The sequence below is a fragment of the Diorhabda sublineata genome, chromosome 8 (assembly GCF_026230105.1).
Source record: "Diorhabda sublineata isolate icDioSubl1.1 chromosome 8, icDioSubl1.1, whole genome shotgun sequence".
Taxonomy (NCBI): Eukaryota; Metazoa; Arthropoda; class Insecta; order Coleoptera; family Chrysomelidae; genus Diorhabda; species Diorhabda sublineata.
Genome location: NC_079481.1, coordinates 19,523,965 through 19,658,116, shown reverse-complemented (window position 1 = coordinate 19,658,116; position 134,152 = coordinate 19,523,965). Strand labels below are relative to the sequence as shown.

Below are 134,152 nucleotides of genomic sequence, written 5' to 3'. Positions count from 1 at the left end.
TACTCCAAAACTGTTACCCTCTAAAAAACAGAAATTGTGTTAGTAGTGTAAGCTCGTAGACCACCTGAAGCAACCGACCAGAACAACAATTTAAAATGCATTATTTCAACTGGATTATGGTAGCTGGGGTTCTAAAAGATCCCACGATACCAGTTTAAGCTACAAAATTTTTATTCTGAATCTGAATATTTTAAATAAAACCTCAACTTGTGTTAGTCAGCGTTATATCCCGGATCTGTGGTTTACTGAAGTATTTTCCATTTAAAAATTCCATTATTTCTACATTAATTTCTAATGATACAATATTTTAACGAATGGAACAAAATTTGATAATCATGAAATTATTATGTGTCACTTTAGTGCTGCCGCATAAATGTCCGGGATTGCGGTATTTAGCGATATGCTTATCTATGAATAGATCGAATTAGTTTAAGGCATAAGATAAAACTTCTACTGTTTGACAGTGAAACAAATTTCTCATCATGCCCTCGAAACGGAGGACCTGAAGCTGTCAAGAATTTGACTACTATTAACACTCTTTTCAATTCATTGCGCCAGTAGTTTTGCTCATCTTCGATTTGAATTGAATGCTGTGGGAATACCCTTCGATCACATCATGACAATACACAAGTTTTGTGATCAGAGGAATTTTCGTGCTATTTTAAAACTTTGCTGCTATGTTTCCAGTCATCATAACCTTCATTTGCAAATTTTGTCTGATAGGCAACACAATATAGTTTACCATGTATCTCGGAATACATCATCTTTCGATCTCTTTACCGTTTATTAGCTTTGTTTTGAATAGAAACTAATAAATAATGATTTTCTCTTCCATTTGATATTTTTGACCGGAACAAGTCCAGTCCATCTGTGTTTTGGGTGATTCCGTTCGTTACCAAATATTCATAAGTAGTTATTTACCTCTCACAATGTTGGGTCTTCCACTATCTTACATTACAAAGAATTTGATATATTTTTTCCTTCATTATTAATTAAGGAAGAACGGCGATCGCCTGACTTGGAATGTTTATAATTCCAAAACAAATTAGAAAAATTAGATGTTAAATATTTTAGTCGAAAGCTGTACATATATATTTCATATCAAATGCAGCTCCTTCATTCAGAGATTGTGAGAATTATGAGGATAAGGACAATAAAATCTATCTGATTGGTATTTCCTCACGCTGCGGCTCATACCGATCACCTTTTGGGATAATGGAAATAATGATGTTTCGATGGGATTCATTATGAGAAGCTATAAATGAATGCATTTATTTACGAACAGATTATGAAAACTTGAAAAAATCATTGGAAACTTACAGATATTAAAATGAATAAAAAGAAAGTTGAATTTATCTATCGCTCAGATAGGATCTTAACAATTTTAGGTAGGTGATAAGGATATATTTCTTGATTTTGAATATTAAGCGTAAGTGCTAAACCTTGTCAATAGCTTGGATAATATCTAATAAGACAGCTGTGCAGTATTGTTTGTTTTCCATTGCAATCTTTATGTAAATGTTGTGTACAATTCTATGAACCTGCTGGATAGTACAGTGTTCTTTTCGAAAACCGAATTGGTGGTTTGGTATTCATTCCTCTTTTTCAATGAGTTAAGTCTTTGGAACAGCAGTATTTCAAATATTTTAGATGCCACTGGTAGTAGGCTTATGAACATATATGAGTACCTTTTTTTTCGGGTTACTAACTTTTTAATTTCAACTGGGATGTTGTGAACTTTGTTACCTGGATTTGCTGTTAACGCTTCATCTATCTCTCTGGTTTATTTGAGATTTACTTGGAGGCTGATATCCTCTTCTATTTTGGTGCGGTATTTCTCCCAATTAGTTCTCTTGTGTAGTCTTAGTGCTATCATTTTGTAGACTATGAAGCTACTGACGGTTGCTATCATTGGTGAGTGGTTGGATGAGAGGTCATAACTTGGCGTGATATTCATGTAAGCAGGAGATATACCTCTAGTGATAAATAGGTTTAGCAGGTCAGGTATTTTGTTTGGATCTGTTGGCCAGTATGTTGTGGTGCCAGTTACCTAGCTCTCGATGAATTTGTTCCCCAAACTATTTCAGGCAAGAGACCTCTTTTCCTAACTGAACTGATATTTCAGGCCCACGTAATTACTTTAAAATTAAGTAAATACTTACCAATCTAGAAACTTTGCAGTTGATTAAGAGAGTGAACTTAACATTCTTTAGTCATGAAAATTATAATATAAATACAATAAAACTCAATTAATATCAAGTGTAATTGATAATTATTAATAATCAAAGTACGTTATAATTCTAAAAAATGATTTTTCATCAGTTTCAAATGAGGAAAAATAGGGGACCTAAATAAGAGTTTCAAAAGAATTGCATTCATCTTGTGTCCAGTTAATTTTTTAAGATAATGTCTATATGAAAGGGATACAGCAACTCATGTATTTTTGGAGAATGTCCTTGGAATTTAGAAGAAATGCATCAGTAGAATAACATTTTAAATTACTCAAGGAAACCGTACTTTTGGAGATTACTTTTTTTTGTTTATAAGCACGCAGAAATCTCAAGCCCACAACTCTCTCTACGTTTAAAGGAAAACTCATAATTAGGATTATTCTCATTGCTTACTGCTGAACTCAATTAGTTCATGTCTCGTTAAGTAACTAACTCGTAATTGGGATTAATATACGAGGATGTATTGATATCTAGTTAGCCTAGACCAGTTCCGTCCATAAACAAAATATTGCGTTACCATTGCAACGAACATGACAGTTTCAGCCTTTTTCGCGGTCAATTTCAAGTTCATTTCTAAAAACTCAAAATACTAACGTAAAAAACCTATTTTTCTTAAAATAATATATTTTTGGGGTGAAATAGATGCTAAGCTATAGTTTTAAACCAATTTCCAAATTTTGTCAACTAGCCTATTCCGGATTCATAGAACATTAAAGATCCTTAGACGGTATAAAATCAAATCGGCACCTCATTTGTACTGGAAGCAACATAAGTTGTCAAATATAATGATGACTCGAGCTTTCACCTATTTTGAAATGATCAACGTACAATGTGGCATACAACCAAAGCATGCGAATGGTGGCTTATCAGCAATAGTATGGGACGGCAATATAATGAAAAGCCATACCGACATCATGATCATTGGTTTTTTGTGCCCATAAGTAGGATGTTAACGAACTATCACAAGCCATACCTTCGTATTTCCACTTTTAGCATTTTAAACTTCGATTACATATCATAAGGATCGTCCAAAATCACCTTGATGTAAAACTCAAGTAATGGTATGTTCAGCTAACAACATAATCCAATAGAACCTCTTTGATATGTAACTGCTTACAAGCTCCATTAAATCCGATTTACAATATTCACGAGCTCAGTTATTGGAATATGGAGGCTGTTGATCAAAGTGGCATCCAACATAAGAGACTTGTTACCCAATGGAGGCTAGCAGGGTGGCAGAAAATGATTCACGTGACTAGAAAAACAGCTTAACTATATGGTGGCTGACCACCCGGGCCGTGGCTATTCCGCGCTGTGGATGTGCACTGTTTAACATTTGGTTATATGGGAGCCTCATACACAATTGCGGCCAGCAACTCGATTAGTCATGCAATTCAATACGCGTGCACCTTGGTGCATATGAGAAGCACGTGCTCGACCAAAATATCAGTGCGACTCATCAGTGTGCCAAATGTTGTTTGTTTTTACCTCTATCATCACTAGTAGATTCAATCTAACGTTTAGCGCTGCGTCATCACTACTTGAATTTATCACAGACGTGTTGTAATCTGCTGCCGTCTTTATTGCACGCGCACTGAGTTTATCAAGCCGAAATAGAAACGAACGTCTTCGGAAATCGCCTCCTACTAAACAAAAATCCGTCTCTCACACGCTATGCGTTAGACAAAGAATGTGGATGTGAGTTTGTCTGAGCTTATATCAGGCGGTACTGTTCTCACCATAGACATTCCTTTGTGTTACCGAGATTGATTTTTAATTGAAAAAAATTGTTTTCGTTATTTTGTACGAAATTTCATAGTGTATTAATATTAGAAGGTGTGGATAAATTAATAAGTGAAGATCGACAATTATTATAAAAGTGAGTAAATATATTATTATAACTAAAAGTTTGCCCTAGCATGATATTTATGTAGTCAGGAATTTTAATAGCATACAAATAAGTATGCTTTATTAAATCACACAACAAATTGGAAACTTGTTCTCTTGTCCATGAAATTTTCGTTAAGTTAAAGAAAACTATGCGAGAAATACAGGAAATACTTTCTGCGCTGATCTGCGCGCAATTTTACCAAAAAAATATAAAACATGATCTAAATAATTTCCATGCAAAAATGCCAGCTATGTCAAATTTATTGCAATTTCATATCAGACACGCTGCAATATTTTCGTGAAAAAAATACATGTAGAAATTGCTACGTGTTTTCTGGGCTTTAGTTAAAAATCAAAGCGTAAGTGACCTGAGATTAATGAATTTTTTTTGTAAACTTTGTAGATGAAATGTTTTACTTTTTAGAGGAATAATCGATTACAGCAATGCCCGGCAAACGTCTAGATGACCGGAGTAAACTGTTTGTGAAAAATTTTCATATTTCCGTGCAGAGCTGGCCAATGGAGATTCTCTCATCCCCCTAAACTGTGTTCAAGAGGTAAATTTAAGTAAGTGTTATCCTCACCTCACATTACTTTTGTAGCGGGTGGCAGATGCGTTAGGCATCGCAATAAGTACAGTGCAGAGGATTTTGAAGCAAGACACTGAGGTTTTAGTACCTCTGGTACCAGAAGCACCAGTCGTAGCTTTAGAACCAGCCGCAGTTGTAGGAGCTGCCCGGGAAGGGACGTCCAAGCGCCGACGCCGTTTCAAATACACACCTCGCAAGAAATGGAAGATTGAGGACCTGCCACTGGGTGTAAAAGTTGCGATCCGGGATATTATTTACGATTCGTATCCTGTAGGTACGCTGATTCTGGATTCAGCAAATCATGCTTTCTTTTGTAAGGTCGTCATGTGACCCTCCAAAGTCTGCAGGCGGAGTTGATCGCACGGGCACATGACCCGATGTGTAGGGAGACCTTGCGAAAAGTGTTTTCAGCTTTTCCGATTTGTGAAAGAAGAAAAACTTGTTCCTAATTTGGAGGAGCCTTCCTTAATCGTTATGGACAGTTATCACACCGTGGTAGTGAAGCAGCACTCCACAAGTGCGTGGACCAAGCCAAGCATTCAAGAATGGCTCACAGGTCATAACGTCGCCTACGAGGCCAAGATGTTTAAACCTGAACTACTCACCCCGGTATGAGCACACGCACCGGCGGTACAAGGTGGACGAGTACTTGCGCGAACACGGGCATGATATTTTACGTCTTCCGTCTTACCATTGCCATTTCAAAGCGATCGAATTCATCTGGGGCCAGGTATGCGTCTATAAAATATGTTTAATATATCACTACAATATTAATTTTGTTTTGTAGGTAAAGGTCTACTACAACAAACACATAGGTGAGGAGGGTTATGGGGACGAAAAGGTTTTGCAAATGTGGACACGTGCGTTGGCGGAATGGCGTTCAATCGTGAGGCACACGGAGACCGTCATCGACCAATGGTATACGCGATGCGGAATTATGGAACAAGTGCCGGAAATTATTATAAATGTTGATGCTGACAGCTCTGATTCAGAATTTGACAGCTACTAGAGTAGAGACTCCATAAAACTGTTAGTGTTACTGTAATATTGGATTTTATTGACATTATTTAAATGAGTAACAAAACATATTACAAGTGCCAAGATAGTATACTTTAGTACTGCCAACATTATGGAACTGAGAAATTGGGAATAGTGCACATAAATCCTTGGTCCATCTGCAACAAGTTCAGTCCTCAAACTACCTTATTGTTGCTGTGTCAGAAACTTGGATTTTTTTTATGTCATTAATTGCTCTATTCATTGTAATATATTTATTTTTCTCTTGTGGTAGTTTTCTACTTTTTGTATGTAGCTATTTGTTTATTTTTGTGCTTTTTAATATTTTTTGCCCACTTTCGTACAACAAAACGATATTTTTTTATTATTTTTAATAACATGGCAACCCCAAACAGGCGATGTTGCCACCTGAACATAACAAACAATTTATAAAACATTTATGTAATAATTTTTTAAATATGTATTTTTATTTTCCAATGTTATTAATGTGCTTTTTGTAAAAATCGATATTTACTTATATTATAATTTAAGACCAAAAAATAAAAAAAAACAGCGCCGATAAAAAACTTTAATTTTTTGATAAACTTATTAACGTATTAAAATGCAATAAAAAAACAGACGTGTATCTTAAGGTAGGTTAGCAAGTTAACTTTATCAAGCTTCATTATACATTTATACACTTTATACATTTAGGTGGAGACTATCCACATTATGTTTGCTCAAACATGAATTATGTATCAATAGAAATAAATTTGTTATGTTCACTAAACAATGAAAAAATACATTATAATATTATAAGGCGAAACAAAAAACACAACTTTTATATTTCTTTAAAATATTTTTTTATTAATGAGTGCCAAAAAACGGCTATATAAACAAAATAGGAGTTATTTTAAAATCAGATAAAAAGAACACCTTCAACATAAATGAATAATTTCTGCTCAAAAGTGAAAAAAGTCGGCACCAATGTGCGAATCGCTCACCCATGCACAATTATTCACTCAGTATATGGCAGTTGCTTTCTTTTAATATACCAATAACCTCTTCTATCTTGCTAACCTGAATCCGAAGGCCATCCAGCACTATTTGGTCAACTCTTTCGATGTATCGTAGATTATCGCAATTTTTGCTCATGTCGATAGCCACGTTTGAATTCAGTTCCCCAAAATTTCACGGTCTTAAATGATGGTACAGAGTCTCCGTACACAGTCTAACTCCTCTGTTATATCAGTAGGCATTTTGTTTTTCAAAAAAAGATCACACAATACCTAAATTTTTCAATTGTAACAAACCCTAATGGGGACTAATTTATGGTCAAAATTTTAGTGAGACTGAATATGTTATGGAAAACCAGAAACACCTCTAGGTCAATAATTCCGCCACGTTTATCACGGAACCTATTTAATTTTCTTACCGTATTATTTGGAGTTGACCGTAAATCGAGCAGTAAACTGGCATCAAAGAAGGATGTATTCAGTATTTTTTTACAAATATGTATTAAGGCTCATTTAATTGAGTAGATCGCGTATCACTATGTTTACATAAGAAGTTAGCCAGGAAAATAGACATTAATAATTAAGCAGTTGCTGAAAGTAAAAATTGATGTGGCAATATATAACTGGTTTATCTTGTAAGATAATTTTTTTCAGCAGTTTGTCTTTAGCAGATAAACTTGCTAGAGAAGGACTCCATGACTCCATATTATGAACCAAATCAAATTCTATCTATTTATTCAGACATATAAAATATCCCATAATTTTTCTGCTAACAAAGAAACATTAAATGATATCAGCATTTTCTAGAAAGTCATTTCAACCATAACTGCTACATTCTATGAGGTATAATATATCCGACAATCTCAATCTAAGGACTAAAAAGTATATTTTCCACTTCAGCTGGAGGAACTATTAGAAATACAAAAAATAGATAAAGTAAATCTATATAAACTGTAGATTTTTGCAGACTTGCAGAGCAACACAAGTATCTTGAATCTAAAAGTGAATAACTAAGTTTATCCACGATTTTTCTATAATGTACCCATTATACATTTGCTTGCTCTATATTAATAATACCCATTAATTACGGCATAAATCATTAATCACTGATGTTGGATGATTTGCAATTGTTTTGCTACAGAAATCGGGTTTTGAAATTCTATCATGTAATCCAAATATCTCAATTCAGTTCCGTATAATTAAAAAAAAAAATATTAAATGTGATTTTCGGACCCGGGACATTGGTGTTGGAAGGCACTGTGCATGTTTAACTAATCTGGGACTTGTATTACACATGTCTCAATATACCAAGTTTTTCGCAACAATTTAAAAATCATAGTAGCTTTTGAAACATAATAAATTCCACTCAAACCTGTTTACATTATTGTTTGTCTGTAGAGTTTTCTTAGTGTTTTGATATTTTGTTTAAATTTTGTTAAAAATGAATGTATGAAATGAAAATCAATTTTCTTTGATACCATCAGAAATTAGAGAAGCTGCTGGGATTATCTCTTCAAATTTATTGCCGAAAAAGTTCAGAAAAGGAAAAGAGAACCCCTTCATTCTCAAAATTGACTTTATTAGTACACTTGACCTTACATCAAGGAACAAATTTAGAAAATTATGAAAAATTAGTTTTCAACCTAAAAAAGCGAATACTTTTTCTAGCAAAGGTATCAATAACTTTTTTACTAAGCATATGAAGATAAATACCCAGTACCTAGTAGTATGTAACACAGGTAAAATATAAATAATAATCTTTTACATAGTTATTTTATCACATTCTTCAATTTAAGGTTGCTTTAGTAAGGAGGGTATGGGTACATGTAGAAGTATTGAGTTGTAGGAAATCAAATATTCCATTTATAAGATCTTGGCTTTGGTTGATGTGCCGAATACCTAAACAAAAATTTGCTGAAAATTCACTGTTACGGATAACTTTTACGAAATATGCAAGATATAGTTTTCGAACAAAAATTTATGAAAATAGAGGATACCGCTGTTTTCCTGAAATTAGCAAATCCAGAACAATAGTCCGGGCATAGTTTCCGCAGCTCTGTAACAATACTGGTTGATAGAGACGGAGTTATTACTGCCCTTAAAACACATGCTGGATGGGGGTCTATCGTCGTTGCAGAACGCTACATACACGAATCCGTCAAAAATAAAACCGATACGGCCAACCAAATATCATCTTCAATTCAACAAAAAGTAAAAAATGAATGAATGTACATAAAATTCAAATGTTTCGGCAAGTTACTATAATGTTAGTTTTGATGTTAATTCTATTCTCGATTAAATTGACCAATTATTACCTAATAACTATAAATGAATACCACCTTCTAAGATTAGTTAGTGATAGTAATATTTTTAAGCTGAATACATGAATTTCTGTGATATATTAAATTGAATATTTGTTAGAATAAAATAATGGTGTTTCTGATAATATAACAAAATTTTCCAACAAAAAATTTCTAGTAGTCGTGGATAAATTATAGTATTCTACTCGCGTATAAGTCACCCCGTGAATAATAACCTCCATTATACACTCGTGAATAATATACTATTATAAGTTGATTTGACTTATTATATACACGTTAAAGACCGCATGCCCACCGGCACCACGTTACCGGCCCCACGTTTTACTTGGGGACCGCTTGTACACCTGTGAGCATGATTTCAATAAAATTTATATACAGCCGTCGATTCGCCGGTCACTCGAAGAGATACTGTATATAGCGGAGTTAGTTAATTTGACATAGCCTCATTTTAAAACGATTTTTTTAAATTCAAACAAAATTGATGTGTTTATAAGATTTTCAAAGTAAAATAAAAACACAATTTTTAATATATATTTTATGCAATATTTGCAATTTACTAAATGTCTGTTATGCATCATTTTCATGATTTTTTGGAGTCGATACAAATTGGTATTTTTCATTTATCCCGAATTTACCTTAACTTTTTTGGTATTCTTGCGAGCATATGCAGATCCTTTTGAAATTTGCCTGTAGCAAAGACGGCATCGTTTTCTTGTTTGCCTTTTCTGCTCTTCTTTCAAGATCTGTACAGTAGACGTTGAAGGAGTTGGAATTGTCGGTGATGAGTCTGTGATTGTTATTGCAGGGAGAAAAATTCTTTCAATTTGGTTAGTTGCATCTATTTACCACAAATTTTTTTATACAAATAATAAGCATTCACTACAGTTGTAGCAGTAATAATATGGAATACCAGTAGTTTACACCATTTTATAGTTTTTCGTAAATATGGTTGATCCGACAAATCTATAAATGCCTTTCCTTTGTTGTAATCTATCACGATGGTTAATTTACGGACTTCTTTGCCCTTAATATTTGAATTTATCATAGAGACATCGTGCTTTGTACTGAACATTAGAATATCCCTTTTGTTTTTCTATTTTAATACTATAGTTTTATCTTCATTTTGTCGGGATATTATTTCTCCCTTTTTTAGCTTTTTTTTTATCAATTCTTTAGGAATATCTTTTCTGTTAGAACGTATGTTCCAACCTAGTGCATGTCTCTGTTTATCAGCGTCTTTGTTAATGGTATGCTAGTGTACTAATTATCTGTGTAGAGATTTGTTCCTGAATCTAGTAGATCATCCATTAATTCCATCACCACTTTTTCTCCAACAGAAACACCATCATCTGCGTTTTCTTTTCCTGTATACTTTGTATTTGCAGGATCCTCCAGTAGTACACGATATAGGGCATTGAATTTGATTTTCGAAATTTTCGGAGCTTGATAATTTTTCCCTGTTTCGATCTCTGTTATTTCTAATTTAGGTAGAAGCAATTGTTTTCGTTCAATGATATCGCTTTTGATCGTAAACTTATCATCTTTTATTGTAATTTCGCACACATTTGGTAGTTTGATTAGTGTTGGAGTATGGACTTCGAAAACTTTGTTATTTCAGCGTAAATAACATGATGAAACAGTTTCTCGTACAATTGAAATTATCACTTCTTCGTTGTTGGTCACTTGTTCAATTATGGATTCAATTGTTTGGTGGCTGTCCGCTTAAGATTTGGTTAGTACAATTGTCTCTTACAGTAGTATCTTGTTTACATAAGTATGTATCTTAAAGTTTCAGGCATTCATTTTCTTCTAGTGCTATATTCATTTATTCTCGCGCCAAGTAGGGGTAAAACGGAGTATATATTTTGGATAATTGGATCTATATGATAGAATTGTAATGATTTTGGCTTCAAAATAGGAAAATGTATGGCAAAGATTAATTTGGAGACTGAAAGGGTTACTTGTGTTCCAAGAAATGTGTAGTACTCATAACATTAGCAAATTTAGAAATCTGATTTTATTTCTATTTTATTATAAATATCGTACAATGTGATCTCACCTATAGAACTTCATCTTCATCTCTTGGTTATACACCATATGGAAAGAGTGTAGAGTGATAAATCAATCCCTCTCCTGGCCACCATAGCCACAGTCATATTTAAGAACAATTAGTTTTATTTTATTAAACTTTAGCAAATGAATCCAACATTTATTTTCTAGGAAATTCATTGCATCAAGTTCAAATTTCCATCTATGTTTACTTATCGTCCAAAACAATTCCTTTGGGGGATTTTAAGAAAGGAATTATGTTGACAGGTAAATATTTCACCTCCTTATAGTATATACTTATACCAGACAGGTTAATTTAAGAACTATTTTTAAAATGTTTTCTGGGAAAAATGATAATTAGGTACATTTTGCAAGAGGATAATAAAAGATTAAAATATAAGGTATGCTTAAATGGTTATTGACAAATTTCAGTTTAAGAAAAAGTCCTGTAAAAGAAAATTCCCAATACACAACTGCATTTCTAGAGCACTGTTTGTCACAGAAACGTTTACAAAACTTTAGTGAATATTCAATATGTCGACCTTCGAAAACTATACTTCAATACATAAAGTGAAGACGTATGCACTCTCTGTTAACGAGAAAGCCATGGCTTTAAATGTATATGGTGCATTAAAATATCAATACACAACAACAAGAGGATGTTTAAGTGGCTCAAAGTCTCGGTCAGGAAGGCCAAAGGTTTACATGGATGAAGATTACAAATATGCAATTCGTAGGAAAGTCTACTCATTTTACTTTAAAAAGAAAATTCCTACCATTGAAAAAATTTTGGCGTTCTATTTGGAAGACGGATGGTCACCAATCAGCAGAAATAAGCATTGGCAGGTTCTACATTTTTGTGAAAAAAAACAAAGTAAAAATTCATATATAAAACATTCCGAAGAAATCGTGTGTTGGAGAAGGTCTTATTTACGGACGATGAAGAAACTCCGGGAGGAAGGAGAAACTATTTTTTATTTGGACGAGACTTGGTTAACGAGGGGCACACTGTAGGAAAAGTATAGCAAGATAAGACAATTTTAGACAAGCTTTCTTGGAGATTGGAGATTAATAGTGACACATATTGGCAGCGACAGTGGTTTTGTTGATGGTGGTCTACTGTTATTTGAATAGAAAAAACCGATGACTATCACGAGAATATGAAAGCAGATGTGTTCGAGAAATACTTTATACAAACAAATGCTAGATTTTATTCCAGTCGGATCTGTAATTGTTCTTGAAAACACCAGTTACCACTCGAGATAAGTTGAAAGTCTACCTACGACGTCATAGAGAAAGCAAGACATTATTAACTGGTTAATACAAAAAAATATCACATTCAACAATGACTTGGTGAAAAACGAACTTTTGTCAATTGTCAAAATAAATAAAAATTCCCACAAGAAATATAATATTGATGAAGTGGCAAGAAATCGCCAAATCTCTATTATTCGTCTTCCTCCCTATCACTGTGGACTAAAATCGAATCGAATTGATATGGACCCAAGTTAAAGGCGAAGTAGCTCGATAAAATACAACATTTAAATTAAAGGACGTTAAAATATTACTAAACGAAGCTTTAAAAAACTTTACTGCTGAAAACTGGCAATGCATTCAGCATGTTATCAAAGAGGAAGAAAAAATGTGGGAATTAGACAACATTATTGATCAAATTGTAAAACCTCTCATTATTAATTTAAACAATTCATCCACTAGTTTTTCGGAATAAAATAAATATGCTGCAAATATGTACATACATTAAATATGTTACAGGAAATATTTGTAGACTGTTGCATACAATATAGTAATAGTAGTAATAATATATTTTCTTTTGTGCATTCTTTACGTTCTTTGAATGTTTTAATGTCTAAAGGGTGGATTTCCACATGGAATAGTCTGGCCATAAGCTTAATAGAGTCTTTAATATAGCAGATTTGTTATTTATCATGAAGTGTTGAAGCTTTGCTCTTCCACGATTTCTCTGATAGCAGTGACAAACAAGAAAAATTTGTTGATACTTTTATATCCATTGGACTTTTGAGCTTTTGGCAACACTTCACATCAATCCATCAAAAGAACGTTAGCGGAAATTAGAAAGTTAGAAAGAAGTACTTCCAGTGTTACTAAAGTGAAAGTTTGTCCTATAACCACTACTGAGGTCATTCGTAGTAGACAAAATTTTCATTAGACTTAGCAAAACTGTATTTACAGGTCTAGGCTATGCGGATAATCTAGCAGTGTTAGTAAAGAGGAACAAAGAAGAGAAAATCTCTGCCCAGATCCAATGGCTCTAAACATAATTAAAAACTGGGGTGATGAAGAGCAGCTCTAATCAACCTCAGTAGAACAACATTAATCTCATTTTCAAGAAAAATAAAGGCAAATATAAGCCCTTTATCCTTATTGGAACCAAATTAATACTTTCCAATGAAACAAAATAAAACAGTTACTTGGAACAATCACCTAGGTGAAGTAAGCTCAAAAACGACTGATGCTATATGGACTATTCGCAAGCTTGTTGGCAGGTGTGGGGACTAAAGTCTAAGTGTTATACTGGGTACACCAAACATTCATCATAGCTATTATCACATCACTCACCTAAGAATTCTAGAACTGATAAAGCTAGAAAGCAGTAACATTGATAAACGAAAATGCAAGCGGTCCATACTACTAGGAACATCACTCACAATTTTTCAGGGAGAGATGCTAGTAATAAATAATTGTTCTTAGGAGTGTTAGTATAGAAACGTCTCTAAAAAGCACATTCACATTCTTTCAGATAGCTGAGGGATCTTAAAGGTCCTGAAAGCTATTGTGTGCTCGTCCAAAGTAGTGTGGGAGTGCAAACGAACGAAAAGCACTATCTTACAAAAACAATGTGTCTACCAGCCTTGACAAAAAAGGGGCAACGATTCCATATCACTACATTAATAACGAACTGAACGGATAGCCATAAATCAGACAGACTCACTGGACGAGCACTCCGGGCCCGAAACAAAAGAATTATAACTGTATTAGAAGAAGCCTGAAGAACTTCTCGTGATGACAAAAAACGACATCAAACTGGTTGTTGGTCTTTTGGCGGGTTATACCTCCACGAAACATCATCTTTAGGCGTAGACATGTCATAGAATGAAGAAGACTTAAGTATCTTGAAGAAGTAGTACTAAAACCTTAGGAAGTAGCACACAAAACCCCAAAGAAATAGCCTCTGTTGGAAGAATTTTAAATATCTTTAGGTATATCGAACCGGTCAAAGTTCTTTATAATTTTATGTGAAAAACATCGAATTAAAATTTAAGAACATAGAAAAAAATCATTATTATACCTGGTTAACTTGGTAAAACTGAATATTAAATTATAAAACGTAAATAGACGAGTAAAATATACCTGCCTGTAACGGCGTTTGGTTTAAACAGAGTACCAGACGTGAACTGAGCCCTTTTTATACCCCATTCGTTTTTTTTCCTGGAAAACGAAATTTGAAAGCAAAAACCATAAAGGAAAATAAGAAAAAAATTTCAATTCCAAAGTATCTTCATAGGTAATAATGGTATTCAGAATCGTTTAAAATAGAGTCATCAATAACTTGAATTATGAAGAGTTGTAAAGAAAGTGATACCACATACTCATCTTCTTCTTTGATAACGTGCTCAACACATTTTTTCCAAATCTCTTGGCGGTTTATTGCTAGAACTTTCTTTGCGAGTTTTACAACCTCTTTACTCAGTTCTGGAGATTGATTACATTACAGAAATACCCCGTCTTACGCTATCCTGTTTTACGCAAATTCGGTGATACGCGGTTTTTCATTTTGAATGCCGCGCGCATCGGCTCTCTCGCTCAGTGCTCAGTTTTTAACAGGTTTAAACGTGTTCCGCGTGGAATTGTTTTACGTGCGCAGTGCGTTTTACTTATAATTTCTAATTATGTCATCTAAAAGAACGTATCATCCGTAAGCGTCACGGTATTATAGCACAGATGGAAACATTGCTACAGTCATGGTGTGATAGTCAAGTAAGAGTAAAAAATTGTCCTGTTAATCAAAATACAGTGTACTTTCAACCAAAGCAGATTTTTGAAAAACTAAAGAAGAAGCTGGGGAGACGGCTAAAAATGAATTGTTTTAAGCTAGTAACAGCTGGTTTATGAGTCGTTGTAATTGGCATGCGCTGATAAAGAAGCTGCATTTCTCTATCCAGAAGAACTCAAAACAATGATATATGAAGGTGGCTACACTAGCCAAACGATTTTCAACGTAGATGAAACCGGTTTTTTTTGGGAAGAAAATGCCTAAAAGAACTTTTATTGCGCGTGAAGAAAAAACTTTTCCAGATTTTAAAGCCGCCAAAGATCGATTGACAGTAATGGTTGGTGCGAATGCAGCTGGAGAATGTAAATTGAAACCTCTCTTAGTTTATCGCTCAGAAAATCCAATAGCCTTAAAAAATAAATCCAAAGCTGATTTACCTGTTATTTGTCTAATGCGAAGTCGAACTTTACTGCCAATTAAAAAAAATCCCATTTAAAGTGATGCTACTAATTGACGATGCACCAGGTTATCCCGCAACTCTAATTGTTTTCGATCCACGTGTGAAAGTTGTATTTGTGCCACCAAACACTACCAGCTTGCTTCAACCAATGCATTAGGGACACATTAAAAAATTTAAAGCTTACTACACAAGGCGGTCATTTGCACATCTACATGAAGCTATGAGACAAAACAATGAGCTTTCTATTAAAGACTTTTGGAAGCAGTTCAATGTTTTATATGTTGTAAGAATTATTGGATAATTTTGGAATGAGGTTTCATAAAAAACTCTCCATGATGTCTGGAAATAACTGTGTCCATTTTTTTTTTTCACCACTGGAACCCAAACAAATCGATAGCATAATAGAAGAAGTGGTCGATATCGCCAAACAATTCAATTTAGTGTTCGATAATGATGACGTTCAAGAATTGCTAGATTCACACAATCAAGAGCTAACAATTGACGAGGTTATAGAAACTGATTCTCTAGAACCAGTTGAATCGATAAATTAAATGACAATTGCAAACTTAACAGAAGAAATCAATTCAATTGAAAAGGGGTTAAAAATCTTATTAAAAATAGATTCTAATGAAGAACGCATTTCTACTACAAAACGGGGAACCAAAAAATGACTGGTATGCTACGAGAAAATTTTGCCTTCTACATCAAAAGAACTCCATTTTAAACATACTTTATATGTATTTATATGCAAAGTTGAACCCGAACTTACGCGAATTCGACTTACACTGCAATCGCTCGGAGCCACCTACCGCGTCCGGGATATTACTGTAATTGTACTCTGGATAATCTGCTATGTTTTGCTTTATTACTTCTAATGTCGCAAACATGTTCTCTTTATATGAGTATAAACTATAAATTTCCCTACGTATGGAATCTTGAGTGGCTTTGTCAACTGATTTTCGTTTTTCTTTACATGTTTTTCGTTTCTGTGAATGATCCACAGCAACTCTTTTCGTGAATACTCGATAAATAAAAAATTTATTTACTTTGGTTAATACAACAATTCTTATTATGATTGCATTATCAGATAGCTGATTATTCTCCTTTTTTAAACATTCGAATATATTTAAATTAACTTGCTGTGTTTGTATATCTAAATCTTTATTATTAAACTCATACCTGTCTTTATTATCACTACACTGTGCAATTTCATTTCCTTTATTCGCCCATAGTCTAAAGAATGCCATATTTATATTTATTTAAAGAAATTTATGAATTAAATTAATCTCACCAAGCCATCTCAATGCTTATCGCAGACTTCCTAGCAAGAATATTTCGAAGAAATTGTGTACATTCGGCTTCGGCCAATAGAAATGTATTTATGTTTACGATTCGATTTCTCATTGGTAAACATTGGAGATGATGAGTCCACGTGGACTGTTGGTTCGTTAGATGTTTACCGAATTTTATACGGAGTGTTTCATTTCTTAATTTGGTATGAGTGCCGTGCGTATCTATGAAATATTGATTGTTCCCCATATAACTGTCTTCTGCAATTGATATTGGAAGAACTATACTATAAATTTCATCCGAAGAATTGATAGAGAAGACAGAGAGAGAAAGGAGCTGTTTAAATGAATATTCTATTCTAAAATAATGACTATTTGAATTATATGTTTCTAATAATATTGCATACATTTATATTTTTGCTGGTTAATTGTCCTCATGTTTATGATAATTCCTCTTCACAGTTCAAAGCAAGTATTAATTCAAATTTATTTGTTTGTACTACTTCTTAATTGGTAGACCATGTTCGAAAATTGTATGGTTCCTTTCATTTTTAACTACGCTTCTTGCGTAATATAATTACTGAACAGTCATTTCTTGCGAAATGTATACATGTTGCAAGGAGTCATCATGTATCAAGTAAAACCAAAAGAAAATTCGTATAATGTGTAATTAAATTTGGACAAAGTATTTCTATTTTGTCATTTTGAAGTTTTATGTATTTTTTGATTGGGAATTCATGCTATCCAAGCTTAAAAGAAATCTCTTTTTTGTGCAATTGTGATGAACATGTTACATGGAACTTACAGTATAAACTACCGGGGCTGTTCAGAAAGAGATGAAAGTTTTAGAATTAAAAACACGAGCTACATGGAAATAGATTATTATTTATATGTGAGAAAACAACTAAAATTGTACATTTAGACGTAGTCACCAAAGACGGCACTTTTCATGACAATGGATACATTCTTGAAGCTTTTCGTTAGTTCTTCATTCTTGGAAAGTGAAAAATCTCCAATTTGAATTTTTTTTAACAGCTGTCCTGATGTATATCTGAGAAATATTGAAGCTGGCTCTGTTTGCCTACGTCATTGGTGTGATCTTTGAACTGTTTAACACTTACCTTGAACAAAGTTTTTAGTAGAATAACATTAGTTTGACAATTTCAAACTTGTCGAAAATTAGCCCAAAGCTCCGTTATTGTGTATCATAGGTCATGATGTTCGGACATATAATTTCCACATGATTATCCTGACGAAACCTTCATCCATGCCGATAAATTCTCACAAATTTCAAGTTTTCTTACGAACAAAAAGAACGCATGTTAATTTGAATTTGTGAATGAGGACGTGCAAGCTTCTGTTGAGGATAATCTGAGTTTTTGATCACAAATGAATAATTGCTGGTATACAATTTGACATAAATCACTTAATGCGTCTGAATATATTCGTTATTATGTGAACAGTATCTTTTAATCTTAGTGAAAGTAATCCAAGGTTTGTCTGAAAATAAATAACCGGAAATTATATTGCCGAAAAGCTAGATTTTGAACTGTCCTGAGGTGAAAAATCTGATGAGATATATTTTTTGAATCTATCGACGCTTATTTATATTGCACCTGATAAAGTTAAAATATGATCTTGGACCCATGAGCAATAAACTCATAACTTCAGAAATGCTACTTACATGCCTCTAAATAAAAAAATGAAAGTTGAAAAGTAACCTCGCCTACTTAAAATCCTCGCTGAACCAATATGCATGTTTAGATAGAATCTCCTTTACTGAACACAATAATGCTAATTTTCTGATCACACCTTAACCGTTATTTGTACTACTTCACTTTACAAAGAGTTCAAACTTTTTTATCTCTTACAAACATGCATGTTTTGCAAAACATTGAGTTACTATTAAAATTAGGCGACGATCTTGGCCCTCTGTTTACTTATTCTATATCTCTAGCAGTTTCCACCTTCTTTGGAAATTAAAGGTACCGACATAGCTGCAGTTGATAACAGACGTCGCAAAATGAAGCTACAACGCTAATCCGGTTATTTCTGTTGTTTCACACACTTGCTGCTTTATTATAGTAAACTAATCGTTATTAATACTTCTGAAAATAGAGGAAGAAAGGGAAAAAAAAATAAAGGAGAATATACGAAGGAGAAAATCCCTCCTTGCCTTTTTCGTACTCTTTCAGTGATGAGCGCATGTGACATCTTAACAAATTTGAAGGCAGTTTTATATCTTGATCCACATTAGTGTGAACTTAAAACATCCTGTAACTCAGAATAGAGTAATATTTTATTCTAGTCTTTTGGTTTAAATCTTCATTTAGTGTAAACTTCTTTCTTGGATGGCCAGAATAAATTCAAAAAACATTTCAAAATGATCTTAATTTTTATTGTGCTTACATCTATCTGACGCAAGTCTCGATCTTTGTTTCCAACTTAACCTCTCAAAATTCCCTTTCTGGAGCGCGAAATTCGAATTAAAATATAAAAATACTTACATTAGTAACTAGGTTTTTCTGGGTCAAATATTGACGCTCATTAATAAATCACCCATTCAGCACTGGAGGCCTAAAGAGCCTAATGGCTTGAATTACTCCCTTTCTCTATTTCTCACTATCTTTGGCTTCTTCAAATCTCATTTTTTCAAATCCATAACCGACTCGCCTATTCATCTTTTTTGATCTACTTTTTTTTATGTAAGAAGCGAGAGAGAAAAATCCTTCTCTATCTTTTCAATGCGCTGCATTTGATATTTTCTCTTAGTATTTAGAAACATTAACGTTTTTCGTTTTTTTTTCTCTACACCACACTTTACTTCTGCTTGTACCATTCTTTTACTAAACTTCTCCCAAATTTTTTCTATTTTGTTATTGGCCAGTTATTAGTAAATGTGGATGGTCTTTTATAGCTTCTAATATTTTTTGTCCATATCGCACCTCCGCTCAAATAGTGTCATAACTCAAAAAATCAGTACATCAGTTTTATTGTACTATTGGTGCTAGAAAACTTGATAGTTTGTTTTTTTGACTTATGACACTATTTGAGCGGAATTACGATATGCTAAGCATCTCTTTGTAAGAATATCGTCTATATAAATTATAGTTCATCGATCTGTAAACCACTGTTCTTCATTTTCATACAATTTAGTGTCAAAATTATAGATACGCATCGATTGACAAATTCCGGACCTGTACATTCAAATATCGCTAAACTAGGCTGCCCCTCCGATGAACCAACTTTCAATTTCTGCTGACAGGTAAATGTCTTCCAGGTATAGTATGGATAATTTCTTTAGTCGGCGCGAATACGTAAAGTAGTAATAACTAAATAAGTAGTCCGACATAATAAACCGCTGTTTACAGTACGAAACAACTGTTTTAATCTCATTATTGAACATTATTGTATTTCACTACTGTGACTTTTTTTCGATATGGCACCCAAAACAAATCTTCAGCCCTTTTACCATGGATTAGATGAAATACCGCAAGGAAAAATTAAGGAGATACAGAAAATTAGGAATTGGTGAGTTAAAAATGAAATTCTGACAATTTTAATTCAAAAAACCTTTCATCAAAGTGGTATGCTTCACTTACTATAATTATGTGACTGAATTCACTATTTTTTCCAAAAGAACAAAATCAGTATTATATAATTTCAAATAAACTTAGATGCTAATATCATAAATGTGAAAGTTTGGATGTGTGTAATCACGTAAAAACTGCCAGTAGGAGTTGAGTAAAATTTTGTATAAAGATAATTTATTACTAACACATACAAGATACTTTTATCCCGAAAAAAATCGAAAACATGAAAAAAAAAACCTGCAGGAAGTATATAATAATTTATTTCATCTTTGGTGAAAGTAGAGGTCTTCATCGTTTGCGTTAACCTTAGAATTTATGAATTTTCAATTTAGGAGTTTGTTAATTTCAATCTTGTGGGAACTGGGGGATAGGATTTCAATGAAATAGATAGTATATAACTTCCACGACCGAATTTACTTGTATTTTTGATATATATACGGAAATGTAACGTTTTTTCTTATAAATATAATTTTATGGATGCCATAATGAAGATAAGCGATTTTATAACTTAGATACCAATAGGGCTTTGCTATCGCTTCTTTACGTTTGATATAAAATGGGGAATGTATGCAGAAAAAAAAATTCAAAAATTTTACTACTATCGTCACCTTAAAAGACTTCTCACCTCAATAAGATATTGAAAAAATAATTGGAAATATATTTTGTATTGCCCTTATTTATCCTTCGCTGGTTTGAAACTTTGGGCTGTCTGTCGGAATTCTCAATGTATCCTGAACAGTTGACATCACAGTCAACGACAGTGTATATTAGGAAATAGCTCTGTAAGTATCTATAATTTCACCCCAAAATACTTCATTAAATTATTACAAACTTTGTAAAAAGTATATCTACTACTCTGTTTTGATTATTATCGATCTTCAAGACCATATATATAATATGATGCGATTCATACGTTTAGATGAAAAAAAAAATCATTCATATTATCGCGAACTCGCACTCTACAACATTAGTGAACGTGATTTTTGTTGGACAAGTTGTTAATCTTCCGGGTTTTTGATAGTTTCCATCGAAAATAAGTACACTTTCTTGGAATAATATACTGATCAACCACAATTTTTCATCATTTAACGAGAAAAATAACAAGAGCGTCTGTTCTCTTTGAGACATTTGGAAACAATCAGAAGTAGATCATGTTGAAAGAGAGCTAGCTGACTTAGAGTTATTTTGAAGGCGTTGACGATTATGAATATTCTCATAATTAAAGAAAAATAATAATTTTTTTTAATCAATATCAAATCTAAATCTAGCAGTTAAAACTTGGAAACGGAATCAGAAACCAAGGCCCATCTTTCTGCGTAGAAATATTGATGGTAATTGTAAATTGCACTAATCAACATATAAAATTGCAATGCCCCAAATTTTACCGAGAACAAAATATCAAAACACTGATTTGGCAGAAATCAAAGTGTCGGTTGGACTTTTTTATTCGAAGGTTGTTCAAGGGGTAAAGCTTCATTATAGTTGAAAAATAATACAGGAGTTTAGATATTTCAACTGATGTCATGTTTCGTGTTCTAGTCTATGTATGATTTTATGATTATATTTCGCATGACGAACGAAATCAACTAAATAGACTTATCCAATAAAGATAGTTTTCCATAATTTCAACAGTAACAAAAAAACTGGACAGAGTGCAATCGTAAATTTATAAGAAACTCGAATTATTCCAAGGAAATTTCGATTTACGTCAATACTTTTCAAGCATGTCGGACAGATATATGGCCTGTTTGCATTAATTCATTCCAAAATATTTAATGCCATACGCAAAATACCAATCTGTCCCAGTGTTAATTACCACATGTATAGGCTATGTCAACTAATAATAAGAACGGATATATACGTTACAATTGAAAAATGGTTTACAGGCTAAAATGTCTGTGTAAATTTCTAAAAAAAATATTTAATTTGCCCAGCTCGTTTGAGAATGTTTAGGTTATTATTTTTACTTTCCTAATCTTTCATCAAATATATAGAAAAGTAAACAACTGTACGCAACTGTTCATATTTGTAGATATATACGTAATAAGGTGAAAGGTCCTATATATTTTCCGTATTTTGGTTGGATGGGCTGAATTAACTTTCACTTAAATATATACACGTATTCAACATATTTCATTTGCTGTTCATGGCAGTATCACGAGACTACAGGAGAGAAAGATTCATTGTTACGGTTTCGAAAAATCATTGACTTGATTTGGTAAGAGATGAGTGCTGGATTGGCCATATGGTAATCGAGAAAATACTTAGTGGACAGACGTAAAAATATTAAATGAACAAAGTCTATAGCAGGTGCTGGTAAAGGTACAATGAAGTCATACAATTTGCAATAAATAAAAATATAATAATTCAATTAGTAACAAAAAATTTACAGCAAAAATTGAAAAAGCTTTTACATGAGAGAGTCCGTAGAATAACCTACTTTCACTTTAAAATTTTATTCGGCAAACATATTATATGAAGAGTGATAAAAAGCACTCTTCGATCCGACGTTTTGTTATAATTGTTGTGGAAAATTGTATTAAACAAAATACGATTATTATATAGGCTGTTCAAAAAGTTATTTTGCTGATATCGAATATAAGTTTTTTTCTAATATACAAGCAATCTGTATAAGTCAATTAGAAGTATACAAGGTTGCACCGTTACTCCATAACTGCTTATAATTAAACAGTTTGTATATTTTTAGATTTTACAAATTTTTAATTACAAACACCGCTAAGACCATTATATACGCTGGTAAAAATGGACTTGAGCTGAAAATTTAAGGGCGCTTTAATAAAATCCTGAAAAGTCTCCATTGATTATGTGTGTAAGAAAAATTTTATTTAAAGTCAAATTCACAAAATTGAGTTTTTTAGAGTTTTTGGTATAATGGTTAGTTTTACGATGAAAATAGTTCAGACTGTAGATAAGGTTGAGGATTATATACTACAATTTTATTTTTTATATAAGATTTATCATTTCTGAGATAAAGTCGGTGAAAAGTTAGCTGTATTTTCCTCAATAATACTAACTCGGGATCTGAATTTAACCGTTCATTCCTAAAAATAACTTGCTTTATAAATATATTTATGACTCCGGAGTAAGATTATCCATATCTTTAAACACGCAACTAGGTGTAGGATAATGAGAATTGCGACGGATACCGATTATACATCTTCTCGAATCGGTGTTGGCATAGCTTCCAGAATTTTCAATATTTTTCCATTAGATACTTTTTGCTATCAATCAATGAGGAAATTCCAAGAATTCATTGCAGTGGTATCCTTCACGCGCCTATGAATTTTTAGCTTGAAATTCATGCAAGGCTAATATGACTGGGTGGGTTAATTTATGATAGCTCCGACCCGTAGGTTGAATTTAAAATTATTGGAAAATTGTCATAAATAGTTATTAATGACGGAGTGTTAAAAGTGATATTTTATTTTGTGAGTGAAATGAGCGGAGCGAATTTAACAATTTCACGAACAAAATGAAACCATTTTTAACACAAAAGTCATACAATGTTTTTTTCTACTACAGTGTGTGAAGTACGTACTATAGACACACTTTCGAGTGCGTAGTAGTGCGCGGTCTAAAGACCTTTTCACGACAATATTTATCTTCGTCGAGAAAAGGCTACTTCCACACACTGGTTACATAAATAACAATTGTAGAGCTACCCTATTTTGATAATAGAATACGCGATTTTGAAATGACATTGAACTTCAAAATGTATTTCAATAATATTCAAATAATTACAAGGCTGGTGGGAATGGCAAACGTCGCCAACGCTATGGTTACTAAGAAATGTTTGTTCACAAATTAAAATTGCGTTCTTGTCCAATTTTTGTTTTTGGTTCGTGACCGCTTAACATGTTTGTCAATAATAGAATAATAAATAAAAGTGTTGATTTGGTTGTTTGTGGAAATTGGAGAGTCGGCAAGAAGAATTTTATAGAAGGGATGAAAAACCTGTTTGAAGTGATATACGACAAATAAGTGAACCAATCTTTGCTTAACCAATAATTACAGTTGATTATGACTTGTTTACAATGATTTCTACTCCAAATTAAATTATAAACTTTATAGCCCATATACAAGGGTTTGAACCAAAATAACAAGACGTTTTAGAGACTTCGAAAAATTAATCTTCTCAAACGGTAGGGTGTCATAAAAAAGATGATAGTCCGCAGGTATTACTTCCTTCCGTTGCTGTAAATGGTCTTATTTATTTTTTTTAATCGGCAGGAGATTTTTATAAAGAGGAACTATAGCCTTAACCTCGTGACTTTCTCAACCTAGTCTTTTTTCTAATACTACCCAATCATCAATAAAATTCATTGTAGTATGGTTTTCCATCAGGTCTGTACTGTACGGCACACAAATCATTATTGGTAGGATCTACTGTTTTATTTCCAGGACGAATGAAAGTGTGCTATTTTAGCGCAAAGAAGTTTTTTAAATATCTATGATTTAAATATTCAACTTGCTACGTTCGAGGATTTGAACGAGCCGATTTACAAGCAGCAATATAGCAAGTAGGTGAATTAATTTCTCTATTACGGATTGATTGTGGAATGCATACTGTAGCATTCCATAGTTTGTAGTCATTTTTCCTTCAACTTTGTGTCATTAAAAGCAATATCAACCCTCGTAAAAATAAATATTTCCGTCATCTGAGAGATTTCTGATTTTTAATAATATAAGAAACCAAAAAAAGGCTTCTTATGGCTTCATTAGAGCGATTTAAAGTTATGTTCCCTTATTATTGGTTCTCTCAATTTTTTAATGAAACCTGGACTTAACGAAAGAGCTGTAAGTTTGCTTATAACGCTTTTCTTATTCCATGTTACAGTGTACACCATTTCTATGTTTATAATTGATTTGAGTGATTTCTATTTCCTTTCTATTATTTGATTCAGTTTCTAGAAATTTCGTATTGTTATATTTGAATGTATTAAAGAACAGAACAGAAGTTCAATAAATACCAATAAGAGTCATTCTGTTTTTATCTAATTGTTAATCAAGTTAATCAATTCTATATTTTATTGATAATATGTAGATATTTAGATTATGCACAATGTTTTACTCTGGTACGGTAGCGATACAATTATCTATTAGATTAATTGATCAGAATTACTTAATTTCAATATACCTGCGGATAATTTAATATTATTTATATATATATATATATATATATATATATATATATATATATATATATGAGTGTTGTCTGTTTTTCCAAATCTTGGAAAAAAAATCTGCTTGATATACTGGCAATTGAAATATGAAGCAATATACGACCAGAATATCACAGAACAATCACTTTCTCCCAAAAATATAAGGTGATTCGATAGCTGATATCCTTCACCATTACGACAATTACGATATAATTAACAAGAAACAAGCTTAAAAAAATATAATGAATACAAGAGTTGTGTGACGGACGTTATAAAACAACAGGTTTATCAGTTGAACATAAGCAGCTTTTGTTTTAATGCTTAGAATTACATGTATAGAATAGATTAGTCTAATTTGAAATATAAAGATATGATTTGAGAAATAGTTGGAGGAGTTCATATATCTAATTCGAGACTTGAAAACGTGAGTGGATTTTAGTAGCCGCAACCTAAAGTGCCAAATCAAAGTATAAAAAAGTACCAACAAACTATTTAAATAAATGTTCAATAATACAGTGCCTAAGAATATCAACTATAATGTTTGCTTTCTTCAGAAATTTTTTATCTTTTCTTGAAAAATTGCGGATTTTCATCGCTCTATTAGAGATTATTTTGCTTGTTAACATTCGAGGAGATTTCAATGCGGTTTCATTACTCTTTCATACGATATCATTACTTAGTACACCAGACTGCAAAATAATGTGGAGCATTCTACAGTAAAGGAGATTGAAATTTTATCAAAAAAAAAAAAATTCAAATGCTGCTACTTGCAAGATAATGGATATTGAAATGAAATTATATAGGGTAAAACTCTGTTGTCTGCAAAATATCTCAGGAGTTATCAGATCAGACCAATGTAAAATTGGACAAAATACAAAAGTTCCAAGATATTGATTTTATCTATTCTTTTTTGTTATAATGTAACCATTTATGTGTTTCTATAATAATTATATGAAGATGGCTGACCTGATGATATACTTTTTTAGCAGCACTGTATGTATTTAATATCAAATCATACAAAAAGCACTACAAGGTTGAAAATATTTCATAATAAAATTATTGATAGTGTCATGCAAATATGTTTATGTAGCAGTAATGAATAATTACGTACGTAAAATTCTTATTTCTAAGAATTCAATAAGTGTCGATAAGAAAATAATATAATTTGTGTTTTTTTTTAATTCTCATTAAACATTTATTATTTGTGAAAAAGAGAACTTCTTATAACATAGATGCCAGAATAAATAATTCTATTTACTTTACATTGAGAGGATTTTATTATAGTTATTATCAATCGTACAAACAAATTTAAAATTTTAAAATAACATGATTACTTTAGTAACACATGAAAATGGCAATGGAATATTTATGCAATTACAATTATTTGAGGCAAACTATTCAGCCGGAATATTTGGAAACAAATATAAATAAGTGTCGTAATGTTTTCCTGTTGTCTTGTTGTTCATACTTTGCGTTATTTATTAGAGTTTGAACACAGTTATTACCTGAATGTAAATCTGATCGGACTTGATATTAGTTTTCGGTAAAAATTCTTATACTTGCTTGCGAAAGACAAGAAGTATTCATAACATAAATTCATCGATCAAATATAACGAACAATATCAGCTTCCTTAGTGTTAACAAGAAACCATATGATAAGATTACTAAAAACCAAAAAAACTTGGAAAACCCTAAAAATTTATGGCTTTCGACATTACTAAGATCATTCATTCATTGAATTGAATCAATAGAAATAAACAAGCTGATTGTTTAGTAGGGACATACTCATCACGTTAGAATAAATTTTGCTGCGGATTAAGATCTCCCTAAATTCCGTTGAGTTACGAGGATGGTCTCAGAAGTACTGGTCTGACCTGGAATCGCGGTAGTTGCTTCGAAAATACCACTCTATTAGAAAGTACACAATCTATTCAGCATATGTTTCAAGTTTGAAGACGCCACGTTGTTTAGTATTTGTTTGGTAGCCATCAATAATGAACGTTTTCAGTGAATTGGTCCAACATCGCAGTGGTCGACCAAATGAGGGGATGACTCCAGAAATGTTGAAGAAAATCCACAAAGTGCTACTGGATCATCGCCGACTGAAAGTTCGCGAGCTAGTAAGCATTAACTGAAAATTTGAACATGAGGAAGCTATACGCACGATGGTTTCCGCGCTTGCTCACAATGGAATAAAAACAGCGTCGTGAAGATGTTTCCATCGAGTGTTTGGCAATGTTTCACAGAAATGAAGGCGAATATTTGCGACGTTTTATAATCATAAATGAAATGTAGGTCCATAACTTCACTCCCGAAACAAAAAACAATCAAAACAATGGAATGAACAGGAGACAAAGATCGTTTCATTTGCAGGCAAGGTTATGGCGTTGATTTTTGGGATGCGTTGGATAATTTTTATCAATTGTATTGAAAAGGGAAAAACCATCAACGGCAAGTATATTGCGAACTTATTGCAACGTTTGAGCTAATAAATCAAGCAAAATCGATGGCTTTTGGCTAAGAAGACAATGCACTAGTTCACGCACATCCGTTATTGCAATAACCAATATTAATGAATTAAAGTTTCATTTGTACTTCATGTACCATTTTAGCCAGATTTAGCTCCCTCGGATTATTTTCTGTTCCCAGACTTGAACAAATGGCTCGGTGGTCAAAAATTTTCGAACAATCAACTGATGTCAGTTATTGGCTATTTTGAGGACCTTGACGATTCTTATTATAAAGTGTATCGAATTTATTGAACATGTTGGGAGAGTTTATTATTTGCTCTGATATTTAGGTATAGAAGACACCCAAGTAACACAATTAAACCGTTAACAATTTTTGGAATTTGAACGGTGCTTAAAATAGCTAGGAACATTATTTAAACAGCTCTTATTCAACTGACTAGGACGATTTTACTCATCCGTAAAACTATTTTGCTATTCTCATTACTCAGTAATCAAAATAAGTTAGGGAGAATTTTATTTTAAACTTTTTACTTATCATTTGGAATTTGGAGTTGTTGATTTGAAAGCTGTTTAATGGTGCATGTAAGGTGAATACTATAATAGTCGAAAACTTTGTTTTTTTTTTCTTTATAATGTGCATCGTGTCGTCTAAAGAATAAATATTATTGTTCATGAATTGTTATTGTTATTGAGGACAACAAAATCACCAACCTTATAAAATTTTGATTTAATGATTTTAGTTATTTTCTCAGAAAATAGTTCGTTAAGGAGACTCAAATGATACTATCTTTTTTAGATACGGTCGTTCTAGAATCAACATGAGTGCCAATATCACAATTACATGACATTCTACTCATTTTATTGATAACTGTACTGATCTTTCATCCAAATTGGCAGCGTTACGTAATTTTGTTTGTCAATTAAAATAATATAACCTCGAAATTTTAGCGCAACACGAATAAGACAATCAACACATAGGTTAAAATCTAAGAATCTATCATGTTAGTAATTAAAATACCCGATTTTTGTGTTAAGCCATTTTCCATTACATTATGTGCCTCGTCAAAAAGAGGATGTAGAAATGAATACAGATCAAAAGTGATATCTTAAAAATATTGCATAAGATGGGCCAAAACTCTTGCTTTTGACTTTTGGGTGAAACTAATACATCCATATTGATTATTAGTGAAATTTTAAATGGCACTTTATCAATACATTTCAGAAGATTGAGTAAATGCTATTTTTGACCATGATGCCATTACTGAGTCGTAAAAATGTTCAATAATTAACTTTCACGGTAGCTTAAGAGAAAACTTTAATAACTACGATAATTCGTCTATGCTCATCAAATCTTCTGAAGGTTAGGAGAATAGTTGTATATGCGATATAAAACTTCTTATAGATCCCTTAAGCACAAAGAAGCGTCAAACGGTACTTGTAGACCTATGAAATTACTTCAACGTTTTTCCTGAAGCTCTTAAAAAATAATAATAAAGCTGTTCTATAGAATTATAAACGTTTATAAAACAAAGATCGATCACCGAAAGGTATAAGTTAATACATACTCCAAATAACCCTTTATCACAGAGCATTTATATAATTTTTTTAAAACACTTCGGTAATAAAAGATTAAGCTGTGTAATTTGGGCATTAATTGTGGCTGAAACGACTTGTGTTTTATCAATTTTCCGTTGTAAAAATTTTCTAGTATGGTTAGTAATAGAGTTTGTTATTCCAAATACATCTCTCATTTTTATGCATTTGAAATCCTTCATAAATGCTTAATATTTTTCCTATAATGTTTCCTTTATCTAGAGTTATAACTGCGTAAATTATGAAATCTCCCTACACGATTTGACAACAAAGGTTGAACATATACGAAGGTCATCGCTTTATGGGTAATGCGAAATAGCCAGAAAGCAAAGAATCACAACATATTTTATGCGGTGTGACTTGTATAAACCGATAAAAACATGAAAGATTAAAGAATTGAGAGGGAATGAGATTTATAGTTAAGAAAAAATAGATCATTTCATAGAGGAATCGGCAGAAGCCCCTATAAAGCTATGTTTGATACTAGGCAGATAAAAGGTTCAGGTGATGCAGACTTTTTAGTGATATTGTGAAAAACTAAACACAGGGGAGAAAACTTACAAAGAGTCATGAGAAACAGAGAAAATGAATATATCTAAGAAGATAACTTAGAAAATGTAGTCAATTTGAGGGAAATGGTAGAAAGCATTTATAATAGAGGTGATCAAGATAACAATGGCAAAAATGCATTCGAAATTATCGAATGAAATCAAAGAATTTTTAATGAGCGGAAAAAATCACATAAAAAGATGACAAATGAAGTAGCTAATGACATATTATTGAACACGACTAAACAAATTATTTCCGAGAAATGGGCTCCTTTAAGCTGATTCGCAGCTTTTTTAGTAATTACCTGATAATACCAAAAAAATTCTCTACCAAGTGTCGGTAATACTCGTATGTGGGCAAAAGGCTCGGGTCAGGGTTTTCTTAGCTGTAACTACAAGACCTTTTACACTGGCAATAAGTATGCCTGTAAACTGCAAATAGTGTAATATCGAAATACTATGGGTCATTAATGTGCGAAAAATAATAATAGTTTTAGTATCATTGATTTCTGAGACAGAATTGATGGGGTTTACTAGGGAACTTAAGGCAATGCGCAAGGAAGTCTATCTTTTGAGACTAAAAACTCACTCTTGGATTGGTATGAGAACTGCAAATGACGAAAGACTACCGTAGATCGTTTAAAATAACAAAAATGAATGCATATGAACAAAATATCAGTGAATCAAAAAACAAGAGTAAATCTATTCGGAACATTGTAAACCAGGAAAGAAACACTAAACATCAAAACAGAACGTCAACCACCATGAATTGAATATATTCTTCGCAAACATATCCGAAACTATTTTGAAAAGTTTTGAAAGTTATCAAATTGAGCCAAGTTTCGAATTATATAATTTAAACTCATGAATATTTGAAGTTCCTTCGAGTTCGTCGGTTGGACCATTAACAATATATAACAAATGTATAAACGAGACAAACTGGCCTCAGGGAATGAAAATATCTAAAATGATTCCAGTGTTTAAAAGTAACGACTTAAATATCATTAACAACTATAGGCCCATAGCTATTAAACCTGAAATTTCTAAAATATTTGAAATTCTGAAAAAAAATTAAGCTCCTATGTAGAACATAATAACTTAATATTTGAATGTCAATCCTCTGGCAGTAATGCGTTATGCGTACGTTTTACTTTGCGTTGATGTCATAGTCAGTCAGTCATAGCTTAATGTATCTCTCTATAGGGCGACCCTAGCAGAAATCAAAGGCTTCTAACTCTACTGCTTTGCGTATTATTCACAATGCAAGAAGTCGAGTACTTTGTAGCGAACTCTTCACGGAATATGGGATCCTAATATATATATATATATATATATATATATATATATATATATATATATATATATATATATATATATATATTCATAGGAGTGTACGAAATAAGGCGACTTGTTTAAGGTTATACCATCAGGGCTACAGATATATTCATTTTACCATTTTCTAGGCTGCATCAAACACAATATAACAAACTTAACGTTGGACTATTTTATTGCAGAATTGTTTTTATGTAGTTGTGGACTGCATGTTTCCCAATTTTTAGACTTACTTCTTTCATTATTACACATATGTTACGTCAGAAATCTAATTTGATGAAAATATTAATTTCTACTTCATTATCTCATGTTATTGATAACCGCTTAGTGATTTACTTTTGAGATTACACAAATGCTGTTTTAATTTATACCATTCAATTAATCGTATCGTATATCTCCGCCGACTAAAGAATAATGTATTAAGATAGTTGTGATTAATTGAACTAGCTTAACAATTTTCAATCACTTATTCTGCCAAAAATCTCATAACAAATTCTAATAATAGTGAATAAATAGAAAAATTAAACTTATCAGCAGAAGACAAATCTTTGAATGTTTGTATCATGTGAAAAGGCCCACATTTGAGCAATAAACGAATTAGTGATTGAAGAAAACTTAAATCAAAATATTATCTGTTCAGTTCTATACGTGAGCTATAGAGCTGAACAGTAACTGGTTATTTTTTCTTATGTATGTGGTTGTGGTACATTTCAATTCTCGATTATTGATAGATTTTGTTTTATAAATAAAATTTTACTGATGTTGTAGAAAATAGTCTAATGGATATAAGTCGGGTAATTGCTGGGGCTATCTGATGAAACCACACGTTCCAATTCACCTTACGAATAGTTACAGGAATTGGAAAATAACCGAGCCAACTCCAATATATTACTATTAAGCAAAGAATTTAAATACACCAAACCATTAAAATTGTTTTCCACCAAGAATGAGACAATAATTTTTTATCTGTTATTCTATTCCAAACATTAATGGTTTTGTGCATCTATAATCATAGCAATTTAAGTTTGTATCATTATGAAAATTTACATATCGTTATTTGAAAAATTCTTATAAAACATGGAATTAATCCATAACTGTTTTTGCAAATCTTCACGTCTATAGAAATCATAATTATCATTCCGGATGTTGCGAAATATCAAGTTTCCTAGATATTTGTCTATTACTCAGTGTTGATCGTCTTCTAGTCTGTTTGTCTATATTCTGATTTAGATAATTTTCCACAATACCAGTTTATTAATTTTTTCTCCATTTTCTAACTGGGATTTAATTCTTACAAATCTTCTTGAAGAAATAGTCAAGTTTTTTGTCGTTTCCCTGGCACCACTTTCTGAACTCACAAGTTTGAGTGTAATTTGTTGTCACATGGTAACATTTTGTTTCAATTAGGGTGAAGAAGCGTATTGTACACAAGAATTGACAAGTACATGTACTCTCTTATGAGTGGTGAATAATGGTCTATTTATAATGAGGATCTACTTTATAACATCAGACTATATCTTCAACTAAAAGGGAGATAACCGAAAATCATAATTTACTTTTATGAAAGGTAAATGCAATTTGTCTTAAAAATCAATTCGTACCGTTCGAACAATTGTAGCCAACAAGCCAAATTACAATTTCACAAGACTATTTCTCACTAAGGATTCACTTTCACTCAAACTCGAACTATTGATATAAAACAGGGTAGTATATTCCATGATATATACCAAAGGTAGTATTATTAATTTATCATATATACGAAATTCAGGTTTCAGTTAACGTTACAGTTAATTTAATTAATTAAATTAAAAATTTTGACCTTGTAGTTAAAAACGTATAAAATCATGGAAAATAACATTATTATAATTGGTTACATAGTTCAATAATATACTTTAATTAAAGTTATATTGATTACTATTTATTATTTTCAAACTACAGTTCCTAAAAATTGTTACACAACTAAAAGTGGTCAGTATAACTGTATTTATATATGTCAAACTAAAATTATCAATATTTATTGTGAATTAATTATTATGTGTTCATTATATGCGTTAACAATTATTAAATAATAGTCAACCTGACAGCATTCAGCGATATTCACGGAAATTGATTATCACAATTATTAGTGCTATAATGTGTTTATGGAACATTGTGTCAGACGAACGCTGTATTGTTGTTGAACAATCACAGGAAAAAACTCGACTCATTAATTGCGTACTACCTGTTTTAACTAGGAGTACGTTTCTTAGAGTAAAATTTCATGAAACAGAAGGATAACCTGGTGGCTTGAGGCGTAGAGACAATAAATAAAGCAAAATTAGCCGAATAATAAATACTTTTCTCCAACTTTTCATTTCTTAGACTTTTTCATATGTTTTTCGTGATGATTTGTCTTTATTTTAGACCGCTTTTGTATTAAAATCAGTTGGAAATATTGAGTGTGTAAAAATTTATGTTTCAACCTACATTCAAAAGTTCTTGAATCGTAATCAAATACACGGAAATAAAATTTTTAGATGATAATTCAGTTGAAGTTCAGTTCAGTTGAAGTAAAAGTGTACTTAATGCCCCCTCAATTAACTGATATTCAGAAAACTGCCTTTATTGCCAAATTGGAAGATGGCTGGTCTGAAAGGATTTATGATTATAGTATGAAGAATTTTTCTTATATATACCTATGTGCACGATTTTACAGGTCTGTAACGAGGGTAGCGGGGTGGGATCATTTCACGGACGCTAAATTACCTCATTTTGAAGTCAACGACCTAATAATAAAAGTTTATTTTTCTATATCAGATTTTAGGTCTCTCCTGTTTTAAAATTAGTTTTTTTTTATAATTTTTAAAAATAAAAATTTGACGTTTCGACTACTTTCAGTCTTTATTAAAATATGATTGGACATTGACAATTTGCGTATTAAATAAAGCTATGAATTTCACTCAAATGATAATAATATATTTTATTCTTGCTTGATTTGCTTAGGTAAGTTTCCTCAAGATCATGTGCTATCATTGCTTTGCAAACCAGACCTACACAGCTTTTATTACCTCCTCGTTGGAAGAAAATTTACGACCTTTTAAATTTTTTTTTCAGTTGAGGAAAAAATCAATCATGTGTACTCCATGGCAATCTCAAAAAAAATGAAGCAAGAACTTTTCCAGCAGATTTTTAGACACAAAACTTCTTAGGTCTTGGAGAACCAGAGTTTCGCCATTCCATCGATTGTTGCTTATCCATATAACAAATAGGTTTAAGAAGTCTACATCGTTTTCAAATCGAGCGCAGATCGAATGGGATGCTTCTATCCTTGCACGCTTTTGGTCAGCACTCAAACATTTGGGGATCCATTTTGAGGCAATCTTTCTCATGTCCAAATTGACGTAAACTATATAATGAACGCGTTCGTATGAAATATTTAGTGCTTCAAATATCTGTTTTAGCCCAATTCGACGGTCTGATAAAATCATGTAATGAACTGCATCGGGGACTGACACAGAAACTGGCCTTCCCGATCGGTAATTTTTCACGGTCGCATACGAAGGACATTGATCACCAAGGGTATTAAGCATATCTTCGTATATCTGCTCACCTCTGAATCCTTTTAAATACAGGTACTTGATGATGGCTGGATACTCCCATTTTTCGATTTTCATAATTTCGGGGGACATCTATTTTCTTTTAATTTATAGCGTAACTTTGATTCATTTTTTTGACGTGAAACTTTACTTTTGGATTTAGTTATATTCTGAAGATTGATATTACTGTTTTCTTTGTTCAAATTATTTTTAAAATTGTGTTAATATTACACGTATCAGAAACTTTTTTATTTTGAATTTCGTTATTTAGATTAGATAATTAGATAATTGGGGTTGCATTCAATATTACATAATAAGATATTTGTCACAAGTAATTCTTTGTGCACAATTGGGACCTAAAGATAAAACTTCATTCACTCTATCGGGTATGTCAGTATCAATAGGTTGTTGTTTCAACATAAGGTTATTAATTTTCTTAATAGTTTTGTCTTTGCTATTATTTAGTTCTTTCTAGACATTTTCCTTCAATTAAAAAAAATATTACTAAGAGTCACTTCACTTATTTTAATTATAATTTACTTAATTTATGATATCTTTAGATTGTGCAGGTCACCCCTGTAATAGTTAAGGATTGTTGATAATTGGGCATGAGTCCCTGGTCTTCAGGTACTAGTGTAGAATTATTCATTCTGTCAAACATTCTACATGGACATACGTAATCATCGATTCAAAATTCATAATGCTCTGATGTATAATTTAGAAAATATACTTAAATATAGGTTCTGATTTAGCAACTTTAAATGACTATAACTCCCGAGTTTCTTTGCATTAACATCCTGTAAAATGAGGAGAATGTCATAGCTCGATTTTGATTAACTAAAGAAATAGTTCAATTTATTATCAAAGAATTAGGGGAAGCTATAAAAACACTAGAGATGGGAAGATGTATATTCCACATTTCTAGAAAATTTCAATCTCTCGTATCTTTTCAGGATTCATGCAATTACTAATATAAATTTTTAACTGTAAGATGTATGCAATTTCAACACTACAGGCAATAGGACATTTCACAGGTGTTAATAAGGTATGGAAACTGTTAGTCTGAAAAATCTCGAAAAGTGTATTACTTATGTTGTTATAGATATTGATAATTCCACTGCAAACCGAGTACCTAATCGAGGAAGTATTAACTTTATTAGCAAGAATTCGTCCTTATATGAGTAAAATCCATAAGACAGAAGTGCAGCCGCAAAAGATTCAAGAAATAAATTACAGTATAACTTCTTTTCCTAGGTGTATAAGTAAAGTAGATTCAACTTACGTACAAATATTATTTCCTGGAAAAAATAATGACAAAAGTTTTGATATGACGCAGACAGGAGCCTGAAATTCCTATAGATGAAAATATAGCAGCAACTATCGAAGAAGTTAACAGCCATATTGATTCAGAAGTATAAAATATACATAACTAGCTTTGATGGACAAAATTTAGTTAGATATAATTGAATAACATAATATTTTCAAGGCTTATTGTAAGCATTTCTGTGTTGTATTCCATGCATGAAGTCATAATTTGTAAGAATCATTGAAAAATTCACTCTTGTGTTATATATTTATAGCACTTGTCAGTCCACTTCATCAAGATTAATGGAATAATATAATATTGTGAAAATAAATCATTTATCTGTATATTTACTATAGGAATGTTTTGATATATAAGCGATTGGCTCCCAAACTTTTTGGCTTCACAGACCACTTTCAAAATTTTATTGGATCCGGTGGACCCCCACATTACTACCAATTCTCAAATTTTGAAAAAAAGGTTTAGATCTTTCTATGAAACTGTACTGAATATGGAATATGCAAGATTTCACAGTCGCTGAGCTTCTTAAAATATTATCATATTTATAGGAGAAGTCAAGCCAACATTTCAGTTCTTCAATATCAAAACCAAATAAATAGTCACGAAGCTCTCCTTATGATTGTGAACCCCATTTTTGTGACACCTAACATGGAACACCTGGACTACTTTGCGAATCATGGATATGAACTGTAGAAATATTTAATTTAATTTCAGTTTTATGGCCCTCTTCTCTTCTTCATGTTTTAATTTTTGTTCATATTTGTCTTGATTGTGTTTCAACTCTAGATCATATTTTTCTTGCTGATGTTGTAGTTTCGATTCTTCCAAGATACATTGCACTCGAACCCTCACAAAATATTTTTATGATTTTGCCCAGTTCATCAATTTGGTTTTCAAAGTATTACCTGGAAAATAATACAGTAGTTGAGATACTAATTTTTATCAATAGAATATTTGTGATAAATTTATTCACATTCATTTTCTGGAACTTGCTCCTCATTCTACTTAAAATTTAATTTTGTGAATACAATTGAGGCCAAGTGATTAAAATGTAGCAAATGCTCACAATATGGGTACATTACCTACTTTCTGAAATGAATGAGTCCGTCTTGAGAAAATTCAATGAAAGTATTTGAGTAATAGTTCCCTGTTTTCCTTACTGCTGTAAGTTCAGAAGAGTGGGGTGTTATAAAGTGTTCAACAGAGGCCGAGTATCGCATACTTAGCCAAAATAAACATTCAATTTATTGAAATATATCAATGCATATGAAACATTATATGAGTTTTGAAGTGCATTAGATTTAAAAACAATTGAAATAAATAAACTTACCTTAGCAATGATGCACCCTGCCATTCTAGAAATGTTTTTTCATTTTCACAGAATATATATTTCGTCGAAATGCTCCTCACATGCAAATTGAGTTTATTTTAGCTCAACAATGCGGCTCTACACATTTTATATTGTTCAATGTTTCCGCACACGGTTTAACCATCTGGTATTTTTAAAGACACTTTGCTTTATGTCAAAATTTTCATCTCAACTATACCCCACAGTCTTACATGTCCATATTTAGATAGTAGCGTTGCGCCATAACTATTCCAAACGTTTAGAATCTCAACATCTAGAGAACTAACCCGTTATATAGAAATTGAGCTGGGTTTTCAGACCTGTATATGAGACCGTGCTTACCTGATAACTTAAAATTGGTTAGGTTAAACAGGGTGTCACAATTCTTCAGTGTTGACATCAACTCTATTTTATTGTGTTTTTTGATTAGTGGTAAAAACAAAGGTAACTTTCATGAGATCGACAAATTTGATTTATGCACAGTTTAGGAAATATTTGAGGTTATATGAATTTTTATTGAAAAATCATAACATTTGGTAAATTCCGCAAAATGATAATGAGGCTTGCTGGCATCAATTGCAAAATGAATTTTTAAACACAAAACCTAGGTTTATACAATTTTTGAGATTTTTTAGTCTAGAATCATACTGGAGTATTTTTTCACTGTATGAGTTTCGAATTTTGTATATAACAAAATCTCATTTTTTTAAATGACACACCCCTTATAATTTACCTTCATTAGAACGCGCATAAAAAGGTTCCTCCTGGTGCGTCGAGAAAGAAGAGTCCACCATTGCCGGAGTCTATTCTACGTAAAACTTGATGGAAAACATAATTTTCCTTTGGAAATAATTGAGGAACTAATTCTATCACTTGACGTTGTAGTCCTATGAAATCATAATCTAGCTCTCGAGCAATTTCATTATTATTGACATTTTTTATTCATTGAGCCAATTAGAGGATGATTCTGATATTCCATTGTAGGGTCATATTGAAATCCATTATCATTAAATACGGACCACTCCTTACACATGAAATTTCGAGGTCGCGTGGTATCTATTTTTGCTCGAACAATTCTCCTAGCCTGTGATTGTTCTGGCGTTTCTATCGCTCTTCTACCTACCCGCTGCGGACCAAGTCTTTCTAAATGACGTTGAGTCTAAAGAGGTGTTTCAGCAGCTCTCAAATCACTTTGTCGCCTTGCTTGCTGTTGTCTTTTCAGCTTTGCATGAACCGAAGATTCTTGACTCTTGACTTTTGCTGCACTGGCCCGGGATGAATTTTTAGATTATGAATATTTACGCTTCCAAGGCATTTTTTAGACATACGCTTTCAGGGACCGTTGAAAATAACAATGGTACCTAACCACAAAAATTTCAAACAGCTGAAACTATGGTCAATAGAATTGGGGGTTTGAACTTCATTACTGTATTTTAGATGGCGCTGAAGTAGCGAAATGTCGATATTTGTTGACCAATTTTTTTTTAAATTTTTGTAATAAAAAGTATACTGTTACTTCTAGTACCTCCTTAATACGTGTACAAAGTTTCATGATGTTTCAAGTAGTTTTTGCGTGAAAACGTAACAAACATCCACGTTTTCACATTTATAATATTTAGTAAGGATTACGAATTAGAATAAATTATTTAAAAAATACATAAACAATTTCGTGATTTGACAGGACTGTCAAGGATTTCGAGCAGGAAAATTACTTACTAAAATTTTTGGCGACTTGACTGCGTCACTTATTAATATTCCCTTTTTTGCAGGCTACTAACGCAACCACACTTGCCAGAAATTACCAATGACTATATTTACGTCTTTCTTTTTTCTTGTCACTTTTCGATTGAGAGAGCAAAAAGTGCCATCGAACATTACTTTTCCATTAGGACCAACCATCCAGAAATCTTTGGTAACAGAAATACTGAGGATCCAAGAATAAAACATGTAAGAAGCTTGGGGTAAGTACAGATTTCAAAAATTAACATATCAAATAAACAGAGCTGCTTATGATAATTCGTATATTTACTCATAGGTGTGGAATATTATTTTACTAGGTAGTAATAAACCTAGAAAACTTAATATTTATCTCTTTTTATACTTATATATGTATATTAAGGAATTTTAGCTCATGAACATAATTGTTTTACTATGCATACGGAGGTGAATATTTGTCTATCTCATATTTGCTCATAATTATGGACGATATAAACATGAACTTGTTTCATTTAAAATCTTACAAAAAATATCTTTTTCACTTTCTTGCGTTCTAACACCAGCACTGTTGGGATCCCAACTTCCTTAGCTTCTGCCTCCCAAGCTCTGGGAGCTTTTTCAATTCTTTCAACAAGTAGCTCTGTGACGTACTCATGAATAATAAGATTTAGAAATTCTTTGTGGATCTCTTTTTCTTCTAATTATTCGTGAGAGTCAAATGCAAAGTGATTTTCTTTAATGCCTGACATTTATTTTTGCGAATATTAATTTTATCTAGACAAATCTATGAAGGCTTAATTTTACTATGGAAAGTTTATATTTTTTATTATATGAAAAATACGCAGATATTAATGTTCACTTCCTCAATCAGCTTACAACATGTTAAAGGGTAAATAATATAATTTTTAAATGTTATAAATACCAATTATAAATTGTTGGAAAAAATAATAGGGAAATTATGTGTTGATTATGCCACTTTTCGATATTATATAATGTAATTGAAATAAGAAATGATTATACCATCTTTCAGTTAACTCGTACCAGTGCATAGGTAACTGGTTATTAAGAAAGAGAAATTTGTTGGCTGGCCTCCTTACACACATAACTGCCATAGTGGACGGAACTAATTCAACATAGTTATCGATGAGAAGAGAAATTATATTTCTTTCATTTATGAAAATTAGTCTTCTTTTTTGTTCTAAAACGCAATCTTTGAATCGAAGAGAATAGATAACATTTAAACCTAAGCACATACCTTTTTTCAATTAATATTTCTGTATTGAATTGTTAAGAATACAAAACAAAAAATTGTCTTGTCATAGTACAACTTTGCTAGAACCTAAGCAAATTATATATTTAATAATTTCCACCAATATGCCTAAATTTCGTTGATTTATCTTCTAATGTTATCTATCAACAAAAGGATGCTTATGTACTTATCATATATACCAGGGATGGGGAAACTTTTTTCTTCGCGTGCTAATTTTTGTTAACGAAATATATGGCGGGCCAAGTAGCATTACATTATTTACTAAAATAGAAATATTATTTTAATTTTTCTGAAACACTAATTTATTGTGCAATATTAAAAAATAATATTTTTAATTGCAATTAATTTAACTCAAGTTAGCTGCGAAGTAAAAGGTTGATAAGCACTGCTCTTTGTGGGAACATGTGACATGTTGAACTGTTTTTGTTTCTGCTTGACTTCATCATAAGCCGGTTCCATTTGTGATGCTGAATTGTTAACAATGGAAAAAGGAGGTCATCCGAAAGCCTATTACGAAGACAATTTTTGCTTAGTTTCATTACTGAAAACGTTTGTTCGCACAAATAGCTTGTACCAGACGTAGCCATTATTTTCTGGGCATGGGCAACTATATTTAGGTATTGTGTCCTTGATAAAGACGGGTCCAATTTGCTGGTGTCCAATTGAGTAGCGCGTTCGACGACAGACGCATCTACTCGAGCTTCATTTTCGGTTTTCGCTCATATCCCCGTCCGCGCTCACACATGTGAGAAAGAAAGAGAATGTTATTTCTGATAATAAGAAAGCTGTACTTGATTTTTGTTTGATGGTCGCGGGCCGGATTTCAACGCTTTGCGGGCCGGAGACGGCCCGCGGTTCGTAGTTTCCCCATCCCTGATATATACCTTCAACTCTCAATAACTTTACAGTCCAATTGTCTTAAATCACTATTCATTACACGACCAAAACATTTTACGTTTTAAAAACTGATTTAATGATATTTAACTGCGTGCTATGTAACATCAGAAAAAGTAGCATTTTGAAAATGATTCAAAGAGCGATCTCGATGTGGTCATTAGTACACAGTTTCGTGTCTATTGAATTCTGTAAAAGTATAAACACAAATCTTTAGTGACTAAATGTACACTATAAAGCAATACCAATTTTTGTGAGCAATTACTCCTCCACTAACATTCCAAAAATAATTTTTGAACTGATTGTCTGCTTACAAACTGATCCCAAATATATGAATTTTCAAATCACTTTATACGTAGTTGCCGAAGTTAGATCCTTTCCTGGACACAGTTGTGATAAAATAAGATTTTGGTGAAATATCAGCCCTGGAGCAAGTTTTTCGATTTATAGAGGACTATTTTCTTCAGTGAGATTTCGATTAATTGAAATTATTAAATTTCACCATTATGCTGTATCGAAAGAACAAATCATTTGTATTCTGTCCCTCAGTTACTAGTGACATATTATTTCTAATAAATCTTCCTTTTCACTGAATGCAACTTCTTATGAAGAATAAAGCTTTCCAAAATACTACATGATTGCGACATACACTTCTAATGTAATCTTATGCACCACCAACAAAAAATTCTTTCTCTGTCCAGATAGACGAGCATATCGATTTTGATATACTTTATAGTATTTCCTGGGGGTCACTTAAAAAAAAATCGTTTATAAAACAAAATCTGCTAATATTCAGGTTTGAAAGCTATCCTATCTTTCACACAGAGATAAGAAGAGCTTCGCAGTCAGGGATGTTACAAAATGCAGTTTTAAAAATCGCATCTGCTGTAATCGCCTGTACTGTATGTTTTCTAAAATTCGTAATTTTTCTATTTCACAAATGTGAATCTACTTCTAACATGACACAAACATTTAAAGATTTGTCTCATTTGTTGTAGGTTTTTTGCATAATGATTTGGATAAATATTTTACTGTACCAGTTTCGTTAAAATTTTTACTAACTTACTGACACTAGACCTTGTTATGAGATTTGTATTAGCACATAAATTATTGAAGAATAATCAATATTAATGTCCCGAGTGCATGTCAAATTGTCGATAATTTAATTTTCTCGAGTGCGCGAATGCGCACGAGAGGAAATTATGAGATAATTTGACATGCACGAGAGGGCATTTTGGCAGACTATTTCCTGAGAAAAATTGAATTTAAAATAAACTTAATGCGAAATGACAGTAGCGAAGTAACAATAAGAAGTGGTGGAAGCAGCATAGAAACACCATCGTCGGCCTCCAGTAAAGGGGACAGCGAACCTGCAACGTCTCTAGATCTTTCAAAAAAAATGTTTCCTCTTGCACTGCAAACCAGACCCCCACAGCTTTTATTACCTTCTCGTTGGAAGAAAATTTACGACTTTTTTTCAGTTGAGGAAAAAGATAGTCGGACGGAGCCAAATCTGGTGAGTGAGGGGGGTGCTCTAGTAATCCAAATCCCAAATCACGAATTTTTCACTTGGCAACATGAGATTTGTGTGCAGGGGTGTTATCCTGCAAAAACAAAACACTTTTGGATAGCTTTCCGAGTCTTTTCTCTTTAATTCTTTCCCGTAGAGAGGTCAGTAATGTCGAATAGTAATCTCCAGTTATTGTTCTACCCTTATCCAAAAAATCAGTCATGATTACTCCATGGCAATCCCAAAAAACTGAAGCAAGAAGTTATTCAGCAGATTTTTAGACACGCAACTTCTTAGGTCTCGGAGAACCATAGTGTCGCCATTCCATCGATTGTTGCTTTGTTTCTGGATCGTAGTCCCATCGTCTCATCCATAGTAACAATTCGGTTTAAGAAGTCTACATCGTTTACAAATCTAGCACAGATCGAACTCGATGCTTCTTCCCTTGCACGCTTTTGGTCAAAATTCAAACATATGATGAACGTATTCATATCAAATATTCAATGCTTCATATATCCGTTTTAGCCCAATTCGACGGTCTGATAAAATCATGTCATGAACTGCATCGATATTTTCGGGGACTGACACAGAAACTGGCCTTCCCGATCGTTCATCATCTTCAATGAAAAATTTACCACTTTTGAAGCTGGCAGTCCAATTTTTCACGGTCGCATACGAAGGACATTGACATTGATAATACAGGTAATTGATGATAACGCGGTACTCCAATTTTTCGATTTTCACAATTTCGGTGGACATCTTTTTTCTGGCTAACTTTTTTTTCTTATTGTTCATTGTTATGGTAACGCAATATTTTGTTTATGTATACTACTTGTATACTACTGTGATAATGAGAATAAAAAATAATAGCCTGATATTATCCCATTTGGTTTGATGTGCGTTACTAGGGGTAAATAAATTAAATATTTTCGGAGCATATGGAACATGCAAAATGCACACTTCACGTGTGATTGTATCTTATCTACAAATAAAGTTATTGGTAGAATCAAGTTTACATTTGTAAATCTAAACAATCATGTCAACAGATTATTCAATAAACATGTGCTGCGTAACATCAAGTAAAACAGCTACAACCTTTTTTATTATCGCCTGTTTTCTAAATTATGCTAAAAGTACTATTTTGCGTACAACATTTTCAACAGCAGAATAGGTAAATAGTAGTAATTTTTCATTATCTATTTGCAATACTTGAAAAAAATAAAAACAAATAATTCCGTTGGTAACTTTTGCTCCTGAGAGACATTAAAATTTTGGAAAAGATTCATACCACTTTCTCAAATGTAAAGAGGAATTCATTTTCAGAGAAATACTTCATGAAATTCTCATCTTGAACAATCGTTTTGGCACCCATTTTCTCTCATTATAATCATGATTATCGTCTACTAAACATTCTCGAGACATAAAAATGTTTCATATTTGCCTGATATATTTTTATGCTACAGAAATGGGTTACGGTAAATACGATACCTCTGATAAATAAAAGACAATAAAGACAAGTTCATATAAAACAATAATTTTATTACCAAAAGATTGGTACACTTAGGGTTACTTTTCGAAATTATCACCGAAGAGATTGAGACATTTGTCATATCTATGGACAGGCTTTTCAATACCCTCAAAGTTTCCGCCAATATTGCCTAGTGTTTCAATTACCATAGAGTGCTAAACAGACCTTGAAACTTCTGGAAATTCCGTGGACAATGGTGAATCTGCGGTTTTCTTCAAGCATTCTGTCAATTCGTTGAACTAGGTCATCGAAACGTCCTTGGCCCCCTTCATCATGCACATCATTACGGCCATTTTTAAACTTCACTCACAGCACCATCACTTATGAAGTTTTCCACGTACCCATGACTCATTCTTCGATAGATTTCTGCAGCACTATTGCCTTCAGCCTGTAGAATCATACTTTGCCATTCACACTTGGTGGGAGCATCAATAATGGCGGACATGTTTATGTGGCTGTAGCACAATGTGCTACATATAATACAGCGCATGTCCACTTTCTTCTGCTCGCGTAGCGTCTGCACAGAAAGATCGGAGGTTGAAAAAAAGCGGCCCTCGTAATTAAACGATTCATTTTACTTCTGTTGATATGAGATGTTGATATTATTATTCATGCAGCATGAACAACAATATTCAAAGCGTCTGCAGTTTCAAATATAACATCGTGGCATATTACTTAACCGGTAAATGATGTTAGATGTAAATCTGTTATCCACAACGTCTTGAATGTAATTGGTTCAATATAATGTGACAATTGTCAATCATTCTTCGAAAATTGCAGTATCTGTTGGAATATAAAAACATAATAAAATACATGATTAAGATGATTATTAGTTCACAACACTTTCTCAACACTCCTTTTAAGCTTACGTAATTAGTTCTCATATGATATTTCAAATGACTATTTCTGGTAACGTAAAGGGCGTTTTCTAAAAATTGTATCCTAAGAAATATAATTTTCGGGATTCTAATATTTGAAACATTCAACAACTAGTGAAGATTTGCAATAGTATTATCCAATTAAATCCACACAATAATTTAAAATGAAAAACATGATTTTGATACATTTTATTGTTTGAAATATAAAATTTGACAGTTCGTTTTGTTTTCTTATTTTTCATTTTTTTTATATATATATATATATATATATATATATATATATTTCTTATGTAGAAACAGCTTCAACCATTTTTCAATTTCTTTTCTATTGAACAGACATCCATCAAAGCAGCACGACACTACCAACAGTAGTACGTTGAACATTATCCACTACCTAGGATTATTTCACCAAGATGTGGAGATATACTCATCAAATATTGTATCGTTTTTATTCTCATGGGTGATATTTCAAAGTATCTATATTATCATTACGTTGTTTAAGGTGTTGTCGCTGCACAATATCTTTGTAATCAAAATAGAGCTTGCTATTTTCTTCTCCATCCACTAAATAATAATGACTCAATAATTTCCTCGTTATTGAGTAGAGACGGTAAATTCTTTGTTTTGTTTTCTCATCTTGTGTTTCAAGAGATTGGTATCTAAAACCCAAACATCATTCAATTTAGCAAACTCTAAGTATACCCCGAAGTAGAATGCCTTAAGCATCCTTATCGTTACCTTAAATTTACAAGTTTATACGTGCTTCAGAAGAAATTTGAAATGTTTGTCTAGGCACTTATTCAACTTATTCATTTAAAATACAGGGTGTTCCGGGACTTGATACAAAAAATTCGGGAGTGAGTAGATGACGTGAAAATAATGCTGTGACATACAAAAATTTTCTCATACGACCCCTCGTTTCTGAAATATATGCCTTTAAACTTGCGAAGTGGATGATTACGTATGAACATATAGTGTGTTTGACGGAATATGCATTTCTACATTACTATTTGACGGCTAGGGATGGCTCATGCCATGGTTAACAATCAGTAACTTTTACAGCGTCAACCTCTACAATCTAAAGATAGCAAAAATGACTTTTGACAAACGATTTTTTAAGAAAAAGGTATTCTTTCTTTAGCTCGATAAAATGTATGGTTTAGGAGATATGTGAATTTTTAAATCGTTATTTATGTCAACGAACTCATTCGCCATTTAGAGAAATTCTTATCATGAATTGTAATTATTTATTGAAAATACTTACAGGAGGTATGAAAAGATAATCAAACATTTCTTGGAGAACTAATGAGTAAATAAATAAACATTTGTACTACATTTTACCGAAGATCATATTACTAATGATCACTAATCATCAAAAGAATCAACTTCCATTGTGACGCTATAAGGCAGAATCTTGGAATGCCCTTCCAAGTTCTAATAAATATCCTCCGTAGACTTCGAAAACATGTGCCTAGTTCTAACATTCATTTATTATAGTTTTATTTTTGTTGTTCAATTAGAAATGTTTGATTAAGTTTCACCCCCTGTGAGTATTTTCATTAAATAATTATAATTTCTGATAATTTTCTTCACAATGTATCTTTTGGGCGAACCAAAATTTTATCGGAGTTACGGATTGTTAACCATTGGGCATGAGACATCCCTGGCCTTCAGATAGTACTGTAGAATTATTTATTCACTTAAACATACTACATGGACATACGTAATCATCCATTAAAAATTCATATTGTTATAATGTATAATTTAGAAAATATACTTAAGTGTAGCTCTGATTTCGCAGCCTCAAATACCTATAACTCAGAAACGAGGGGTCGTATGAGAATTTTTTTATATCGTCATCTACGTCATCTACTCACTCTGAATTTTCTGCATCAAATCTCGGAATACCCTGTATACTTCTAACTCAAAAATTTTCGTGAGTGCACATGGATCCATATAAATCTCAATAAATGTTGGATATTGTATTGGGCAGATCGCATAGCACTAATGTGGGGTTAATGGGGTGATTTTCAAATTCTAAATCGATATCGATAGGAAGATTCAAGAGTTCCACATGAGGATTTCTTGTAAATTTGAACCTATATTGCAGTGTTTACTAATGAAACAAGACTTCAAGCAACAAGTTATTCAATGACGTACTTGCCCCAGTTTCCTGTATATCTACATTATTTTATACAATTGTAATTATCACTGAAATATTCTTAACCTAGTAGATGTAGTTTATAATCAAAATTTGAATCTTTTAAACAGATAAAGTTAAGAAATGGAAATAATTGGCAAATTCAGTAGAGAGCAGTTGGACGATTTCAGATTAATACAGAATACATACCAAAGACAAGTGTGGCAGAATACCAAATTTTATCTCACAATGCATGTTTATATAGGTATATTTATATATGGAGAAAATTTCCATACCCAGTTTGATGCATTTGAAATAAAAAAATATGGGCAGACGATTCGCAGCAAAATATTTCTTTGTTGATTACAACCAAAATTCCTCAAAAGTGATTTGAGTTACTTAACATGAAAATTAACAAGTTATAAATACTAAAATTACTCGAAGCTCATCTCGTTGGGATATTTTTCAAGCATTATAAATTTTTGACAGTATTACGATAAAATTGACTTCTGTTCGATTATGTGAAATTCAAGATTTGATTAAATCACTCTCCTCAAAATTCAAAAATTCGAAGGAAATAAATATGAAATATGGGAAATGGCTTGTACTATTTTTAAAATTTTTTGTGTACAAGGGTTTCGTGATACGGCCGGTATTATGGTGGTATTCACATTGTTGTTAGATATGATATATAATGAACTTTGTTATTTCAAATAGTTTACGCTGTATATTTTTCGCTTTTAGAAATCCTTGAGAAATACGAATTATTTTCATCTGATGTTCCCTATACCTAAATGCCATAATTTTGGAGATATAGCTACATTTGCGTTAGCTCCGCCGAAGTTGAAATGATACATTTACAATTACAAATTTGAAGTTTCTATAAATTATTATTGTTGAAGTTTATTGAAAGTCATAATGGATCGTTTATCTAAAAAAAACGAATTGATATTTTAATGACATAGGAGTAGAAGTCAACAAGAAACATGTAATATCTTTAATAATTTATATTCTAACCAAAGTCCCAGAAACAGGATGTACTGTCAGTAAATTAGTAAAAAAGTTTAACGAAACTGGTTCAGTAAAAGATTTATCCAAATCAGGACGCAGAAAAACTGCATCAGCTGAAAACAATTCTTTAGATGTTTGTGTTTTGTTAGAGGACGATCCACACTTGAGAACTAGAAAAATATCCAGGAAACTTGATGTTTCGCAAACATTCGTAATGAAAATTTCACGTGATAATAAATTCCATCCATACAAAGTAACTTTTTTTCAAGAGTTGTCAGATGACGTTTGCGGACCTAATGATAATAATAAATAAAAACGATCCAAATTTTTTAAGTAATGTCACGTAATAATCTATGTAGGATGCGTGAATCCCACATCCAATATCCCGAAAAACTGAATGTATGGGCTGGAATAATAGGCGATAAAATAATTGGTCCCTTTTTCATTGAGGGCAACTTAAATGGTCCGGCGTATTTCATTGGAAAATGGCATTATACCTGAGTTGGCTCGGATATTTCCAAATCCAAGAAAGTATTTTCAATTACATTTAAAAAACACTTCATATTAGAAATTTTCAGGCAATAACAACATCCCAAATCACAGTATTTAGCTACAATAAGATTGTGCCCCGCCTCACTATGCGTTTATGATGGAGCAATACCTAAATAATGTGTTTCCCAGAAGATGGCTTGGGAGGCGTGGTTTTATCGAATGGCCCCTGTATTCACCCGACATGAATCCTTTATACTATTTCCTGTTGGATCACTTAAAAAATATCGTTTATAAAACAAAACCTGCCAATATTTAGGAATCAAAAGAAAGTATTACCACAGAGATAAGAAGAATTGAACAGTCAGGGATGTTGCAAAATGTATTGCAAAGTTTAAAAAATCGCATGGCTGGTTGTATTGAAGTAAATGGACAACATTTTTAGCATATGCTATACTCTATTTTTCTAAAATTTGTAATTTTTCTATTTCACAAATGTGGATCTACTTCTAATATTACACAAACATTTAAAGGCTTGTCTTCAGTTGTAGGTTTTCTGCGCCATGATTTGGATAAATATTTTACTTCACCGGTGAAGTGTATTAGTACATAAATTATTAAAGAATATTGATATTAATTAAACGAGTTTATTCAATTGTACCCATCTAAATGTACAATATTTATTTTAACTTTAGTGGAGATACTGAAAATGTAGCCATAACTCCGAAATTATGGCATTTGGGGCATCACATGAAAAATAATCAGTATTTCTTAAGGATTTGAAATAACAAAGTTTATTATTTTTCCGGAAAAAAAGAAAGATCTGTCCATACTACAATACCAGCTGAGATAATTGAGGCGTTCTATACATAAAACTCACTCTGTTTATGACTGCGACTATAATAGATGCAACTCCAAAGCTTAGTCTATGCAGCCAAGATTAAAAATTACCATTAAACTAACAAATTAAATTACTAGTTGAAAGACACTGGAATGCTATTTAGTTAATGCAGAAAATTAACAGTTAAAATTAATTAAAATTAAACTAAGAGTTCGTCAAATTTCAACTTCTTAGTTCAATTCCTAAATTTTGTGAGGTTATAAGCACAAAATACCTTAGTTAAGTCTGTATTGGTGATATTTCCGTCGTGGTGTTTTATTTTTAACACTGCTATAAAAAAATAGTAAACAGTATGGTCTGAAATCCAGCAATTTCCTTTAGACATGAAACACTGATAGATATTGTAGGGAGCTTTCCACATTTACCAGTAATTTATAATTATTCTTAATTTACTGCAAAAACTAAAAAATTACCACCAAGAAAATTTTGTTTAATATTAATTATAATTTGGTTTTAATTTTGGCTGCATAAACTAAGCTTTATAAGTTTAAGAGTAGAGTATTAAAATTATCGTGAGTAACGAGAACTGGAATCACGGGCTGATCAAAATTAGTGAATTGTATTTAACATATGAATCCGACAACTATCATAATATACTTGCTCTTTCTTTTTTCTTAAATTGCAGTGATAGCATTACATATAATCTAATAAATCGTTGTAGACATTTCCATTAATCGTATTTCTGTTAGGACATCTTGAGTGATATGGAGGTTTTTCCCGGTTCTATCAAAATCAAAAAACAATATATTGAAATTTGAAAGCATATTTTCTACTAATACTACGCAAATCGAAAATTTTGTAATACGTAAACATCCTTTTTTGACCATTTTATCATTTTTCAAAAATTGCAGCTCAAGAGTCAGTTATTGTATTTCTGGTTTCATTTTTATCTATTTCGTTGGCCTGTGTTGTGATATTGTAGGAATCCAGTTATTTATAAAATTCATGAAGTGTTTTGTTGAATAATGGTGAAGATGTATGATAAAATTATTACCTTTCAAGAAGTTTTGCCATTTGTTCGTTTTCACGTTGCAATACTTCCCTTGTTATTCGAACTGGTTTGATTTCCACATAGTTATCATGAGAACTAGAAATATCCGATTTACTTGACAAACTCCGTGATCGTACGTCTGAAATTTTTGAAAAATGGGTACCTAATTTTAAAAATAAACTGTGTACAGCTGTCGTCCTCAGAACTTAATGCTAAATTTTTGGGAGCAAGCTGAAGAGACCAAAATAATATTAGATATTCAAAGGAATTTTTATCATACAACTTTCGAAATAAAAAATAATATTTAGTCATAAGACGAATTTCAATTTTAGGATAGAAATATGTGTAGACAAGTGCCCTCCCTCTTTTGTCAAAAAAAGCCATTTTGAAAAATAAAAGTCATTGATTGACACTGCTTCTTGTGAATTTTTTGAGATACTTTTAACTATAATATAGGTTATATCTATTAAAACAAAGGATTAACAACTGAAGTTAACTCTCTCATATTTTTTGTATGTAGAGTAAATTCATAGATACCATTGAATAAAAGTCTTAAATGTACGTAATCAATTGATGGAACTTGATATTATTCCAATGCATAACGTACAAATCATGTCAATTTAGAGTTTTTATTTACAAATCCTAAAAGAAAGAAAGTTATAAGCCCTGAACGTTGTATATTATTTCAAAAAAACTATGTTGAGTATTTTTTAGATTCGAATAGTCCATGTTAAATTTACCGTGCTAATCAATTTACAGATTTTCGTCGCAAGCAAGTCTTATTAAGTCTTATTAAGGAAACACTGATTACCCAAAATATTCAGTACCAACAGCTTTTCACTCGAAATTGACTGATTCGAATGTCTTTTATATAGCCAATTATCGAATCAAGTGACCATGAATCTGAATTATATTTGCAATGAACAGAAAGGAATAATTTATTGACCTCGATTTTTTGGGAACATCAAGACTACGTTTAGAGAAGACCATGATAACGATATAAACCATTTTTCTTTGATCAGGTCAACAAAAACAACAGGTTTTTCTTCTAGAAATTTGTTCGCGAAAGCTGGATATCACACATATTGTTAGTTATTGTGATTTTTTTAATGGAATCGTGTGTGAGTAGAAGGTAAAAGAACACGGAGAAAACTGTTAACCCGAGGCGTAACAGGGAGTGTGAATACAGTACTTGAGACAAGTAGCCAAATGGTTTGGAGAGGAAGGTAAATCTATTATTATTTGTAGACTATATGAACACTTCAGGATTTGAGTTGATGGAACTAGCCTCAGCATTAGGAATAGGAAGGGTAAAATTTTATAATGCAAAGGCATGTTCAGCTGTACAGTACTATTGAAGAAATAATTTTGGAGGCTATTGCATATGTCTGCCGACTACCACTTGCGTCTGTTTATTCGAGACAGTGTGACAGTGACAGTGAATGTTATGTTAAGAAGATTTGTTGAAAAAACTATTTTTAATCAACAATATGATTACTTAATTGATGTATTTAAAAATCATGTGAAAGATGTGATGAAAAATTTCTAAGAAATAATAATTTGTGTTAGGTGTTGTGTTATAGCTCGTAAAGTGAAAATTATTCCGAGTAAGTCAAGATTTCACATAATAAACAAACGCTTTAATGTATATCTGGATAATCGTATCCAGACTTTGAAAAATTCCACAAGAAATATTGTAAGAGAGAGGAACAGCAACTGTTTTATATATTGAGATTGGTATAAAGATAGAATAAGGCATTGCCAGATCATGAAATGCTGTTATTGTTGATGGTTAAAAAAAAGAGTTAGAAAAATGAGGGTTTGTTGGAGAATTATAAGCAAAAAATATTTTTATTCTTGTCAACATTTTATGTATAAAAGCTTAATTTCTGACTATATGACGTGATATTCAAGAAGAGCAATTTCCGAATAGAGACAACTTCAGTTGGAGTTTTGGACCAACATTTACCCAGCTATTATGAGCGGCTTATAAAAAATATAGGATTAATATAAATTTAAAATTGGGGAAGCTCATCTTGGTCACTAATCTCTCACACAATAACAGAACATATAAATGATCTATATGTTCGGAAAAATAGCTCAACTTAGTTATAAGTCAAGCAAGTAAAATGAACTGAGATCTGATCACGAGAGGACAGGATGATATAGAATTTACTATTTGTGTAATGCGCAATTATTATATGACTATTCTTGTACTATAATTTCAAAGTTCTTAGTTGCTCTGACTTGGTTGACTATTATTTAAGTTAATAGTTATCTTCTCACGACTTTTGAAAAATTCATGTTATTTGATACTGCCGTTGCTTGATGGACTTGACGAGCAGCCTATAATATTTTGTGAAATTTTGCATCTACAACTTAAATTAACGTAGCTGAGAGTTCCTATTTTCAAATCAACACTGTCTTCAGATTATTAGTTTCTCTAAGAGCTCAATTGTTTAAATATATCAATCGATAGCTCAATATCTTCAACAATACTACTAACCAAATAAAATGGTTCTATGAAAATATTTTACACCATTGATATATTTTAAAATCGAGATTTTTCACACGAAAATAAAACAGAAATTTGGTTATCATGTGAATATAAAAAAATTTTAAAAACACCTGTTACCTGAAGATTTACTCTTGGTTACTGATGATACGTTAGCCTTTTCCATATGTTCAGCTTTCATTCCATCTTCCAGCTCTTTACAGAGAAAAATTTCTCTTCCACTTTCATCTCTGAAAAGCTTGCATTTTAATGTTCTTGAATGTTTTTCGGAATCACTTTTAGTTAGTTTGTCAATTTTACAAATAAATACTTCACTTCCATCATCATTATCAAATACTCGTGGTTTTGATAAATCAGAATTAATTGGACTTGGGTTTCGAGAAATATTGCGACCATGACTGGTAACTACATCTGATAATCTCAGGGTATCAGTTTTACTATCATTCTCATCAATGTTTGATGATCGAATTTCGCTGGACTGCAAGATATTTGTTGATTTTTCTTTTTCTGGTAATCTAAGTAAATTTATATCACATCCACTACTCTCATTGCGCATATTTGCCTTAACCTCATTGTGTATCATTGATTTTTTTCCAGGAATTATTGGTTGGCTATCGCCTTGTTCAACTGATGCCTCCTTTAAGTCGTTCGTAGTATTAGGTGTGCTTGAAATTTCTGATTCATTGAACAAATCCGAACGATGTGCTTCGTGTGAATCTTCACGTCCCCATCCTTTTTCAGTGATTTGTTCAGGGTTATTAATTTTTTGAGATACTTTCATGCTCAATTTTTTTCTATTTTTTTCGATTTTTGATGTATTGGTTGTTTTACTTTTCAAATTATTACGAGCAGCAATGGTGGATGTCCCAGATTTTACTAATACTGGCTCCTTAAAATGTATTGATTTTGTTGGAATTTTGCTCATAGTTTGCTTAATGCTGTAAGTAGTTTCACGAGGACGGATGATGTTCTGAGAACTGGAAGTCCCCAGGGAATTTGTAACTGCGGCATTTGATGTGTCAGTTGTATCTGAAATTTAAAAGGTTAACTATTCAATAAATATATATTATGGAATACTGTATTCAATTTCATTGTACATCAGATGTTAATGTTTCAAAATAGTTTCATAAAGATCGAAATTAGATTCTACTGTCAGAAACACAACTACATGTGGTGCTAGTAAAACTAGACAAACTATCCTTGGATCAGTTGATTATTCGGTTGGTGATTCAATACCCTAGCAATTTTAATTGGTAAATTGGTATCTGAGAAGACCAGAGATCACTAAATAACATTGACTATTTCCTTCGAAAAATTTAAGCCAACCAAAAAGCTGTAATATTTTATGTTTACCTAGCAACGATCAAATTTCAGCGATAATACTGCACTAGTGCAAATTATCGATAATTTGCACTAGTGCCAAATTTTCGTCTAGGATTAATAAACATCATTTGGTTTTAATTTTATATTTTAAGAAAAGGAACAATTATTGTTTATTTTAAATTAAATTTTTCTCAGGAAATAGTCTGCCAAAATGCCCTCTCGTGCATGTCAAATTGTATCATAATTTCCTCTCGTGCGCATTCGCGCACTCGAGAAAATTAAATTATCGACAATTTGATATGCACTCGGGACATTAATATTGAAAACAGAGTATTTCGACTCTTCCATTTGGCAATTGTGAATGCAACAGTATATTTTCAGAATTGGTGTTTATTGGCACTCACCATATTTTCAAATATAGCTTTAGATATTTAGTACTTAATATGACTGTTTAGTTAGAAAAGTTTCTTGATCTTGAAGTTTCTTCATTTATCCAACATGCAGTGTATACTAATCTTGAAAGTAACTTTGGTGTATGGGTTATGTCAAGAGACAAGAGAAAAATTTCATCAACGAAAGTAATAGACAATTTCCAAATTCATATTTTGACATAATCTCGAGCTATAACAAGTTTTGAATAACTCCGTTACCAACCAAATATATATGAGAACCCCTGTATGATAATATACCGAACTCGGATTACTTATATTTTTTGAAGCTTTTGATATGAGATGTTGTTACGTTATTCAGAGTCATTTAAGATATATGGACATGTGATAATGAATATTGAAAAATAACTCTGCTTCAATAAATATTGAGAGTAGCATTATTTAAAAAATTGAAGTTACATAATCAAAGATTCTATTTGTGCTATTGAATATAGTCTGCTCCGTTTGACATAAAAGAGAAAAAGTTTCGAGTTTTTATCCACCCAGTAATCAAAAGAGAAATTCCATCGAATACGGATATATTGCATTATATTATAAAGCTCTGTTGAGTTAATGAACATTTTTCACTTCAGCGTACAATAAGCTTTGATTTATCATAAGTCTTAAATTACTCTGCATAACGTAACAAAACATAAGGAGAGCTTTAAAAAAAATTAAGCAATACGAATACGGTTTATTAATTAGAGGCTTGTAACGAAATTATACATCACTCTGTATAGTTCGAGAGAATTTCAAAATATGGACTTTGAAAACATCTATCTAATCAACATTTTTTGTCATCCCACTCCCACACACTGAATATAAGTTTGTTGTAAGTTTGGTATACTTAATCTATCTCAATATGTGTTTTATTATTTAATATAAATCTTAATTATGAAGGTGTTTGTTCTGATATATTGGTTCTAGAAAAAAATGAATGTTCTTAAAGAATATGCATTCAACTTATATATTTATTTCATAAATAGAATCTTGGGAAACTTATTATATGTTGATAAAGGAAAGGCTGCTAATTTCACTCAATCAAACACAGGTATAACCAAAAAATACCTGCGGTTATGCTTTTGCGATTCTACGGAATCTACGGAAGGTAGAATTTGAAAATTCTACCTTCAGTTAAATTTGAGACAAAAATCTTTGATGAGTTCTCCATATAATGTAATTCAATTTTTTCATACCTGCACTACATTCCTTCTTCTCATTCATACATTTGTTTGAATTTTTTGTTGTCGTTGTTGGATTCGCGTCAGTTGAAGGACAACCGTCCCCTTTAGTGCCTACGACACAAAAATTATAAATGTCCAAACTTTGTTTTGTATTACTAGATAACAAATAGCATTTTGTGATGTATTACACCATAATGAGTCATCATTTCCTATAACACATCGTGAGCTTCCATGATGTAGATATTTTTCTTCAAAATTAGGTACAAGAAATAGAATTGAGATTTAAGTTCACTACTGTACTCATCCTCGTTCTATGGATAAAACAGAGTGTTCAAGTTTTGTTAAGAAAAATGTGTGAGTAGATTAATGAGATTGAAGGATGAGTAATTTATGGAGACCTTCAGGTAACCGCACAGAATATGCCTTAAGAAAAAAGGCAAATAGTTGTTGTTTAACATGGCAGATTTTAGATATCAGTGCCCTCGATGGGACGTGGCAGAACTATTTTCATGGTTCATTTAAATTTACAACACAGAATATCTACTGTATTCTTTGTTATTCATTTCCATTCACACACTATTTTATTTCAATGCAATTCTTGATTTTTATCAGCCAAACTGGTAAGGAAAAATGTTTTATGTTTTGATGTTTCGTTTCTGTTTTGTTTTTAAATTGATTGTAGTATCTGTTTATTTTTTTCTTGAATGCGATCTTTATCATTTTTGCCGGATAATTATTTTTTTTTCAATACAGTGTATGCTTTTTGGATAGCTAAGTATCTAAATTCTGGATCTGATAGTGGGATAGATATATCAGCCAAACTTATTATCACTGATCTTTTTTGTGACATAGGATGACATGAATTGAAGTTTGAATATCTTGAGGAACAAGTTGGTTTCGTATACCGTTCTGTTTTAATGTTATTGTTTATTTTATATGATGTGACATCAACTTTATACTGTTATTTTCGATAGTATATTGAAGTTTTTTATGATAAGAATTGAATTTTTGATTTGTTTTCAATTTAATTTTTTGGTACAGCAGTTATGCAATCATCTACATAATAGAAAAATTAGGAATATTCATATTAAGGTTACCTAGGATTCAAGATCTTCCATTACTAATTGTGATATTTAGACACATCTTCTCCAATGTCTTTAACCGCTGTTTGTTATTTTTCAAACTTTTTTGCAATTTGGATATTTTGGCTGTTGTATTCCGATGAATTTGATACATTACCATTTTCCTAGGTGTTAAATTGTTCCAGCTATAGTCAAATAACCCGATTTTTGTTTGTAAAAGCTACTTATTTCCTTTGTAATAATGGAGTATGAAAATTCACAAAACTCCAATGGCGCTTCCATAGGTAAAGTGCTAGATGTTAAGGCATGAACAGTCGGACTATCAACTTATGCTCTTCGACGATCATAGGCAGTGCCTACTGTATTTGTATATCTGAATATTCTTGGTTTACTATACAGACTAAACTTTGACATAACTGGGATCTTCATAAATGCAAGTAGACAATGAAGGCAGATGAGGAGGAATAGATGTGAAAGTTTTATAATTCAAATGTTTCATAAAGGAATTTATAAAATCACTTTCCAGAAAAGGATTTGCACACAAGCGATAGTTTGATATTGCATTGCATTTTACAAAAGTCTTTACGTCTAGAACACATATCAGGAAAGCATTTGGGAAATTGAAAAAGTGATTGTTGATCTGGACAATTCCCATTGATAGTAATGACACAATTTTATTACACTAGCGCCACGATTGGTTAGTGGCAGAACTAAATTTGTATAGTCGAAATTTAGATGCCTTATTACCTATTGGGTTTGTTGAGAGAAAGATATAGAGTAATGCTTTATTGCCAAAAATTGTTACAAAAGGTAGTATTTAAATCCAAGTCCCAACAGGGGAAGGGCATAATAAACTGTCAAGGAGATGAATAAGTTCAGTTCTTTGGAAACTGATCTCAGCGCAAAAGAATTATACAGATTCAACGACGTCAATGGTGGTGTTATTTAATAAAAAAGGCTGCAATGTATTTTTATGTGATAAAACTTTGGTTTTAAAAACGTTGAGACAGAGAAGATTAGATTCGCACCATGATTTAAGAGTATTTAAGTCACTAGATATGGTCCTATGAAGTTTCGTGAGATCAGGGTTGCTCCAAAAGAAACTAGTGTCGTCTGCGAATAGAAATATTTTATCACTGATGTTTAGATAGACGATGTCGTTTATAAACAGAAGAAACAAAATAGGGATTAGTACTGAGCCTTGGGGAACGCCACATTCTATTGACTTGCAAGAAGAAATTGTTGTATCAACATCAGATAGTTTATTTTTTCTCAAATACATTTTCTTATACCTCTGCTTTTCCACATTTTCTATTTTATAATTTATAACTGGTAAAACCATTCCAATTAGGTGTATGCTTAGTATTTTTCTTATTATTCTTATTCTTCATTTTCAACATTAAATTTTCTCCGTGTATATTATAATGAAACTGTTACTTTCTTATCTCACTTTTTTGTCGATATCCTTGTATCCTACTGTGTGGTATGTGTCTTAATGTATTTTGGTGTCTTGTTATTTCTATGCCTAAGTGCCCGTCTGATTGAGCCATAAGAACTGGAATTTCAATTGTTTACTCTTATTATAACCTTCAGAATCCTCATTACAATTCACAATTACATACCTAATTTCATCGATAATATTTTTATTTCATAATACTTATTCTATTTTTCGTAAAAACCACATTGTATCCACATACTGGTTCGAACTATAATATTCAGACTTTTTTTACTTTCATTTCTTTGGTGATACTGTTACTTCATATCATGAGACCAATTCTAATCCAATAATAATATAAAAATATATATCTCCAAGTAGCCGTATCCAAAATTCTTGCCGCTTTAGTATTGGGACCAACAATCCAGGAATAGATATGATTATATTGTAGGGTGGGTCAGGGATAGGGACGAACAAGGTCGTGATTAAGTAATGATATGTGAAGCAACATATTAGTATGTGCTCTACGATATTCAGTAATCTCATCCAACATTTCCACTTCCCTTTTGTTTATACCATATATTAACATAAATGTTTGACGTTTATTGAAGTTTATTGATGGATATCATGGTGAAATAAATGGATACAGATTCATGCAAAGTTGGAATTTCTTAAGTCATTCGTTAGTAATATTTAAACTGACGTCCTTGATATTCATGGTCTCTACATCAGAAATCTAACGCCATACATTTATCTTAAGCAAAATGAACACGGAAAGTGAATGGGTGGGTGGTATTGTTGAAACCTCTATTATTGGCAAAGCACAAATAGTCAGCATAGCTTCCAAATCTTCATCCATGAACATATATTTTAAATTTTAGGAAAAGAACAATAATTACAGTAGAAAAAAAAATTGAATCAAAATAAGTCTTGTATGGTGTCAATTACGAGGACATCAAGAAATTTATTGACGGGAATATCAATTGTATGTTATTAAAATAATATTAATTAACATTTTTTTCTCCACTGCCTCCACCTGATACCACCATATTTATGATTTATTAGACTTTTAAAGATTTTGAAAACGGATAGAATTTAAAATGAACCTTTTATAGAGAAATCTATTAAGAATTGTAACATTTTTCAAATACACTATATGACAAGAAAGAAAATAAATTGAAATTACGAGGGAAACATGATGGTATGAAGTAAAAGATTACACCACCCACTATATTAACTCAATTCTTAAGAGTAGATTGTCTAATGTGATTCATTTTTATCAATTATCATCATGTTTCACTCACCTATTTTATTTTGTTTCATAAATTCGACTCTCAATTTTCCACATTTTTCTTTATTTTCATGTTTAGCACACTTTTTCTCAGTTTCAGATCCTTTGTTGCATTTATTATCATTTTTTCCTCCCATATTTTGGTTTTTATCACATACGTTCTCTATCTGATCTGATTTACAAGATTGATTTTTTTTCTTTTCTGATGCTTTTTTACATTTGAATTGTTTGTCAACTTTTTTTTCTCCAGATTTACATGCATCTCCTCTTTTTATTTCTTCGTCTACACATTTTGCAAATATTTTCTGCGTAAAACAACCTTTGGTGTTTCGTTTATTATTACAAATATTTTCCATTTTTTCTCTTTGCTCTTGACATGTAGTAGCTGTAGCTGTCTTGCCACAGGGTTTTGGTTTTTCAGATTGTTGTCTGTTTTTTTCAGATTTATTACATTCTTTCGATGGCTTTTCTTTGTTTTTATCTACTTTTTTATCCTCGCATTTGGAAAATTGTCTAGAAGCTACTGATTTTTGGCATGTCTTCTTTGATGCAGACTCTTCAATGGATTTTTTTTCTGGTTTTTGTGCACAAGTCTTTGATTCTTGCTTATCAGATTTTTTCCCGTCGCATATTTCGGGTTTACTTAGAGCTTTCTTAACTAATTCCCTTGCCTTTCTTTGAGGTTCGAGTGATTTGTCTTTTTTGTCACTGCAAGAAGCCTTATTTAAAGGCTTCTTCTCCAAAAGAGTAGCCTTGCTTGTACTTTCTTTTTGTCCACATTCTTTTTTTTGTTTCTGACAAGATGTCGTTTGTTTTATCAATTTCTCTTCATTGTTGAGTTGAGATTCTTTTTTATCACACATCTCTGGTTTTCTTGAAGCTTTTCTTACCAAATCAATAGCCTTTTTTTCTGGGTTAAAATCAGTAGGACATTTTTCTGTATTTGGTGTAGATGAAGAGACAACTGATTTAGAAGAAGTACAAATTTTATTCTTATCTTTGTTGCTGCTACAATCTGATGGCTTATTTGTTGACCTTGTGACCAAATCTTTTGCCTTACTGGAGGGACTAGTAGTCGAAGACGAACTCTTATCGCACAAAATCTCATTGTCCCCTAAACATTTTCTACTTGGACATTTTTGTTCTTTCACTCTAGTATCTGCAGTTTTTGTATTGCATGAATCATTTTTATTTTTTTCTTTACATTTCATGATTTTGGAAGTATTACTTTCATTTTTTGCTCCTAAAAAAATAGTTTTTTTAGTAGCTTCACTATAATTTCTAAATCTCAAAATGAACCCAGCTCCATTCAAGTTATTATGGTAAATCAGTGATTGTTTTGTACACAAAAAACGTACCAATTTTGAAAGGTTAAGTAGAAATAGAGAATAAGTTGAAGCAGAAAGCCAAATAAACGGAATAGAGGACGAAAAAAGTTTCCCCAACTGTATACAACAGAGATTGGTTGTCAGGAAGAGAAGTAAGAAATTAATGATTCTAGAGTAGAGTTCATTGTGTTGGAACATTGAAGGAAATTTAATTGCGAGAAACTGATGATATGAGTCTAAATCAACTCTGGTTTATTAGCTACTACCATTATGACACAAAAGTGCATGCGAATCGCTGCCATAATAGCAGGAGAGCCGAAGGAAATGAATGAATTTTGAAATATAGATGATAGAGATAATTGAAAGTTATAATATGTTTCCTTTGCTGGGAGTTATGATGATTATAATTTAGGTGATTCAATGTGCCATTGATTAAATTGGTCGGTGGGAACTTACAATAAAAAAATCATATAAGAACACCACATAGTGGAAAGTGATGGAGACTCATACCAAAGTTTTGAAACTTTTCTATTCTCTACATATTTACATATAACAAATTTCCCATAAATTTTTTATATGTTTTTCTATTGCACAAACCAAATAATCTTATTAATAATTGTGTATTAAAAATTTTAAGACGGAAAAAAATGTAAAATGTAAAAAAAGTATCAATAATCGTCTCCATTCAACGAATTATTAACGCACGTATTCTTACATTTTTCTCAAAAAAATGTGAAACAGGCAGACACACGACAAAAGTTAGAATAAATAATTATGGAGTTCATCTAATTGCCGTTAATTTTCGGGTATGAGAAAGAAATGCTTTTTGTCAAAAAATTGTTACAATTTGTAGACAAAAGCTTGTGAAAACTAAAACACAAACATAAAAATAACTAAATAAAGATAAAATAGAATTTAAATATACAGAAGAAAACCACATTAAGTAACAAAGTTATAGGTAATAGGTTATAGGTAATAGTAATATAAGTCCATAACAAAAGTAAAGCAGTATACAGCATGCCCGGAATTATATATTATATTAGAATAGAAGTCGTTTACAGAGTAGAAGGCACTTTTCAGTAATTATGCTCTCAAATTGTTGTGAAATGAAGGAAAAGATGATATCGAATTCATTTCAATTGACAATTGATTCTGCATTTCTTGCATTGTAAAATATTGAGCCCTTAAATAATTCTGAACGTGGAGTAGGTAGGTAATGATCGTGCTCCGCGTTTCTAAGTGGATAGCTATGCACCGACCTTTCTGAAATTGGAGGAGCGTGCTCATGTTATTGCCTCGATTTCAAAAATGTACCTTAAGAATCAGAGCATAGCAGATTAAGTGATGTTGATTTCTTCTTATTTGAACATGTCTTTTTCATATGTGTATCAACTGTTCCAAAGTTTTCTTTATAGAAGTAAATTATTTATCATCAATGTTGCCATATCTCTGGTATGAATTGTATTGTACTACTATTGTACTGCATTATATATTTGAAGGTCATTATTTAGATAATTCATGAGCTATTGATTACAATATAATTATTTTCACCTTAGTATTTACGTTTCTCATACCAATCCCTATAAAGATTAGTTGAAATATTCCAATCTTACCTGAAGACGACTCCAAGCAAAGTAAATTTGGCGATGATTTTTTTGCACCAACCAGACTCGACCATGATGTCTGTTTAGAACATACATTATCTCCTTTGGAACCAATTTCCTTAGATGACTTATTATCTGCTTCTACAAAACCAAAAAACATTAAGTATACCATATTTTAACCCTGCCTCGCCCTCAATTTAAATGCCTTTTTGGGAATGGACTTCAGAATATGGTAATTCATTCGTAGATTTGTTTGGTTTTTAGTGAAAAGTTCATTTACATTATAATCCTCGTGTTAAGTTGTCTCTATGCAAAGCCAGTCTACTACCTTCGCCTCAATCCCAATACTGCGTTTAACTATTACCAAAATTATGCAATACTAAAGCTGAACATAACCGCATGTAATTACTGATTATTTTAGAAAAATTGTAGCAGTTATGTGGAGGTAAAATTTATGGAAACCAGTTCTAAAGTAGAATTGTTAGATAATTATAAAGAAGTATTTCACATGTTCTTGGATTTTTTGATTTGGTATACAGTCTTTTGATAAATTTTTCAATCAACTAGTAAATGAAAATTACCTCTTGTTTTACAAACGGGTTCTTTAGGTCTACTTTCCTTCTTACTCTCGAATATTGATGGACTTGATTCATTAATTGATTTCTTGGCTTTGTTACTACGATTATCTGGACTGACTGGCTGTTTTGTTTCCACACATTTTGTATCACTCTTAACTTGCTTCGGTAAATCTTTGGGTTTTGAACATAAATTACAATTGGTTTCTTTTGGTCCAGAATCTTGCTTTATCTGACAATCTGCTGTATTTGATTTAGGTTTCTTTGATTCATCATCTGGACAAACTGGCTTTTTTGTTTTAAGGCATTTTGTTTCACTTTCAACTTTCTTCGGTTCATCTTTTGGTTTTGGACATAAATTACAAATGGGTTCTTTGGGTCTAGTATCTTGCTTGTTCTTACAATCTGCTGAGTTCGATTCAGATTTTTTCGGTTTATTATCTTGACAAACTGGATTTTTTGTTTTCGTATCACTCTTAACTTGTTTAGGTTCATCCTTTGGCTTTGGACATAGATTAGATTTGAGCTTTTCAGGTCTAGAATCATCACTCTTTTTGCAATCTGCTGAATTCAATTTAGGCTTCTTTGGTTTATCATGTGGACAAACTGGCTTTTTTGTTTTTGCGCATTTTGTTTCACTTTCAACTTTCTTCGGTTCATCTTTTGGTTTTGGGCATAAATTACAAATGGGTTCTTTAGGTCTAGTATCTTGTTTGTTATCACAATCCGAGAGGGGTTGTTTGGATTTATTATCTTGATTAACTGACTTTTTGGTTTCCACACATTTGGTATTATCTGTCCCTCGCTTGAGTTTTTTCGTTGAACATGATTCTTCAGGTTTTTTATTCTTGGCAGATGACTAAAAAATAATATGTGATTGAGCGAATGTGAATAATTTTATCTTATCAAACAAAACATCATTCGCTATCTTTGCTAAAAATCGAATTACAGTGAATTACTAAGTGAACATGATGAATTTATGGAAGGAAGATAGTGTCCATTTTCAATTTACTTAATAATGGATTTCGTTCAATGTTATGATAAAATAATGGCAGCCTTTACCTTACGAGTACAAGACAGTTTTTTATCGACAGTTTTTGTAACCTTATTTTCATTTTTCTTCATGCAATCAGTAGTTTCTTCAGAAGAAGTTGTCATTTTATTCCCTCTATTGAACAGTTTACATTTTGAAGTTTCTGATTGCTGCTGATCATTTTGCTCACAAGGTCTATCAACTATTTTTGCTTTTTTTTCGCATTTATTTTTTTGTGGTTCTGAATCCGCTTTCTTCTGATTTGCGTCTTTGCATTTATTCTCGTCAACATTTTTTTGACCACACACTTTTTCTAGTTGTTCGTTTTTAGTGTCGATTTTAGAGGATTCTATTTTATTCCCACATGTTATCACATTATCACATACTTTAGGAACTTCAGGTTCAGAAGTACTGATGTTATTAGTATTACAATAACTAGTTTGAGTTAAATAACAGCAGTTGGTATTCTCTGATGCTTCAATTTCAGTGAAATTCCAAGGGTATTTGTTCTTAAAACATTTTTCTGTTATTTTTGTATTGTTATTCTGGCTTGTCGAATAGTCTGAAAGTTCAAATTGACAAATATTATGATATTTATATTCTATAATTGAGTTCTTTGAGTATATTCTCTAAAAATATAGTTTCACACTTATATGCACTGAGCACTGGTGAAGAAGTGTACTAACTTTAAGGGTTTGATTAAGTTTGCCTGTTCTAGTAAATAGAGGGTAATTTATTAGTGTGATGAAGTTCACTGCCTACTTTATCAATTTGAGGGATAATAACCATCAATAGTCTTCACATTTTAGAATTATATAAAATACTGGGTCATATTAAGATTGAATTTTTCATTACAAGAATATGATGTGTTCTACGGGGTTTTTAAAAATCGTAACAAGTTCAATATCTTGTACAATGTAACAGAAAGTCCAAAATGATGATTTGTTGCGGCCAAAACATTCTATTAATGATAAAAATTCTGAAAAATTATTTATTCCGTTTACTTATTGAATCTGATACAGGATTAATCAAAATACTGATACATTATTTACTTGGTTTTTTAAGCGAATCACCCTGTATTTCTTGTAGGTTTCGAAAAGGACTATCAACATTTTTTTATCAAGTATTCCCTAAATCTAAAATAATCAGTTCTTGAGATATTTTGATTCTTCTGTGCGAAACAATGATTATGAACGTACATTTAAATCAATTAGTTGTGAGTTGGCTATGATTTATTTGTGAAAAACTGGTATTTGACAAAGATATGACATAACATCTTTGTTTTTCGATTGAGCGGTTTGGTGCATTTTGTGGAGTTTTGAGGATATGGAACTAGGGCAAAAATGAATTTCAATAGTGATGAAATGATTGATATGCTCTAGATATTCGCAGAGTGCAATAAAAATGCGTTACTTTCAGCAAGAGACTACTATGAACGTTTTCCTGAAAGGTAGCAACCCTCGAAAGCAAGCTTGGAGAGATTGATGGGGCGGTTCAATGCTACAAGTTAATCATGAAAAGCATGAACGATTAAAAACTTCTGTACCAGATGAGAATTAAATTATTGCTATACTGACAGATATCGCTTTCAAGCATGCATAGATATCTTTGGCCATTTCCACATATTGGGATAATCAAGAGGTATTATTAGTTATAGGTACATAATCATTGTTTTACACAGAAAAATCAAAATATCTCAAAAACTAATAATGTTAGATATAGGAATTACTCGATAATAAGAGAAGTATGTTGGTAGTACTTTTCGAAGCTCACATAAAATACAGGGTGATTCATTCAAAAAAACCGAGATAATAATATATTAGTATTCTCATTTCAGATTTAATGAATATTAACGAAATAAATCATTTTCCAGAATTTTCTCTATCTATCGAATGCTTTGGTTGCTAGTGATCTTTATTCTTGATTTGCTCTCATATTTTACATTTTTTGACAAATAAATCATAGCCAACACATAATTAATTGTTAAATGATTAGATATAGGTACATAATCATTTGAACAAAACAAAAGTTGTTGTTGGAACACTAAGGTGTACTTGAAGGATGACAAAAAGGAAACTGCATAGTACTGTTTTCTTTTTATATTATAGCATCATTAATAATAATTGGAGGTAACGATATTGTACGATAAAAGAACATATAGTGAGTGATACTGAGTTTGGTATAAAGCACATTAATTCCCGAAGTGTTGAAAATTTTGCTTATCAGATATTACATTTTATTTCATAAGCTGGTAATTACATTAAGGTAATTTATTTTGGATTATTGCCTTGATTAAGTCCGAACAAATTCATATATAATCAAATGAATCATTGACAAATATTACAAAGGAAATTTACTCACTTTTTAGATAATGTCCAGCATATTGATAATATGAATTCAGTTCCGACCTAATATTGGCATTGACATTTAGGTAACAAAATTATTCCTGATCAATGGACCCTGTTCCAGTGCCAATAAACATTACCAATAGTTTGTAGTCTATAAAAAAATGAACGGTCAAAAATTGTCAAACTAATTTTAGGAAGTACATACCGTTATTGTTTGGCATTATGTCTGCAAAAATATTTCTGGAAACTTTTGGAGTAATATAGGAAATATTGAAAGATCCAAGAAGAAACAGTTTGATATTTGTAACAAAAAAAATTGAATATCGTTACCGTTGTTTCATAACAAGCTCACATTGTGGGCTTGCAACATTATACTGTTCCATGGGTACCTTTTTCTTGCGATGTGGTCCATTACCTGTAGCACAAGTCGTACATTTCTTACACCAGTCCTTCATATTTCACAGACTCGCTGAAGGGCTTTCTTCACTCCCAAATGACCTCCCAATGGACTGTCGTGTAATTTCTTCAGTATCTCGGCTTCATAGTCGAAATATCGTCCTTCATTGTGGAAATCTTATCGTCAATATTGTACGAAATATCATTCTTCAGAGCTGAAATATCGTCCTTCATAGTAGTAATCTTGTCGTCAATATTGGGCGAAATATCATTTTTCATAGTTGATATATCTTCCTTAATGTTCGATATATTGACAGAGATCAAGTTGGAGGACTCGTCTTTGAATAGATATGTTTCTGGATCCAATCCGTCACTTATCAGTGCCACTTTGAGTATTTCTATCAATTCACTCTTTTTAACGTACGTTTTTATCACAATGCTCTAGTTAGGCTTTCAGATCCGTTACTTTTAGCTCATTTATTCTCTTGGCCATATTTATGTCACTATTTATTCCCAGTACCTTACACCTGACACCAATGTACGTATTTATTTACTCTCTTTATTTTCGTGAGATGGATTAATAAACAATGTCTCTCACGTTCTTAATTTATTTACACACTATACAATACATTACAATTCAATTTTAGTGAACGATCAAATCAAATATAGAAAGGTATAAGGTATTTTTTTAAACAATTGGTTTTCGAGTATTTTAAATGGAATAAATACTTACAACTTAATCTTATATGGAAGTATAAATTTAACTACATCTTCACTGTCACTTTTTATTTTCAGACAAAAATCGAATTGGGGCATTATTTTCGAAAAATAAATTAAATTGATTGAAAACTCCAACTTTATGTATGTGTTATTGTAAATGATAAAAATAACAAGTAACTTTAAAAAGTTTCAAATTGAAGATTGGCTTCGACCAGTTGATATTCTGTGTGTATCTACATTACGTACTATTGGGTTAGCTTTGGTAGTTTTTGTTACTTTCGTTTAAAATGGTACATCAGTTTTCGATCACAAAATATGCCGACATAATTTTTTTATGAATTCTGTAGTTGTGATGGGAGAGCTGTTGTTAGAGATTATCCCAGAAGCTTTCCTGATCCTGTAAGCAGAAGAAAATCCCCATGCTATTCCAGAATGTCGTTCCCAATTAAAGTTTTCGGTTAACGTGTCGGTTGGTGTCATAATTGATCAATTAACAGGTTCTCACTTTTTTGATGGTCCTTTAAGACGACATAACTTTCTACAAAATATTTTGCTGGATTTGCTTCGCGAACGCGTACCTACCTTATTATACTAGTGATGTATTTTTAGCGCGATGGATTGGACGTGGACGTGGACGTGAAGGTACTATTTCATGGCTTTTCAGGTCCCCTGATTTTGATCTTGTTAATTACCATATTTGGGCACAATTAAAGCAACTAGTTTGCGCAGAGAATATCAAGAGCCGACAACAACTAATTGATAGAATTATACTTTTTTCTAATACTATGCTGGTTTCCTTTTCTAGAATCTACATTATTCCTATTATGTTACAATAATTGTATATTTTTCAGTTCTTATGCGTCTTAACTACATTATTTTAGTTATTGTTCTAAGATTGTTGCTCGTTATTAAGTTACTGTTTTTTTGTTTTGTTTGGTATTTATCGTTATTGTGATTCAATACAGTTTATCATTGTAGTTAAAATACTTGAAATTCCTAACATTTGTTTGAATTGAATTGAATGTTTGATAAGATTTAATCGTTCACTAATAATTGAATAAACATGTGACAACTTTGTCGCATTTGTCGTTTTCATTGGTTATTTAAGTAGTTTGGAAATCACTTATTGTATTAGAAATATATTATACATGGGGCAATATCGGTAAGAATCTCTTAAACGGGTCCTGGAATTTCTAAGTTCAGATAATACCAATCGAAAGCTGGTAATGTGTGTGTGGTGTAGTGTATAAAAAAATCAAAAATCACATGCAATACAGCCAATTAAAATTTATGGTCAATTTCACAAATCACAAATCTGTATAATAATTGAAAAGAGGAATTGACACATTCTAGTCGCCTCATCATATTCTACCTGCGAGGATGAAGTATGAAGTTGAATATTCATGGGGGAAAATCATTAAAAACTGATTAGTTATAATTTGGTAAATTAAAATATACACAATTTGCTGAAAGTCCGTATTCTAGTTAAAACTTAAAAGTATCGATTTAAGGGTACTACAAACTGCCTTTATATAAATTAAAAAATACATAATAAAACCGTTTTATGTGTTTTTATATACAGTAGTATATAAAAATAAAATACTGGTGTCCTTTCTTTTCACTTTATCAATTCGTAAACAAATTCTTCTATGAATTTAACGCTAATTGTTTCAAATACTAAATTTACGCAAGTGAATTAAATTCATAAGGGAGGTTTATTATTCACGAATGATTTATTCCATTCCACAATAAAACAGCCTAGTTCAAAGAGAGATTTCTACAGTTTTCTAATAACAATATAAACAAAAAAGTTCACACACAAAAACAAATAAAAATGTATCACTCTTTCCTCTTATGACAATAAATAGAATAATCGGTCAGACCTTTTTTGCTAAATGAGTATATTCTGGCTTCCGTCGAATACACTCTTCTAGCTCCACTTCTAAATTTTCGTGACATTTTTTTGTTCAATCCTAGTCGGTTCCAAGGATACTTCTGTTTCAATTGTACCGTAACTGCTGGTTTAATCATTTTGATACGACTTTCATCATTCTTTTGATCTGCAATTGAAGTAAAATGTCAGTTGAAAACAGCTATAAAAAGAGGAACATAAATGATTTTTCTTTATAAATAGATCTTATTGATTGACAAAACTTTGAAAATTTGTTAATAATATATTCAAATAACGTTTTCTATTATTCCTACTTCAGGAACGATATTATTCACTACGTAGTTGAAATCGAATAATTAATGGAAAATGAATCGTTTGATTTATAATAAATTTAAACCACATGACGTCAACAGAACTTTTTTTCCAATATCCTCTGAAACAACTCTGATTTGGCTGATTTTTTTAATTGTTCTGTTCACCATCTTTTATATAATATCTCTCAAAAATGTGAGTATATCGAATAACTTGAATGTAACGCATACTAAAGGTAAACTAAATTTAGTTTCTGAAAACGATAAGTTCGTTATGTCACTCAGTCTCAAGAATTTTCTAATTTCTATAAATTAAAGTATGCTTTTATTAATATTCCATAGTTTGTTGATACTGTTCCATTTTTTATCATATTGATCAATTTCCAATCTATTTTCTAAATACTGGGATGTTTGTCCTATGCAAACAACGTCACAATCATTACAAAATACTTAATGCATAATATTACTTCTTTTGCTTTTGGGTGTTTTAGATTCTAGTTTAATGAAATATTTCAATGAAGCATTATGTCCTTCATGACTCATATGTTGGAGGAAAGTGTTTCAAGATTAGTTTCTCTTCTATTTCTCGATTTATTATAATATTTGTATATCCTTTTCTTAAATATGTTATTAATCATTTTTCAGGATAACTATTTTCTTCTAATGCAATTTTTTACGTTTTGAATAGCTGAATTTGTATGAGTTTATGTGAAGATTCAATAAACCCAAATGAAAAATTCATACACAATACCAAAGTTTTATCATATAAAAATACATTGCAGCCTTTTTTATTAAGTAACACCACCATTGACATCGTTACATATTACCGCCTTATCTAAAAAAAATTAAGTTCCTCCTGCTTTGCGCTAAGATCAGTTTCCAAAGAACTTCCCCAATTCTGAAAGGTCATTGCACGGCTATCGACTTATAAACGCGGAAAACGACCTTTACCTACCTACTCCACGTTAAGAATTAGTTAAGAGCTCAATATTTTACAATGCAAAAAAATGCACAATCACTTGTCAATTGAAATCAAATCGATATCATCTTTTCCCGCATTCCGCAATAATTTGAGGGCATATTTACTGGAAAGTGCCTTCTACTCTGTGAACGACTTCTATTCTAATAATAATATGGGCATGCTGCATACTGGTTTAATTTTGCTATGGACTCATATATACTAATTACTACCTATTACTATTGCCTATAATTTTGTTACTCATTGTGGTTTTCTTCTGTATATTGAAATTTTATAGTAATAATTTTGCGATAATAAAGCATTTCCCTCTAGTATTATAGATGTTGTTTGAATGACTTGAATTTAAAAAAAAAACTTCTTTGGCTTTCAACAAAAAGCCTTTTTTACTTACTCATTGACGTGGCCATTAATATGTACAGACATTGCTATAATGTAGAAAATCTGATACAAATGAAAAACAAATCCATATTTCAAGTAAAACACCTTTTCATAATTTAGATCATTATTATAATCCATTTCCAATAATTCATACAAGTAATAAAGGCTTCAGAGGCTCATGATTGTTTACACTATTTTGTTCTAAGACTTTTTTTCTTATTAATTGATAAAAAAGAGTAAAATATATTAATACACCAAGTTACTCACAATTATCCACTATCATGAGTGCTGGAGCTGAGTGAGACTTTCTTGATAGAAATGAAGATCCAAGATTCCTTTTTGGCGGACCTTTAAATTTTCTAAGAAGAGTTTCCAATAGTCCGCGACAATTATCTAAGACGCTTAAGGGTAACCTTTTTTCGAAAGTCAAGTTTTCAACACTCTTCTTATTTACTGTTGGAGCAGTGTTTAAAGTGGGTGTAGATTGATCTTAAAAAAGAAGAATAATGATGTTAACAAAAAATGAGTGAACGTATGAGTGAACGTATGACTATAGGTACACTTGTCAACAAATTGTTGCAAATCGAAAAATGCATTATGGGGAAAATTTTGTCTTCCTCATCATAGTAAACTTGTAACATTTCCTCTACAAAGTCAAAATGTACTAAGAGATTTATAATTTCCTATCGAATGCTAAATCTCAAATTATTCTCTCAACGTATGAAACACTAAATATTTCCGTTTTACTTTTCTCGCAAAACAACTTCCTTAGAAATTTCAAATTCTAAACTTGTAGAACAAAGTTTCTGTACATAATATTTATTGTCATCTCAACTATTCCATTAACAAAAAAAAACAGCAATATTTTCTCCAGTTAGTTTATAAACCCTTATAAGTCAGTAGCAAGTTCTATGCATTGTACCTGATGTAAAATGAGTTTCTCTAAAGCTGTTATCATACACTTCTGGCAATGAAGACATTTATTTTATGATGGAAACAGCTTTTAAACTTGATAGTGTTTACAGCTGTTCTATTAATCCCTGTCGGATGGATGTAGTTGCCAGAAATCTTCATCTTCCATTTCATATGCTCTCAGGTATAGAGCTCCGGAGTTTCGTAATGTTGCACACTTCGAGAGAATGTGGTCGTTCTGCGTGCAACAAGAACGCACGCCGCATTATCTAGAGACTTCAGGTTTTTGTTGAGGTTACAGTGCCCCGATAGGACTCCTGTTAGTATTCCTAGATTGTTCTTACTTAGGTTCATACATTCAGCAGATCTTTTCTGGGTATAGTTTCCCAGAGAAGTTTACCTGTCTCAAACCCTGCAGGTTGTCCCAATAATTGGTTTTGCTGCTATCTACCTTCTTTTCTAGTGTTTTTCCATTGTTTTGTAGCTGATACCACAGAGATTATTAGCTATTTCATTTCCCTTCACTTTAATGGCTTCTGGGCTATCAAATTGACATATTTTTCAATGGCATTTCTATTCATTTCTTGTATGGTGTTATGATTCAACTTATTTTCACAACTAAGTATTGAAGTAAATTTTTTTCTCGAAGCTAAGCTTTTTCGATGCATCATTCTGAGGCATGTCCCAGTTTTGGTCATTATTCAGGGACAGTTTCCAGTACTATGTGGAGAGGTGGGAGATTTAGAATCACTCTCTCTGCTCTTGCCAGTCATTCTTTGATCTTTCAGCAACATTTTTTTGTGTTTTCATAAATTTTTTACTATCGAACCTGTTGCCCTCCATTTCACTTTACATTACCTGTTGCGTGATCAGTGTTGCTATAAGTGACTGCATATTTTGTAGCATACTCAGTATAGCTCACGAGTTCCTTGTTCTGCTGTTCCTTTTTTGTAGTTCTTTTTGTATTTGTTTGTTCGCGGTGTCTCCTTCTTCAGAGGTTTTTTTCTTCTCGAAGATGATCGTTTTATTGGATGTATTTTTATTGTGATGAATAAATCGGTATATCCAAACTAACCGAACATCAGTGCTTAGTCAAGGGACAGATCCTGTCGCAAAGAGAGGTCAATGTGAACATTGGAAACCGACATTATTTATGGGAAACTCTCTGTATTTCTTACTCTAAACAAAATATAAGGTCGTCCTTCTCATTCTTACAAGCTACAGAATTTTGACAATCAAATATTTGGAAGGTATAGAAATTTGAAGTGAATTAAGAAATATTGAAGCCATATAGAAAAAATTCAATGAGATTTCAACGATTTTTCGACTGAAGCTTATAGCTTCTTTAAGTTTATTTAGGAATTAAAACAAAGAATCACGATTGTTTTCACGAAGAACGATTGAAATTGAAAATAACCCTATGTGCATATAAATCGGCCTACTTGAAACTTTTGACTTTAACTAAATTTTTTTTTTCAAATTATTCGGATTATGGAGTGGCCAGCGTACAGTCTTGTGCTAATAATATAAAAGTCAAAGGTTTACAGTGGGTCGACTTTTATCCACGTAAGTAAATACAGTCAAATATTAACATTTGAATACGAAAAATAACTTAAATTATTGAAGATTAGAATCTTACTTTTGCTTATATGCTTTGGAATTATTTTATTGACAATCGACTTAGGCTTAACATTATCCTTTGTTTTAGCTGTTTTCAATGGAAACTGAGTTGGCATATTATTGGAATGCGAAAATTGCTTTCCTATGAGTTCATTTGGCTTTATTATATCAATATTTTTTTGAGAACTGTCGTCCTGAAATGGTAACCGTACTTCGGCTTCTTTCAATTGTTCAAGCTTCTCTAATCTTTTGAGATTTTCCATACCAGCTTTGCTAATAGGTGCTGAAACGAAAGTATTTTTCAAAAACTGTGGAAATATGAAAAAAATTCAATGAAATATAATTACAAAAAATGAAAGAGTACCAAAGTAAGATTAGAAAGGATAGTGATATTGTATTGTCGAATAAATGGGACTGAAGTCTCTAGCAAAATAACTATAGTTTCCAATCTTTTTCTGATTCTAGAATTTAAAAGCCATTGGTCTGAGTTTAATAATGAGTGTTCTATCTTGTATTGAATTTTTTTTTACATAAAATATCGAACGAAAAGGAATTTTAAACAATGTAAAAGGGTTATAATTAACATTAAAAAAATGGAAGCTTAAATTCGTCAAAATGATCCAGCTTATCAATATTCAGTGTTCTCTTCCCTGGCCCTAATAACAACTTCCAATCGCTTTTTCATGGATCGAATAAGCTTCTATACTCGATCTTGTTCGATACTATCCTATTCGTTCGTGGGCGCCGTTTTGAGTTCATCCTATAAGTGCTCGATTGCATTTAAGTCTGGGCTACTTGTTGGCCAATCCATAGCCGCAATTTCGTCATTCTGTTAATACTGCCGTACTGAACCTGCAGTGTGTGCATGGGCATTCTCCTTCATTAGAATCAAGTTTTCGCTGATCAAACTGGCGAAGAGAACGATGTGATCGCCATCAGTCCCCCCACTCCACCACCAGTTTCAATAAAACTGGGTTTTTGCCTGCATTGATTTCTCGCCAAAACCCTGCAAGAGCTTTCTCTAAAAGCCACGTTTTCTTTTATGCAACACGCGCTAATCTTTCTCCAGGTCTTCTGTATACTCGTTGACTTATATTGCCATGCAGACACACTCTGGTTTTCTCTGAGAAGAGAACGAAGCCCCATTGTTCGTCAGTTCAATTAACGTGTTTTTCTGGCAAATCGAGACAGGCACCATACTTTGAGGCCAGTAGCTGGACTTTTTGACTCAATGTTAGCTGTCTTAAGTCTTCATCTGTCTCTCTACCTACTCACAGTCCCTCCTCGCGTTTCACTGAGCTCGTGTTGAGCTTGAACACCAGTAATGGCCTGATATCGATATCTCGACGAGTTACCAGTCTCTTGGTATTGGCGGTTAAGTCTGGTAACGAAGACTGACTCATGTTCAGTGCACTGGTCACTTCTTGCTAACTTTGGCCTTGTCCCAAAATAATAACCGCTTGAGCAGTTTTATCACTTGTTGTGTCCAGTTTCAGGTAGAATTCTTGTTTGTTTTCTCTTTAGTTGGTTGTGGTTCATTTTGTTAATTCGCCTATTCTGCTTTATTTTATTAATGAAACAAAATAACCGTCTTCGACTTTTCCTATTAAATAAAAAAGACCAATAATGTTGTATGATATAATATGTGAAGTATAGTTCATCCAAAATTACTTGAGAAGAAATAGAATTTCATCACCTTGGACATGAATAAACGTTTTTAGTCGAACTCAACATCGCTTATATGGTCTCAAATAATTTGCCAGAGTTTCTGTTTGAAGAAGTCGTAATTCTTCATATACGTACAAAATTACGGATTATCTCACAAGAGATTCAAACTCAGCCAATACAAAGATATTAGTACCTATAGAACATTCAATTCATTGCTTGGTGATTTATATAAAAATGTTCCAATTAATGAGCAGTTTTTTATGTTGTAATTAAAAATGGGTTCTATTATGAGTTGTAATAACATTGTTTTTTCATTACCTAGCGATGTTGGTTTGATTTGCTCAGCTTGTACTGATGTATATGAGCTATGAGATGAAGGCATAACTCTACGACTTTCTGGAATAAAATTATATAATCACACTTACAATGTCGAAAAAATTTCATAGCAAATAATGGACTCTGATTATGTAAAGTAAAATGTGAGAAGTATAATTTATCTGAAAAATTTTGAATCCTCCCACGCGATAACTTCCACTGACTATCAGTAGATTATTTGTTCTAATGAGTGATTTATTTGTGAGTGTCTTTCTCGAAAAGAGTGTAGTTTGTGGGTGAATTTGGGGTAAATAATACATAATCTTCAGTTCAAGAATATAACAAAAATCGGTAAACTTTTCTTGATTTTTAGCTAAACTGTTCAGCAAAGTTATAATTTGAATTATGGAACGTTATCACGAGAAAGCTACTTTTTGTAATTGACGAAATAAGTAATCTACAAAGTTTTTAATATTACCTTGCAATGTTGGCTTGAGCTGCCCAATCTTGTTTTTGGGGTCTGATTTATAAGAGCTGTGTGAAGAAGGCATAACGTTACTAGTATCTGGAATAAAATTTTCATTGTTCAAGTAATTTTTAAGATTCTTATATCGCTATTTTTGAGAAAGTACAGTTACTTTAAATACGCTGCATCTGACCTAACGCTTAAATCTAGTTAGATCCATCAATTTTGCTTTCCAACGTTGCTAACTTATGAAAATACAGAGTGTTTCGGGATAAAAAATTGAGTGAGTATATGACGTAAAAACAATGCTATGTGATAAGAAAAATTTTCTTATACGATCCCTCTTTTCTAAGTTATACGCCTTTGAAGTTGCGAAATCAGAACTTATATTTATAAAGTTTTAACAAATAATAAATAAAAAATTCTACGCTACTATCTGAAAGCCAAGAGCAGCTTATGTATTATGGTTAACAATCCGTAACTTTTACAAGGACAACCTGTACAATCTGAAGAATTTTTATTTTATTTAGATAGAACTAGATAAAATTTATAGTTTAGCAGATATGCATATTTTTAGATCGTTGTGCAACCAAAGAAACTGTTCGTCATAAAAATGAAGTTGGTTAGCCTATAACTTATCAAACAAGAAAAAAACTATAATGAAAGTTCTAAGTGGGCACCTTTCACTTTTACACACTTCTGGAGGTTATTTCTTTGATCTTAGAAGATAATTCCAAGATTTTGCCTTCTAGCATCACAATGGAAGTTTATTCTATCGATCATTTCGTTCCTTGTCTTTACTAGTGTTGTGTATACCAAGCTGTTAAGATACCTCAAAAAATTAAATCCCTTCAGGGGAACGTACCATGCAAATGGACCTCCCCGGCGAATCCACCTAGTAGGAAAAATGTTATTAAAATTATTTTTTACATCATCTAGAAAGTGGGGAGAAGCTCCATCGTGCACGAACCACATGTCTTTGCGAATATTTAGAGCAACATCACATAATATGGGTAGAAAATCATTTTGGAGAAATTCTAAGTATCGCTGACCATTCAGGTTATTATCAAAAAAATATGGACCTACCAAATTATTACCCACTATTTCTGCCCTCACATTAAGTCAAAAAACGAAATGATCGATAGAATATATTATATTATAGCGTTACTTCCATTGTGACGCTATAAGGCAGAATTTTGGAATGTCCAAGTTCAAAGAAATATTCTCCGTAGACTCCGAAAGTGTGCAGAAGTGAAAAGTGCTCGCTTCGAACATTTATTATAATTTTTTTATTTGATAAATTGTGAGCTAACCCACTAAATTTTTCCACACTTCATGTAAGTAACACTATGTTTGACTGTTTGCATTTCAATTAGGAATTAGGAAAATAACACTTACAAATTGTAAGAACCTTGTCACCGGTACACTCAGGCATAAGTTATCCGTACGTAACCCAACATTTTTAAAGCTCTATTACCTTCCCAAAATTCACAAACCTGGAAAGACCTATTGTTTCAGCAATTTGTACACCTAGTAATAAGGTGGTTAACGAAAGAGTTTGGAAACCTACGCATCAAATCTGACAGTTTTTCAATGAAGAATTCGTTTGAGTTTATCTACAAAGTAAGGACTATAGAAATTGAAGATGGGGAAATTTTTATCCTCCTTTGATGTAAGCTCATTATTTCCCAGCGCGCCGATTCCGCAGACCTTGGAGTACCTTGAGGACTGAGATCTAATAATTTGGGACCTGATGTAAAAGAAAAATATTCACAGTTAACAAAAATATGTATGAAACAAAACTATTTCCAGTACAACAACGAATTCTACAAGCAAAACGAAGGAATAACAATACGACGGGTAACTGCCTCTCACAGTTTATGGTTGCCCCTGGCCTTCAGATAGTATTTTAAAATTATCTATTTCGTCAATCACACTACATGGACATATGTAATCATCCATTAAAAATTCATAAAGTTCGATGTATAATTTAGAAAAATATACTTAGATATAAGTTGTGATTTTGCAACTTTAAATGCCTACATCTCAGAAATTAGAAGTTGTACTAGAATTTTTATATGTCACTGCATTATTCTCACATCATCTACTTACTCCCAAATTTTTTGCATCATGTTATATTTGCATTCAGATTAATTTGTAGTATAACAATACCTATTTGGAATCGTTCATAATCAAATTTGAATAAGATAGATCTATCAAAAAACTTAAACTCAAAGTTTTATGACTGCCGTTTAACGCTGTTGTTGTTGACTGCAACGAGAACGAAAGAACAAAATGGAGCAACGGATTCAGGATTTATAAGGCGAAAGAAAGTCATTGACAGATTGTTTATAGCATTTTCAAAATGCTATTTATATGATACCTATATAGCATAACCTGTGTCTATTAGGACACAATATTTTTTTATTTGCATTTGTCGATTATCAGTATGATTATTTATTCGATTTATGTTTGATAAAAGTGAATAATACTCCACAGAATATATTTAACATTATTTATTTCATATTCCTTATCCTGTATTCAGGTTTTGATAACAACTTTGCTATCAAGTTTTTCACCCACTGTATATTATTTTTACCGTAACATTTGTTCGGAAATAAAAGTTTTCATTTGTTCGGAAATAAAAGTTTTCCATTAAAATTATAACATTCTAAGGAAGAACACCTATTATCACTGCCCCCCTGTTACATAAATTTAGTTGGCGGAAACAGTTCAGAGAGGAGTGTATGAAATTCTTCTTTGGAGAGGTGCAGGATCAGTTGTCCCTCATAGTTTATCTATATCTTTAAGTTTGGGGATATTCCTCGGTTTTAGTACTGCGTCTCTTATTGTTTACCTCTGTAGTAAAGAGGGTCTTGCTGGACGGTTCGTTTTCACCTTTACTAAAAGATTTATTTCACCTTTACCGAATGTCCCAGACCGCTTCTCGTTGAACAGCCTGTTTTGGTTCCTACTGAAAGTTTTTTTTAAATACCGGAGGGCCTGCTTTTATATTAACCGAGGGCTCATCTCACCTTTACCCTACGTTACTCTGTATTTTGAGTGTCTGCTTGCCCATTGCTGTTCACTGTTGTATAACTACGTCTGAAACCATCATCGAGAAATGATTTAAGGTCAGATTATCTGAGAGAAATTGGTATTGGGTATCTACATCATTTGTAATTTTTTTTAAATTGTATATTGTCACATATCCAACAATAGGTCTTAGTACCTATGAGTGACATTTTTTGGCAAATTTTTTGAAACTAATCAGATTTGATTTACTTTTTTGTTAATTATTCTGGATACCATTTAGCTCAGTTATGAATAATAAAGTTTTACTTTTGACTATTATTTCATAATACGCTGTCTCGAATAATTCAAGCTCCACTCCATCAAAAATTCAGTGACGTTGAAGATTGAATGTAACTATCAAAATTTTTCGATGGAATCACGACCCAGTGCTTCAGAGCTGCCGTTCGCGGCTTGGCAAAATAAAGAATAACTGCCACATGCTTACTAAAACTGACGATATTCTCGCAGTAGGTCAATTCTCCATTTCAATTTGCTATTTTTGTGAAAATATACAAGGGTGGGTAGGAAAGCCTACAATTTGAAATTTAATACCTCTTAATTGGATAGAAAACCATCCAGCATCAACAGGAGTTCAAATCAAAACATGAACAAATTTATATTTGAGTTTACCAATTATTGAAAGCAATCTACTATAACACATAGACAAAAACGTGAACCAAGAGTGTGATTAGCAGAAAAAATCATCACTCACATCAAAACGAAGCTTGAGATATTCTATGGGAACTCTGTACTGTTCATTTCAAAGGTGTTTTCATCAATTCTTTTGTATTTAAAGTCTGTATCATTTAAGTATGAGAAAATAAGCAAAAGTGGGTGACGCGTTTATTGACAAAATAGACAACGAACACAATGGTGTAACGCTGAAGTATTCGGTATTCGTTTACCGCAATGAAGACAAATTCTTGCGCCGTTCCATAACACACTAAACACTACTAAGCGACTATTTGTTCTTTCTAAGCTCTTAGAATTGGCTCGACAGAAAGATTCTTGATTCAAGAAATTAAATCGCCTAATTTGATCGAACCATCTAATTTTTTTGAAAGGATTAAGCAATTATGGAAATTACAATTCAACAAGAGAATTGTATATTATTTAGACTTTCACTGTTATCCAAATTTACTAGGAAATAGATCGCAGTATACAATTTGATTTCTACGGAATATTTCCAATTCAATGGTTCTGAAGAATGATGAAATGATCCGTTATAATATACCTAACAATATCATTGTAGTAAAAGCTCGAACGCTATACAAAATGTCAAAATCTATTCTATTAACGGATTAAGTCTGTAGAGAAAATTTCTTCTTCGTAGAGCTCATGTTTATTTTTCATCAATTATTCTTTCATCCTACTATTTATTCAGTATACAATGAATTGATGTGATAATAAATGTGTGCAAATCTTCATCGAGAAGAAATTCAGCTACACTCAAAATACATAGATTGAGATTTATTCTTATTTATAAATTTCTAGTAATGAAGTCGTGAAATGTCTGCGAAATTCAAAAAATTGTTTAACACCAAAACAAAAATAATAATAATAGATTATAAGGATATTGATAAATTTTATAAAATAATTAATACCAAAAGCAATATTATAGACAAAATAAAGATAGATATATCAGGAGAGTAGATACTTTCTATATTTTGACAACATTAACAGTTTGCTTTCATTTTATTCAAGATCGAGCCCTTCTTTTGCGGTGAACACAATAGGAATTTAGGGAAAAGTAAACTTACCATAAATTGCAAAACCGGCTGTTGCGGATTTAACGGAAAGATCATCTTTACTTGCAGTTTGTCTAGGTAATATAGAATAAGGAGATTTCATTCGAACAGCATTTGCTTCTCTAAATTCAGATGGTATTGCAAATTGTTCTTTTTGCTTCTGCGTTATTTCGCGGGGAATAGATTTACTTTGAAAGTATTGAAAACAGCCTGCATCACTTTCTTGATCTATACTTGAATTCAATGAACTTTCCATTCCTAAATCACTTTCATATTTTGTGCTTTTAGAATCGCTCGCAAAAGTTCTTGTTGCAATATATTTATTTTCTTTTTCTGAAAAACACACTAAAATTGTTTAGTGTGCATTTAAATGATAGTTTAGCCGTATTTTTGTCACATACGTTGTTATTTATGATATTTCGTGTATAAAAATGGCATTTAAGATAAAAATCTACTTTATTGTTTTCGAAAATATTTACAATCGAGACTGATATAATTTTTCAACTGTTTAAATGAAACTTCAATTATTTATATAAAAAAGATGTCATTGGGTGCTAAGTGAAATCTGTAAGGTGGATGTCTGAATTTGACTTTCTAGCTAATTAAAAATCAATCAATAGACAAAACAAAGGAGGGAAAGATGAGTTCTTATAATTATCAGGTACTTATTTTCGTATATTGAAAATCGTAATTGAATTTGTTAAGTACTATAAACAAATAGTTACAAGATGAATACAGATTGGTCAAACAGTTGACGACAGAAAAAAACAAACGACAAAGTTCAACAGTTTTCCACAATCATTCCACAGGAACTATGGATATAATGAACCATAGACCACAGATTACTACACACACAGTAATGAATAAGAACAAAAACAAAAAGAAGATATATTGTCAATAAGAATATAATAAACTACAATTGCGAAGAGATATATAGAATGATTCTGAAGTTTTCTAATAAAAAAGGAAACATGTGACAAAGTGAGTGGAGGAAATCAACAATCAAAGTAAATTACACCCCGTATTATGAATGACGAATTATACGACACTTCAAAAGTACTGAATAGCTACTCTTGAGGATAGGCGAAGTAATTTTCTACAAAAGAAACATATTTCCTTTATAAATGAAACGATTAGTTGAAAATAAAACTATATATTTAATTCACCATTATCTTTTAATTTTTGTTACCTTTTAGAGAATTCTTTGTAGAGTTTCCTAAGCCTAGATAGGAATGAGCATTTTGGTGTTCCGGTGGCTGTTTTCGATCTTTAACCAAAATCGCCATAGGAAATTCATCTAGTTGACTATTTTCATTTTCATGTTGGTTATTGGATGTATTATCTAAAATATTTGTTGATGTCATAATATACGTTCAATTAGTAATTAACAATACATTTTCTCAAGTTTTGCTCAAACAATTAGAAACGTTCTTTCATTATCAAGCTTTCCACATTGGAAAATAAGGGGCATTTTTCCACTGAATAAAGAGAACAGAAACCGTTCTATGAATTACTGTTTAAGAAATATTTTGGTTTGATTTTACCTGCACCGTAGAATCAGTATGTTTAACACTCAGTATTTGCACAGTGATGAAACGTATAAAAAGTTGCCATACGTCAGTGCTAAGTATTACATCAATTTATTCTCTGTTATGTTTCAATTTTTATTTAAAGCAAGTATAGTTAATAAATTTATTTGTTCTTAGCTCTCAGTTCTCAAATTGTTATAATTCAGAAAGGGTTCTTCTGTTACTACATTGATAGACAAAAAAAATAGTCGCTGTATCATAAAGCTGTATAGCACATTTATTGCAGAACTTCATCCAAAAACGAAAAAACTGCAATACATGAGGCTTTCCTGTTACATCAAAAAAACTACATACAAACAAGATGAATTTGATATGACTTCATAAGTATTCAACGTTGTGTACCAACTATCATAATTTTATATATTATTTATAACACATTTTATTAATAACTTCTTTTCAAAAACCATCATGGCTTGATGCATTGTCCTTGGTAACGAATTTCCATTGTTCTGATTTCTTATTAAAAAATTTCACCCTGTTAGTTGCTGACCACTCTCAAATTCTCTGGAAAAAATGATGAACGGTATCGAAGAAAGTGAATTTTTACCGACATTCAGCATCCAAGCCTTTTATAGGAATCTAAAAGCTCAATAACTACCTTGTAGTTTGCCCAAAAATCTTCTCACTATACTTATGAATGAGCTAGCTCTAAGAGTTGTGTGTTGAGCTTCTCTATGAAATTAATCCAGAAACTTTGTAATTCATAACCCAATAAAAATATCCTCCTCCAACTTGGCGTTACTTAACTGAGGAAATAATTGTATTATAGGTATCAATGAAGATTGTAAATTCTTCATACTCTTTATAACATTTTCGACCAAATTTGCTTCAAATGGCAATATTTCGGTGTAACCCATCGTGAAGTCTCACTAAAATTGTGATAAATTTTAAATCACCCCATATCTGCCAGTTGTAGCTATCGCAGTTTGTTTTATCTGAAAGGAGGCGCTTATTTTCGAAGATTTTTGTCACTGAATAGGTAACTGGTATAGAAGGTTCTGAATTTTCAACAAGACATACACACAACTCATGAATTATTATTCGATGAGCTTATGAACAAGCTAATTACATGGAAAATATACCTATGGAATTCTCGCATTAAACCACCGATATCAGTACAGGCAGTTGACGAAATTTATATATTGTAACATGTGGAAAGTGCGACTTTTCTTTTTCTAGAAGATGTAATATTTTGTTTATTTGGCAAATAGATCCCATTCCTTAAAACGAGAACTGGAAATAAGTCTAACAGTTGCTTTGATAAGCTCAAATCATGTTTTAAATCATCTATTTTTTTGTAAGCTCGAATAACGTATTAAATCATTTATTTTATTTTTTTGAATCCAATGTGATTCGCCAGCACTCGACCCAGGCGTGAATGTGAGGTCGGTATATACAATTTTCTGAAACAATATCCTCCAATCCAAAGGCTCTGTCAATATGGCGGATTGAAAAATTGAATATTCGATTGCTTTTATTTTTTGGAATCACCTTCAGTCTTCTCTTTCATCCATTGAACCAATGACAACATCAAAATATATAAAACAACCTTTTTTTCATATTTCACGAAAATGGTCTGGCATGTAACTCCACTATCAATTCGCCACAAAAATAACTTTCGAAACTGCGACGTGTATGACATGCCATTTTAATGAATAAAAATATTTTGCTCGCCACGAAACACCAAACTATTCATTTTGTAACATAAATGTGAACTAAATAAGAGAATAAATAATCCATTTCATAGAATAAATCTGCTTATAATTACAAAAATAGGGACTTTAGTGGCATTGAAAAGTGGAACGTATGAATATGAATATTTTTCAAATAATTTGGTATTTGAAAATAACTGTGTAACCTTGGGTTATTTTTTGAACTCAGGTTTTAAAGTGTGTTTAGCGATAACACATTGAAGCACGTTTAACAGAATACAAAGACGTTCGTAGAATGATCATAATATAATAATTCATCTATAAAGGGTTACATTAAAGTTATTTTGGATCAATAACTTTTGAAATTGTTAAAAAATGTAATATTTCCCCTATATATTCGTTACAAACCTGAATAGCTTCCATATACACAACATTTGTCTTCATTAGAATAATTATCAATAGTTTTAGACTTCCTAAGAAATTCTTTCACCAATAATGAGGCTGTCTCTAATTCTTTTTGACGTCTTTTAGTTTGATTCATGTCAGCTATGATTTTGAAAACCTCATTTTCTGATCGAACTCCCAACTCCTCAACTTGCATAAAATATAGCTCCAATTCTTTTTTAAGTTGGACGAAAGCTAAAATACAACAGTTTAATCAGTTCATAATATTATAATTTAAATGGTCTTGAAGTATTCAATCAAATATGATTTGTTGTTATAATTTTGAGACTAAACAATGAAATAGTCAATAAAATTTTTATATTCTGATTTGCTTGTGTCATTCCTTTTAACTGAATATAGGAAAAATATTCACCAAAAGTAATTTTGATCACATGTTATTTTCTTACACAATAACATTTGAGAATTTGTTCAGAATGATTCAGTTAGAGCAAAAGCTGAAAAAATGTCCCACTGAAGTTGATGAAAGAGAAGTTAGGTTATGAGATACTGGAAGGACTGGCATTGACTTAGATCACAACAATTCCAGAAGGCAGCATGCCACTTCGTTTCTTACTATAGTATAGAGTCTTTCAAATAACAATTGTTATAACCTTACCATTGTTGAAGGTTTTTTTAAGTTCTTTGTAGAATATATATGCACTCAATGATGTGATTGTTGTTTCGTTTTGGGTTTGTCATATTCAGCCTATGTCTCTTTACCTATTATAATAAATTTCAAAAAACGTTTGCACCCGTATTATAACGATAACGAAGCTCCAACTCTGTAGCAATTCGGCTAGTTTTGTGATGAATAATCATCATCTGCGTAACCCTGAGTGTTTAGTATTCATAAGGTACAGAGGAGATCGTGGAACTGAAATTTCATGGATAATTCAGTCATAGGAACCTACATAGAACTTTCCTGTGTGTTGATTTTTTTATTTCTTGATGATAATGTTATACCGTATGTTAATAAACTATTCTCAAAATCTACACAGGAGTATTGATTTAAATTGAAAACTATTATTTAATTCATCATTTTATAATTATCACAAAAGACTCTATGTAAATAATTCCTACTAAGCAATTCTTTTTCATGTGATGTCTTAGTGATTTTTCTTATAAAGTAGAAGGTGAATAGAACAATATTTATACCTTTTTTTAAATAGAATAAGTTTATGCGTTTTCGAAAAAAAAAAACGATAAAATAGCTCTGAGCATACATAAATACATACCCACATACATACCTACATACATACCTATATACATACCTATATACATACCTACATACATACCTACATACATATCTACATACATACCTACATACATACATACAGACATGCAGACACCATCGTGGGAAACTTCCTAGGACCTTAAAACGTCGAGATCTGATGAAAACTCGAATTTCGAAAAACGAGGTAAAAAGTTTTTTATTTTTGACAATTTTCTCAGTGGGAAGTTAAATGATATACAACATTCTTAGTTTTTTTTTCTTGCGCGTATTTAAATAGTTTTGTTGGTATTCCGACAGGCGACATATAACCGCTAGCCTTTCAACTCGTTGTAATACGTTTTTCGTTGTAAAGAACACCCCTTGACCATTTTCTAGATGTATTTTGGAGAGTAACAAAGAAAACGGAACAACCCAACGATTATTAACTTCAATTTCCAGCTGATTCACTTGTTGACCATCCATTGTCATCAGTGGATTGCCGGCGATAAAGTTGATAAAGATGGTTGATCACCATCATTTTCACAAATAGTTTCTACTAATAATTGTTTTGGAAAGCGTTTCGAACATTTTCCATCAACCATACACGGAGAATCTGGATGTAATACTTCATAGGGACCACGATCATATTTTTTGTAAGAATTTCATGTAACAATATTGTGGATTTCATTGGGCTGTATCTTTTCTACCAACCAAATGAGAATGATCGCATGTGGCAATCGGCGTTTTTGCTACTCAACTGAATACATCAAGTCCATCAGTGATTTTAACTTCCTATTAAACACTCTTTCGGTAATGTCATGGCGATCAATGGATGATTGGCCAAGAAATAATTCTTGTCTAATTTCTATTCACTGTGCATTGCATGTAAACGTTGTTATAAACAAATATGGTGTGCCACAATGACGTACATACGACATACTATCCTGAGCGTATACATACATTTGTCACGGACTTCCGACATTCCGACATATGTTGCTGGGAGAATTGCATTGATGGCATCCCGTATGACATCGCTCAGTTTCAACTTTTACGTAGATATCCACAGCATATTAGTGGAAGAGACGCAGACATTTTAAGAAATGATTGTCCACATTTTTCCGAAACATCAGTCTGTATGAATAAAAATTTATTGAACTAACTTTTTTGTTAGTTTCGATACCTTTAATTAGATTTATCAACTTCATTGAAAAATAATATCCAAAAATTTCTTGGTTTTCTAAATTCTCACCCATGACGACAATAGCAACATTGTCAATTGTTGGGGCATTAAAACGTCTCGCTGATTCTTCTGCTTGCGTCTTATCAGCTTGGATGACAATTTTGTGATTATCAGACGGAATACGCAGTCTTGAATGATGGAACCAATTCGTTATGTATATGAAAAAACTTTTAGAGTTGTTCCACAGTTAGTTTTTTCACAGAATTATTGTGTGCACAACGCTGATCAACTTGATTTACTGAATCTCCCATAAAATAAATTTGCAAAAAGTTCTAGTCACTATTCTTCTTCTTCTACTTCCTGCTGTGTATAGGCATCATTGCCTGTTTTTCTTCACGTCATTGCCTCTGCTCAGTCACCTGGGAGGTTGTCACTCCATCTTTTCCTAGGTCTTCCAATGCTTCTTTGTCCTGCTGGTGATTTGTCCCTTGATATTTTCACAATTCGTTCTTCCGTCATGCGGTCAATGTGCTCATTCCATTTTATCTTTCTATCCAGTACCCAGTCATTGATATTATCTATCCCGCATGTTCGTCTTATGTTTTCACTCCTTTCTCTATCTAGTAGTGTTCTTCCCGCTATTCTTCGAACTATTTTCATTTCTGTAGTCTCCAATATCCGTTTCGTTTTAGAGGTCTCAGGTCGGGTCTCTGCTGCATAGGATAATATAGGTCTGATTGCGGTCTTGTATATGCGGGCTTTTGCTTCAATTCGAATGTATTTATTTCGCCAGATTGTGTCATTTAGGTATGCTGCTGCTCTTGAGGCTCTTGTAGCTTGGTTTCTTACTTCCGTCTCCACGTCCCCGTGTCCAGATATTTCGATTCCCAGATATTTAAATTTCATTTTCTGGTGTATTATTTTGTTATCCACCACAAGCTTACATCTGATCGGTGTCTTGGAAGTAACCATTGATTTTGTCTTTGCCGCTGATATTATCATATTAAATTTTTTTGCTGTTTTGTTAAATTGGTACAGTAGCCTTTGCAGATCGTCCTCGTTCTCCGCCAACAGTACCGCATCGTCTGCATAGCACAGGATTTTGACTTCTTTATTTCCCATTTTGTATCCTCTTAGTTTGCGTACTTGTTTTATGATTTCATCCATCACTATGTTAAATAGGAGCGGACTGAGAGAGTCCCCTTGCCTAATGCCCCTATTTGCAGGTATCTGTTCAGTTAGGTCATCATTTATTTTTGCTTGGATTGTATTTTTTGAGTATATATTTTCGATTATTTTAATGACATTGTATGGTATCTGTCTATCATAAAGAAGGTGTATTATGTCTTTTAATTGTATTCGGCGTTGGCAATAAGGAACCTGTTAAATGAAATATTTGACCCTAAATCTTGAAAGTTAGCATAAAATTTTCTTGAATAACTTTTGTTGCACCAAATGACGTCATTTAAAAACAATTATTGTATTGTTGAATACAGGTATGAGTCAAAAAATGTTTAGAATCTGGCCCATTTGCGGAAACCAATGAATGTAATGGTCCTGGTGACGATACCAATAACGTCAATTTGACTTAACCGCTCACACAACACAATCCATGAGCTTCATTTAAAAACTTAAATGTTTTGCAATATTGGCATACAACCTTCATTGGTCCAATAGAAAAGATTTGCTGTGAACTGTACTCGATTTCTACGATACAATTGAATGCAACTCGATAGGGGTTAAACGCAACATTTCATGTTGTTGATTTCGATTCTGTTCAACTTCATTCCGCACTTCGCGTTGCTCGTAAATTTAACTTGTATATCTTTGACTCGCAGCATTGCGAGTTCTGCGACTTTACGTCTAATTACTGGCATTTTCAAAAACGATAATTCAAGTGTAAATTAAAGAAAACTATTTTATTCTTGTTTATAACCAAGTATATCACTTGTTACGTTAGTAACGTTCATGTTAGTCTATCCAAAATTACCAATACTCCATATTAAGTTGAACTTTTAATATTAGGCTTAATTGCTCTGTACTAACAGTGATGTACACTAAGAAATTCAGTTTTTTCACATCCTTTTTATGGATTAATTATTTCACTTGTATTTTTTATCAATAAAATAACTCCGACCGAAGCATTTGTTTTAAACCACATTCAATTTTTTTACATCCTCTTAGCAGCACACATTCTGCCAATTCTATGTCAAACCTCAAAATGTTACGAGTACATTAAAAAAGTTTATATTTTCCAAAGCGCTTAGGTTAGATTACAAGCTAGAGCTCTTAAATTTTCTAGTTTTCCACGCCATTTTTTAAATTTTTTATTTCATAATAACCTTCTTCTGACAATAATCAACACAACAATAAGAAATATTGAAATTGGTCCAGCCGTTCACGCGTGATTGTGTGACCAAGGGAAATAGGGACTCATTTTATACATAAATAGATAAACATGCTTTGCGAACAATTAATTATTGCCACAATAATTTTTGGTAATGGTTTCGAGATATGGTTTTTGTGTACATAAAAGAAAATTTGCAGTCGTTCTGCAGCCAGTTGACATTGAATATTTATTATGGCATTAAACTTAGCTATATGTTCTTCCTATAAATTTTATTGGAGATAGTTATTAACTCTACGACATATTTGCTGTGATATCATAGATATCTCACTAAATGGTATGAGAAAAATATGGTTTATCCAGAAAAAGGTCTGCCTTATTTTCTACTAATTAGAAATCACTATGGCATCATTCGAGGACGGATTGACACTTATTTTAATGACTGTTAAGTAGTTTTGAGTAGCATCTTCTCAATTTCATGTTTAGGGAGAAGTGACGTCCTTACTTTATTATTATTAATCGTTTGTTGCCATGTAGAATATTTCATTGTTTTCAATGTTGTTTTGTTGTATTGGAATAAGAGCATTACATTATAACGTTTTAATTATTTGTTAGTTGAAATCCATTTCTGAAGATCTGTTTATCATTTGGTATAAAATCCTTGGCGATTTTGACAAAAATTGATGAATATTCAGTGACATTAACCGACCGAAAAAAGTTAAAGCCTATTATCTCATTCGACAATATATACAATAATTATATTATGAATATTATATCACATAGTAATATTATTTCAAATAGCAATACATCAAAATAGGTTTCTTATGATCATTATCTAACTTAAAGGAGCTTCATTTTAGCTATTAATAATTTAAAATAAGAAGGGAAAGGAAATCTGATTTCTGAAGACCTATAAAGAATTTTAGATAAAATTGAAAATGGTTACCTTTTCGCATTTCTTCGTACTGCATACTTTCCTTTTCTATTAATGGAATCAGAATTTCTGTTAACATCTGCAATATGTGACTCTTTTTGAAATTATCAAAACTCATTGTGTATTCAGATGTTTTTCCAGTTATATCTGGTATTTGAGCACATGGTTTATTCTTACAAATGCTCTTCAAAGCTTGAGATTTATGAATATTGTTAGAATCACTATTTAAATGGGGGTTTGACGATTGTTTTGTTTTTCCGAATGAGGCTTCTCCCGTACCAATGTAGTATCTGAGTTGTTTATCAAGTTCTTGAACTACTGGTGGACTGGAATGAATTTTATCTTTTATAATATGAAAGAGCGGGACTTTCAGAACCTTATCTTTCCAGTACATACTACTAGATGCATCTCTTATCTTGTATGATAAAGCTCCACCACTTTGAGGTTTATATGACAGGCATTTACGAATTTTATTAACTGGATATTTAGGTAATTGCATTCTTCCTTTCGAACTGATTGAAATAAATCTCCTTTGTCCAAATTTATACATTTGATTTTTGTTCCTACTGGTACAGCATCTACATTTTATTGGCTTGAGAGAGAAAGTATTTATTTTGTTTATACCTTGTGCTTTCATCAAATTAGTTTTCCTGTTAAAATTATGAATCAACTCGTTCAAATTAATAGTAAACTTGATTGTTTTTTCTGAACTCTTTTTATCTCTTTTATCACTCTTTTGACTCATACATTGTTCCTCTGAAACTTCATCTTTTTTCTTATCATTGTCATCGCTAGCGGCAGTTCTTCCACATCCAGTGTGTTTAGCTTTTTGAGCAAAACTACGTCGTAGACTACACGAAAGATTTGAATGAGTTCCTGAAGTAGGTAAACTATTTACCACAACCTCATTATATGATGCGATATAAGATCTTGATCTGTAGAAATTCAAACTGGGTTTCGGACAAATAACTAGTTTTTCTGTTTCGCATGGTTTGTGAGGACGCTCTACAACTTTCAACTGAAAAGAAAGAATATAAAGAATAACATGTCATTGATTTCCATTGGTTCGACAAAAGGTAAAAAATTTTGGCTAGGAATATATATATATATATATATATATATATATATATATATATATATATATATATATATATATATATATATATATATATATATATATATATATATATATATATATATATATATATATATGTCATGTCAATCTAATAATATATGAAAAAACGAGAAATAACATTCAATTTACTGTGTATTAAGCGGATGGATGATAAAAATTTCTATTTTATCATAAAATAATCGATTTTTTTTATGAAACCATATTAGAATATACCCATTTTGTCTATTACACGGAAATTATTAGTGAATAAGTATCAATTCGGAGAAGTAACAGTATGGTTAGCTCAAATTTTTCAAAACTCTTGACTTCATAAAACAGTATCAGTGTTAGAAAGCTCAAATCATTCATATTGTACAGTGAAATTTCAAATAATAGAAATGAATTACTCCACTACCCAAAAAGTTTCCACATTCATATAAAATGTGGTTTTGGCAATTAGTTCCTCCCAAAAAGCTCATAAAAACATTTTATTATTCTTCTAATTAGCATTCATTCACTCAATATTTCAAATATATTTGAAAAATAAATGCATGTTCTTTCTGTATACCTCGTCAGGTACATATCATTAAGTTAAATCCCAACAATAATAAATTCTTCGCTTTTTGTTATAATTAAAATGTGATACCACAACTTGTTGAAGCAGCGTTTTTATCATAGAATTTAGTAAATATACTTTGAAATTATTTACGTATCCAGAAATCAATAGGCCAATCACTGAGACACCGTTTGGTTTTTCTCGAGCTGAGATTTATTTATATATTTCATCCGTTTCTCTTATTTTTTTCAACTATTAACTGTGATTTTGGGAACCAGCAATATGTCTAGCCTTCCCTCACTACCAAAAACCAATCCAAACATTAACTCTCCACCTTTATCATATGCTGCAGCTACCTCTGCAAAATCCCCACCTCCTTCTATGTCCTCACGAAATCAGGCCATCATTATGCCTTCTTTCCCCAACACTGTACTTTTTGTCTACATTAAATCAATAGGTAGCATCATCTCTCCTAAAAATGTCATTTTCGCGTCCTGAATATCACACGGACGCATATGCATTTATTTATCATCGACGACTCAAGTCGACAAACTTCTAAAAACCAACCAAAGCATCCTAGTTAATTCCAATTTAATCCCTATACGTCCCTATATATCTCCAACCAAAAGAATACTCATTTCCAATGTTTGTCCATCCATTCCCCATTCCGTCTTCGAGAAAGCACTGCAAGACCTAGGGTTATCACTCACCTCTCCTATATCATACGTCAAATGTGGCTCACCTGATGACGAATACGCACATGTGCACAGCTTCCGCCGAGTAACTTACGTATTACCAACCAATAATGATTGTTCTCTTCAAACTTCGACTGTCATTAGCCATGAAAATACAACACACAGAATATTCATTTCTATCGACAAACTTGAATGCTTTATCTGCAAACAGGCTGGGCACACTGCTGATTCATGCCCCAACACTTCCACCCCTCAAGATCCCTCTCCAAATCAAATGATTCGGTCAATCTCATCCCCACCTCCTGTGCTGACCCTACTGCCACTACAAATACTTCGGTTATTCCCGTAGTATCCTCGGAGGACACCCTTTCTCATTTTCCTTCTCTAATTTCCTTATCAAAAACTAGCGGAAAACGTCCCCGTTCGAATGACAGCAGCCTCGACTCACCACAGTCTATATCTCCTACTGATCTTCATCCAGATCAAATGCCTCCCCCCGTATTTTCAACATCCAGCTCCAAAAACCCTGCGAAAAAGAAGACCAAAAAATCTAAACTGACTAAAAACGATTGTCACTTCATAAGCCCTGAATCACGCTACGTTATACATAAACAATTCAACGATTCTCCTGAATCATTCTCCCTTACAGGCACCCAATTTATTGCGTTTCTTGAAAACACGTATGGCATCAATGACCCCCTCCCTGAAGCCAACCAATTTATTTTTTTCGACACAACCCTTCTTCTGAAGAATTTGTCCCTAATTTATCCTAATATAAAAGATCTTTAAAAAAACGTATTACACGTCTAATCAATAGAATTAACTTTAAACTTCACCCTGAGCAAAAAACTCCTCCCGAAATGTCTATTACTGATGATGGGAATACCACTGACTCCTCGACAATATCTCAGTAAATACTCTCTCCCTTTTTCCTAAACAAGTACATTCTCCCTGATACATTGGAACTGCGATGGATTTTATCCTCGACTAGAAATAATTCAGAAAATCATTTCCTCCCATAAACCTGACTTCCTTTGTCTCCAAGAAACCAACTTCAAAATTGACCATAAACGTAATTTGAGAAACTTTGAAGGATATCATCACATCTGTATCAAGTGCATAAGAGCCAGTGGCGGTACTTCAATATTTGTATTCAGCGACATATATTCATCCCACCTCTTATTATCAACAAACCTTGAAGTAGTAGCTATAACTACTTGGTGCCCTGATAAACTTACCAATTGCAGTATATACATTCCACCGGACCACCCCCTTGATGAAAAAGAGTTAACAGACCTAATTCGTTAGCTTCCCCAACCATACATTCTTGTTGGAGACATTAATGCACATCACACTATGTGGGGCGCCACCCAAACTCGCACTAGAGGCAACACAATAGAAAAAGTCATAAATTCAACTGGTATCTGTCTGTTAAATACTGGATCCAAAACTCACTTTAACATCTCCTCAAGTTCCTTTTCTGCTATTGACCTCAGCTTCTGTGACCCTAAAACTGCACTTTCCCTTTCTTGGCAAGTTCGAATGAGCTATGATAGCAACCACTTTCCTATTATTATATCCAATAAGCCTATAATAAAGAAACTGTTGCCAAAAACTTCTGGTAAATAAAAAACTGGCCTGAGTTTACCTCTCTCCGAAGCATACTTATCATTTTTGATCATTTCTACGAATATAAACGATACGCTAGATATATTCACTAAGAGCATACTTGCGGCTGCCGAGGCTCACATTGATAAAACGTTCTTTTCCTCGGCATGTAGGGCTGTTCCATGGTGGAGTCTGGATTGTGCAAATGCCATACGTGAATCAAAACATGCTCTTAATAGGTTTAGACCTCACAATATACAAGAAAATCTTATTTTACATAAAAGGCTTGAAGCTAAAGCTAAATGTATTGTCAAGCAAAATAAGAAATCTGCTTGGCAAAGTTATACTTCATCCCTTACCCACAATACAGACCCCAGTCATGTTTGGAAAAAAATTGTACAAATCCAAGATAAAAAAACTAATATAACTTCTTTCTTGCGCAGTCACTACAAACCACGAACTCATAAGTTCTTTCCGTTTACCCTCGACGTGTAGTGTTTACACTGGTGAACTATACAGTATCCTTCAAGCCTTCAAAATCGTGCAGTTCCTTAAAGCCACCAAGCTGTACAAGAAAATATAATTTAATTTATACATTGTAACAGCAGATTTTATTTTTTGTATGTAACTGTATTTAACTTTAATTTTATTTTTATTTAATTCAAATGTATTTAACTTATGATTTTTGTGTGCCAATGACCAGCGCTGTCGAGGCACGTTAAACTGAAATAAAAAAAAACTTCCTTCTTTATTATCTAACGATCTGCTTATCACCGACAGCCAAAAAATCTCTGACACACTCGCATAACATTTTGAAGAAAATTTCAGCATCCATAATCCGGCATCCGATTTTCATAACTCACATATTCAGCCCTCCTCCACACTCCAGATAAATTCTCTCGACGTAATATCTGTCAATGCTCCTATTAATTTAAATGAACTAAAATTCGCGCTATCGTCCTGCAAAAATTCTGTTGCGGTCCTGCTGATGTTCTGTATATATTTCTCAAAAAACAATCTGACTCGTCCCTCTCTAAGCTCTTTGACATCTATAACATTATTTGGAATACTCACCAGTTCCCTGATGCATGGCGCAACTCTATAATCATTCCAATTAAAAAAGCAGATAAATCCACATCATCCCCTAAGTCTTTCCGTCCAACCTCACTCACTTGCACTACTTGCAAACTCCTTGAAAAAATAATCAATAGAAGACTCCAATGGTTCCTTGAAAAATATAAACTTATTCCCGACGCACAATCGGGTTTTCGACGTAATCGATCGACATACGACAACCTTGTTCTCTTGCAAACAAATATCTCCTCTGCATTAAATAACCATCAGGACGTCATTACAACTATTCTCGACATTGAAGGCGCTTTTGACTTCATATGCAGAAGGGCAATACTGAATAAAGTTACTCAATACAATCTACATGGTAACATATTATCATTCATCCATAATTTCCTAACTGATAGAATTTTCAGGATTTCCGCAAACGGTAAGCTCTCCCTTCCTCATCCACAAAATACTGGCATCCCTCAAGGTTCAGTATTAAGCTCTACTTTATTGATCCTCACAATAAATGAGCTATGTGACAACTCACCATCTCCCATAAAATATGTCCAATACGCTGATGACCTAATCATTTATTGCCATGGCAAATACATCCCCTCTACATGCCAACTGCTACAAAACGCAATAAATCTACTACTTGAGAAATCCCCGTACCTAGGATTATCATTTTCCCAAAACAAATCCATGCTGATAAAATTCTCTCGAAGAACATCTATTCACTCACCTCAAATTTTCTTTGATAACTCCCCTCTACCTATTGTGAATCAGTGCAAAATCCTTGGTATGACTTTTCATTCTCGACTCAACTGGAATCACCATATTCATGATGTAAAAGGCATTTGCCTAAAGAGGCTGGACATAATTAAAACCCTCAGCCACCTTCAATGGGGCTCCAATGAAACTGCTAAGAGTTTACAGAGCTCTCATACGCTCAAAGCTTGACTATGGTTGTTTTATCTATATGTCGGCTTTCAAGTCTAAAACTGACTCGTTGAACTCTCTACACAACACCGCTCTTCGTCTTTGCCTTGGTGCCTTTCGCTCAAGCTCCGCCACTAGTGTCAATGTTGAAGCTAATGAGTCACCACTATACTTAAGACGACAATCTCTTCCCCTGTCATATGCTGCTAAAGTATCTTCCAATCCTTCTAATCCTGTCCATTCTCTACTTACCACCACTTCCGTACATATCAACTCACGAGCAGCTGTAAATTCAATCCCTCAATTGCTCGCACCTCCACTCCAAAATACCAACCTCTCGTTGACCTTTCCACTTTCTTTGCCTTCTTCTCCCACTTGGATAAAAAATATTCCCATCGTGGATACCTCACTAACCATCTACAATAAACACGAATCCCCAAGCGTTCTTGTAGAGAAAGCATTCTTGGAAAATCTGCATAAAAAATCCTTCGACCTAATTCTCTATACGGATGCCTCCAAAGCTGAATCCGGTGTCGGTTGCGCAGTCACTGCAAACCACGAACTCATAAGTTCTTGTCGCTTACCCTCGACGTGTAGTGTTTACACTGGTGAAATATACAGTATCCTTCAAGCTTTCAAATATATTTCTCCCCCCCCCCCCCCCATAAACATATCGCCATATGTACTGACTCTCTTTCATCCATACAGTCAATCACAACCATATTCACCGACCATCGCTCTTAATATAACAGTCCCTCTCATCTAGCTTCCATCGCACACTGGAATTGCTGGAAACGAATGTGCCGATCGCCATGCCAAGGAAGCCACAAAGAATCAAATCCCAGTTCAGTTGGTCAATGATCTGAAGATTAACTTCAAACACCTCATTAAAAAATCTTGGCACGATACATGGAGCAAGAGTACTACAGCACTACATCAAATCCATCCATCTACTTCTCACATTTCCCTAAACTTTTTGAATAGGAGAGAAGCTGTGATAATAAGAAGACTTCGGATCAAACACGCGAAAATTACTCACGACTATTTGATGTCGTCCTGTCTGCCGAACTTGTCAAGTTCCTGTGACTGTTAAACACATCCTCACCGACTGCAGAGAATATTCTACCGCATATCAACAAATTGATATGAAAACCAACCTCAAGGAGACACTTAACTGCCCGACGGAAATAAGGAAAATCGTGCAGTTTCTTAAAGCCACCAAGCTGTATAAGAAAATATAATTTAATTTATGCATTGTAATAGATTTTGTAACAGACCTGTATTTAACTTATGATTGTTTTTGTGTGTCAATTACCAGCGCTGTCGAGGCACATTAAACTGAAATAAAAAAAAAATAAAAAAAAAATAAAAAAATAAATAATACGATTACATAAAATCATCATTTCCTCACCTCACTCATCATTCCCACACAATTAAATCATCAATACTCATTTACAACTGCTATATTGTTCACGTCTAGTAAGATAAATAGTACAAATTTCTGAAATACTGAAAAAATTTAGGTTACTTTTCATAACAGCTAGATTTGTAGCCAAGTGAAGCATGAATAAGAAAAAGAAAACATATTTAAACGAATATGATTCAAATGCGCTAACTCGACAAAGTGGGGGTATCGATACGATATGTTTCTGACACGTGAGGGCACAGCTTACTGGAATTATAGCAAAATTATATGTAAAATGGTTCTATTATGGGAATACCAGAAGGGCTTAGCAATAAATGGCGCATATTTGAATGGTATACTTAACTTTGAAAGCGATTAATATTAATCTTTCATTATATTTCTTATAATCTTGGCAAAGTGTATATTTCGAAAATATATATACAATACCCCAAAATATTCAAATATAATAATGTATCTTTCAGAATATAATTATAAATCATTATAAAAACACGGAATGTATAAATTTATTTAAAATATTTAAAATTATGTGACATTGTCGCTTCTCCGTATCAATTTATTTGTGGGGATACATTTAGAAATGAATTTTATATATATTTCAAATAAACTTACTGGTACTTTGAGTTTACACACATTCTTCAACACTGAATTCATTACAAAAATATTGTGCAATATGAAACAGATATAAGGGACCGACGACAGATAATTTTGATATGATGACTGACATTAAAAAATGTCTTGATTGTAAACATCAAATTATTGGAAACAAAAATTTTGGTTCTGTCATTCCGTAAGTCAGCGTGAAAATTGTGTTTTAGAGTAATCAAAATTTTTGTGAAATGTTTAAACTGTTGAACCTGTTTATTCCTATACCAATCATATCGGTAAGTTTTAATCAGATATTATTCAAAATTTTTTTTATAAAATCAAATTGTTACATTGTTCATATAAATTTTAATGCTTCCGAATAATTATGACACCAAACTAATTACCCATGATAAAAGAGAACATATATATGACAGGAAAAACTGATTTTCTCAATATTTTTTATTCTTGATTGAGAAATGTTATGTTGTATTCTATATTAATAAGTTTATCGACTATAGAAAAATGGACTTGATTAAAAGCTGAACCGTCCATCCAAAGTATCCGTATATACCTATCTTAAAGGTTTTTACAGACTCAATGCTACTCATTAAGATATCCAAAACACCTTCAGTATATTGATCACTTTATTCCTCAAATATCATGTTGACAGCAATGTCAATCAATTCATGATGAATAGTCATAATTTCACTCATAATATTCAAAGGAAATCAACAACATCTGATTATACTTTCGCGTGATAAAAGGTATTTTACGAAACATCACATTGAGATCTATTTACGGTAACTACGCGAACAAAATTCATGTATTTCATTCGTTTATTTAAATGATGGTAATTCGTAACATCCCCAAACCTCTTTGTAACAGTTCTTTTTGAATCTAGAAGCTTAAATTTTTTTACACGTTTACCGTCGCAAACTCCTGGTTTACGTACAATTTTGATATTATTGTCATGCCAAGAACTTGATTTGTTTCCTTTGGCATATATCCATGTTTTATCAACAAATATAATTTATGAAAAGACACTATCACAATTTTCTCTTATTTTTCAAAGAAATCATTATATTTCAATCCCAAATGTTTCAATAACACAATTTGCTTATTCTTCCATTCGCCTTTCCCCAAGTTTAAAACTACCCAATCTGTATAATTACACTCATATTAAATTACCAGATTCCATACTATGAGCAACTTATACTTCCTTAAGTTTATTTGAAGTGTCAGCTGACTTTAATCTAATGGTTAAGGACATAGGACGACATTGTATGATTGTTTCACATATTTATTTACTTACTTTGTCCATCTATGTTATATAAGGTTTTCCGTAGTGCAATTTTGGGATAGATCTGTTTTTAGTGGTGTTGGGAAACTTGTATTATTTTCGTTCCTTTTTTTTAACAGAACATATCGTTTTTTCACATATTTTCAGCGCAGTTGTCATTGTAATCTTCACATCATTGTAGGTATTATAAAAAGTTTACAAGTTGACGATATAATAAATTTCTACTTATCACATACTGATTTTAATAATAAATACAGATCCAGTGCAAAAATTCGTTAAAAACGACACAGTAAGCAAAGCTCAAGACAATCGATCATAGGCTATCATGTTTGATTTTTATTGATATAGAAAACATGTGTAATATTAATCGTAGAACTTCCACTGGTCCTACTATACATATATGGTACGCCTCAATTATTACGGAAACGGCTTGTACGATTTTTATAAATTTTTGTTCGCAAGGGTCTTGTGATACGGCCGGTATTATGGTAGTTTCTACATTGTCGTCAGATTTTTTCTTTTTCAGGAAAAATAATGAACTGTGTTATTTCAAATAGATCACCCTATATATTTTGTGTTCTTAGAAAACCGTAGGAAATTCTGATTATTTTTTATTTAATATTCTCTATACCTTAATGCTATTATTTCCGAGTTATAGCTACATTTGATTATTCTTCAATAATTTATGTGCTAATACAAATCTCGTAACAAGGTCTAGTGTCAGTAAGTTAGTAAAAAGTTTAACAAAACTGGTATACTAAAATATTTATCCAAATTATTACGCAGAAAACCTACAACAACTGAAGACAGATCTTTAAATGTTTGTGTCATGTTAGAAGTAGATCCACATTTGTGAGGTAGAAAAATTACAAATTTTAGAAAATATACAGAAAAGGCAATTACAGCAGGTGCTCAAAATCTTGTCCATTAACTTTAATACAACAATGCAATTTTTAAAACTTTGCAATACATTTTGCAGCATCCCTGTATGCTCAATTCTTCTTATCTCTGTGGTATTCCTATCTTCTAATTCCTGAATATTGGCAGGTTTTGTATAAGATATAAACGATGCTTTTTAAGTGACCCCACAGGAAATAGTTTAAAGGATTCATGTCGGGTGATCGCAAACACATTATTCAGGTATTACCTCACCACATACGCATAGTGAGGTGGGGCACCATCTTGATGTAGCCAATATTTGTCGTTTGTGATATTGTTATTGTTTGAACATTTCTAATAAGGTTTTTTTTTAAATGTAATTGAAAATACTAACTTGCCTTTGGAAATATCCAAGCCAACTCAAGTATAATACTATTTTCCAATAAATCTAAATATGCTGGACCATTTAAATTACTATCAATGAAAAAAGGACCAATTATTTTATCGCCTATTATTCCAGCCCATATATTCAGTTTTTCGGGATTGTTACATGATCAGTATCTACAATTATGCCAATTGACTTTTCCATTAATACGAAAAATGGCATAACACTACTTAACAAATTTGGATCGTTTTGATTGTAACATTTTTCCATCATTATGCCTCAAACTCTTCAAGTCTCTCCGAATTGTCATCTGACAACTCTTGAACCTAAATTTATTATCACGTAAAATTTTTATTACGGATGTTTGCGAAATAGTGTGGATCGTTTTATAACAGGACACAAACATTTGAACATTTGTTTTCAGCTGATATAGTTTTTCTGCGCCTTGATTTGAATAAATCTTTTACTGGACCAATTTCGTTAAACTTTCTTACTTATTTACTATCTTGTTCGAATTTCGGTTAGGATATAAATTATTAAAAATATTACACGTTTTTTTAAATTTTCCAAATTATCAATTCGTCCTTTTTCACATAAACAATCCATTGTGACTTTCAATAAACTTCAACAATAATAATTTACCGAAACGTTAAATTTGTTATTGTAGCAGTCATAGCCACCTAAATGTATTATTTTAACTTCGGCAGAGTTAACACAAATGTAGCTATAACTCCGAAATTATGGCATTCAGTTATAGTAAACGTTACATGAGTAATAATCAGTATTTATAGAGATTTCGAAAAGCAAAGAATATAGAGGGTAATCTATTTGAAATAACAAAGTTCATTATTTTCCCGGAAAAAGGAAAGATTTGACAACAATGTAGATATCACCATAGCACCTACCGTATCATAAAACCCTAAAAAAAATTATAAAAATCGCACAAGTGGTTTCCGAGATAATAAGAGCGTTCCATACATAAAATTCACTCTTAATATCTTCATTCGATATAAACCTGTATAATAATAATTTATTAAATACATTCACGTTTTCTATCTAAAATTTTACACGGGATCATCCTTTGTTCGTCATTATTCGTCTTTGCTATTTATCTCTCAGTTTAAATCTCTCCAGTATACTATACTCTACTTCTTTTTAATGTTTGTTCACCTATCTGTATCTAGATATGTAGACGATTGCACTCGACACATCAACTCACAATTTGCAATGTTGTTTCTATTTAAATTTCAATAGTGGAATTACTAATTTAGAACATCAATAAATTTATCTCAAATGAAATTCTTGCAGATTTCATCTCAAGCCCTTAAAAAGCTTAAAACAGTATGCACACAAACGAAAAATGTTTGTGCTCTATTCACAAGAAACATAGAGTCATGGAAAAATATATTTATGCCCAGAGTTCAAACATACAATACTCCTACTAAGGGATGCGGAAATTTCTTAGACTTTTTCAGAATGTCAACTATCTGCAATAATATTAGGGCGAATGAAAGTTCTATGGAACCTCAAAAGATTATGATTGGGAAGAATCTTGAAACAGGTAACTATGTACAATTATAATGCATTCATAAGGTCAACAGAGTTTTTAATTCAATTTTATAGTCATAATTGTACTAGTCCAGGAGAAATTGGCGCATGAGTCCCGAAAACTATTCCACCTCATTATGTAATGTTCATTGTAAATTCGATATTCATTCGTTAAAATTCCTCCTGCAAACACATATTTCAACGAATATTTCATTCAAATAGACCCGTAATTGTTGCTCACCCCATACCAGACGTTCTCTTATGTGTACGTCTGGTGTCCGATTTCCAGTAACTTTACTATGATCTATCCGTCGTTAGTGGATCTACATTTTATGATAATTTATCGTTAATACTCACTGCAAAATACACATTCAACTAATGGGTTTCTTTAAACTCATGGAAACCGATGTTCGAGTTGAGGACAATTGTAGATTTTTGTAGGTAGCTGTTGTTTATCTAGCAAGGGAAGACTGAGACCCGTTATAAAAATATTGAGAAATTTCGATAGGTCATCATCTACACTTCGATCAGATGTTCCAACAAAGAGAAAATTACAACAATTGGATGGAGATTGTTTCTTATCTATCTTAGAAATACCAAAACCCACGAAAATGAGAAAATATCGGTAGGTATTTGTAGTTTATGTTGATTTATGTTACCTAGTATCATTATCAGCTTCACACATTAATTTCTTTTAAAGGTTAATATTTTCTTGTATCTATCGATATAAGAAATGGTGGATGATATTCGATAGATTTAAAATATGTTGATCAGATTATCTTTTTTTTCTAAATCGATCGGTCCTTATCAGACGTGAAATTTGCTGTTTTGTATAATTCATATTTCTGTATTTTATTTATCAAACCCTTTAATTTACTACAACTTAAAGTATTGCTCTGTTACGATATCTTATTCTATTTGGTATTTGTTTCAATTCTTCTACATTATAAATACATCAGTCTTAACTAATACCCGATTGAGGATTTTTATTTTCTTCAGTTTTGTTTAAAAGTAATCACCTTCTGAAAAACAGAATGATGGGTGACCTTCGTAAACTTTTGGATTTCTTATTTACTGTGTGCTGACACCCATATTTGAAAGACTTTGTTTCTAGACATTCCATTACAAACTTCGACTTGATATTTCAACAGATGATCGCTATTATACCCACTTCGCCCTCAGATAAAAGTGACACATATTTTACGATGGTTCTGATACATATTGAATTGTGTAGAGCTTCTGAATGGCCCGAAACTTCTTTAAAAGTGCTGGGGTACGTCGGTAGTATTTGATTCTTAGTCCATATACTACTATTCCTGTTCCAATTGCGGTTTTGGAAGCATTAGTATATCATAAGATATTTTCTGATACAGTGTACTTTCAATTCTTTGTGGTACTTATCAATTTATCTCATCGAAAGCTATTTGTATTTTTTTTTGCCAAGTGATTACTTCAAGGGTCCTTAGTGCCCTTTCAATAAGGATATACATCCATCGCAATATTTAGGAGCAATATCTCTACCACTGCATATATGGTAGAATAAAAAAAGGTACGCTTAAATTCATACAAGTGCATGACAATAATTAGCAAACCATATTGGTTCTTAATTTAGATTCAGATTCACATGTGAGTAGGGATGCGAGATCTGAAACTCGAACCTTCAATTATTTCCAAATGGGTGAGAAGTTTTTTAGTCAGTTCTCTCAGGACGCGCATCGCTTTCTCTTTGACAGATTCAAGGGTTCAAATCGCATTCCTCTCAATGTAAATTTTACCCATTCGAAACAGGCAAATGGTCTATCACTGGGATGATGAAATTAGCTAAATATCTCTCAACAGAAAATGCGGAATGACCACAAAATTTTTGCATGTTAACTTGCCATATCAATTTGCCCTTTGAACTCTTGTTCAATTCCTATATTCTTTCCAGTCACAAGATACTTCCCCGACGACCAGATATTGTTATCGGTTTTTGACGTGCAAGGGTATCCGTTAGGTAGGTTTAAGTAGGTCGTCTTCATCTGGAAAAAGCTCACTCAAAAACATCCGCGTGCGATAAACATTCATTGCTATACAATTCTTTCAATAAATTGTTTCATTTGCGTTTTTTTTCAAGTTTCACGTGAAATTTTACAGTTTTTCGTGGCTATACTCTTATCCTTAACAATAAAATAAAAAAAAATTAGCGCTATATTGATTTGTTTAGAGTAGCCAGAGGCACTCATTCATAAAAGTTATCTTGACGGTAAAAGTTGTCAGTTGCTGTTTGGTGTTGAGCCCTTTTGTGATAGTTGCGTTATTCACAACAATAAATGCCTTTTTAAAATTTATTTAAAGAAGTGAATGAACCTTCTCCATATTTTTTGATTGGAAATGGACTTCAATAAAAATCGAAAAATTGAGTTTATAGCCATAAAGTAATTATTATTACTATAGACGTACACAAAATTTTATTTTTTATTTCAATTAAATCGAATATCGTCTCAATTTAAAAAATAAATTAGCTGATTGCTAATTACTTTTGAATCTAGGGAATATTCTACAAAATCATTATTTGAAACATCTAGTGAAAAAAGGAAGAGCGGTATATCGAAAGTGTATTGTATCTCACAAGAAAAACCTAGATATTTTGATTGCCAAAAAAATAGCGAAGGAAATTACCGAAAAATCCCTTGGAAGGAAAAAGATTACGATTTGATAGGTAAATGTCTTCAAGTTTATAACCATGAAAAAGTACCTCCAAATAAGATGGAATGTCCCAATAAAACGAAAGTGTCCAAAAAACTATCTACTGAAAAATTACCTCAGAATACAGAAATTTTATTCCCAATAAAACTGAATGATATATATGGGATTCATGGCTCAGAATCCAAAGAAAAACCAAATAAATTGAAAAAAGAAAGAATGAAAGGCAGTACTTCAAAAAATAAACAAGGTAATAGAGAATATATTCAGTTTTGACTATTTAGTAGATAAGATTTTCTAAATAAATGATACACGAAAAAATTTATGACCAATGGAAAGTATACAAAACACATTTCAATTAAACAATAATATTAATGTGTTATTAATGATATAAAATATTATTTGTTCTTATTATTTGGCATTGCCCTTAGCTCTCTGTTGAAATTCCTTAAGACTATTCTATCTATCTATCTACACATCTACACTAAGTTGGAATTTTTGGAGAGACTGCAGATAAACTGTTCACCTTCAGTCTCTGAAGACGATAACTTAATTATTGAAAGACAGATCAGACAGTGTAATAGTGAGTGTTAGTGCTCAACTGAAAGAATGAATTGTCTGTGATTTTGCCCTTAATTGATTAAAATGAAAAATGCGGATTATGCGTTCAAATTCATAGTCATCTAAGTAAGCTAATTCCAAAAGGACAATCATGTTTTTTAATGACCTGTTCAATAAATATGTTCCATAATCGCTGGGATTTTTTCTCAATTGGATAGTATAATCATTCACATCTTGCCAATGCACCAGATGGTTGAGATCACATTGGAAAATCAAGGTTATATAGACAAAAGAAATCTGTAATTCGAAATAAATTCTATAATTCAAATTTGATTTTCCCGAAAAATGCCAGGCCCGTCGATTAGTACACACAAACACGATTTCTTCGTTACAATAACAGTTTATACAATAGTCTAAGCGGCGACCGCCGTGAAAGGGTGGTTAACCAGAATAAGTACTAAAATATATTTTATTAAATTTTGAATATCAGATGATTGGTCTGGCGGTCTTTGACGTGTCCAAATTTTGTTATTTTGATAAAATTTCTAATTTATTTTTTCGTAAAATCGATCTACATAACTTAAGTATAATTTTTCAGTTTTTTTTCTATACAAGGTATAAAAAAATTAAACGTCAAAATTTTTATCTTTTATTCCTCTTTCAAATAGAATTGGTCTGGCACGTGAATACTTGACCAAAATTTTGCCAGACCAAGATTAAGTAAGTTCTTCTCTCCTACTTGTTAAACGCGAGGTTTTTTTGTTTTTAACGTAACTGACTTCATTCAACCATTTAACCTGTTTAATTTGTCAAAATGTGACGTGCGTGTTTCTAAGAAACGTCTATCTAGCTAAATAACCAGTTATTAAATTAAGAAAATGAAATGCTTTATCTGTAATCTCACTACTAACAAGGAGAAAGTATTATCGTTTAATGCTGACACATTTCAAAGATGTTTATTTATTGAAATAACAAAACAGAATCATTTCAAGTACGGCGATTTAATATTAATACCTGAATTACAAACATCTGCAGGTTATCATTTGAAATGTTACCGTAATCTAGTTGCTGTAAAAAAATCTGTTGTTGAGGAATATAATAAATCTTCACAAAAAGACAATACAAATAAAGATAAATTTGTTAATGTAAGTATATACTGTCTTGATCATTCCACGATTTATTTAAGTGCATTTAATATTCCTAGGCTGAACTAAATACTTCTTCCAATTTAACTGACGTTGTTACCGATTCTGCTGGTTCATCTAAAATACTACCATTATCACAATCAGATGAAAATGTTGACAATACTATAAATCAATTGGTAAATTAAATTTATAATTATCTTTTTTCAGTTCGTGAATAGATAAAATTTTAACAGTTCAAAAATATAAAGTATTTGAATAATCGTTAAAAATTTTAGCCGGAGCAAAATACATCATCTAATACATTAGAACCTGAAATAGAACAAAGTGATAATTCAACTGATGTCTGTATTTTTTGTTCTTCACAAACAAAAAGAGTAGGAAGTAATAGACAAAATTTATCAGTATGTACGACCGAGAAGCTATTAAATAATATCAAATTTCATGCAAATGGGTTGGATGACTTTGAATTATTGGAGAAGCTCAACAATCGTTCAGTATTTTTCTATCATGCAATTTGTAGATTAAAATACTAAAAATAATACAAAAAAATGTTAGATATTTTAACTGAAGAAACAAACTGGCACAAAGTTAGAGAAATATATAAAGACGCATTTGAAGCTATTTCGGAATATATTGAAAAGGAAATAATTAACCAGGAAAAAGTATTTTATTTCTCTGACATATTTAAATTTTACACAGCACTATTTATTAAAATAGCAGACAAAAATTTCGATGATATTAAATTTGACCCATACAAATCTAGTTATTTGGAAGATAAAATTTTAAAATCTTATGGAGAGAAGATTATTATTGAAGCTTTACCAATAAATATAAAATATAACATTGATATATATAATTTAATCCATTCATGAGCAGTAAAAAATAATTCAGAAAAATATCGATTACGTGATACAGCATACGAATTACGTAATAGTATAAAATCTTTGCCTGGTAAAAAACTTCCAAATAAATTAACTACAGATGACATGTTTTCAGGAGAATGTGATATTCCTGAAATATTATATGATTTTATTAGCGCACTTGTTGAAGGACCCGACATAAGAAGACAAAACACTAATGATGATGATGTGAGGATAAAATCACTATGTGAAGATATTATCTTTATTGTGTCAAAAGGAAGGATAAAACCACCAAAGCAACTCAAGCTGGGCTTAACAATCAAATCATTAACAAGCAGCCGAAAAATATTGACTATTTTGAATAAACTTGGACATACCATATCATACACAACTGCAGGAGAATTAGAAACAGAATTAACGTTTACATCATATGAAACGAATACGTTGATACCTTCAAATATACAATGTTGTAATAATCTCAGTACAAATGTTGCATTTGATAACAACGATCGTTATGTGGATACTTTGAATGGTAAAGGTACTCTTCACGATACAGTAGGAATAATTTATCAATTTATAATTAAGTGATTCTTTAGAATCTACTGAATCTACTATATACGTTAATAATGGAGAACGTGAAATAAGTACTGAAGAAATACCAAAGAAGCGACGAAAATTCGATGGTATTATTAGAGAAGTCCAACCCTATTATAAAAAGTTTATCAAAAAAACATCATTGATATCTCTTAATGATATTCAAAAAGTTTCCGAAGAATGTTCACAAACTCTACTGAATGCCAATTTAAGAAATTTAATATGGACAATTTCTTTGAGTCATGTGCCTGTTACGCCTATGTGGGTTGGATTTAATTGTAAGACCTTTGGGTGGCTTTCATATTGAAATGGCATTTTTTAAAGATCTTGGCAAATACATCGATGGTTGTGGTTTAATTGATATTTTAACACAAGCAGAAATTTTAGCTGAAGGCTCTGTTACTGGATTTATAGAAGGAAAACATTTCAACCGTTGTAAAAGGATAGATGTCTTGCTATCAAGAGCTCTCCAAGCATTACATTTTAAAGAGTTTTTAAATGAACACGAGAATATTTTATTCGATGAAAAGATTGTAGATGAATTACAATTCATTCAAAATAACTCAACACAAATGCACAAAGAATTTCTCAAGTTAACATTAGCGGGTGAACATGGTAATACCGCAAAATATTATATGCAATACGTACAATATATCTTAAGTTTGAACGTAGTATTCGAACTAGTGATTTCGTATTGTTTATTCTTTATATAATTTTACCAATTTGTTTTTTATATTTAATCAATCTAATCACGCAACATGGACAGTAAAATATCATAGTAATTTATTGGAAATGAAAGAAAACAATCCAAAATTATTACAAGAATTTAAACGAGGAGCATTTGGCGTAAAACGGACTCAAAGAAACTTATCAAGAGGACAAGTTGATATTACTCTAGAGCAAACTATTAATGCTGATGCCGTTAATTCAATGACTGGTATCATTAATTTTACAAATTCTGTATCAGCTAGACAGCGTTGGGCACTTAGTCATAGTATACGCACCAAAATTATTTCCAAAGTGATGGAGGAACTACAGATTACACGTAAAGATGATGTTGCACATGAGTTACAAGAAAAAGAGCCTTGAGTGCAATTGTAGAATCAATAAAGCAACACATGAATTCCTTCGATCCTACACTTGATAAAAATCCTTTATTTAATTAGATAGAAATTTGTGATTTTCTCTTGAATGTAAATACTGTCGGTGAAAAGCAGAAAATTAAATTTATTGAAGACTGTAACGCTGATGAAAAATGCTTTGGGCAGGCTATTAAACGAAATGAAATATTAAATTTTGCATCTAATTGTTTGAAAAATAAACAAAAAAGTGGAGGAAAAGATATGAAAATAAAAATGGAACGTGATATATTTGGTAAACTTCTTTCTATTGCCCTTAAAGAAAAAATTAACATGACGAAATGTTTGACTTATCCATTAGCACCTGCACCTCCATCTCTTTGTCAATACACTGGAGAAATAATGAAAACTGATAAATCTACTCTCGCTCAAAAGTTAAAATCTCAAATTGAATTTTCCGAAATGACTGGTAATTATGATGTGTATTTGATCGACGGATTTTATCTGCCCATGTTCTTACAGTATCAATGCCCCATACATTTGGAAAAATTTCAGAATTAATTCTGACGAGAATTTGTAACACAAAATCACCTGAAGTTCATATTATATTTGATCAATACTTTATAATCGTTCAATAAAAGACAATGAAAGACATAACAGAGAAGAAACAGATATTCCTTATACAATTTCTGGTCCATCACAGAAACGGCCTAATGATTTTTCAAAAATTCTGAAGAACAAAAAATTCAAGGAAGCTTTAATTAAATTTTTATCTACTGATTGGGAAATTGAAACCTATTCAAGTATTATTGGCAACAAAACAGTTTATATGACAGTCGATGAAAAATGTTTCTCATTCACATCTGATGGTCGTTCTGTAAGAAAAAAAGAAGAGGTAGACTATGAGTGTTTTCATGAAGAGACTGATACCAGAATCATTTTTCATATAAAAAAATTGAAAAAGCAATAAAAAATATTGGTTAAAGCCAATACGAAATTTGGTTAAGTGATTTTAGTCTAAAAAATAAAGAGATAAACATTGTTAACTGTTCTAAATTAGCAAATCACTTGGGAGAAAATTTATGTAAAGCATTGCCAGGTTTTCATGCTTTTACTGGTAGTGATTATACAGCTGCATTTTTCAGAAAAGGCAAAAAGAAACCTTTTGATATATTAAATAAAAATAATCAGTATCAGCTTGTATTTGCTTCATTAAATAATCCACTTATTATTCACGACCAAGAAAAAGTTGAAATAATTCAGCAATACACAAATGAGTTATACGGTGTAAAAAAATGTAAATTCGTTAACTTAGCGAGACTTGAGTTGTTCTACAAATTCTACGATAATAAAAGTAATAACCAAAGAGAAATTTTTAAAAATATTTATAATTTTGACTCTTTTGATTCCACCTTGTTGGAGAAGTTTGGAGCAAAAAATATTACGCACAGTTTTCGTCAATTCTATGTGGCAAAATGCTACAGATCCTCAGTGTATTCGACTTGATCCTTTGGAATGTGGTTGGCAATTAAATGATGCTGGCAATGCATATGAACTAAAGTGGTTCGAAGGTGATGCAATGCCACTGACGGTCGAACAAATTTTGCAGCATAATAAAGACGAAACTATCCCAGATGATGAAGATTTGTCATTCAATAATCGCGGTAATTATTCAGAAGATGAGATTGATGATTAATTCAAAATAAAAGTTATATCTATTATCAATTAAGAATTTAAAATTTAACATTTTCTTTGTTACTTGTTCTATTGTACTTTCTTTTATTTTAATAAAATTAATTATATGTTGGTAATTTGTTTACTCTTTCGTAAAAGAGGCGAAAAAAGTATTTTTTTTTATTCTTGCTTTGAAAATTTAACTTTCGAGTGCTCCGCGCTGTCTTGGACATCAATATTACGCTCGTTTTCGTAAATTCCCGCTACAAGCCTCAGTAAGGTCACATCAAAGCATCGACGCTGTCAGAAAATTCTATTCTAAATTATAAAAAATCCTGTGAAAGGTTTATTTTGTTCTTACGAAACTGTCAATGAATTTTTCGTGAAATAGTTACTGTAACATTAAAATAGAAATAATTCAAGTTAACAGGATTTTCTTTCATTTCAAATCAAATATATGTTTTTAAAAATTACCTAAAAAAACTAGAATTATATAGTAGCAAATACAATTAAGGTAAAAAAATACATTAATTAATTAAACTAACATAAAATTTTCAAGACCATAAATCTTGAAAAAAAAATAAATGATGCTTTGCTCCTTTTACTATCATACGATATTTGTTTCTTATTATGATATAAAAAGATTTGTTAACTGAGACCTAAATATTGCAGAAAACTTTTTTAACCTTTGCAAAATTATTTCTCACAATGTTAAGATAGAATTTTGCAAAAAATCTTACAAAATTCATCTTTTCGTTTTTAATATAAAGATAAAATAATACTTTTGTAGAAATCGTTCGTCAAATATGCTTCGAAAATTGTAAAGTTATAAAAAAATTAATAGACTAAAAAATAAAAACCTCGCGTTTAACAAGTAGAAAAGAAGAACGTACTTAATCTTGATCTGGCAAAATTTTGGTCAAGTATTCACGTGCCAAGCCAATTCTATTTGAATGAGGAATAAAAGATAAAAATTTTGACGTTTAATTTTTTTTATACCTTGTATAAAAAATTTGTTGTTATAAGTTTGTTGAGGACTGTCTGACACACAGTTGCGTCAAGAACAAGAACGTCAGACTTGAATTTCTGTATATATCTAGTCAAAACGCTATCGTAAACTGAAAAACTGAAAAATTATACTTAAGTTATGTAGATCGATTTTACGAAAAAATAAATTAGAAATTTTATCAAAATAACAAAATTTGGACACGTCAAAGACCGCAAGACCAATGGTTTATTATTCATCTAATATTCAAAATTTAATAAAATATATTTTAGTACTTATTCTGGTTAACCACCAGCGACTATAAAATCGATTTTTAATTGAAAGAGACCTAAAGTCAAAACCATCTATCAGCAAAAACATAAAAAATCTAAGAAACAGGAAATATATTAATTCCACTAGTATTGATTTTGGATTCTGGATTGATATTATTCTAATATCAGATGATCAGTTAATTAAATGTTCATTTATATTTCAGACGATCCTGTTAAAGTTGATCCAAAAAATAGTTTCTCAAATACTGGATGTCGGTTGGCATATGAGCTTGCACTTGTTAAACGTAACAACGGTAATATTGTTTACTCTTAGATAGCAGAATGTTGTGGTATTTTATCATTAATTTATGTCAGCTAATCATAAGAATTGTTTCATGATTCTAAAATAACTGATCAAGTCTTTCCAGACTACGCGTTCACAAAAGAAGAGCCCATTGTTATGTATAGTGTACATAAACGGAATCTCAACGTGAAGTATCTACCCTTAAGGAGCTAAAATTTCCAAAAGTGCTTGTATACATCATACCCCACAATTGCCTATAATTTATCATATATTGGTACTCTATCAATGATTTTGTTTTACCTTTGCTAGGCAACTGAAACTATTTACAAAAGCAATTTTCCCACAGTTTTAGATACCAAAATGATTCAGATTTAGAGTGTTTGAGTGATTGTTTTCCTTTGCAATCATGCGTGGCAATGTGATTATAAGATTCAATAGAGCAATATTAGTAGATTTACATAATGAGGGTCTACCAAATCATCGAATGGTGGATAGGAATTGTTCGCGTTTTAGTCAACAGTCTCAGCTTTCCGAACTAATAACCTATTGTCCATTCATTTCCAGTACCTACTCAAATACGATAGATATTTGTCGGAAAGAACTTTGGTTTTAAAAGACCATTAGGAATACTCATATGCCTTCTCAGGCATACAGGGTGATTCATTAAGAATGTCCAATCCCTGAACTGTAGATTTTAGACCTCAAAATATGATGATTCTGCTCAACATGACTTATGCAAATATTGCTAGTTTCCGAGATACGAGGTGTGCAAAGTTTAAATTTAAATTTTGATTTTCGCATAATTTTTTATGTTTTCACAATTTCTCTTTGAAAATTGGCAATTTTACGTTTTTTGGCATGAGGAATCCTAATTTGCACTCTAATTTAACATTGCTAATAGAGGGCGCTAGTTAAACTTTTTTGTGTTAATTAAATCAAAGTAAACTTTTTTCATGCTAACTTACAACTAAAATAATAAAAAAATATTAAAAAGCGTTAAATTCTACAAAGAAAGTTACTCTTCTTTGATTCGTGTAACTCAATCGGTTATCGAGTATTTGCTTCTAAAAAGTTCAATAAATATTAATTTTTTCATAAAAAGATTTTATTATTCCTTAAATATGTAACAATAACAAATTTGTAAACAAAAATAAAAAACTTCAAAGCAAATGCTGAAAATGCCAACCATTTACTTAAATACACTTTATGATCCGCTTTCGTAAAGATCTCTTAATATCAAATAATCCTTGTCTATTATTTTTAATTACATCCGCAGCTTCTTCTATTTTCCGTCGCAGTTGTGAAAGAGAAGTGATTTTTTCTTTGTATCCCATATTTCGGAAACTAGCTATATTTGCATACGGCATGTTAAGCAGAATCATCATATTTTAAGGTCTAGAATCTTCAGTTCAGAGATTAGACATTCTTAATGAATCACCCTATATATTCATTCGTCCACTGTGGGCACAGATCGGTGACGAAATGTTACTTTTTATTAGTTAACTAAGTCATAGTCGGTGATACAAAGTTTGGAAAAAGCCGGGGTAATTAGAAACACTTTGTTTTCAAATACCCAGAAAAAATAGTGATGTTGTAGGCAGGCGTAATTTTCATTTTGAAAATAATCGCAGTTCATTGTTGACATTTCCAAAGTACATATTTCTTGCCAAAAGTGGTGAAATTCGTAAAATTTGACCGTTGCTTGTATTTAAAGCTCCTCTCTTCATCCCTTGAAGTTTAAATTGTCATAAATAATCAAATATATATTTATATATATTTTTCACAGAACTTTCTAGGTCTTTTGATTATTTATGGCAATTTAAACTTTGATATATATATATATATATATATATATATATATATATATATATATATATATATATATATATACGGATAACTAAGCTTTGTTAAAAAATTTTTTATTGAACATTGAAATGCTCAAAAAAATGGAAGAAGTGACGAAACATCTTTTCTATCTCTCGACGTTAAATCTTGAAGTCTCATATTTTGAGTTTCAGTTAGCACTTTTTGTTGAACTTATTCTATTCTTATTCATTTATACTTATTCATCTATATTATTATTTTAAATGCAGCTTTCGCAATTTTCCTGTTTCTTAAGTTCATAGTATTGACTCATAAATAATGAACTACTTGGATGTACACAAATTCAAGAGTTTCCACAAATACAACATAGAGAGGCCACATTCTATTGCTACAAGACGGAGGTGATTATAGATTAGCAGAGAATATTTCATCTTTTTTTATAAAGTTCAAGCTCTGTGAATAGATTTTGTCCATCAATAAATAACTGTACAAAATACAAACATAGAACCATGGAAATGTTATAAAATGTTATGAAAGGAGGTAATTAAAGTGTCACACAACGGATATAAGTGACCGCTCGCTTGCTTCTTCTTAATTTGATCACTTTCAGCACGTTGTAGATTTTTTATGGAGAATAATTAATTCTATTGACGTTTATTTCCTTGTTATTCTTCGTGCGTGAGTTTGAGATTACTACTGAAATTTGACGTGAGATTTCAATTCTTTCTTTAAAGGATGTTTTGCTGCCAGTGCAAACCAGCATTCTTTTCAACTGTACTGAAAGTGTTACGGCATTTTATTCTATACAGCTAAATGATAAGTTTGCAGTGAATCTCTGATGAAATCAAGCATCATTGTTCCTATATGAGTAATAAACTGAAGAAGGTTCGTTTCTGCAACGTAACTTGAACTTTATATTGAATATTTTCTTATTTTGTTTTTTTCTTTAAGATGATTTTCAAACGCACTCTCTGATACGTTGTAAAACTGCCACTTTCAGACGTGGTTTTGTATGATTTTTTATCATATTCTCCTCAGACCAATCCTCTCAATGGATTTTTGTTGACCACTATCCGCTATATTGTTTATGTTTTGTGACTTTATTGATCCAGATAGTACATATAGAATGATATATTTCATATTCAACGCTTGTGTCACATATCCCGCTTAACCTATACCTCTACCTCAACAATCCTTGAAATATATTGATGAGAATTTATGGCTACATTCGCATTTGATATTGATATTAAGATATAGAAAATTATAACAACTTCTCAATAATTAAATTCACTATGAAAGTGAAAAAATGTTATTTTTCTATGTTAAGGATGCTTTAATAAATTATTTTGTTTAATAATATACATGAAACTATTGTTGAATTAAGTATACACCTACTTATCTATGTAGTCCGAAATAAAGATAATTATGATATAAGACCAGTAGTATTATTAATGAGATTTTTAGTATGGTTATAAATATTCACTGTTTTATAGTAGCTATTAAATTAAATATTTGGATTCCATTTCATTCAGAATTAGATGGAAAATACGCTGCTGAAAATGATCCATCATGGACTAAACAAACAGTGTCCGCTAAATTGAAGCAGAAAAACAAAGAAGAATATTGGAATTCTGTTAAGAAGAAATGGGAAGGTTTTCCTCATAATCTGTTGAATAACGAGAATACCAATATTCATGATCCTCCCTTGATAAATGATAACTCGGTTGGTAATTATAGACTAAGTACGAAATATCCACGAATTTTCAAGCCACTAATCATCAATAACGTTTTCGATTTATTTGACCTAGTGAAAAAAGGTTAGTATGTAATTAATAAATAGAATAAAAGTGCGAACAATTATGATAAGGTAGAATTTAGTGAAAAAGTTTAATGAAACTGGTTCATTGAAGGATTTATCCAAATCAGGGCGCAGAAAAACTGCATCAGCTGAAAACAAATCTTCAGATGTTTGTGTCCTGTTATAAGACTATCCACACTACTAAACAAATATCCAGGGAAGTTGTTATTTCGCAAACATCCCTAATGAAAATTATCTCCATACAAAGTAACGTTGGTTCTAGACTTGTCAGATGACGATTTTGATAGACGTGTGCAGACCTAATGATGGAAAAATGCTACAATCAAAACGATCCAAATTTTTCAAGTAACGTTATGTTTTGCGATGAGGCCAGATTTTGAATTAGTGGAAAAGTAAATCGGCATAATTGTATATACTGGATAGGAATAATAGGCCACAAAATAATTAGTTCCTTTTACATTGAGGGTAACTTAAATGGTCGGGCTTATGTAGATTTATTGGAAAATAATATTATACCTGAGTTGGCTTGGATATTTCCAAATCCAAATATGTATGTTTTTTAAAATTCGTTATTTTTCGACATGACGATTTGTCTTCAGTTGTTGTAGGTTTTCTGCGCCATGATTTGGATAAATATTTAACTGCACCAGTTTCATTAAACTTTACACAAACTTACTCACACTAGACTTTGTTACGAGATTTGTATTAGTACATAAATTATTAAAGAATATTCCAATTGAACGAGTTTATTTAATCGTAGACATCTAAATATACAATATTTATTGTAACTTTGGAGAAGATACTGTAAATGTAGTTATAACTCCGAAATTACGGCATTTAGGTATAGAGAATATTAGATGAAAAATAATCTGATAACTGATCTGATAACAATGTAGATACCACAATAATATCGGTCGTATCAAAAGACCCTTGCGCACAGAAATTTATAACAATTACATACATAAAACTTACTTTTCATAATAAATGAATAAAAGAACTAGAATGACTTACATTAAGAAATGTCATCGGTTCATGAATATCTAGATGTATTCAGGAAAGGAAACTTTTGGTTGTTTCTATATAAACTTTTCGTTACAAAATCTATTCCAATCAATTTTTTCAGAAAAAAGCAATCCTATATCCACAAATCATATGAACCCAATTGACGGTATACAAAACAAATTTATTAATAATGCGCTATCATCTGAAAACGTTGAACTAACATCAGTAAAGTCGAAAATGAAAGATGAAGAAATTAAAAATTATCGGTATTCATGTGATGATGTTAAGTACAATTCTGACACCACAGTAATCAAAAGGTAACTAATTATCATTTTGACTATACCAATCTTTGAAATACAAAAAATTGCGGTAATTGTGATCGTCATTTACTTTATGATTTTGCAATCGACTCCTTATCGTAATTAAAACCACCTTTATCAGTGCTAGTTTCTCAGATCAGAACAATTTACAATTATATTTTCTTCACTTATTAGAGTAACTGAATTCATTTTCTACGATTCTAATTGAATATACGTAGAAAAATCAATTTTTCTATGTGAAATTTCGTTCAAAGTTTATTATCTGCAATAGATTTTAGCGGGTGTAATTGCTCTTCGTGGGTGATGAATGGATTTTTTGTTCTTCAAAAAAAATATTAACATTTTCTCAAATATATAAGTGATCCTATCTCTTCTTGAGATTCAGGAGTCTTGTGCATACGTTATACGCGTTTAATGGTCAAACGCTAACAGTTGATCCACTATCTACACTTTATAGAGGGACATTCCCAAATCGCTCTCCAAAATTCTGCGGGGAATGCCAGATTGTGTGGTACGTCATCTACTTGATGTTCCTGGATCCCCTTCGACATCTTGGGAAATGGCGTTGTTGTCTCAGCTTTTCGAAGCAAGTGGCCAAACGCCACCTAGTGTTTGTCCAGTTAGTGTTGGACGCTCAACACACCTGACGAGATCGTGCGCAAAAAATAGAAATAATTATGTCATGTTGTCAAGCATTAAACCGATCCAGGGCTTGTCTAGTTGTATCTTGTGTTTATTTGCTTCATTTATGTCAAAACTGGATTGGGAGCCACTTTTAAGCGGTATAAGGTCCAATAGCGTGATTATTTTGATACCACTTATTATTATCTGATAATAGATATTTCCCATAAATATTTAGAAAATTATAAATTTATGTGGATCGTATCATCCGTTATTTGAAATTAACAGCATTGCATTGGAACAATGAAGAAATATTCTTGGGAGACAGATTTGATTTAAAGTTTAAAGTTCGTTTATATAAATACCTACTAGTGTATTAACTTAAATATTATTAATGTTATTCAAAATAACATTATTCTTCAGATCTTCATTAAAAGAGTGCATCAAAAAACAAGAGAATTCAGTATCTAAATTTTTCAAATCAAAACCTTCGAAAAATATTTCTTATAAAATATTTGAAACTGAACCAAAAATTCATTTATATGATACTCCAAGAGAAAATCCCCCACCACTTCGGAAAACACATGTGAAATTAAAAAACACTGAAGAAAGTTACAAGTACAATGATGATTTTTATAAAAAATCCAGTATCACGCAGAGTTGTCCCTTTATCAATAGAAGTAATTCACCATCGTCGATATCTAATGAAAATGAACAAGGTAATTAATAATAAGTAGATATCTATATTTTCAATTTACAAAAGAAATAATTAATAGTTCCCAATTAACTTTCTCGATATACTGCATCGTGTGAGATGGGGAAATAATACTGAGTAACTTATTCTGTTTGGTACATATTATCATTGCTATATTAATAAATTAAAATTGTAGGACGTCGTCAGGATATAGATACCTTAGTAAGAAAGCCAAGTTTGTCGCAATCTGCAAGTAGATTAGCATATGATGCTGTTATATCCAAAATTGTGGAAGGTAATAGAAGCATATCATTGATTTCATAATTCTAATACTAATTTATTCTCTATGGATTGACTTTCTTTCTATTATCATGATCACAAACTAATTTAAGACAAAATTTTCACCAAACTATATTTTAGAAGTCAGTGTTGAACGCGAAAGAGCCAAATGAAATGAAATGAAATGAAATTTATTGTACCATCTGTACTGTACTGTACTGTACCATCATAATGACAAATTCTGAAATACATCAGATTTTAATTATAAATTGAAATTTTTAACGTGACCATTTTTTGAGAACTCCATCCCAATTTAGGGAAATTGAACTAACTATGAATTTCATTTCACTCTAACGTCATATCTTATCAAGCATATATGCGAATTAACAATTTATTTTATAAAATTACTCTTTTCGCCATTGCATGAACCTGATTATAGGAGATTTTAGACCTCTCCTGAAATTTTCCCGCTAAAAAGTCCAAAAAGTCTTTATAATAATTCATCATCAATTGAAGGGGTACCGGCGATATCCTTATAGAATAGAATACCGTCCCTTGAAAATCGACAATAATCAACTAGATGTCTAATAATATTAGGTATTTAATTACTTATCCCAAAAAAAGGTTTTTGCTCGTTAGATTTAAAAGCTTTTATCTACATCAAAAATTTTTTGAGCAGTACGAGGTACTTGAACTATAGGCACAAGTAATTTCCACATTATACATACTAATAAACTTTGCATTGCACGTTGTAGTGCCTAATGTCAAGCGGCCTTTAGCTCAACTACATCTAGGTATTCTTTTCATGAAGAAATATTGCGTCTTGCATTGCATTGCATGTTGTCTTGCATCATGCTGCCTTAATACTAGTAATATCATAATAATGTATGAAGAGTATTCCAATTTGAAAATATTACATTATTGTTGACTTTGTTGTATGGCAACAATTTGATTGCTACTTTCGTAAATTTGTACATGATCGCCAAATTACAAATTTTCATTTTACATCTTTTACAAAGTATTAAAAAGTGAAGAAGTTATGAGAAGAATTCAATTATTATTTCAGTAACTTAAATGTTCATAATTTTGACCATTTACTATATCCCTAAACCGATCAAAATTCATTTTGAGCATGTTTATTGATTTAGGATAAAACTGAACCCGTTTAATTAACCCATTGCAGCACTACTTTCTCTTTCGAGTATTCCAAATTTCGTATTCGATAGTTTCGATTAATCCTACAACTTGTTTTCCCATAGAATCTGCCTAAATATTTACTTTTACTCTGATCCAGCCTTTACTGTTTTTTAATTGATCTGAACATTACATATTACAATATCTGGTTAGTAGAGATACTGAGATTTTATCATATGTTTACTAGAGGTATCTTGTCGATGAGTATTTGTTTTCAAATGGTGAGTGAAGATATTCTTTACTAAAAAGTCATTTGTAAAATTTCTAATTTATGCATTTCATGCGAATAAATTATATTGTTTGATCAAATAAACTTAACAGAGGATGAATTACGGGGAATGTTATTCAAACTCGAGTAACAAAAGAGATTCAACATTATCAGTAGCAGAAACCTCACAGATAACGCGAAGAGCCAAGCAACTATTATATCAGTTTCTTTGAGAAAATCATATGGAGAAAGCGAAAATGGAGATAGATCGGTCGTTTACTACAGAAACCAGCAATAAACAACACAACACCACACCAGCATAATACAAAAGAAAAAGAACTACCGAGACAAAAATTGCTAAAAATAGAAGGAAATGGAGAGCTCTCCACATACGGAGATAGCAACCTCATTATTTTACCACAGCTGCGGAAACTTAAATTATTGTGAGATTGGTCGGAGAAGAATATAATGTGAACAGAATAGCTCTTAATTGAAACGAAAGAATTCAAAGAGACAAAAGAGATGGTAGAAAAGATCCATCCACGATAGACATAGAGTCTTTGCTCCAAAACAAAATCTTATCAAAAAATCAGAGAGGATATGGTATTTCTATGAAAACCAAGTCTATACACCAACGATTTTTTTTGAAAGATGCCTCTTCTCATTCTTTTTATTAATAACAATAAAACTAATTCGAAATACGAAACTACGGAAGAGAACAAAAGAAAACGTTTCAAATCTATGAAATATCATATTTATACAAGGGTTAAATGAATAGTTTTTTCATCATAACAACATATCCTCTCATACTTCAGGAATCGCCATAGCTATAATTCACGAATTTCGAATTGGTCAACCATCCACCATATTTACCAGATCTAGTCCCCAGCGACCTGTTTCCATTTGAAGGTGAGAGATTTGACTGTTAACAATCGATATCTTCCATTTGTTGTTGACATTTGTTAATTGGTAAAACTACAGTGATATTTTATTCAACAGCTACATGGCTGGTTTCTCATGAAATGATAATGTAGACAGGTATTCAAATTGTGAAACATATTTTTCAATTTGATTTTTTGAAATTGCGTAGCTATGTACAACTTTAGGTACTAGAAATGTTCAACAAAATGACAGTTTCGCCATTCAACCAAAGCAATAATGACGTCATATTTCTAAATTGGGTTACATTGATAATGTATCTATTAAATACTCAGCTTAGAAAAAAATATACTAATTAATTCAATTAATACTAGACCTAACATTTGTCAAAAAACGGACTATCGAAATACATAATTTCAAATTAAATACTCATATTTTATATTAATTACATCACTTGACATTTAAATGTGCGATTATTAAAAATTTTCCATTATTTATTTACTGACACATTAATTGTATTTAGAAGAGAACAGAATCAAGGATATGTCTAAAAAATTATTCAAAAAGTCAAAGAATAAAAAATTCTTGAGATTAAGATCTGTCGATACAGATGAACCACTTTGGCTACGTATTGCCAAAAAATGGAACGTTGTTTCGGACTCGAGAGTTTTAGATAATTCACTTAAATTCAATCCCAGTTTAACTTATGACCCTAAGAACCTTTGATTAGCCAGTGACGTTAACTCAAAACCAAAGGTAAGTTAAGGTGAATGTTATTGCTATCTTGAATATTTTATAGATATAATTAAAGCTTGCTGTAAGAGTGAAGAAAGAGATCAATCATAACAAAAACTAGTGAAAACAGTGAAAAATTCCTCATTGTGAAAAATTTTATTCAGCAGTATTTAATTTCCACTTTTACGGTCGGTGAATTGAAAAAATTCAATGTTTATTTATTTTTTTTGGTGATAATAGAATTATGAATATCATAAATGTCGGCTTTAATAAAAAACAGAAGTATCACGTTATAAACTGTTTTCTAAATACCGAGGAAACTATTATTCCTGATTTAATTTCTTGTAATTAAATTCTTCATGCAACCCCATGTAATCCTAATCTCCTCTAGATTGGTAGTTAAACTGAAGAACCTCTTAGGGAATATGATATTGTTCAAACTATCTTAATAGTACAGGCAAATAAGGCGACTTTGGGCTTGAACTTTAAATTAAATTGCGCGATTATAAATTCTGGGAGGTTTTGGGATACTGAATAAGTCTATCAGTTCTTAACAAAATTACGAGCAAAATTTCGAAATTTTGTGACTTGAAAACTATGAGAAATTCGAAAAAAACTGCCGAAACAAAAAATGTAAAGTGAAAGATTTTCTACAAAAAAGTATCTCAAATATTTGTTCCTCATCTCAAAGTTTTCATCTTAAAATGGGTTTATACACACAAAAAAAATTGGAAACGCGAATAATTCGAAAATTAAGAGGAGTTCGGAAAAAACTGTCGTAAAAACATGTAGAGTCCAAAATTCTCTACAAAAAAATATCCCAAGTATTTGTTCCCAAACTCCAAATTTTCACGTTAAAATGGTTTTATACTCTAGAAAATATTTTGAATCGCGAATAACTCGAAAAATACGAGGAATTTTTAAAAAAGTGATAAAACTAAAAATGTTCAGCACAAAATTGTCTACAGATTGGTCTGTAAGCACTTTTTCCTAACCTCAAAATTTTCACCGTAAAATGGGTTCATGTACTCAAAATATTTTAAATTGCGGATAACTCGAAATCTATGAGGATTTCGACACAAACTGCTAAGACAAAGAATGTGGAGCATAATATGTACATCTGTACAAAAAAGGTTTCAATTTTTTCATAACCTCAAAATTTCTATTATAAAACGTACAATTCGAAAAAAAGTGCCGGAGCCACAACTGTAGAGCACAAAATGGTTACCCTCACTTTTGTGAAAAAGAAACTATTAAGAAATCTGTGAAATTTGAAATAATTATCAACCGAGAACGAATATAGTGTTTATGATCGCGTTTTTTAAGTTTAAGTTAAATCATTTGAAGATTTTCGAAAATTCTAAAGTCAAAAATTATGCTAGTTTACCCGAGTAGAAAATACAGATTCTTAACCATCATGATGCATTTTGATTTTTTGAAAACGAAGTAGTTTCCCAAGAGTTGGATCAGTTTCCATGTGCTCCTGGAAGGTAATTTGGCTTGAAGTCGCACTGATGGGAATTCGCGAGCAGATGCTCTGGCTTTCGGCGTTGAGGGAGATTTACTCAGAAACAGTGGCTCCAACGAAAAAATGACCTTAAAATTTTGTGCGTTTCAAAATGTTTTCAAGTTACAAGTTTCAAAATTTTTAAGAGACTTATTCAGTAATCAAAAACCTCTGAGTATCTAGAACATTAGAAGCGCTCAATTTAATTTCGTATTTAATCCTATTTCACCTATACTATAAAAGAGATAAACTATCAATTATTTCCCATTATAATGCAGCTCTGTTTTTTTTGAGTATTTTATTTTTGTACAACTTCTGATTTTATAGTTCTGTTACAATTTTGATTTTTGTTTTCAAGACACCTATGGAGACTACCAAAAACTACTCCAGAAGGGTACAGAATTGTTATGTACTCAGTTAGAGACAACGATCCTACAAAAATGGTTTTCGCTGAATGTGTTAAGACGTTTTGTATGTTTAACGATATCGTTCTCTCTGAAGATGGAATTGAGGAAGGGTAAGTGTTAATTAAACATATAAGATCACCAAGACTAACGGAAACGGTAGGTTTGCTTGTCCTTCAGCAATAAACTGGAATGGTTGTTTCATATAAAAAATGATATTTGACTTGATTAGATGGATTGAATTGTTAAAAATTTGATTATTTGAGTGATTTCACAGTTCACGGCCATACCTGGAGATTGCGGTAGTTGTTTGGATATCATCACTGTATCAGAAAGAACACAATCGATTAAGCATATGTTTTAAGTGAAGAGGACAAGTTTTTCAGTATTCGTTTGGCAACCATAAATAGAAACGTTTTAAATAAAAATATGTGTTTGGAGAATACAGGTCGTTGTTATTTGATACAAAACCTAGCTTGTGCTTGTGATTATGATTAGAGAATGAGGTTACAATGGTTTAGTTAAACAAAGTGCATAGAAATTTCCTCGAGCTAATTGACTTTAAAAGAGGTCCGATAGTTGAGTTACATGAATCTCGTCCATCGATAAGAGAATATTCCAATAGGTCCAACAAATATTCACGCATTACACTGCAGTAGGAACGGACATGAACTCAAGATAACCGAAGTTACAGAATCCGAGGCTATGAGTTCTATCGGTCGCTCTAGTAAATATTATTGATTTCAATTCATTGCATTCTTATTTTTTGTACGAAAACTTGAGCTATACAGAAATTACTACAAGTTTAATATCAAAAAGACTCAAGCTAGGAAAATTATTCAACCTATTATTTGCTGAGGAATACTTAAATATACCATTTAGTTGTCCTATTTTCATAAGAAGGTTTATTTTTTTTAGTATTTGATTCAATAAATTCAGAATAATAGTAAATGAGTAATATCAGTACATCTGTATCCACAAATTTCACTTAATTCTGTTTTGGTGATATACCTGATACTCATATAAAATATGAAGTATAAGCCGCGTATCAGCCTCACCATGATATATTTTCAAATCATTCAATTCAGTTACACCATTCTTTTTAACGAAAAAACAGAATTCTAGATTTTCAAAGCCACAAGCATTGATGATGATGAGTTTCTTCTGTTTGTAATTCATCAGCTGAATGCTCAAGAAGAAAACCAATCAAAAATTTCAATGGAGAGTGTTGATGTAGTGGTGGCAGTAAATAGTGTATTCAATATGTAACATATTTTACTGACGGGTTTCCAGAAACTCTTACGACCAGTAATAAGAACGTTCTTAATTAATAGCTTGCATTTACTTTTACCTGTCACGACGAAAATTGATTATCGAAAATCCCTATTTGTACAGTTTATGTTTCTTATAGGTACTTCTTACTCCTTACTGGCAATATAATAAAATTAAATTAAAAAATAAATTGATTCATTTCAATACTAAAAATTTCGTTTTGTATTTGCTTTCTATGGAAGCGGCAGACTGGTTATGTTGTACTTACTTTTGAATAGCTGCTCTGAGCGATCTCGCTTTTCGCGCACATTTAAAGTGCTTCTTTAAAAAATTCTTTAAAATTTCTAAATGTATAGATTATATTTGACTCAATATACATGTCTACAAATGTTCAACAGTTTTAGATATACGATTTTGATTATTCCATATTCCTATTTTTTTTCGATAAAACCTAAAAGTCTTTGTAAAATGTTTGAAATGCTATTAGATGCACCTTCACATTAAGTACTAATGTACTAAAAATCAGAATTTTAAACTAAATATTTGAAATAATACAGCCATTTATTTTAAGAAACATTGACCTTTAAGGGCTATTTTCAAAGTTCGGTCCTACTAAAGAAAATTGTAGTATAGATTCCATATGCCCTAAAGTCTCCTCTACAAGATAATGAGGTTTTATTAGGTTATACCTCGAAATCAGTCATAATTGGACAGCGATTTTACACCACTAATTGTACACAGTGCAGTTACAAGTATATAAATGGAGTCTCAGTAGTTATGTGAAGAATTTAGATTAATATATAAAGTTATTTGGAAATCTAAATTCAAGTGTTGAGCTTAAAACCTTCCCTTCAGTTGAAATAACTAATTATTTAAATGATACCGGATACCTTATATGCTTAGACATGGTCATTGAAGAAAACAACGGATGGATGAAATTCAGAAATAGAACAAATTTTGATTAGTATCCATATAATGTAGAGAAAGTTTCACGTCAAAAACTGATAACATCAACTCATCAACATTTTTGAACTAAACTTGATTTTAATCTTGTTTCAGATACATCGTGATATTTGATATGAAAGGAGTCCAGTTAGGTCATCTAGCTCGAGTGAGTCTTCCAGCTTTGAGATGTTTCTTCTTATACATTCAGGTAAATATGATAAATATACAGAGTGAGTTTTATGTATGGAACGCCTCAATTATCTCGGAAACGGCTTGTAAACGGCTTGTACGATTTTATAAATTTTTATGCGCAAGGGTCGGGCGGAAAAATAATATATATATATATATATATATATATATATATATATATATATATATATATATAAATATTATATACAACTTTGCTAGTGTTATCCATTGATCCTCGTAACAACCCTAAAAACCTATAATTTGTTTAGCGTGACTAAACGAAACATATTCAACATAGTATCAATAATAGGAAACAGAATAATGTATTGTCAATACTTACCTGTATTTATGGAATGATGCTACATAGAATCAAATTCGAACGATTGAATTTGTTTAAAAATTTTAGTTGGGCTCTGTTGACTTCATTATATAAACTTTAGGTACTAAAAGATATTCTTTCAATTTCAGGAAGCACATCCCGTAAGGATTAAAGGAGTACACGTGCTAAATACAGCTAGTTGGATACATCACATAATGAGAATTATAATGCCAATGGTGAAATCCGAATTGCTTAGTTTGGTAAAATTCGCCAAAGGTGAATATATTATTTTCGTCTACTCACAATGCATCCTGATGAATGAGACGACGGTTTATTTTCTAACTACTATGTATTTGCACTCCACTAAATACTATACACAACTTACTGATATTTTATATTGACTTTCTGATTAACATTTCCACTAACAGTTATTTTATATAGAGTGAGTTTTAGGTATGGAATTATCTCAAATACAGCTTGTACGATTTTTATAAATTTTTGTATCCCGGTATTATGGTGGTATCTACATTGTTGTCAGATCTTTGTTTCCTTCGGAAAAATAATGAACTGTTATTTCAAATGCATCACCCTATATATTTTGTGTTTTTAGAAATCCTTAAAAAATACTGATTATTATTGTTAGGTGTTGATCCACGTTTGTAAAGTAGAAAAATTACGAATTTTAGAAAACATACAGTGGAGGCGATTAGAGCAGATGCTCAAAATGTTTGTCCATTCACTTCAATAGAATGAGTCATGCGATTTTTAAAACTTTGCAACCCATTTTGCAGCATCTCTGACTGCTCAATTCTTCTTATCTCTGTGGTAATCCTATCTTCTAATTCCTGAATATTGGCAGGTTTTGTTTTATAACCGTGACTCCACAGGAAATAGTTTAAAGGATTCGTGTCGGGTGATCGCGGGAGCCATTCGATAAAACTCCGCCTTCCACTCCTTCCACCTTCTTCGAAACACATTATTCATGTATTGCCAAATATTGTCGTTTGGGATATTGTTATTGTCTGAAAATTTCTAATAATGAGGTTTTTTTAAACATAATAGAAAATACTTACTTGAATTTGGAAATATCCGAGCCAACTTGGGTATAAAACTATTTTTCAATAAATCTAAATAAGCCGGACCATTTAAGTAACCCTCAATGAAAAAGGGATCAATTATTTTATCACCTATTATTCCAGCCCCTATATTCAGTTTTTCGGGATATTGGGTGTGGAATTCACGCATCCAGCGACGATTGTTACGTGACCAGTATCCACAATTACGCCGATTTACATTTCCATTAATATAAAAATTGGCCACATCGCAAAACATAACAATACTTTGAAAATTTGGATCGTTTTGATTGTAACATTTTTCCATCATTAGGTTTGCAAACTCTTCACGTCTATCAAAATCGTCATCTGACAACTCTTAAACCAAAGTTACTTTGTATGGATGGATTTTATTATCATGTAAATTTTCATTGAGTATATTTGCGAAATATTAAGTTCCCGGGATATTTGTCTAGTACTGAAGTGTGGATCGCCTCCAAATATTTTAGTGAAACGTCAAATTTGTTATTGTAGCAGTCATAGCTACCTAAATGTATTATTTTAACTTCGGCAGAGATAACGCAAATGTAACTATAACTCCGAAATTTTGGCATTTAGGTATAGGGACATTAAATGAAAAATAATTAGAATTTCGAGGCAGTGCTCATTTTTTCTATTAAGTCTCAACTCATATATGTTTTGTAGAAGTATGTGGATATAGATATCAAAGAACGATATTTAGGAAATATAATCACAATTTGTTTAAAGTTAGTTTGGAATGAGTAATTTTCAAATTCATATTATATTGAGGTGTTGATAATTCACCAGTAGAGCATCTGATTCGTTTCTGATTCGCCAGTAGAACACCTGATTTGTTTCCCATAATTTATTTCTTCTTTTCAAAAATAGTTATCAAATTGATTGAAAAGAATTTCGAATAATGCTATTATTGATTTCATACTTTATGAGAGATAGTATTCTCGCTTATGGATTACGCATGGACCACGATCGGACTAAGTTTGATCCAGATCAGTACAAATGTGACTAATTGAATATCCCACATAAAAGAGTATGTAAAATTAATTTCGATTCATGGGGATAAATTGAAATTATATAAGTGAAGAAAAATTTGACGCATACTTAATATGCCCCAGCATCATAACAATTTATGTTGGCTTTGCAGCACGGGGCTATTGGGATTCTGTACAACTTGTTCTACAACTTTGAGTGATTAGCGGTGATATTTATGTGTACATATTATAATAATTACTACATATTATATATAAAATTGACATAATTTTCACGTCTGGTGAATGATTTAGTGAAAATCAGTTTTTGTATAATCATATTGTTTCCATAGTTTGCCATATAGACTGAGAGTCAGCGTCCCACAAACTTACGGTCCAGCAAACTCCATATTTATACAAAGTAGTTGCCGTGGTTAAATATTTTGAAATATTTACACCGCAGACTAGCTGCGTTCAGGTTTGCTACTAAATCGTAGAACTGTGGATCGCTGGCTCTTAGATTAATAGTTTTATAACAGGATGTTCTACTAAGTGATAATAATTAACATTCAAACACGTTTCATTTTTATGTGAACATCTCACACATGTTATTGCGTTTAGCTTGTTTCGTCCTAGGTAGGCATAGTTATCTTGTTACTATTCATTCATAAGTTTTACTTCTGAAGTATTGAGGCTTTATCTAATTTTAGGTAATGAACCAGAAGGATTTCCTCTACAACTTTTGCCAGCTGAATATGGTGGACAAACATCTACAGTTGAAGAATTAGACAAAGACACAGAATTACTATGGGATAAATATCACCAATGGTTACTCGATAATGAAAAACTGAAATCCGACGATTCCAAGAGAATTACAAAAAAATCATCTTGGTGGAGTTGGTCTCTTTTTGGTAGTAAAACAAACGAAGAATTGGACGAAAAAAACATAATGAAAAATCTGCGGTATGAATGAAATTCATTCTGCTACTGTTCTTGTGTATTTGTTAATCTTTGGTGTTTTGTATATTATATTTCTTTCGAATACATAATAGATCGAATTAATTATCTATTTAAAAAATTATACTTATAGTGAGATCATAATTTTCAGTAAATGATGTGAGATGGCACTATTCTTTATCTAAAGTATCTAATAGAATACCAATATTAGATCGACCATTGAGAACCCCTCAGATCATAAAAGCAATCCTTGACAAATGCGGGTGTATGTCGTAGTGTCGTAGTTGAGATCTACTTTTTCAGTATTCGAATTTTTTATGACTACACTTTTGAACGTTTTAACTTTCGTTGAAAATACATCTGGCCCCATTTCTTAATGACTTACTAAATAATTTTGTTATAATTTTGAGGTGATTCATTCCTCGAATTACTCCATATATGACGAGAAAATTGAAGTATTGCAGTCTGCGATAACCATAAATGATGTGATTCAAAATATATTCAGACATCTTATTCTGCTATGAAAAAATCATTATTTGCGATATTGAATGAACAAGAACAAAGTTATCTACTGCAATTTAGAAACATATAAGTTGATTCTTATATAAAAATCATAATTTTGTACTTTTATACTTTGTATATTTGGTTTAATTTTACTTTATTGGAAATTGATTTATGGATCATAAAACTGAATTCAGAGTATGAAATTTCAGAGTGAAGCATCACTAAATTCGAATATAAAAATTGTTGTTTTGACATTTATATCACTCCCAGCTGCTAGTAGATCAGTCTCTCGAGTTTCCTTTAACCCTATTTTTCTTACTAAAACTTGGCCGATGAACAAAACTGTCTTCACTCATAGGTAATATATTAATTGTAGTAGCTTTTACTCTAAGAAACATTAAAAAAATTCATTTGATCTAAAGTTTGAGACATTACCCATAAAGACTAGAGTTAATAAAGTCAATAATAGCTTCTTTTACATACATTAACCATTTAGTTTTTCCTAAACTATCTCATGTGCTTTGATGGTTATTTTTGTAGTAAACTTTCCGGTAATATTAACAGCTTTTCTTCGTTAATATACGATCTTCTTAATTTTTTAGCTAAGCGATTGATCTCTGTGGCAAAAATCGAATACAAACTTGTACCTCACCAAACATAATCAACAGTTACTTGAGCATACATTACTCCTATTGAAACAGGGATGAGCTTCCCGAAATTGACTTATTTTTGTTCATCTTCTTCTAACATAAAACAATTCTAAACTTTTACAACAGCTGCTTGCAGAGGCTCCGTGACAAATAGTGAGAAATAATCAATTTTATTTTCACTAATCATATGATAATATATTGTTATTGTTTCGTTTACCTCTTTGGCATATAGAGAACTAGAAATTTTTTTTAAAATCTTCATTGTAACCATTTTTTTTTCAGAAACAAGCTCTCTAAACCATTCGATCCTCTTGATCTTATTATTAGTATTCAATAAAAGTTATTTGCAGATTTATATTTCATTTCAATTAAAGTGGCAATAATATCAAGGGTACAAATGACGTTTTTTTCATTCTATCTTCTTTTTGTCATAACTCTCTTATTTTATATATTACAATGTCTTATAAAGCTTCATTTGAATGGTTTCTCTTTGAAAAAGACTGAATAAATATTTTCCGTAAATTTCCACTTATTCACCTTCTACCTTCAACAAATCCTAAATCGGTTTGTACTAGGTCTATAACAAGAAAAAACATTCTTTTTCGAAAGTTTTTAGAATAAAATCTAAAGCTTTTATGTTATTTGTGAAAAATCGATTAAAAAATATGTAACAAATAAAAGTGAAAAAATGTTAATTTTTCGAAAAAACTTCATAGAGTAATTTGTGCTCAGAATGCTTTTTTCTATCGATTTCTACGGTGAGTCTCAACAAAAAAAATATCACCCTCTAGTTGGGGTGGTATTCACTCCCAGAGTAAAAGCACATACTGGCATATTTTGCTTTTTAAGGAATTTACTATCTAGTGTGAAAATTTCAAGCATATCAATGCTTCTTGATGGAACTAACGTAAAAATCGTTGTTTACTGGACTAATAGCAAGTACACACAAATATATAGAATAGAAAAGTCTTAGCTACTTTATATGTATAAACATAATTAATGAGATACCGCTTGACGGCAAGTTCATCAAAGACAATTTTTTATCTACGCACGCAAACGAATGTTCGCAATTATGACGTTGGACGGCGAGTGGAACATTGATTAATCGTCCTTAATATTGCTATATATTATGATACTTTTTCTTTTCTCAACTTTCTCTTAATCCAACTATGGACAAGTTTGTAGATTTTTAATTAAGTTTAATAATTAGAAAACATATAACGTTATCCCTGACATTGGAATGTGCCTCTCTATAACCATAAAATTTAATTTTACAATTCCAGTTTCTGCAATTTTCTTGCTCAATAATATTTTTTCAATCAGTTTTAAAAATAGCATTTGATGTTTACCAAGTAGTTGTTTTTATAGTATGACAAGTTATAGTAGAAATCGAATGCTTTACATCATTATTCAAAAGATAAATAGTAAATGTATTGTTAAGTTTAATTTTAATAAATTGTTTCAGTTCAATATAGTTTTATTTAAACGATCCTCACTAATCCAATAGTCATCGCTAATTCTTTCTGGAATCACGTGTGAATCTCTATTCGACCATGAGTGATGAGCTATGATTAACATTTTATATCATATAAACATTATTTCAGACTTTGCACTAATATTAAAATCAATGATTTTATGTAATATTTATTCTGAAGTGTTTAAGGGTTCTGTATGCTCATGCTGTTTTTCACAAATAAACTCAAATGACCATTTAGAGATTCATCCTTGAAATGAATAACAGCAAATTGAAAATTTTAACTGAAAACAGAGGAGATTATTTACTTACTAGTGCTAATCACAAAAATGTGTGGAAATTTAGATTATTGTAGTGCGTCATTCAGTTTCAAGAAGGATATAAGGAAGCTCAAGAAAATCATATTCTCAGGAGACGGAGCAAGTAGTGTAGAACAAGGACTAGTGACTACAATAACAAGAGTCAAGAAAATCACCATGGATAAACGAGTAGATAGGGGCAAAGCGGTCACCTTAACAAAGCCTTCCTATAAATATTTTTTTAGTAACTGAGAGAGTATTTTGGATGACTGAAGTCTCTTCTTCCATGATTTAGCTGTTGTTTCCCGACATATCCAGTGACCAGAGCTATGAATTTATAGAAGAAAAAATGAGTTAATGCAAAATATCTGCTTTGCCCCATATATGGGGTAAAGAGGATACGTACATCGGGGCAAAGTGGAAAGTAATTACCAGATAAAAGAAAACACTTTTAGTACACAAGAGTTTAATACAAAAACAAATAACACTTCATTGTTGTGATGAAAACAGCGAAAACGACATTTTAACAATTTTGAGCATTATGTATCAAAGAAAACCTTAAAAGATTGTAGGCTTTTTACTATGAAGCAC

The 134,152-nt window shown here is 31.7% G+C and overlaps 2 protein-coding genes across 4 annotated transcripts; one reads left to right on the top strand and one right to left on the bottom strand.

Annotated features, from left to right (window-relative positions):
* The first annotated feature begins 20,153 nt into the window (after window positions 1-20,153).
* On the top strand, window positions 20,154-133,258 carry LOC130447781 (alpha-tocopherol transfer protein-like). The gene is made up of 6 exons (XM_056784787.1): window positions 20,154-20,406; window positions 39,612-39,803; window positions 124,848-125,006; window positions 127,225-127,318; window positions 127,768-127,894; window positions 130,388-133,258. Exons 1-6 carry the CDS (start codon window positions 20,315-20,317, stop codon window positions 130,648-130,650), a joined length of 927 nt encoding a protein of 308 aa, XP_056640765.1. The 5' UTR covers window positions 20,154-20,314; the 3' UTR covers window positions 130,651-133,258.
* LOC130447779 (uncharacterized) lies at window positions 69,707-98,780 on the bottom strand. 3 transcript variants are annotated; one of them, XM_056784784.1, is made up of 10 exons: window positions 98,537-98,780; window positions 91,167-92,172; window positions 85,445-85,675; window positions 82,985-83,137; window positions 81,808-82,128; window positions 76,985-77,071; window positions 76,510-76,587; window positions 74,543-74,806; window positions 72,259-72,480; window positions 69,707-70,492 (listed from the first exon to the last, which is right to left on the bottom strand). In XM_056784784.1, the coding sequence occupies exons 1-10, from the start codon at window positions 98,546-98,548 to the stop codon at window positions 70,272-70,274; spliced, it is 2,595 nt and encodes an 864-aa protein (XP_056640762.1). In that variant the 5' UTR covers window positions 98,549-98,780; the 3' UTR covers window positions 69,707-70,271. The 3 variants fall into 3 exon arrangements, with proteins under 3 accessions (XP_056640762.1, XP_056640763.1, XP_056640764.1); XM_056784785.1 differs by lacking the exon at window positions 76,510-76,587; XM_056784786.1 differs by lacking the exons at window positions 76,510-76,587; window positions 81,808-82,128 and having other exon boundaries at window positions 98,537-98,585.
* Window positions 133,259-134,152: the final 894 nt, after the last annotated feature.

What these genes read in the sequence shown, in the direction of transcription:
- LOC130447779 (XM_056784784.1), bottom strand. An exon ending in GTACGAAGAAATGCGAAAAG is followed by an intron (nt 85,676 to 91,166) that starts GTAACCATTTTC and finishes GTTGTATTTTAG; the next exon opens with CTTTCGTCCAACTTAAAAAA. An exon ending in ACTCATGATAGTGGATAATT is followed by an intron (nt 70,493 to 72,258) that starts GTGAGTAACTTG and finishes CTTCAATTGCAG; the next exon opens with ATCAAAAGAATGATGAAAGT.
- LOC130447781 (XM_056784787.1), top strand. Translation starts at nt 20,315, where the DNA reads ATGGCACCCAAAACAAATCTTCAGCCCTTTTACCATGGATTAGATGAA. An exon ending in AAACATGTAAGAAGCTTGGG is followed by an intron (nt 39,804 to 124,847) that starts GTAAGTACAGAT and finishes TTTGTTTTCAAG; the next exon opens with ACACCTATGGAGACTACCAA. An exon ending in TTTGGTAAAATTCGCCAAAG is followed by an intron (nt 127,895 to 130,387) that starts GTGAATATATTA and finishes ATCTAATTTTAG; the next exon opens with GTAATGAACCAGAAGGATTT.